The 123,046-nt window shown below is 49.4% G+C and overlaps 8 protein-coding genes and 1 non-coding gene across 22 annotated transcripts; 3 read left to right on the plus strand and 6 right to left on the minus strand.

Annotated features, from left to right (window-relative positions):
• Nucleotides 1–5,686: 5,686 nt before the first annotated feature.
• GIMAP4 (GTPase, IMAP family member 4) lies at nucleotides 5,687–10,207 on the minus strand. The gene is made up of 2 exons (XM_058681448.1): nucleotides 10,154–10,207; nucleotides 5,687–7,437 (listed from the first exon to the last, which is right to left on the minus strand). Exons 1-2 carry the CDS (start codon nucleotides 10,170–10,172, stop codon nucleotides 6,506–6,508), a joined length of 951 nt encoding a protein of 316 aa, XP_058537431.1. The 5' UTR covers nucleotides 10,173–10,207; the 3' UTR covers nucleotides 5,687–6,505.
• Nucleotides 10,208–23,688: 13,481 nt separating this feature from the next.
• On the minus strand, nucleotides 23,689–27,597 carry GIMAP7 (GTPase, IMAP family member 7). The gene is made up of 2 exons (XM_004594497.3): nucleotides 27,491–27,597; nucleotides 23,689–24,804 (listed from the first exon to the last, which is right to left on the minus strand). Exon 2 carries the CDS (start codon nucleotides 24,770–24,772, stop codon nucleotides 23,894–23,896), a length of 879 nt encoding a protein of 292 aa, XP_004594554.2. The 5' UTR covers nucleotides 24,773–24,804; nucleotides 27,491–27,597; the 3' UTR covers nucleotides 23,689–23,893.
• Nucleotides 27,598–35,545: 7,948 nt separating this feature from the next.
• LOC101520610 (GTPase IMAP family member 1) lies at nucleotides 35,546–43,017 on the plus strand. 2 transcript variants are annotated; one of them, XM_058681449.1, is made up of 3 exons: nucleotides 35,546–35,673; nucleotides 41,014–41,062; nucleotides 42,074–43,017. In XM_058681449.1, the coding sequence occupies exons 2-3, from the start codon at nucleotides 41,020–41,022 to the stop codon at nucleotides 42,973–42,975; spliced, it is 945 nt and encodes a 314-aa protein (XP_058537432.1). In that variant the 5' UTR covers nucleotides 35,546–35,673; nucleotides 41,014–41,019; the 3' UTR covers nucleotides 42,976–43,017. The 2 variants fall into 2 exon arrangements, with proteins under 2 accessions (XP_058537432.1, XP_004594555.2); XM_004594498.2 differs by lacking the exon at nucleotides 35,546–35,673 and having other exon boundaries at nucleotides 40,701–41,062.
• Nucleotides 43,018–54,657: 11,640 nt separating this feature from the next.
• LOC131483394 (zinc finger protein 572) lies at nucleotides 54,658–59,831 on the minus strand. 2 transcript variants are annotated; one of them, XM_058681458.1, is made up of 4 exons: nucleotides 59,585–59,831; nucleotides 59,133–59,245; nucleotides 56,207–57,080; nucleotides 54,658–54,864 (listed from the first exon to the last, which is right to left on the minus strand). In XM_058681458.1, exon 3 carries the CDS (start codon nucleotides 57,050–57,052, stop codon nucleotides 56,441–56,443), a length of 612 nt encoding a protein of 203 aa, XP_058537441.1. In that variant the 5' UTR covers nucleotides 57,053–57,080; nucleotides 59,133–59,245; nucleotides 59,585–59,831; the 3' UTR covers nucleotides 54,658–54,864; nucleotides 56,207–56,440. The 2 variants fall into 2 exon arrangements, with proteins under 2 accessions (XP_058537441.1, XP_058537442.1); XM_058681459.1 differs by lacking the exons at nucleotides 59,133–59,245; nucleotides 59,585–59,831 and adding an exon at nucleotides 57,516–57,784.
• Nucleotides 59,832–66,662: 6,831 nt separating this feature from the next.
• Nucleotides 66,663–75,834, minus strand: ZNF775 (zinc finger protein 775). Of its 3 annotated transcripts, none has more exons than XM_058681445.1 (2): nucleotides 75,711–75,834; nucleotides 66,663–68,329 (listed from the first exon to the last, which is right to left on the minus strand). In XM_058681445.1, the coding sequence occupies exon 2, from the start codon at nucleotides 68,257–68,259 to the stop codon at nucleotides 66,697–66,699; it is 1,563 nt and encodes a 520-aa protein (XP_058537428.1). In that variant the 5' UTR covers nucleotides 68,260–68,329; nucleotides 75,711–75,834; the 3' UTR covers nucleotides 66,663–66,696. The 3 variants fall into 3 exon arrangements, with proteins under 3 accessions (XP_058537428.1, XP_058537429.1, XP_058537430.1); XM_058681446.1 differs by lacking the exon at nucleotides 75,711–75,834 and adding an exon at nucleotides 73,321–73,722; XM_058681447.1 differs by lacking the exon at nucleotides 75,711–75,834 and adding an exon at nucleotides 71,782–71,984.
• Nucleotides 75,835–78,322: 2,488 nt separating this feature from the next.
• REPIN1 (replication initiator 1) lies at nucleotides 78,323–83,477 on the minus strand. 3 transcript variants are annotated; one of them, XM_058681440.1, is made up of 3 exons: nucleotides 83,061–83,476; nucleotides 82,199–82,384; nucleotides 78,323–81,052 (listed from the first exon to the last, which is right to left on the minus strand). In XM_058681440.1, the coding sequence occupies exons 2-3, from the start codon at nucleotides 82,341–82,343 to the stop codon at nucleotides 79,326–79,328; spliced, it is 1,872 nt and encodes a 623-aa protein (XP_058537423.1). In that variant the 5' UTR covers nucleotides 82,344–82,384; nucleotides 83,061–83,476; the 3' UTR covers nucleotides 78,323–79,325. The 3 variants fall into 3 exon arrangements, with proteins under 3 accessions (XP_058537423.1, XP_004594488.2, XP_058537424.1); XM_004594431.2 differs by having other exon boundaries at nucleotides 78,323–81,055; nucleotides 83,061–83,473; XM_058681441.1 differs by lacking the exon at nucleotides 82,199–82,384 and having other exon boundaries at nucleotides 78,323–81,055; nucleotides 83,061–83,477.
• Nucleotides 83,478–102,148: 18,671 nt separating this feature from the next.
• On the plus strand, nucleotides 102,149–105,139 carry RARRES2 (retinoic acid receptor responder 2). The gene is made up of 7 exons (XM_058681461.1): nucleotides 102,149–102,237; nucleotides 102,319–102,384; nucleotides 103,058–103,257; nucleotides 103,500–103,604; nucleotides 104,355–104,450; nucleotides 104,780–104,908; nucleotides 105,042–105,139. Exons 3-6 carry the CDS (start codon nucleotides 103,084–103,086, stop codon nucleotides 104,897–104,899), a joined length of 495 nt encoding a protein of 164 aa, XP_058537444.1. The 5' UTR covers nucleotides 102,149–102,237; nucleotides 102,319–102,384; nucleotides 103,058–103,083; the 3' UTR covers nucleotides 104,900–104,908; nucleotides 105,042–105,139.
• Nucleotides 105,140–105,634: 495 nt separating this feature from the next.
• LRRC61 (leucine rich repeat containing 61) lies at nucleotides 105,635–118,634 on the minus strand. Of its 8 annotated transcripts, XM_058681429.1 has the most exons (4): nucleotides 118,173–118,634; nucleotides 116,971–117,050; nucleotides 116,286–116,448; nucleotides 105,635–106,661 (listed from the first exon to the last, which is right to left on the minus strand). In XM_058681429.1, exon 4 carries the CDS (start codon nucleotides 106,537–106,539, stop codon nucleotides 105,760–105,762), a length of 780 nt encoding a protein of 259 aa, XP_058537412.1. In that variant the 5' UTR covers nucleotides 106,540–106,661; nucleotides 116,286–116,448; nucleotides 116,971–117,050; nucleotides 118,173–118,634; the 3' UTR covers nucleotides 105,635–105,759. The 8 variants fall into 8 exon arrangements, with proteins under 8 accessions (XP_058537412.1, XP_058537409.1, XP_058537408.1 ...); XM_058681426.1 differs by lacking the exon at nucleotides 116,286–116,448; XM_058681425.1 differs by lacking the exon at nucleotides 118,173–118,634 and having other exon boundaries at nucleotides 116,971–117,369.
• A 2,461-nt stretch (nucleotides 118,635–121,095) lies between these two features.
• On the plus strand, nucleotides 121,096–121,199 carry LOC118760264 (U6 spliceosomal RNA). The gene has a single exon (XR_009244238.1). It is a non-coding gene; the product is annotated as a U6 spliceosomal RNA (small nuclear RNA).
• The last annotated feature ends 1,847 nt before the right edge of the window (nucleotides 121,200–123,046 follow it).

Genomic DNA, 123,046 nt, shown 5'->3' on the forward strand with positions numbered 1-123,046 from the left:
AGGAATGAAACTGGACCTCTATCTTTCCTGATGTACAGACATCAACTAAAAGTGAAATGAAGATCTAACTGTGAGACCTAAGACTTTGATACCATTAAAAGAAAACATAGGGAAAAATAGCATCAGAATGGACAAGGATTTTGTGGATCAGACCAGACCCCAACAGAAGAAACAAAAGCCAAAATAGACAAATGGAATTTTCTCAAACTATTTTTTATGCAGAAAAGGGAACAATCAATAAAGTAAAGGGGCAACCTACAAAATGGGAGAACATATTTGCAAACTACACATCTGACAAGAGGTAGTATAGAGAATATACAAGGAACTCAGACACCATGTCAGGATTGATCAAACAAAGAGCAAGAGGATGCTTAACAGAAATATGATTTTATTAATTTACCCTGAGGCCATTACCTACACTTTCAGGATGACGTACTTTGTCTAAAGATCACAGATTTTTGTACCCCAAAATAACCCAGGTGTCATACAAAGCTCTCTTCAATCTTTACCTTAGGTGAAGCTAGTAGTTCTTAGAACAGTTTTTCTTACGTTAACTACAGCTAAAAAAAAAAGTCAGGGAGAAAACATTAATACAGAGTCTTGGTATGCTTTGATCTGTTCTTTACAACTGAAGGAAAGCAAGAAGAAAAGATGCTATTGAGGCTAGGGACACATCCTTCTGCTATTTTTTTTTACTTTTTTTATTAATTATTATGCATTATGTGACAGTTTCATAGGCTCTGGGAATCCCCCCACCCCTCCCCATGCCCCTCCCTCCTGGTGGATTCCTCCACCTTGATGCAGTATTACAGTTCAAATTCAATCAAGATTCTTTCCTTGCAAACATATACCAAACATAGAGTCCAGCTACTTATTGTCCAGATGGGTTGAACAGTTTCTTGGGGAGACCATTTCTGGTCCAAAGGGAGACAGGAAAGAAAGATAGCACTGGGACTTTGCCTGCTGCTTGGTGTTCCAAGGTTAGTCACAAACTCAGGTGTTCCTGGCTTGTGATAAACTTCCTTGTCCACCAATGCACTCAGCTCCTTCACAGCTTAACATTTAAAAATGGGATATGTAAACAGAATACAATATTATTCAATTATAAAAGGTGAACCTTTGTCATTTACAACAACAAGAATGGGACTGGATGTCATTTAGTTAAGTAAACCAAGAACAGAAAGACAAATATCAGATTGTCTTGCTCAAATGAGGGATCTAAAGAATAGTCTACCAAAAAATTTTTGGCTTATTCCAGTACCTATAAAACGGTGTCACATAATGCAATGTAATTACAATAAGTAAATAAATAAATAAACAGAATAAAAAAATTTTGGCTTAAAAAGCTAGGTTTGACTTTGGATAGTTTCACTATAAAGAAGGTCCAAATTTTTAAAGGGGTGTATCAACTTTTTTCGCACATTAGAGAATGTAAACAAACATGAAACATCACATAGTGTTCCATAGATATGTGTCAATTTGTATGTCTTAAATTTTTTAAAACTTTATTTGTTTTTATTTTAAAAGCAGGTTTCATATATAACAGACAGGGAGATAGAGAGAGGGCTTTTATCCATTGGTTCACTCCAAAAGTAGCCCCAACAACCAGAACTGAGTCAATCTGAAACGAGGAACCAGAAGTTTCTTCTGGGTCTCTCACATGGGTGCACGGATCCATGGACTAGAACTAGCTTCTGCTGCTTTTCCAGGCCATAAGAGGGAGCTGGATTGGAAGTGAAGCACTAAGGACTTGAACCAGTGTCCATATGGAATGCTTGCACCCCAGCAGAGGTTTAGCCTACTATGCCACAATGCTGACCTGATACACATAATTTGCATGATTATCAAAAACATTATGCTGAGATGAGGAAGTCACTCTCAAAAGGGTCTTTTTTCTACAAATGTCTAGATTCTGAGTGTTTGGCCCAGAACCTATTAGAAAATAGAATCAATGTATGTTAAGGAATAGACTGATAGCTACAAACTACAAAATTCATGAGAGAACTTATTCTCCTCTTGCACTAATCACAATGTTTAGTATTTGCTGTTTCTGCTGCTCAGGTGGGTGGCTTACATTCTGGGGATCCGGGAAGTTGTGTTGGGGTGGACCTGAGGACTCACACACAGGCTTGGTTTCTGGATCAGGGGTGGGGGAAAGCATGTGGCAGGGTTAGGGTAGGTAGGGCCTCAGACTGGCATGCTGGTGTGGTGTGCTGATGGATGGGATTTAAGGACTTGTACATGTGATTGGGTCTTGGACAGGTGAGCAGGTAGGGAACCTGTGCACAGGCTTGGGTTCTGGGTGGGTGGAAGGGCAGGGTCCCACGCATGCTGAAGGACTAGGTTTGGGGGTCCATGCATGTGCTTGGGTCCTGGGAGGGTGGGCAACGTTTCAGGCCAGCACGCCACCTAGCCAGAGAACTGGGCTGGGGTATCCATGTGGTCATTGGTGAGGGGGCTGTAGATTGACCAGGGAATGGGGATGGGGATATGATGGAGGGGTGACCACCGAAGAAGTATACTGTAGGTGGAGAATGACTTCTTGGCCAACTTCTACCAAAATGCCACTGTATTTACAGGTGAACAGGGGGCCTGAGACTGAGCAGTTTCAAGGAGAGAAATTGAAGGACCTTTCTAGCTTGGACCAATGCACATTCACATATGGGAGAGCTGAGCTGGGATAGTTGGCATTGATCACCACTCACTACGACCCACTGGTGCAAATGAAAGCTAGGGTTGGGGGCCTATGTAGCAGGGTTAGACCACCAGTACCTGCCAGTGAGTACCAGATGGGTCATGTTAGGTTGGGCCATAGCACTAACCAACATGTGAGAGAACCAGATATGGGGGCAGATTCTGTGGGGTTTATATGGGCTCACACCTGTGGGACTGCAATATCCTCAGGTTGGCTAAGAGCTGGTGGTGGTGATGGGCCAAACTATACATGATCATGGCACTCACAGACACTCATGGGTACTGGGGCTCAGAACAGGGTGGGCTAGTCCAGGGTGCAGCACCTGGAGGCACACCCAAGAAATGGATGTGGGGCAGGCCAGGCCACTATATCCACCAGCATGCACAAAGACAGACTGGGATGCAGACTGTGTCAGGTAAGGGCCTACCACCCATTGACATGCTTGAGAGCTGGGTCTGGGAGTGGGCCTGGTGGGGAAACATGGTGGGTCTTAGTTACCACTGGTGAGCACATGAGTCAGGGCTGTGTGTTATCAGGCTCTGCAGGGCTGCTGCAATTGTTGGCAGGTGCATAGGTTGGCTCAGGAGTGGGAGAAGCAGATGGAGCAGAGGCAGGCCAAACCTTATCGCACTAGCATGTGCAGAAGCCAGGATGGGGTGTAGTTCATGCTGGGTTAAGCTATCACACCTACCAGAGTGTATGAAAGCCAGGGATGGGGGTAGACTGGGTGGCGCTAAGCTGCAGCACCCACCAGCAAGAGTTGGGACTGGGGGAAAGCCTGGCCAGGCCAGGCTGCAGCATCTGGAAGCAAAGGTTGTCAGGGGGATGGGAGTTAATGGGGGATTCTCTGACTAGGCTACAGTGCCTACTGGTGTACATGAGGATTGAGTGTGGTGAGCAGGGTTGGGTTTGGCTGCAGCATCTGTTGGTTTGCATATGAGATGGGGCTGGGGGCAGAACTGACCTAAGAACTGCAACCACCAGGGTGTGTTTAGGCTCATGTGGGTGGTGGACTAAGCCAGGCTCCCACTGGCTGGCACACACAGCAGTCAGGTCTGGGGTCATCTCTTGTGAGGTTTCTTTGGGGACTGCCCACCCCCGCCACTCCCCCGCAACACCTGGAACACTGGATTCAAAACCCTGGCCATGGGGAAAATCAAAGGATCTGTGGTCTGACCATTGATGTATGTGTCAGAACTGGGTCACCTTGGTTGCTGCAGAGGGTGCAGTGCACAGCATACCCAGATGCACATGGGAGACATAACTAGTTCATTAAGACCTGCAGAGGACATCTAGTACTACAGCAGAGGATGGAGGCAGAACAAATTGGACACTCTCAGCCAAGCTTTGACAGCAAGTCTTTGGGCGAGAGGAGACTCCAAAATGGACTGTCAGCCAATGGACCTTGGAAGGATTTCCTCAACCTTAGTGCAACAAAATCAACAGCATCTTAGAACTGTTGGAACTACTTAAGTAGTATGCTAGGAACATGTTCCTCATCAGGGACCCTGGGATAATTTCCCATCCCTGGGTACTGATGCAGTTAAGCTGTTGGGAGCAGCCCTCTCTTCTCTGCCCCCAGATACGGGAAGAAGAAAAAGAAAATTGGAAACAATTGTCTCATCCACTTTCCCCATTCCTCAACCCTTCCCAGCCTAATCAGTGGTCCAATTGGGCATGCATCCTTTTCAACTTAAAAACACCATAAAACACACACACACACATACACACACTCACACACACGATATTCTGCCTGCTCCCCTGACAGGCAAATGAACAACACTGCTACCCGCATTTTCCACCTAGGCTTCTTACCTCACTGCCTCTGTAAGGCAGAACCTTTTCTGTAGCTCATCTACAGCATCAGCTTGAATACAAGGGTAAGAATAAAGGAGTGTGTTTCATGAAAAACAACCACTGATGCTCCAATCTCCTTTTAATAATAAACCTGTATTCACTTTTTACTGAGATAATAAAGTGTACTCAGAAAAGTCTGTGGAAAATTTGTGTTATAATATATTTTTATTCTGGTGCAAAAAATTTTGAAGTGCATGTTGAGTTTCTTCCTAATATACATTTCCACAAACTTCGTGAAGGTCCTTGTCTGTGTCGCTTTTGTTTAAGTGTTTTCTTATGGAAGATTGTATTATGTAGGATGTTGAGTTCCTGACTCAGACTTTTGACTGATAAGATTCCATTATGAAAGTAATAGTCCCAAAGGAGATCACCAGAAGATGTCTTACTGACAGTGAGCATTTTTAAAGAAATTCTGTGCTTTGTATGTTGCTTCTTTTATAATGAAACTTTTGGTGGCTTGTGTTAATTGAGTAGTCTAAACTCAAGTGTTCCTTGGTGGTGGGGAGGGTGGAAGAGGAAATTCCTGAGCCCAAGGAACTCTATGAAAAATAGGTAGAGAGATGCACAAGAAAAGAAAAAAATTGTTCCATATTGAAACAAGAGAGGTGTTTGTGATTTTGAGAACAAGATGGGTTAGGATATGGTGAAACTAATTTCAAGAAGGCTTAACTTAAGTCAATGTTAACATAAGTCATATATGACCAACAGAACATGTTGATAGAACATAAAACATGTTGGTGATTCCTAGAAATTTTAGGTTAGCAGAACTCAGTAGCAAAGAAGTGGATACGGAATAGGGACTAAACAGTGAGTTATCTCCATAACATGGGGGATGTTGGCACCAGAAAGACTGTACATGTGTCAGCAAATGTTGTCACACCTAACTTGCATCAGCACATAACAAAGATGCAAGGAGATTGTGATCTGTGGTTAGAACTTTTGGAGTTCTGTGTCAAACCTTTCAGGAGAAAAAAGAAAGAGAGCTGTTTTTGAGACAGACCAAGTCTAGATACAAATCATGTTTAAACTTAACAAAAAAGTAAAATGTATTCCATTATCATTAGAAGTAGCTTTGATAACTACCGGTACAGAACAGATTCCAGTAATACACAAATATGAGAGTAGTAAAAAAATCTTTACTGCAAAAATAAACAAACGATTAAACTGGGTGGGAAAGGAGCATGGATATGAAACAGAAAGCAAGAAATGTTTAGGGTGATAAATGTGGAGTAGCAACAGGCAATTTGTTCCTTAAGAAAGGGAGAAAACTGATTGTTCATCATTTGGTTAAAAGAGCAAAAAGTTCAGGCAGACACATCTGAATAAACCAAACATTGTCTTCTGTTGAAATTCTTTCACTCTTTTTTGGCTTTTGAAGAATATTAAGTAGTTCAGTTATGAAAGACCTCTTTTCCAGACAAATATTTATCTTCAGTGGGAAGATAATAATAAAATGGTGGTAAAAATGTAATTGAACAGGTTGAAATTTATTTAAGAAGAATTGTGCAAGCATCTTGATCTGTAACATTACCTATTGTCAAGAACTGATTTTTGTAAAATATCATGGGAGTAAGATTAACATCATGATCCTGAAGGCAAAAAGCAGTGGGTGGAAGCTGAAAGAGGCATGGAGGATGCTGTCAGCGAATCTAAAAGCAATTCAGAAAAGAATAATTTCCTGGTGTTTTCTGGATAAAGCTTGGAGTCATCTTACGTCTCATGTATTCCTTTTCCTTATGTCTCTAAGGAGGAGCTGATGGAGCAGTGAATAGCGGTACTTTCTGCTTTGAAATCGACAGATTAAGAATTTGTCCTTCTGTAAAACCAATCAAGCACCTTCCCTGTCATTGGTGAACTTTACTACACTCTGTAGTCCTGAGACAGAAAGTTGAGTCTCACAGGCCAGGGTTTCCAAACAATATGCAGAAAATTCAATCATATTCTTCATTAGCTTTAGTCATCCATAAACACATATGAGATGATAATACAAGCAAGCCTCAACATTCTGATGATAATTTCAAGGAAACCATTCTGCTGCTCAAGATTGCTTCTGGCATTTTGGCACCTGGAAGTATACAAAGCCTCCGCTTCTGCCAATTCTTGGTTCATTTGCACCTTTTTTTTCTCCTGCTCCAATTGGTTTTCCAGGTTTTTGATCATTCCTTCATATTTCTCTTGTATGCGTTTTTTCTCTATCTCTAGCTCTGTTCTGAATAGTTCTTGCACCACTTGGGTTTGCGTCTGAATCTCCTCCTCTGCCTTTTGGTATATTTTATTGGTATAGCATTCTCCTTTATTCTCTCTGACCACACGCTGCATCAGGTCCAGAAACTGTGCTCTCTGGATATCCTGCTCAGCCTTTGTTGCTTTATTGTTGAACGCACAGTAGCGATGACCAAACTTATCCACCAATTCTTGAATTGCTTTGGGAGCTGTGCTTAAGTAATCGTGGATATCAGTGCCACCCAAGTCATCTTTCCTGGTGAATAAGAGAATCATGAATCTTCTGGCTCTGTCTCCAAACATTTTCAGAATCTTCTCAGTGGCCTTCTGATCTTCCCTAGAGTAACTGCTCAGTGGGACCACCAGAACCACAACATGAGGCCCTGGGGAGCTCAGGAGAATGCAGCGAGAGATCTCTTTGCATGTAATATCATCATGCACCTCAGTGTCAAACATGCCAGGTGTATCAACAACAACAATTTCTTTTTCATTCCACGTGCTGCTCATTTTCTGACAGTTCTTGGTGACAGATGTTGGCTCAGTGGCAGAAACAAATGCTTTCTCTCCAAGGATGCTGTTCCCTGTTGCACTTTTTCCTGCTCCTGTTTTACCCACTAAGACAATTCTCAGTTGTGAACCAGTGCGCTGTTGGTTTTCATGCCCTGAGTGATCAAGGAAACAAATGCCAAAGTGTTAGAATCTACCATGAGCCCTTTGCCCTATGGAGTCCTGCTGACTATGGGCATCTCTTCTTTATGACTTCTGCACTTATAAAAATCTAGAAAGCCATTTGAACTTCATGCTCACCTTATTGTACTTGAACAACTAGCTCTTTCTCTGTGACCTCCTGCCTATAGTCTTTCTTTTTATGATTTCCTTGAGTTTCTTATTCTGACGTTTTGTACCTTTGGAACCCAAAGCAGGAAAACTAGTTTCAGGAGAGAATTGTGAGCTGCTGCTAATTGGTTTTTCTACCAAGACAGGTGAAAAGTCACACAAAAACTATGACAACTGATTTGGAAAAAAAAAATTTGTGTTTATACTCAAAACGATGTTTTTCTTTCTCCCATGAGGAATCTAGGTGAAGAATACAATAATGAACTGAAAGATTATCACTGCAAAACCTAAAAAAGTAAGAAAAGAGGAGAGAGGTTGGTAATGTGGGTGGGAAGGAGAGTAGGGTGGGGAGTATCACTATGATCCTAAATCTGTGTTTTGAAATTCATGATACTTGTTCATTTCATCTAAATAAAATAAAACAAAATAAGAAGCCAGGTAGATGGATTTTATAAACCACCCCTTTTCTTAAAGCAGAGTTTTTAATTTCATAACCAGAGTCCTGACATGAAAGTAGTACATTCCTCAAAGTCAAAGGACTGAAAACAACATTTCATGGAGACTGAGATTATCAAAGGAAAATATGGGTGGAGTTCACATTACTCTTTTGCTAGCGTCATACTGAGAGGCAGCAAGGATGTATGGGGGAGGGGAGGTATCCACAGAGGGAGCAGGAATATCCTGGCAGTGTCCTACTGAGAGACAGCAAGGATATCCAGAGGATATTCACTCTTGGAGGTCTTCTGTCCAGCAGGCCCTGAGATCACTGAGGGGTGTAGCGACAGTGCTCCTCTGCAGCAGATACACTGGAGACAAACTGGTGGTGAAGGATGTTCATTTATGTGAAGGAAGTCACAAGCTTATATAGAAAAAGAAAGCAGGCAGAAGGCTGTCTCAATAGTACTTCTACCCAACAAAGACATTGTGACTGGCTAACCGATATGTCTATCTCTCTGGACCCTCCAATGAAGTTTAAACGTCAGGAAGCACAGGAATCTGTGTCCCAGGGCAAACTATTACCTGCTGAAAAAAGAGGATGAATGTAACATTTAACTTCCTAGAGTTGTTTACAAAGGATGTCCTAGCACAGCTTGTTAAATGGGCACACAAGAGACTGGGGTGCAGACCATCACTCTTGTCTCATGCTCAGTGAACAGGCCATGTTGGGGCTTCAATTAGCCAAGGACACAGTGTGCCATGTGCTATGGCCTCCCATGTGGGCTAGGTAGGTGGTGATCCAGGGGCAATCTCCCAGATTCCATGGGGAAAGGGAGTGAGAAAGGCATGGCAGTGTCCTACTGAGAGGCAGCAAGGATATTCAGGAAAAAGGAGCAAGAAAATCCGGGCAAGTCAGATGGAAAGGCACAAAATCCCTAGCCCAGGACTGCAAGAACTTGCCAGTGCTGACAGCATCTACGACAATTCGTGCTTCAGACTGCATGGGTAATCACAGGCTGTTTATACCCCTGCATGTGTGATTCTTGGGAAAGAGATTTTCTGTTCTTATCCAGATGTCATCTGTGTCTATTTGCCTTGGATCTGTGCAATCATAGGCTGTTTCTATCCCGTGTATTTGACTCTGAGGGAAATGATTTTCTGTTCTTCTTATCCAGATGTCGTCTGTATCTCTTTGACTTGAATCTGTTTAATTTACTTTGGACAGCAGCGCTGTAGCATGCACAAGGCAAACAGAGACTCTAAGAACCTGCCTGATGTGGTTTGCCTTCTCATCCTGCTTTTCCTGCAACTACCACGCAGAGAAGCCTGGACATGACTACCCAAGGATAATAAGGAACACCTAACCCTGTGTCCCTGATCCATTTAAGAATCTGTTGCCTGTGAGACATGTCCATGAGGCCATCCCCCACCATGCAGTTACTTACCAGTATACTAGCTTGCCACAGATACAGGAATGAATGAGATCAGCTAGATCCCAAGAAGTGCCCCACTGAGCAACCCAGTCAAGATTCAACTACGTGGCCTCTGTGTGAGCTGTTAAATTGTGGGATAGTTTGTTGAAACAACAGAGCTCAACTGACAGTCAACTTTTGTGGGAAATGAAGTGAAATGGAGATTATATCATATGCCAACTTAGTAACCTTTGAATTTTTTGTAAAGAAATTAAAGAATTGAGTAAACAAGCAATTACTCCTACATCTCTTTCCTAGTCCTGCTGCAGGCTGAAAAAGGAGATATAAGAACAACACAGGAAGTTACAACTAGCTGTTCTAGTGTGCCCACAGTGTGGGCCACAAAAGTGAGGAATTGTGCTGGGCAATCAGAGGACAGTTTAATCTTTCTGAAACTTTGGTATAATGGCTACTTCGGGAGTCGAAAGTGGAGAAGGTAAAAAGAAATGAAAGAGAAAGTACATAAAGACAAAATGAAGAAGGGGTTGAAAATATTTTCTTGCTCAGAGCAGTACTGGCTGGAAAGACAAGAGGAGCCACTTCCCCACCTCTGCCTACTCTCCTCTCCAGAGCCTGGCCTGGGGGACCCCTGACCACCCTCTCCATGGATGATACCCCAGTTGAAACTTACCATGGTATTGGGATGCCATCGTAGCTTGAATTCCTGTAGACAGGAACAAATACATAACCATGTTATCTTGTGGAATCAGCAGTGACTAGTATCCCAATCTCCCATAGCCAATATGCATTTTTTGGCTCTGAGCTGGTAACTTTGATTTTTCCTGTGCCATTTCCTCAAACATTCCCATGAACCTTATTTATTTTTCAATGTCATTTTCAGGTAGTTCCCTTCTCTTCACACAAACGTAAAGGCTTCAGTGCTACCCCAGCACTGACTTGCCACTTTCTTCCTCCCCAGCTAGTTTGTCACTGCTTTGATGTCTTTATGCATAAGCTGTACCTCACATTCTCTTCAAAACTCCAAACTTCCAGGACGGTGCATTGGGCATGGCAGGCTAATCCTATGCCCTCAGCACTGCATCCCAAATGGGTGCTAGTGTGTGTCCTGGCTGCTCTACTTCCCATCTATTTCCATGCTTAGAGTTTGGGAAATCAATGGAGTCCCTGAACACCTGCATTCATGTAGGAGATCTGGAGGAAACTGCTGGCTCCCAGCTATGGACTGGCCCAGCTCTGGCCTTTGTAACCATTGGGGCAGTGAACCAGGAGAGCAAAGCTCTTTCTGCCTCTCCTTCTCTCTGCAAATCTTTCAAATCAAATCAAATAAATCTTTTTAAAAAGAGATAGAGAGAGAGAGAGAGAGAGAGAGAGAGAGAAGCCCCCCAAACCTGAGTTTTTCATTGAATTTCCCCATTTGGCCATTTTATTGGCATTTCAAGAGTGTGGCCCAAATTGAACTCTAGACCTCCCCCTCTAGTCATGATTGCCTGTCTCAGTAAGTGGTGTGGTCCTCCAGCCACTGACTGCTGCAGGAGAATCTTGGGGTCACCTGCTAGAACTCTTCATTCCTTGCTCTCATTAGCCCATCAGCAAATCCTGTTGATTCTACTTTCAGAAAACTTCAAAGTATTCGTTTGTCTCATGCTTGTGCTAAATAATCCAGTCACTTATTTTTACTATAGCACCTAACTGCATTTAACCTTAAAAGCTTACCGTTCTACTATTGATATTTAAAATTAAAATTTCATTTATTTTACTGATACTAATATCACACAATATACACTTTAACATAAAATTATTTAAAGAGACTTAGAATAGAATTATGTAATAATTAGCAGAACAATTCAACAAATGAACATAGTAAATGTATATACACCCAATTTGGGACACCTGGATATTTGAAACAATAGTTAATGTGTCTAAAGAGAGATACGGGGTTGAGTACAAATTATTGTGTTAAGGGACTTCAACACCCCAATGGACAGATAAACAGATAAATAGACCAAAAATCAAAAAAGAAACAACAAAACCAATCTATTATGGATCAAATTACCTAATTGATTTCTATCAGATATTTCATCCCACAATTGCAGAATACACATTCTTTTCATCAGTACATGGAGCTCAGTCTAGGAAATACCATATATTCAACCATAAAGCAAACCTCTGCAAGTTTAAAAAAATGAAATCACACCATTAACTATTCTGACCATTTTAAAATCAAATTGGAAATCAAGGCTATAAGAAATTACAGAAAATATATAAATATACGGAGACTAATCAATTTGCTACTGAATGAAAAGTGGTTCATAGAAGAAATTAAAAGGAAAATTTTAAAAATTCTGGAAACAGGGGCTGGCACAATGGCTCAACTGGCTAATCCTCCACTTTCAAGCTCCAGAATTCCATATGGGTGCTGGTTTGTGTTCCTGCTACTCCACTTCTGATTCAGCTCCCTGTTTGTGGCCTGAGAAGGCAGTCACGGATGGCTCTAGTCCTTGTGACCCTGCACTCATGTGGGATACCCAGAAGAAGCTACTGGCTTTGGCTTTGGATCAGCTCAGCTCCAGCTATTGTGGCCATTCATAAAGTGAACCAGCATGTGAAAGATCTTTTCTGTGTCTCTTCTCTCTGTAAATCTGCCTTTTCAATTAAAACAAATTAAGATAACAGCATAACATATCAAAACTTATGTGATAGAGCAAAAGCTGTGTTGGAAGCAAAGTTTACAACAGTTAGTGTCTATTTCAAGAAGTCAGAAAGCCATCAAATAATCTGTAAAGGCATCTATAAAATCTAGAAAAACAACATCAAACTAAATTCAAAATTAATGGAAGAAAAAATAACATTGAAGAGAAATAAACAAATTTAAACAAAAAGGACTATAAGATCTGTGAAAAAAGAACTTTTCAAGAAAAAAAAAATAAGATCCAATCAATAAAATCAGAAATAAAAAGAGAATTACAACAGTGTTTTGATGCTGCTCTGCAGAACCTGATTCCGACACAAACTCCGGACTGTACTCCTGCAGGTTCTGACCTCAAGAGGCTGAGCTCTTCTCTCACTAAAGAACAAGCAACTCCTGGTCCCAGACCTCTACTCAACTGCAGAGACACATGGGATAGTCTTTCTCATCCTGCCCTTCAGGGGATCCATACCCTGAGAGGCACAAGGAAGAGTAGTTACCCTAGGGGCACACAGTTAACAAGAGCCTCCTATCTTTCCAGTGTGCCAGCATTTCTGATGGGAGGTGGATTGCCCGCTTAGTTTCAGCTATTCAGTCATCCCAGTGTTCATCTTCCCACCAATTCACCTGAGCTAATTCGTTACACTCACCCTACTTCACAGAGTAGAAGTCACACAGCAGTGAAAAGATTCATTTGTTAAAAACAAATATCCTCTGAAAGAAACATTAATGTGTAGAGCCCAACATTCAAAACACATTACAATCTAAACTCAGCAAAGACAGGAAACAAGAACCAGTAAGAGAGAAAGTTTGCTGGGAGGTTTAACATGCACCCAGTGGAGAGAGCCCCTTCCCACCAAACTGGACATCTGTCACACACACACACACACACACACACACACACACACACACGTCTCTGTTCCCTTACCTTGAAAATCTGGGTCCTGTGACCCTCTCGATTTTTCAGGCACTGCTATAACACGATGCTGAGAAGGAGGAACAGAAAGAAAGTTAAGGGAGGAACTGTTCAAACTTGCTTATGCAAGGGACGTTCCCACCTTATTACCCAGAAGCTCTAGCAGAAATTCCTGTAGAGATGGGATTGGTCTCTGGTGGGTAGAATGGGCCATGAACCATACATAGCTGTTGATCACTTGAAATGCAATTGTTGAGCTGAATTTTTAATTTAATTTTATTTTAGAAAACTTGAAGTTCAATTCCTGCATGTGCCTACTGGCAACATTGGACTACACCGGGCCCGGCAGCGTGGCCTAGCAGCTTACGTCCTCGCCTTAAACACCCCCGGATCCCATACGGGTGCCGGTTCTAATCCCGGCAGCTCCACTTCCCATCCTGCTCCCTGATTGTGGCCTGGAAAAGCAGTCGAGGACGGCCCAATGCATTGGGACCCTGCACCTGCGTGGGAGACCCGGAAAAGGTTCCAGGTTCCTGGCTTTGGATCGGCGCAACACCAGCCCATTGTGGCTCACTTGGGGAGTGAATCATCGGACAAAAGATCTTCCTCTCTGTCTCTCCTCCTCTCTGTATACTTGACTTTGTAATAAAATAAATAAATCTTTTTTAAAAAAAGTTAATGAGAGAGAGAGAGAGAGAGAGAATCTTCCAACCTCTAGCTCACTCCCCAAATAGCTGCTGTGGACAGAGCTGCACCACTCCATGGTGGATTCCTCCGCATTACTGAAGTAGTACAGTTCATATCCAGTCATGATTCCTTCATTGCGAGCATTTACCATGCATTGAGTCCAGCATCTTATTGTCCAGATAAGTTTAACAGTTTCATTGGGAGACCATCCCTGGTCTGAAAGTAGAGTTGGCAGAGTATCATCCCCTCCGATGAAAAGCCACAACACAACAACAACAATTTATAACATCATGGAATTAATTGACATGGTATTGAGTGACCAATATGTTAGAAACTGCAAGTTCTTAACCTCATCCTGTGACTACTTCATTGACATTTCAAGTTTAGCTTATACACAACCAGCTGCTATACACCTTAAAATGGTTATAGGGTGCTATTCAGATGTCTCGTGTCTATTTTAATTTTTATATTTAGCAGCTTACAGTATTGAAGCGTAATTTTTACTGAACTTGGTGAATTTTGGGATAGTCCAAACAGGCTTATAACTCTAACAAGGCACATGTTAATGATTGGAGCACAGAACAGTTTTAGGAGGGGTGTGCAGAGAAATCTTCAATACCTTAGTGAGGAGTAATTAATCTTTGTGTTCTACCTAGTAAGGTATATGTGAGTCCAAGCTGAGTGTTTCCTGTCTGTTCTAAGCTTTCTTTATTGGTCTCTGTCTATCTGATCTAATTTTTTGGGGGGTGTGGGAAGGAGGAGGCTCCAGCGCAACCCTGATGGTCCTTGTAAGAGAGGGTGGGGATCTAAAGTTGACCTAAGTAAGGACCGGAGAAAGCTCCGCTCTTGAGTCCTGAAGGAAGTTTACTGTTCTGTTTCTAAGGACTGCTCAGGGCTTCTGGCTGTTGTTCCGATGACATTAGATCCTGTGAAGAAGGATCTGGGCTTCTTCCATCTCGTGTGGGAGATCCGAAAGGGAATGGATGATCTCAGAGTTCTCGGCCTACAAGGGCACTCCAATTCCCTGTGATGGACAATTATTCTTAATAAAAATGTATAAAATAAGACAAGGGCATGTTTCATGATGAATGCGAAAAGCCACTACTTCAGCAACCCACATTCTGCTTCAGAGTGTGTTTCACCTTCCGAGCTACTTTGCTCTTCTCACTCGGCTTCTTACTGATGCCCCACAGAGGCAGCAAGGGATAGCTCTGATATTTGATTTCCTCCCAAACATGTGGGAAAGCAAGACAGAGTTCCTGGCTACTGGCTTCAGCTTGGCCTAGCACAGATGTTCTGTGTGTTTTGGAAGTAAACCAGTAGAGAAAGACCTCTCTCCCTTTTGGTGTCTGCTACTGCTTATTTTGTCATTCTGAATTTCAAGGAATTAAACTTGGGAAGAAGAAAGGGTGGAAGGAAGGAAGGGAGGGAGAGAAGGAGGGAGAAAAGAGAAAGAAAGAAAGGAAAGGAAAGGAAAAAGAAAAAGACCTCTATCTTTGTTTCTGTTTCTCATTTTATCACTCTACCTTTCAAAGGGAAAAACATTAAGGGGGAAAAAGAAAGGAAATGAAAGAAAAGCTAAAAAGAAGGAGAACACAAGATTCCCATGGATTTCTGGCCAACTAATGGCTGGAAAGCTGGAAAATCTTCAATGTTGTGTTTGTTTCAGGCCAAGGGATACAAAGATCACTGTTCAACAAAAACCAACTGCTCTCAACTGTGTTGAAGTCAGATTTTCAACAATATTTTTCCTTTTCTCATCTCCTCTCTGTGCTTACAATCTGAAATTTTTTAAACCCTTTGTGACCTTCTAATACAAATACAAATATTGATGAAAATTTATTAAGTTTTATATGTTAAACATACCAGAGGATGGTGTTAACAGCACTTCCCCAGAAAACCTGTGATCTAACCCAAAGGTTAGTTCACATCCCACAACTATCTGATATTATCAAAAGATGGTTGTTAACTGTAAAAGTAGCTATACACAGCAACCACTTCCTCCCTGCCCTAGCCATAGCCATTTCCTTGATTACATCTTCACCTTTTACCTTACTCATCACATATAGTTGTGGTCATGTCATAGCCAAGAAATGCTAGTGTGCAGGGGTCATACCCCTTAGCTTGTACACAGGAGGATGGTCAGAAAGCACTGCAGGTACAATCTTGGGAAAAGAAGACATGCCCAAGAAGATCTCATGATTATGAGCTGTGCTCAGGATCCTCCTTGGGCATGCCTTCCATCTGGGGTTGGTCCAACAGTAGAGCAGGGGAGTGTTTCTCTGTTTCCAGTGTGGAATGTTTAAGGGTAGTCTTAGCTCTTTCTTGAGTTGGTGAAACTGATCATATATTATAGTTATCAATGTCTACATCATGCAAAGCAGAAAAGTCTCAAATAAACCTATTGTTAAATTCAATAAAATAAAAAACTAAGATCAACCAAATAGAAAAATTAGTAGAAGGAAATAATAAAGATAAGTGCAAAATCAAGTGAAATAGAATATAAAATCAAATACTAGGGTCCAGCACAGTGCCCTAGCAACTAGAGCCTCACCTTGCACAGGCCGGTATACCATATGGGTGCCAGTTCTAATCCCGGTGTCCCTATTTCCCATCCAGCTCCCTGTTTGTGGCCTAAGAAAACAGTCAAGGACAGCCCAAAGCCTCGGCACCCTGCACCCGCATGGGAGACCTGGAGGAAGTCCCGGGCTCCTAGCTTCAGATTGGCTCAGCTCCAGTCGTTGTGGCCACTTGGGGAGTGATCCACAGACAGAAGATCTTCCTGTCTGTCTCTTCTCCTCTCTGTATATCTGACTTTCCAATAAAAATAAAATAAATTTTTGAAAAAGGCCAAATACTAAAGGTCAATAAAACTAAGAGAAGTTATTTGCTAATGTAAAGAAGATAATATACAATGTTAAGGATGATCATTGATAACTGAAAATAACTCAACTTTAAAATGGACACTATGAACATATTTATTAATATAAGAATATTAATATGCACTTTCTAGATATGATTGTAAAAAAATAGCCATAACTTCTTTTCTTCCTCTCTCAATTCCTCTCCTTTTCTTTCATTTTTGCTTTTTGAACCTTTCACTGGCCTGATATTCAATGATTAAAAAATAGAAAGACACAGTTCCACAAGTATGTAAGTTAGAATTATAAATAACAATCAAATGACAAGATATTCATCTTATCACTACATTTTTTGGTATTCTATGCTGACCATTATTAATCAGAAAAAAATTGATATTTTCTTTTGGGGACTGACCTATTTCATTAAGTACAAAGGTTTCCAGTAGCATCTATTATGTTGCAAAAGATAGGATTCCATTGTTTTTTTATTTTATGGCTGAGTAGCTTTCCATAGTGTATATATTTTACATTTTCTTTACCTGGTCATCCATTAATGCACATATGGATTGCATTGGTTTTGTGAATAAACCTTCAATAAAAATTGGGATACCAATAACTCTTTCATATACTGATTTCATTTCATTTGAATGAATTCACAGGAGTAGGATGGTCAGGCTGTAGGGTTGATCTATTTTAATAATTCTGAGGAATCTTCATACTGTCTTCCACATTGGTTTTTATACTTGACATTCTCAGAAGCAATGAATTAAGATACCTACACCTCCTGCAACATGTTTATCAAAAATAGTTGGTTTTCAATTTTTGAATAATGGACATTGTACCTTGGGCGGTGTAAAAATTCTTAGTGTTGGGCCCGGTGAAATGGCCGGTAGCTAAATCCTCAAATTATAAGTGTTAGCATCCCATATAGGTGCCCATCTATGTTCTGGTTGTTCCAGTTCCATCCGGCTCCCTGTTTGTGGTCTAGGAAAGCAGTAGAACACAGCTCAAAGCCTTGGCATTCTGTACCCACATGGGAGACCCAGAAAAAGCTCCTGGTCCTTGGCTTTGGATCAGCTCAGCTTCAACCATTGTGGTTATTTGGGAAGTGAATCAATGGATGGAAGACCTTTCTCTCTGTCTCTCTTCTGTGGAAATCTGCCTTTCCAAATAAAATAAATAAATATGTTTCTAAAAATATAAGACCTCTTTATTTTTAAAAAGATTTATTTATTTATATTTTTAAATTCCTTTGAAAAATGCCTATTCATATACTTTAGCCATTTTTAATTGTATCATTTGTTTTTGCTGTTGTTTAGTTTCTTGAGATCTTTACGGATGCTGGATTTTAATTCTTTATCAGTTGCATAGTTTGCAAATATTTTCCGCCATTGTATTGGTTGTTCTTTACTATGTTGACTGTTTCCTTTTTGGTGCAGAAACTTCTTAGCTGAATGCAATCTTATTTGTCTATTTTTGGCTTTATTGCCTGTGTTTCTAGGGTCTGTTACAAAAAATAAAAAATAGTGAATGTGAAGCTATTATCTCTATTTTTCTACTACATTGCTACTACTAGACTAGAGCCTCATCCTTGCATGCCATCCTCCTTTATTCCACAGATTTCCATTAGGTACCTATTATCTGTTTATCAGCGATGTTTCCATCCAAGAGAACCATCCTCTTGGCAGGATGAATTTTACCAATATGAGAAGATAGAGGGTAGTGTAGGGGTATAATTAAGAACCTGTGAGTTATACAATTGTATCAGTGTCCTTGACTTCTATCGGCTAACAAAACATGTCTTCAAATATTGCTACATGTCCTCTGAGGCTTCAAGTCACTCTCATGTGAGAATCCCTGCCCTATTTACTCAACTTCTTAGTGTTTGTTTGTAAACATGGGTTTATACAATAGTGAGGTTGTTTTTAAAAAGCATACCAGAGATGATACAATTACACACACATATTCAACAAAGCACTCTGCAGCAGTGTTTTGCTTTATTGGCTGTGTGTTCAGCACTTTGGCAAGTGGTTAGTGACCATCGGAAGCGTCTCCTTCCACCTCAGGGGTTCAGCACCCAGAGCATCTCTGAACTTCTCTGACAGAATCTTCTTCAGAGTTCATAGCCACAAAGGAAAACATGTTGCTAATTTGTAACTTCCTTTTTGTTTAGTCATGCACACACTTTCAAATTTGATCTCGGGTTGTGGGCTGTTCATTAGATTGAGATTCTGCCAAAACGGAGTCTATTTTTAAGCAGCCAAGTAGTGATCTCTAAGAAAGGTCAAACGTTTCCGTGAAAGCCTCAACATAAGTGCAAGTACAGTGCACTGTCTCCACACAGCTCCTTTACTTCCTGTCCTGTCCTCCTTCCTCCATCTGTGAGGACCTGGGAAATTCCTCAGCACAAAAATAATTAATTAGCTAAATATCTATGTATATATCTCCTTACTTACATGTAGTGAACAAATTTCACATATATCCAAATACAGATTTTGGAGTTTCTGGATAATTCCCATCCTAGTAACTTCCTGGGCTCCTTCCCCACCCACCTTCCTACTTCCTCATTTATTTTTTTTCTTCCTAGTTTTTGCAATAAAATACTTCCATTTCACTTCACAGTCACAAGTTTAACACAGGTAAATAGATCAGCACCTGGAGAAGCAGAAAACAGAAACAATAACAAATAACAAAGACATCAAACCCAAACAAAACCAAAAGAAGGCAAAATAATACAAAGCAAAGAAACCTTACTATTCCAAGAAAAGGCTATACACAAAAATTGAATCCCAGAATGTCACTCTTGCACCCATTTTTTCATTAAAACAATATTTTTGATAGTTTGTACATAGTTGAGATGTATGCAAGTCATGTGGACCACTGATTAGAGTGGGAAGGGTCAGGGAATAGGGGAAAGTGAATTAGACAACTGTTTCCAATTTTATTTTTATTCCTTCTTTATTTGCAAGGGCGGAAAGAAGGAGAGAAGCTGCACCCAGCATCCTAACCATACCAGTATCCTGGGATGAGGGACAGCCACCCAATATCATCTCATGTTCCCCAAAGTGGAGTATGCTCTGAGGGTTTTGGTAGTTCTGAAATGCTGAAATGTTGACTTCATTGCTCCAAGGATAAGAAATCCTTCCCAAGGTCCATTTGCTGGCATAATCCACCTTAGAGTCTCCATTCACACAGATACTTGCTGTCAAAGCTTTGCTGGGAGAATTTTCCAGTTTGTCCTGCCCTCCATCCTCTGCTATGCTACTAGATGTCCTCTGCAGGCTCCAATAAACTATCATGTCTTTTATGCACAACTGGGCATGCAGTCCACTGCTCAGGCTTTAGTAAATGAAGAGAACCATTCTGACGCATGCATTCTGTGTCAGACTACAGAACCTGCGATTTTCCTCATGGTTGGAATTCTGAGTTCAGCAGTCCAGTTGCAGGACAAGATCCCCAAAGAAACTTCACCAGAGATGATCCCAAACCTGACTTCTGTGTGTGCCAGCCAGTATGGGGTCTGGCTCAGTCCATCACCCATATCAACCTACACACACACACAGACACACAGACACACACACACACACACACACACACACACACACACACACTCATGGCTGCAGTTCTTGGGTCAGTTCTGTCCCCAGACCCATTCTTACACCAACAAATGGATGCTGCAATCCAATTCAACCCTGCCCACCACACATTCAACCTTCATGTGATGTGCACTGGAACTATAGCCCAGTTGGACCAACCCCCGATATTCCCCACCGGTCCTGGCCCCAGCCATGGTTTCTGTACATGTTGGCATGTGCAACATATTGGTCCAGTCTGACCTACATACCATTTAGCTTTGTAAACACCAATGGGTGCCGTAGCATAGTTCAGCCTGACTGACCCCACTGTATAGCTCATACTTATGCTGGCAGGTGCTACTACCTGTCCAACCAGGTCCACCTCCAGCCCTGATTCTCAAGTTCAATGGTAGGAGCTACAGCCCATCACAGGGCTACCCACAGTTCCCCCCACTGGGCCCCTCTCAATCTTGGATCTTGCACTTTCCAGGTGGTTCTGCAACCCAGCCTGTCAGGACTTGTCCCCATTCCTAGCACTTGCCAGCTGATGCTGTGGCAAAGCCCAACCAGCCTGCACTTACTCTGGCTCATGCATGCACCAGTGGATAAGGCTGCTTAGCCCAGCCTGGATCTTCCCCTAATCCAGCACATATGCAGACCAAGGGGTGTTGTAGCCCTGCCAGACCTGGTCTGCCTCCGACCCAGTTCTTACACTCACCAGTGGGAACAGTGGCCTAGCAGGGTACCCCCACTAATGCCCCCTTACTGGGATCACCCACCCTTGCTCGTATGTGTGCTGGGGGGGTTCTGGCCTGTCTGTCATGACCCCCCTCACTTCAGCATTCACCATCAGGTATTGCAGCCTGGATCAGGCTGGCCTGCACCCAGGTCCAGTTCATATTGTAGGGTTATCACCAGCTTATCCAGCCCCTGGTCCTAGCCCTAATTTGAACTGGCTGCTTTTGTGGCCCAATCTGCCATGCTTGTATTCTGTCCTGGTTCTCACGTCTGTCAGTGGGTGGTATGAACTGGCCCAGCCTGGCCTACTCCAGACCTGACCCTACATGTATGCCAGTGGATACTGAAACCTGGCATGTGCTGGGCTGCTGCCAGTCTTGGTTCTTGCACTAAACTGCAGAGACTTTATCCTGACAGAGGAGATCTCTAAGTTCCACTGTTAAGTCATCTCCTAGTCACAGATCCCACATACACCAGTGGATTGTTGGCTCAACCTGACTTTGCCCACCTTCTGTCCTGACAGATACAATGGCCTTGTCTGATCATCCTATATCCATTCCAGTTCCTACTGTGGGGTGCACAGCCCAGCCAGCCTGACCCACCCAGACCCAGCAGTCCTACATCCACCCTGGCTCTCACTAGCACCAGTGAGTGCTGGAGCCTAACCCAATCTGGCACACCCTAGACCCTGTCCACACCCATGCCAATGGATACTACAGTTATGCTTAGCCCAGTTTAGTGCCCCCATTCCAATTCTTGTGCTCACCAGTGGGAGCCACAGCCCAACCAGGACATCCTCTTAGCTCCCTACCAGACTTGCTCCCTGCCACATATCTTGTGCATGCCAATGGTTGCTCCAACCCAGCCTGGCATAGCCACCCTCACCCTCCATCTTAGTCTTTGCCATCGGATGTTGCAGCTTGACCTGGTCCAGCCCACCTCCAGTTCCAATTCTTGCTGGTAGGTGCTTAGCTTAGCCCTGCCCAGCCTGCCCCCATCCCTGGCTTTTACACAGAACAAGTGGAGAAAGCTTGCCTAATGTGATCAACACCCAGGCCCTGCACTGGGAGCACATGGTTTCTCTAGCCTGGTCTTCCCAAGCCCAGCCTTCCAGTGGGGTGGCATGCTGGCTTGGAGCTTGCCTGCCCACAAGGCACCCAAGTTCATAGACGGTCTGCAGACCCAGGCCTCTGCTACATGTGATGGCTTGGAGCATCAGGAGCTACGCAATGGTCTGAATATTTATCCCCCCTTAACCTAGTTCATAGGTTGAAATTGTCCCATGATGATGTTCTCCCATGATGATGTTCTCGGGAGGGGAGACTTATGAGGCAAATAAGTGAAGAGGTAGAAACCTCCTGAAGAAGGTTATTTTGTTTATAAAAATGTGCTCCGACAGAGACTCCTTGTTACTTCTGCTGAGATCAGAGATGGATGTCTATAAGGAAGAGACCTTCCCAGATAGTGAGCCTTCTGGAACTTCGACGGTGGACCTGATATGGAATTGATAGGTAACTAGCTTAGGATCACAAATTGGAAGCCACACTTCCCCAGCCTTTGGTTATCCCATCTATCCACCTGCAAGTCAAATGACTCCTTGCCAGAGGATACCTGTCTTTGCTTGGGACCTGAGGGGTGGTGACATGGAGCCATTCTCTTTTCAGACCCCGTAGGAACCCTTAAAAGGAAGGGCTCTCTCTGGCTCTCTCTCACGCTCTCTCTCTGGAAACACAGAGAAGGCAAATAGAAAACACCTCTTCCGACCCTTTCCCTTCCTGACTCACTTCATTCCTAAGTATGACCCACATGTGTGATTTCCTAGCTGTCTCACTTTGTAAGCCATGTTTGTACTTGTACTTACAATGCCTTTTAACAAAGGGACAAGAACTTAGAAAGAAATGTTATACCCAAGCTAGCTCCCAACAGACTTACAGTCTGCATGTCTGAGAAACAAGTGAGTGATTGATAAGTCTCATTGCCCGCAGTATTTTGTTTAATCCATCTTAATGGATTAAGATAACAATCATGGGCAATAAATGTATTACCTTGAAGAGATATCTGCACTCCCATATCCATTTCAGTATCCACAGTAGCAAAGATGTATAAGTAACCCAAGAATCCATGAGCAAGTGAGTGGATGAAAGAAATGTGGTATTTAAACTCATGTGTACAAAAGAGTGTTCAGACTTTGAAAAATAGGAGATCCTGTCATTTACAAAACTATGGGTAAATCACGAATATGTTATACTAAAGGAAATAACCTAAGTACAGAAGGACATAAACTACATAATCATTTTTATATAGAATTAAATGATTCATGAAGTTATATGTATTATATATTATGTACAATTATATACTATATAATTATATACTATAAAACATATCTTACATATTTATGTTTTATAAAATTACAAAGCATATAAGACATAAATTATAAAGTATAATCTAATTATTTATAATTGTATGTATAGCTATATAATTATATGTATAATTATATGAATTAGATATAAATATAATTTAATGTGTCCAGAGACTGAGGGGGTGGAAGAAGGGGTTTGTATTGTTCAATGGGAACAAAAATTTGTTTATGCAGGAAGAGTGAGCATTGGACTGGCTGAGGTATGCTAGCTTAGTGTAGTTACAAATTCTGTATTGCATCAATTGTCCTTTGGAAATTTTCAGAGAAATAGATTCTTAAATTTTCTCACTGTTAGAAAAAAAAAAAACCCATACTATGTAAAGTCAATGATATAGTAACTTTTTATTTAATCATTTCATACTGTATGCATACACATTATATTTTGAAACTTAAGTGGACATAATGCTTGTTTTTCAATTTCACCATAATCAGTCTTATGTAAGGGAGATATTACCATAAAAATTTTGGAAAATACAATCCACCACATTAACATATCAAGGTAAATAAAAGGCAATGATTGCATTTATTTTACTGCCAAAATTTTGACCATATGTTCTGAAGGAACTGCTTAATCAGATTGAAGATATATTCAAATAGACTTTCCTCAGCTTCTTCCTTTATATTCTTAATAATTTCAGCATGTTTCATCTTTGCCTTTTTTATTTTCTCAGCTTTTTCTTCCTCTGATTTAAGACTAGGATCATTTTCTATAAACTTAATTTCATTTTGTAACTGATCAGCATATATTTTCTTTAAATTTTCCTCCTTTTTTTGCAGTTTTGCCTCTATGTCCTCATATATCTTCTCAGAAAAGTATTTCCCTTCATTTCCCTGCACCATTTTCTCTATGAGCTCCATCAGCCCCTGCACTTGAACTTGCTTCTCAGCCGCCTCTGCTTTGTTGCTGATGGCGTAACAGCGGTTCCCACACTCCTGGATGAGGCATTTTAGGTTCACATCTGCCTCTGCTAAAAAGTCATCGAGGCTACGGTTCTCCAGCTCTTCTTTGCGAGTGTACAAGATGACCATGTGCTTCACTGCTGACTTTCCAAAGAGAGTCTTTATCAGTGCGACCGTTTTCTGTTCTTCTACTGTGTAGCGGCCCAGCTGCATGACCAGGACAATGGCATGAGGCCCCGGGCAGGAGAAAAGGACACACTTACTGATTTCCCTGCAGGTGGTATCCAGTTTCTCCTCGGTGTCAAAGAGCCCTGGGGTGTCTACAATAAGGAGTTTCCTCCCATTCCAGTCCCTGAATGCTTTTTGGCAGCTGTTGGTAAGAGACTGAGCATTTATTCCAGATTGAAAGAGTGCCTTTCCAAGGATCGTGTTTACTGTTGCACTTTTTCCACTTCCTGTCTTCCCCACCAGAACGATCCTCATTGCGTTCTTTTGAAGATCATCCATGTCTGTGTGAAGATGTTTGTTAGCTCAGGCACCTATACGCAGACAGAGAGGAAGGGAGGGAAGAAAGGTCAAACTAAATGAGTGGAAAATATTCCCATTCTTTTCTACCTCATCTGGCTAAACGCTTGTAATATCTTATACACAGACTCATCTCAATGGAAACACAAAGATAACACAATCCAATTTCCATGGAAGAAATCATGGGGAGAGTTGTGAAAGTACCGGCTCCAGGTCGTTTTCACAGAGACCTTATTAGTTCTAAATATAAAATCCGTGGTATTTAAATATTCCTGACTCTACAAAAGTAAGGAAAAGTACATTCTTATATTTTGTGGAGGTTTTTTCTTTTTATCTTAGCAATTTATTTGTTTTATCTGAAATTTAGTTTTACACAAAGAAAGAAAGATAGGGACAGAGATACATTGTACTGGTTCAGTCCCCAAATGGCCACAATGATCAGATCTCAGCTGATCTGAAGTAGGAGCCAAGAGCTTCTTTCAATCTCCAACATGCATTCAGGGGCCCAACTACTCAAGCTGTCCTCCACTGCTTTCCCAGACCGGAAGCAGGGAGCTGGATTGAAACTGCACCCATATAGGATGCTGGTTCTTCAGGCACAGGATTAGCCTGTTAAACTACCATGCAAGTAGCAGAACACTACATTTTTTCCATGAAATAAATATAATATTGATTTCAAAAGCTGATAAAGATTTTATCAATAAAGCAAGTTACGCTAGTGTCTCATTTAAATAGTAGTAGGAAAAAAAAAAACATAATTATTAGATCCCCAAAATACTACGTTCTGATTAGGTATCATTTATTTCAGAACTACCATGGTGATTCAATAAAATATAATGGGTTATTACAACACAGAATATGAAAACATTAATAAGACGCTTAACGCAAATCAAAACTATCCTTAGTTGGCTTTAAAATTCAATTTGTCAGAAGCATTTCTTAAAATAGGAATGAATACATACCTCTTTAGCATGAATTTATAAAGATAAATTTTAAAACTTTGGTCACCACTTTTTAGTTCTTTGTAGGAAAACATGCTGACTATGAAGTTCATGCAGATAGATAAAAGAAAGTCAGTCTGGAGGGTGAAGGAAGAGGAAAACCATGATAATAGCCTTGTCCTACCAGCCAGACAGACATCATGGTCTCTGTCGTTAAAGCAAAAATGTGAATGAACTCAGGACACTGGAACTATAAGATGGTGGTAAATGATTTTATATACCAGAACAATTAATTCAGTCTAATTCTGTTTGGTAAAGTATCCCTGCAACCTTTTAAATTTTCTAAGTGTCACTGTTTAAATGGTCACTGAGTCAAACAAAAATTTAATGTCGGCTCTACTCACTAACACTCTGTCTTAACCTTCAACACCACTACCCCGATAGGATTCGTCTCTCAGGAATATAAATGTCAGTCTACATCTGATCAAGTGAGAACTGAGGCAGTATTCAGAAAAGGAACAGGGGCAAGCATGTGGTAGGCCTGGCAAGGAGGAGAACCTCACATAGATAGGCTGACATTTTAATCACTGACAAAGTTGAAAGACACCGTAAGAAAAAAAAAATCATTAAAAAGTTTTCCAGAATGTTCTTGGAAGACCCTGAGTATCTCCAGCCAGAGAAAGGCTATGGGTTTCAGATGTGGGCAGCCTGAACTGTTGCCCACACCGAGCAGTTCACCGAGAAACATGCCCTTAGCTCCTCGAGCGTCAGCTCCTCTGTAATGAAAAGGGACAATAAAGTCAATTGTGCGTGATTGTAGTGAGACCTTCAGAAGGGCTTCTACAGATGTGGTATAAAGAAAAGCACAACCTGGGATGGGTGGGAGACTGGTTGGGGCTCCTCCCTTTATCTCCCCCTTTACCCCAGATACAGGAAAAATGCAATGTGGAAATAATAGTCTTACCCATGTTCCTGTAGCCCTTGAACCTTTGTATCCTAACTATGTAAAGATTGTCAAAAATAAAGAAAAAATGAAAAAAAAAGAAAAGTACACGCAGAATCAAAGGTGACTGTTATGAATACCATTAGCACACACACACACACACACACAACATTTACTAAATACAAATGAGGGAGTCACATTACACTGTTGGCATTTATTGGATTGTACTACTTCTTACACCCTGAGGAAGAGGGGTTATGGTAGATAGCAAGGTTTAGGGTGTAACTAATGCTCCATAAGCTGTGCTGTTAGGGACACAGCTCCTGTCGCCAAGTGTTTGAAATAGAGTGGACCGCCTGAATTCTATCGTTTTCTCTCATTGGTGCCCTGGATAATCCATGGAGAGTCACCAAATTCAATGACTTTGATTTTTCTTTGCAGCAAGCAATTTAGGCAGATGTCCCACAAATCATTTTCCAGTTCTAAAAGTTTGCCTTGAAATCACCAACATTTCTAGTAAGATTGTCCAGAAACGCTTTGTGTCTATGACCACAGGGATTTGATGGAAGGTGCCCTGTTCCACAAAAGTACTGTTAAATATGAGATGCACAGACATCATGACAAAACATTTTTTACTGTCTCTCCTTCACCCTATCCCTATTTTTATCACTTTGGAAGTATCCTCTGTGTGACACAGTACCTATTGGCACAGTACACCTCCCTATGTCAAACCCAAATCCACCCCAGTCAAGCGCCTTGTTTCCTACTGTCTCTTATTACTCTCTCACTTGGGATCCTCTACTCAGACAGGCTCACCTGTTTTTGAACCAGTTGAAGCGTTCTCAGTTTTCTCCCAACAGGTTGATATAGCTGCTTCCTTTGCTGTGACTGTGAGGCAAGAGATTGCACTCATTAAACCTCTACTTTCAGGAAGCTCAAATTGGGTGGAGCCAGTGGAGACAACATTTGCCTTTAAAGAAAAAGAAGTCATGTCCCTTTACTAGGTAGCTGCTGCAAATTTCCCAAGTTGAAAACTGTATCCACATGCCTGCAATAACATCAAAGTTTCAAAGTTAAATCTTTTCAGAGAGTGATGGATCCAGTGGACCTGATTAAGTGACCCAAATATTGCGCAGAAAGCAAAGCCCAGCACCTGGTCATCCTTCCTGGTGGAGGATGCTGAGAGGTGGTCGGGGGACGAGTGAACATGGGCACTGACCCTGGTGTTTCCCAGCATAGAGCTGAGTGTACTGTCAGTGATTGTATAGTATGGGTCTTTTTACTGTAGTCTTTCAGGAAGATACCAGCTTACTCATTTATAGATTAAGAGTACCGAGGCACAAAACCAAAAGAATCTAATATACTAGAAACCAACACAGGCAAAGGGGACACTGAAGCCTGGGATATTCACAGCAATGACCACAGAGCTTCTGGAGATTGTGCATGAGGTTATTCCAGGTTTGCAGACATGTATGACTTAACAGGTGAAGATGAACCCAGACAATAAGCCCTCCTTCCTGATCTTCCTACCTGTCCCAAATTTTCCTACCTCAGACTCTGTAGGAATATATTTTCCTGGGTTTATCTATTGAGGGATTTCAGTCTTGTCTGGAAATGTCTTTTGTTTACTTTCATGCTGATGAAAAGACACTTCCCATTAGCTGGTTTCACTTCCCAACATGCTCACCGCAGCCAGGGCAGGGCCAGGGTAAGCCAGGAGACAGGAACTCATTCCTGGTCTCCCATCTAGCAGTCAGGGACACGCACTTGAGCAATTCACTGCTGCCTCCCAGGGATCATGTTACCAGGAAGCTGGATCAAAAGCAGAGAGGCCAGGACTCCCACCAGTCACTTCCACATGGGATGAAGATGTCCTAAGAGTGATTCAACTCCCTGTTCTGGAAGCACTGAAGGCAAGTTCTCAGAATTCACACCAGTGATCATGCTCCATTTGGCTCTTGACCATGACCATGAATATACTACAATTTTATATATCATGTATGTTTGAGAGAGCAAGCACACTCAGAGCTTTTTCTGTCACTACAACGTTAGACAAATGCAAGGTTTTACTTAATAACACATTAAGGAACAGTAACATGAGATAAAAACAATAATATCAAATGAGTTTCTGCTTTCTTCCAATGCCTGTCTGAAAACTGTACTATGAGGAATTAAGCATACTTTGCTTCTGCGGCAGGGGAAAAGCACTGTTTTCAATACTCATGCAGTACACTAGGCACTCTGGTTGTAGAGGCAAACCCACCTCATGGGACCTTTTTTTTTCAGCAGCCTGAACTATTAAGACAGAATATGACCAGAAATTATTGAGAGTCAGCTATGTTCAAGACACTAACCTTTATGTTATTATCTCCTTCATTCTTTCTAAAATATAAACAGAAACTATGACTAAACTTTAGATAGCACTCCACCAAAAAATTGTGTTGTTTCCAAAGAAGAAACCTAAAAAAGAAGACTACCCTAAAAAGAAAGATCTAGACAGATTGTAAAAACGATTGAGTAACAGGCCAGAAGACACCGACTCTAAGCCCTCCGCAATGGCCGCCTTCCTAATAGAGTTACATGCAACCATTGCTTAAATTAATTTATTAACTGCAGCTGGGATTGGAAAGAAGAGATTGGGGATGTTTACATGCAATTAAACATGCCACACGCAACCGAAAAAAAGAAAAGAAACATGTCACATGCCATTTCTTTCTTAATACACAAGCTTTGTTGAATTACACCCATGTAATATTTTTTCCTAGTATTTGAGAATGTGATCTTGTTTGGAGTAACAATCTAGTACTATAATCAAGTCAAGACAATGGTTTTGGGGTAGGGCCTAATACCATGAAAATGCCAAGACACAGAGTTTGGAGTGATGAATCTATAGGCCAAAAAAACCAAGATCTAGTAATCACCTGTAACTAGGAAGAGTAAAAATATCCTCTCCTAGAGGAAGAAGAACATAGCCTTCTAATAACTTCAGTTTTGACTAACAAAGAACAAAGCATGAACCCGAGCCCATGTACCCAAATTACTGTTGTGATAGGGTGAACATAGTTACAAATCATGCTGAGCATGTACCCTAGCCCATGTACCAAGTACTGCTGTGACTCTGAGTGGATGTAGTTACAAACAATGTTGACCATGAGCCCCAAACCACATACCCACAGTACTGCTATGACATTGGATGAACATAGTTACAAACCATGTTGATGCTTAGAACAGCATTCTCCAAAGGCAGCCACAAGGAACAGAAAGACCAGCCTTAGGACTCTGAGCCCGATAGTCAGGTGTGGGGGGGCGGGGGGGAATGCTAATCTAAACCACCTTTGCCCAATGTTATTGTCTATGTGGGATTCAGAATAATGTGTAGATACAGATACCAGTGTTGTTGCCACCTGGCACAGAAGTGCCAATGAACTAACAGGCAAAGGTACACACTTTGCTCACAGGGATTTCTGCGGCTCTCAGGCCACAGCAGACCCTTCCATTACCAGCTTGCCTTGACTTCTTTGGCTACATTTCCTCAAAGTCCAGAAAGTCTGCCTGTGGGCTTGCATATTTTGTGATAGTAATGATGGCAGAAAAGGTCAGGTAGGAGAATGGACATAGGCAAAGAATGAAATGGCTGAACTAATCTTCAGACAGCCTTCAGTAATTTCCCCTCTCTGGGATTTTTTGTACAATTTCTGCTGCTGCCTTTATTTCTCCTTTTTGGTTTCAATGTGACATTCGTTCTGTATTTACTCCACTCTGATCCTCCCCAAAATAAAGTGGTCTCAGCTGCATGCTACAAATGGAACTGTTCTAAATCAAACCTTAACAGAGCAAAAAGGAACAACTGTTTCTGCACAACTCAGCATGTCACAGCATACATTCTTTGTTTCCTATAAATTCTGCAACTTCAAGAAATCGGCAGCAAGTGAAACTGTTGTAAATTCACTTGTGCTGAACAAAGTAAGCATCCTGCCTACCATGGCCACATCCTGCCTCACCTCCTCCTCCACCTCCTGTCTTACTTGTCAAATAAAGCTGTGGTCATGTTGCAGGCAGGAGTGCAAAGCCATGGGGCCACAAAGGGCAAGTTAAGCCTGGGTCAGGAAGACACATCACCATGGAGAGCACATTGAACTGTGCTCAAGCTCCATGCTGGGTTCTCTTCAGGTACATGCTGACTCAAGGATGAAGCAATGTGTTTTTCCCTGAGTCTCCAAAACCCCATCATGGCATCATTCAGGCCAGGCTTGTTGGCCTGTACTTTTGACTGTGGCATGAGCTACATAAAATATATTCTGCTGCAAACTGGAGCAGGTATTAATTGGTGTTAATACTTTTCCAAACCCTAAGAAATCAAGTTCTCATGACCTAAGGAGTGATGAATAGCTAATCAGCATCTTTGTTTCTGATTACTGTTATGAAGTGAGAGAATTTGGAGATTGCATGTAAAATTAATCATTTCCAAGATGTGAAAGAACATAAATGACAATTTGGAACAGACACCATCATTTTTCTTGTGCTCTGCAAGTATAATTGATTTCCCTTTAGTAGGAGAGCAAGGACTTTCCGGTAAGATAACAGCCTAGGAAACAATGGTAGCTGCTCTATCTAGGTATCTGCTTAGCCATTTTTCATTTGCATGTGTCAATCAACAAACTAAGAAAATGAATCTCTATAAAATGCATGCAGTCTGCAAGAAAGGACTGGAAGGAAGATAGAGGATTTGAATCAGTGTAAATACTTTGTATGATGTTCTAATGATTGATGCGTATTGTATGTGTGTGTGTATGTGTGTGTGTGTGCCAGACCTATAGAATATACAATACCAAGAGTTAACCCTAAAAAACAAATAAGAACCACCTTCAGGTTCCACCTAACTCCAATGATAATGGTCTGCACTCAGAAATCTATGAACAGTATCTGCTGGAATGGGTCTGGGGAGAAAGGTACCTATTCCAGTGTTGGTGGTAGTGTAGCCTAGTGCAGCCATTGTGGGAGTCAGTATGGAGAGTACTCAAAAACAGAAAATTAATCGGCCATACAACCCAGATATCTAAATGCTGTAAATGTATCCTAATGAAATGAGTTCTGCATATAAGAAAATAAAATAAAACCCCATTTTTAGCAGCATACTAGACTGCAGCCAGCTTGCAAACAACTCAGATGCCTACAGAACAGGAAGGAATAAAGAAACGGTGGTACATCTAATCTGTTGGATACTACACAGCCATTAAATGGAATGAAATCCTATCATTTGCAACAAAATAGTCTCAACCGAGACCATTATTGTCAAAGAAATAAGCCAATCGCAAAAGGACAAATATCATATGTTCTCACTGATATAAGGAAACATTGATGCAATATGTAAAACAAATAGACATGTAGGTGAACAAGTTTCTACCTATATTCTCATAGATGAACTGTATAATGGACTACCATACGGGAAAGTAAAAATACATTGCAATACTCACTTATACATGCAAATAAAAGAAGGTTTCCCAGTGAAGCAGTTAGATATGCCTTGCTACTAGTTTTCCTTACTTTACCTAAACCTACAAATCCATGATGCACTTAAATATAACAGAATGTCAACTTGTAGTTGTTACTAAAGGACAAAACTAATGTAAGAATATGGGAAGGCAAAGGTAGGTAAGAAGAAAGGATAGGAAAAGATGGGAATCCCTATGTTTAGAAAAGTATAACATGGAAAATAATAAAAATATTTTTTTAAAAAAGAGTGCACCCTAATATTAATCATTAGCTCCCATGAGTGCCCAAGAGTGCCAGTGATGCTCCAAACATACCCAAAAACATCTTCTGAAGTAGAAATATGTCAGAGAGCTCAGTCTGACCAAGAGGAACAAAATAAAGGGAAAAAGGCAAGTGCAATATCCTGAACCACAGTAATAAGAAATGAGAACCAAGAGGAGAACCAGAGAGGCCAAAAGCAGGGAACCCTGTACAAAGGGCTTTGGGAAGATGCGGGAGAAGCGGCAAATGGGACGCACCTTGTGGAAGCCTCCAAATCCCACAGGCAGAGGCCTGCACACACTCAGGGATTCTTAGGACGTTCTCAAGGTCAGCTGGTCAAGGCGGTTTCAGCCCCGCATAAGGAGCAGCACCCAGGGGAAGCGTGGGGCTACATCTGATCCTTCTGATATTTTCTCCTTACTTTCTTTTAGCCACACCTTGCTCCATGTGCTGGCAGAGTGCTTTTGAAATAATGTCCTCTCATTCTTCAACTTTATTAAAATGTGCATGGCTTTTTCACTGATTTTAGATTTCTTCATTTATTTAAGAAAAGATTTATTATACAAGGAGACATAGATGATAGATAGATAGATAGATAGATAGATAGATAGATAGATAGACAGTCAGACATATAGATAATTGCATTCTCTAAAAGGCGGACACCGAAGAAGGGATGCTGAAACTCCATCAGGCCTTCCGCATGGGTGGTAGGGCCCCAGGCACTGGATCATCTTCTACTGCCTCTCCAGGCTCACTAGCAGGGAACTGGCTAGGAAGTGCAGTGCCTGGGAATCCTACTGGCACTCTATGGGCTGCCAGGGTTGCCGGCAGCAGTGGAACCTGCTGTAACACAGCACCAGCCCTGACTTGGATTCCTGACAGTCAGAGAGGGTACAGTTCTGTAGTTTGGAATCAAATGCTGCATCTCTTCAGCAGTTAAAGTCATTTCAATGTAAGCACCGCCAAAATGGTGTTCACTTGAATGACCTCAAGCACTCTGAGGCCAGTCCGTTGTCTGCCTGGATGAGGCCGACTCCTGAGGATCAAGGCTGAACCCAGCAAGAGCTGCCCCTGCAGACTCCCCGTAACTTATGCTGCTCCTTTAAGATGCCCAGGGCAGTCACTCAGCTTCACAGCCCTCTGACTGTCTTCTCAGCCACCCGGACAGTGAGACAGCTTGGGGAGCAGAACCACCACTCCAGGGAAGGACAGAGTAAATGTCCTTTCTCCCTCTGAGCCTGTGGCCTTTCCCCCAATGCCCTTCCTCCAGACACATCTAATGGGTATTGCCAAGGCAGACATTGCTAATTGATCACAACATTCTTTGTACTCAAAGCCAGAAACAGCATACCTTACAACTCTCAACCCAGCCTCCAAAAAAACAAAAACAGAGAATGAGTTGATCTTTCTCGATAGCTCATTTGGCATTCATTTGCTTCGGTCTCCTCAGGGGTGAGGACCAGGGTGAAAACAGTACAGACACACGGATGCAGTCGGAGGCAGGGACCCAGGTCCCAGTGCTTGAGAGCAGAGATCCTGGAGGGCCAACTGTATCAGTGAAATCCATCTGCATCTCCTATGGGGGAAACATAGATCCTGAAAGAATAATTGCCATTTGAGAAGAGCAAGCCCTGGGTTTGGAGCTGTCAGATGTAAATCAGATGTAAAGTAAAATCAACTTTTAAATGATGGAAAGAGGATATTTGGTGCAGGAACTAACATGCCACTTTGGATAACCACATCCCATATGGCATGCCTGGGTTTGAGCTGTGGCTCTGCTTCCATTTCCAGTTCATGCACACCCCAGAAGGCACAGGCAACAGCTAAAGTCTTGAGTTCCTGTCACCTGTGACAGATCTGGATTGAGTTCTGGGCTCCTAGTTTAGATGATCATTTTCCTGTTAACTACTGATCGTGGGCATTTTTTTTCCTGTATCTGTTGACCATTTTTCCATTCTTTTAATAATGCCTGTGTATTAGCTTCATCCATTTCCCGGTTGGTTCTTTTGTTTGCTTTTGTTTAGTTTCTTAAACTCTTTAGAGACCCTGAGTATTAGTTCCTTTCCAGTCGCGAAGCTTCAAAGTGGCTTTTTTTTTTTTCTATTTTGCTGGCTGCTGAGTATTTCCTTTGTAGTGCCAACGCTTCTTAGCTTGATGTAATCCCATTTGTCTATATTTGTCTTTATTTCCTACACTTATAGTCTTTTCCAAGAAGTCATTGTTTAATCCAATGTCTTGCATGGTTCCTCCAATGTTTTCCTCTCATAATTTCATGTTATCAGGTTGTAGATTTATAGCCTTTCTCCCTTTACAGTCCGTTTTTGTACAAGATGTAGAAAGTAGGGTGTTTTCCCCCTGATTTTACTTGCATAGATCCTGCTTTCTCGGAACCACTTGTTGAAGAGACTGTTCTTTTTCTAGAGATTTACTTCAGTTTGTTTGTCAAAGATTAGATACTTGTGGAGGAGTGGACTGATTTCTGCAGTTTTTATTATGTTCTGTTGGCCTCTATTTTTGTGCTAGTACCAGGCTGTTTTAATTGCCCTGCAGTATGTCTTGAAGCCTGATAGTATGATGCCTCTAGATTTGTGTTATTTGCTTTTTAAGATTGTATTAGCTGATTTATTTCATGTAGGGTAGCTGGGACGTATGGTAGCTCTAGTTCAAGATTTCTGATGACTTTCTTCCACAATAATTGGACCAATTCACAGTCCAAAATTGTTGTCCTGGAACCATTATGCTCATTAACCATAATAAGCCTGTCTCAAAACACAAATATAATGTTTTCTCTGAACATGACAGTTGAGACATAATGAAAAATACATAGAAATGAAATGTTCACTTTGGGAGATGACTGTTATTTTTAGCCCTTGCTGGGTTCTTTTTTACTTTTACTTGTTCAAAGTTATGACCCAGCTTCGAATGCTTCAAATATTCTAAGATTGTAGCCCCTATGGAGAAAAGATGTCAGTGTCTTAGGGACCTTCTGAAATCAGCACCTGAGTCCAAAGCAAGGGATGGTGTTTGTAGTGGAAGCCTTGCACGTCCACCACACCACCTCACTGGTGAGTGTTTCTGTCTCTTTAAGTCCCATAACCATTTGGCCGTTCCTGAGCCCTGAGCTCTGAGTTGTGTGTGACTTCCTCTGTGTGTGTGGGAGGAAGAAGGCTGCTACATTCGCACTGAAGGGAAAGCAGCAGACAAGGGCCTTTCGGACTCTATTCCGGAGCCTGTCACCAGGGAAGGTGAGCCTGTTCCAGGGAAGGGAGCACACCAGGGTGGGGGTAGGAAGCAGTCAGTGCCCGAAGGTGTGGTTCCAATGAGGTTGACTGAGTGAGCTCCTGACAATTAGGGGGAAGCAAGGGGAATGTGATCTGGAAGGAGTAACATGCTTCCAGGATGATAAGGGTGATCCAATTTCCAAATGGACTAGATTTGGAAGAAATGGTTAACATTTTCACCTACTCTGGAAAGGACACTCCTTATTTTGGGACTAAATCCTTTCCCTTCTGCCCTGTTCATCATTGGTGAAGACTGCTTGTTTCAGCTAAATTCTTGCTCTAACCAGCACTCTAAATATACACAGCTGTTTTATTTCTGTTCCATTGTCAACTACAAGAATATGTTGTTTCTTTTTTAAATACACTTTGCTTCTGAGCTGTTTTAGATTTATAAAACAAATATTGTGAAGGATCATGAAGAGCTCCCATATTCCCCACACTCAGCTTCCTCTATTACTAAAAACTCCTGATATATTTGTCACAATAAGCCATACCCAGATTCCCCTATTACTGGCATCTTGTACTAGTTTGATGTATAAGTCAAAATTCATAAGCAGTGCTCAGCTTCCCACAGTTTTTTTAAACAAGCTCCCCAACTCCCAACCTGTGATGATCTCCATTCTGAGTTCAGACATGGGCGATTCATGTCTTTTGGACATATACCTGTCCTGGATTTCTGGATAATACAGCAATTTTTTTTTTGTAGTTTAAACACATATCTATATGAAGATGTGTAAAGAAATATGTGTATGTATATATCATGTTTTCCATTCCTCTTTATATCCTACCAGCAATAGTTACTTTCTGTTTCTTTATAATAACCACTGTAACAGTGGTGCGGTGACATCTCACTGAGTTTTTTTTTTTTTAAAGATTTATTTTATTTTTATTACAAAGTCAGATATACTGAGAGGAGGAGAGATAGAGAGGAAGTGGAGCTGCCAGGATTAGAACCAGCGGCCATATGGGATCAAGGCGAGGACCTTAGCCACTAGGCCACACTGCCGAGCCCCTCACTGAGTTTTTAAATTGTATTTCACAGGTGGCTATCACACTGAACTTTTTTTTTAACATACTGAATCGTTTGTATTCCTTTTTTGATAACCTTGTAGTCATGTACTTTGTCCATTTCATTTCTGTTAAAATTCATATAAAATTAACAAATTTCATGTACTTCATAGTAAAGATTTAGGAACATAGCGATACTTCCCACTGTATCCTAACTCCTGCTCAAATTCTCCACCCAATCTCATTCCTTATTTTTTTTTTCTTTTTCTTTCCTTCTAATATTCACAATGGTGCACTTTCACTTCACTGCACAATCACAGGCCTAACACTGCACTAGGGAAAGATATTAACACATAGCAAGTAGAAAAAAAATACATAAAGGCTTACTTTTCCTCAATGTTATACACAACGCTTCTATGCAATAATAAATCCCAGAATGTCACTCTCACCATAGATTACATTTTTTTGTACTTTGTGTATTGGTTGTCGAGATGAGAGAAAACATATGATACTTGTCTTTTGGGAATTAGCCAATTTCATGAAGCATAATGGCTTCCAGTTGGATCTATTTAGTTGCAAAACACAAGATTTGATTCTTTTGTATGGCTGAGTAATATTCCACAATGTGAATGTATCATCTTTTCTTTAGTCAATTATCAGTTGATGGGAATCTGAGTTGGCTCCATAATTTAGCTATTGTGAGTTGAAATGCAATAAACACGGGGGGTGCAAATACCCTTTCACATGCTGACTTAACTTCATTTCAGGAAACTGCCAGGAGTGGAATGCCTGGATAATATGGTGGATCTATTTTCATATTTCTGAAGAATCCCTGTACTGTCTTCCATAATGGTTGTAAGAGTTTACATTACCATCAGTAGTGAATTAGGGGAGCTTGCTCCTCCTAATCCTCTCCAGGATTTTTTTTTAATTTTTGGATGATAGCCATTATAACTTGGGTGGGGTAAAATCTCATTGTGATTTTTCTTTGTGTTTTCCCTGATGGCTAATGATCCGGAGTATTTTTCATTTGCCTGCTAGATATTTGAATTTCATCCTTTGAAAAATACCAACTCATATCTTTACCCATTGGTTTTGTTGTTGCTGTTTCTTGAGCTTTTTCTAGAGCCGAGATATTAATCCTCTATCAGTTACACAGTTTTATAGTTTTCAAATACTTTCTACTGTTCTGTCGGCTGCCTCTTCACTTGGATGAGTGTTGGCTTGGAGTGCAGACACTTTCTTAGCTTGATATAATCCCATTTGTTTGTAGTTGCTTTAATTGCTGTGCTTCTGGGGTCTTTTCCAGGAAGTTTTGTCTTACAGAGTTTCCCTAATATTTTCCTCTAGTAGTTTGATGCTATCCGGTCATTTATTAAGTCACGAAGAGGTATATGATTACTTTATTCCTGCATCTTCTCAGTTGTTTAAGTCACGAAGGGTGTTGATTTAGATTCTTGATCCATTTAGAGTTGATTTTTATATAAAGTTTTAGGTGTGGGTCTCGTTTCTTCTGCACACAAATATTCAGTTTTCCCAGAACTATTTGCAGAAGACACTGTCCTTTCTTCCTGGATTGATTTCAGTTGGTTTGCCAAAAAAATTAGTTGGCTGCAGATATGTGGGTTCATTTCTGGGATTTCTACCCTGTTCCATTGATCTTCATGTTGCTTTTATCACAATTATCCTGCAATAGGGGTTTTTTTGTTTTTTAAAAAGATTTAGTTATTTTTATTAGAAAGTCAGATACACAGAGAGGAGGCGAGATAGAGAGGAAGATCTTCCGTCTGATGATTCACTCCCCAAGTGAGCCGCAATGGCCAGTGCTGCGCCGATCCGAAGCCAGGATACAGGAACCTCTTCCAGGTCTCCCATACAGGTTCAGGATCCCAAAGCATTAGGCCATCCTTGACTGCCTTCCCAGGCCACAAGCAGGAAGCTGGATGGGAAGTGGAGCTGCCAGGATTAGAACCGGCGCCCATATGGGATCCTGGCGCGTTCAAGGCGAGGACTTAAGCCACTAGGCCACGCCCCTGGGACCCTGTAATAGGTTTTGAAGTCCTGATTTGTTTTTGTTTTTTAAGATTGTTTTAGTCAATTGGGGTCTTTTTCATTTCTAGATGAATTTTACTATTTTTTCTACACTTAAGAACGCACTAGGTATTTTGATTGGGACAACACTGAATCTTTCACTAGTATGGACATTTTAATGATATTAATTGTAACAATTCACAAACATGGTTGATTTTTCCATATTTTGTGACTTCTATTTCTTTTTTTAAGATTTATTTTATTTTTATTGGTATCCCTTTGATTTCTTTTTCTTGAGTATTGGCTCTGATTAAAACTTCCAGAAGTATGTTAAACACCAGTGGTGAAGGTGGGCATTCTTGTCTGGTTCTGGAACTCTCCTCTGTTTTATTTGATGCTAGCTATAGGTTTCTTTTTAATATATTGCCTTTATTGTGCTGAAGTAGATTTTTTTCTAAGCCAAATTTTTAAGGGTTTTTTTTATTATGAAATGATATTGTATTTTATCAACTGCTTTTTATGTATCTATTGAACTAACCATGTAGTTTTTATTTTTCACTTTGTTAGTGTGATGTGCCACATTTACTGATTTGCACATGTTGCATACCAGGGATAAATCCCACTTGCTCTGGGTGAGTGACCTCTCTGATATTTTGTTGGGTTTGATTAGCTAATATTTTGCCGAGAATTCTTGCATCTATATTCATAGTGATATTGGCCTTTAGCTCTCTTTCTTTAATGTATCTTTTTTCTGGTTTTGGAACTAAGGTAATACTGGTTCATAAGCAATTTGGAAAGATTCTTTCTTGACTGAATTTTTTGAGGTTTTTGAGTTTCTAATATCTCTGGATCTTAACCATTTTTTTTTTCAGATAAGTATCCTGTCAACATTTTATTCCATTTTGTTAGATACCTCTTCATTTTAGTCACTGATTTCTTTGCCATGTAGTGGCTCCTGAGTTTGAGATAATTCCTCTGTCTGGTTTTGCTTTCGGTGCCTATGCTGTTTGATTCTTATCCAAGAAAGCATTGCCTGTGTATGCAAATATTTCTTCTATGTTTTCTTTTAGGAGTTTCACAATTTCATGCTTTATGCGTGGGTCTTTGACTATCTTGAGTTGTTGAGAGACAAGGATGTAATTTCATTCTTCTATCTGTTCCTATCGTTTTGCCTTCATGCTTTGTTGAAAAGACTGTTGTTTCTCCAATGTTTGTTCTTTGTATGTTTGTCAAATCAATTGGCTACATGAACATGTATTAATGTCTGGGTTCTCCATCTTCTGTTCATTGATCTCTATATGCCAGAGTTAGTGAACCACTAACTGTATAACTGTTACCCAGTTATACTCATTCTACACCTAACTTGCTCAGAGCTTCTAGTAGTTTCTCATGATCTTTTGTAGTACTGCAGCTTGGGATATAATTTCTTATTTTCATTTCTGATTTTATTCATTTAAGACTTTTTTTCTGGTCCAGCATAGTAGCCTAGTAGCTAAAGTCCTCGCCTTGCACACACCAGAATCCCATATGGGTGTTGGTTCATGTCCTGGCTGCTCCACTTCCCTTCCAGTTCCTTGCTTGTGGCCTGGGAAAACAGTGGAAGACAGCTGAGGGCACCTGCTTGGAGGGTCCAGAAGAAGCTTCTGGTTCCTGGCTTTGGATCAGTTCAATTCTAGCAGTTGTAACCACCTGGAGAGTGAACCAGTGGATAGAAGATCTTTCTTTCTGTCTCTCCTCTTTGTAAATCTGACTTTTCAATTGAAAAGTAAATAAATCTTTTTTAAAAAGTGTCTTTCCTTTAAAAAAAGATTCTTTTCTTTTTTTTCAGTCTCACTAAAATTTTGTCTGTTCATAAGCAGAAAGAAACCAAACCAAAAAAAGCGAGAGGCAAGAAATAATAAGAATCAGAGCAGAAATAAATGAAGTTAAAACTGAATAACAAAAAAATCCCCCCAAAGCATTAGCAAAATAAAAGGCTATTTTTACAAGTATATTGATTTCAAGATGCAAAATAATTTATCACATAGCTTGTTGGTTTAATTTTAGCAGAATTTATTACTACTGACAAAATTTCTTTGACTTCTCTCTAGCTATTTGTCTTTCCTTAAAAATACACACCTAGACGTTAAGACTTGCAGGCAAGAGCCAGGTCTTGACATGGATATCACTGTGGTGTCACCAATGGCTTTGGTCTTTGACTAATGTACTTCATTCTATTGATGGGATGAGCAAATAATGAATAAACTGTGTTTGGGACTCTTGCAGGCAAGCATGGGAGGACGGAAGATGGCGAGAGATGAAGAAAATGTCTACAGTAAGGACACATCCCCTCCCCTCTCCTTCCACCCCTAGATGTGAGCTTAGGGAAAGAGGGGGAAAGGGACTTCCCTAGGATTGCACAAGAGTAAGACCTGGAAGACCCCCGAGTCTGGAGCAGAACACCAAGAGCAGAGGTCTGCCCTACAGCTGGATCTCTGTCCCCGCTCTGCTCTGAGATGCTCAGTCCTTCAGCCAGCCTTTCTCTGGGTTGCTGAGGAATAAAATGAGGAGAATAAATTTGCCCTGACTGCAGCAGAAGGCAAAGAGACTACAAAACATGCATTAGAGTGAACATCAGTTAGCAGGTAGACTATATTAACAAACAAGAATGGAGGGCTAAAATGGGTGTGTTTTTCTGGGAATAAGTTTTTAAGAGGAGAAGAGTGTGGAAGGAAAGAGAAAGGTGGGAGAAGGAAAGAGATTTTATTAAGCCCTCTCAGTAGTTCTAGAAGAAACCATGACGTAGGATTATTGCTATTTTTACAGAGGAGATTTGGGAGAGATTAAGCAGCTTCCTCAAGGTTACAGGGTGAGCACTTGGTGGGGGGGGGGGGATGTCTGAGACCTCAGAGGGTGTTTCATCATCAAGCAGTGCTGCCTGACCTTTCCTCCCTGGGGCTGGCATCTGGGAGAGCAACATAGACTCCATTGACATTGTCAAACATGGGATGGGGTGTGTGTACCTGGCTGTGCATGTCCAGTAGTTAACTCAGATAAAGCGATGGCCTGAAATTCTAGAGGAGCCTTTTCTGGCATGTCCAGCAGTGTTGTAGCATCTGTGGGTGCATGCAGAAAAGCTAACTTCAGAAGGAGAATAACAGTATGCACCACTCAGGAGTTCAAACTGTATAAGCAGATGACTGCTCTAAAGATTTGGTAAAAAGTGGCGGTTGGGCGGGGAGTGAATTCAAATGCCTATTCTACCCTTTTTTCTACAGACAAGGTTTCCATTTTGGAGAGCAAGTTGGGTTAACTGCGAAGAGATTGACACCATTTGTTCTTTCAGGTCTAGAAGATGACAGCCAGTCCTTCCAGGCTCCCAAGCTGAGACTCCTCCTGGTTGGGAGGACAGGAGTGGGGAAGAGCGCCACAGGGAACACTATCCTGGGTAGGAAGATGTTCCTCTCCAGGCTTGGAGCCTCCGCTGTCACCAGAATGTGCACTGTGGCCAGTGGCAGCTGGGACAGGTGGCACGTGGATATCATTGACACCCCGGACATCTTCACCTCCCAAGTCTCCAAGACAGACCCAGAGGCAGTGGAGAGAGGTCGTTGCTACCTGCTCTCTGCCCCAGGGCCCCACGCACTGCTGCTAGTGACCCAGCTGGGCCGCTACACGGCCCAAGATCAGGAGGCCGTGATGAAAGTGAAGGAGATGTTTGGCGAGGCTGTGATGGCGCGGACGGTCATTGTCTTTACCAGGAAGGAGGACCTTGTCGGTGGGTCTCTGCAGGACTACGTGCGCTGCACGGAGAATCAGACCCTGCGAGAGTTGGTGACCGAGTGTGGAGGCAGAGTCTGTGCCTTTGACAATGGAGCTACCGGCAGCGAGCAAAAGGCCCAGGTGAAGCAGCTGGTGGGCCTGGTAGAGCACCTGGTGAGGGAGAATGCGGGCAGCCACTACACCAACGAGGAGTACTGCTTTGTGCAGTCCCTGCCTTGGGCCAGCCCGGAGCAGCGTCTCCAAATGGTGGCGGAGAAGGTGGAGGCCCGTATGCAGAGGTCTACTGCAAAATGGCCACTGGCCTGGCTGTGGAAGTGGCAGAAGTCGCTAGCTAGCAGGTGGAGAGTGAGGCTGGTCCTCCTGTTGGGGGGCTCTCTCCTGCTCTATGTGGTACTCTGGAGGTGCCAGCCCGAGGTCTTGACTGAGGTCAGTCTTGAGCACTCGAGGGGACAGGCCAACCACTGACCTCATGCACCTCTGTTCTGCACCAGGACTCACGCACTTTGCTTTCCTTTCCCTCCACCCCATGACCTGCCGGCTGGGGAATCCTGCCAGGCCCTTCTTCCACCTGACCCTGGGACCTGATCCTCTTGGGGCTGGGCCCCTGCTGCAGTTAAATGATGGCTGTCCCTCGTGCCTGTCTTCCTTAACCTGAGACTGCTTTTTCATGCCGTTGATTGTCTCCTAAAAATCGATAAGAATATATGTCCTCTCAGTCCCTGTATTTCCCATAGACGGAAAACTAAGAACGAGCACAAAGAACAACCTCAGGACCCTCATGTTTATTTTAATTGAATTTGTTATTTTCAAAAATAAATGCCTTTCCGGCTCATATTGTAGTAAAAGAACTTGAAATCTATAGATGTTTTTTCGCTCAAGCACCTTAAATGCCCACCAAGTAAAGCACTACACTCTGCTATTCCTAACGCTTTCTGCGTGCTGCCATGTGCCTCTCCTGGTGTGAGAACAGAAAATAGAGGAGAGGAATGCTCCCTCTGTGCCAGCAGGGCAGTGAGTTCCTACAAACTTGATAGTAGAGCATCTGCAGGATGTTTGTTTTGTACCCAACACCACTGCCCTCACACACACACAACACACACACACACACACAGAGAGAGAGAGAGAGAGAGAGAGAGAGAGAGAGAGAGAGAGAGAAGGGAGAAATCTCTCACAATGACTACAATAGCCATTTCTGAGTCAGGACTCCAACCCAAAACACAAATGGATGTCTAAGCAGTGTGTTCCAGACCACATCAAATTGCTTCCCTCAACAGTATATTGGAACATGAACAAACGAAATCAGGATTCCTTAAACTAGCATGTTGTCTGCTGCTGAAGACATGAAGTCTCAGCGCAATGCCTTGGCATTCTTTAAGGACCAGCATGCACTAGCTTTGCACGTAAGGGACTCGCAAGCTTTCTCTCCAATACAGTCCCAGTTGTTGGCAGATGTTTCTCCTGTCCACATGTCTCCCCATAGATCACCTGGGATCCTCTGACTATGGAGGCAGTAGGCAGAGGACACTGCAGAGAGAGGTATTTGCATTTCCCCTGCAGAATTAGGGATGGCTGGAAGGTTGTGTGTGAGGGCAGTGGTGTTGGGTACAAAACAAACATGATTGCTTGAATTTGGAGGAACAATAGGACTCTTACCTGGAACAGAGAGCCAACTCTTCCCTACACATATGGAGGACTAAGAAGTGACTCCAGCATCCACAATCAAGCCACCTACTCTCAGTCTACAAACACTGAATTGCCGCATACCCCCAGCCCACTTATGGAGATCCAAAATACAGAAGAAAAATTTTCCAAACTTTCTTTGAGTGTTTTTATTTGTCTCTGAGTTGAAAATGCCCCAGAATTTACTGTTCTTGCATGGGTTGCCTATGAGTGTGTATGTAGACGAGAAAGCCTCTGCCGGGCAGCAGACACCCTATAGGCCCTCCATGGTTGCTGGGGGCTGAGTTTGTCTCCTCCTCGGACCTGCAGATGCTCTACTATCAAGTTTGTAAGAACTCACTGGATGGAATTGTGCAAGTCTCAACACCCTAAGACTCTAAAGAAATGGCTCTAATACACACAAAATCCCTACTGCAAAAGAAATAGTAGAAGTAATCAATACAGCAAATCACACCTACTACATGCAAGCAGCCGTGCTAGGAGTTCTACCAGAAGTATGTCTTGGATTAACTGCAGCCACTTGCAGAGACAGGCACTCTGATGGGGAATCCAAGGCACAGAGAAGATGGGTTGCCTGAGTGGAGCCCGGGAGAAGGTTCCAGAGTCCTTGCTCGCCCCTCTGCCTCATGCTAGGTCTCCAGTGTTTTCTGCATCTTCAGCAAGAAACTGTACAACCTGTGCTCTAGGAGTGGGTGGCACACACTCCCTGTTCTTGACAAGGTACACTAAGAGCAGACACTGTGGAGTGCCTGCAAAGGCAACGGTGTGCCCTCTGGCCCAGTGGCCCCCAGTGCCACCAGCAGGGTTTCTTGCCAAGCGGAACACAGCAGAAACTTGAATAGTGAGTGGAGTTTGTCAATTCCAGACTGGAACACATATTGGTGCTTAGCATCTGCAGGGCACAGAGGATGCCAGTGAAAATGGTCTCTTCTGAATGAAGACAGACACCTCCCTGCTGGGATCATTCAGTGGGAGTTCACCCCAAGTCCTCCCCTACACCTCAGTGAAAACTTGGGAAAGTTGCTGAACTTGTTCCTCAGTTACTCCAGGCCCAACAACTGAAAGTTAAAGCACATGTAACCGTCCCTGAGCAGGGTAAAGGAAAGAGAAGAATTAAGGCTGCAAAGAAGGTCATTTCTTAGAGATGAAGTCAGCTGCTCATCATGTGGGTGACAGTGATGCTGCAGGACTCACTGCATTCCAGGAGGCAGTTAGCCAGAAAGTAAACCTCAGCCTCAGAGCTAACAAGCTTCTCTTTCAGTTCTTTGGACTCCTGCTGGCTCTCTGCCAGTTGGGGGCGCTATTGCTCACGTTTTCTGCAGGGTTATTTTCTGCCTGCAGAGCAGGTGAAGGGCTGAGTCGGTAGTACCACACTGATCACACTGATGCATGTGGCAGAGCGGTTAGCTCAAGGGACTCTGGGGAGCAAGCCCAGGCAAAGAAAAGAGTTAAGACAAATCAAATGGAACCACTTTGATTAGGACTGAGAGATGACAGTAACTATGGTTCTCAACTTACTGTTAGGAAACACCCCGCAGCACCTGACAAGCCTTTAATTGCAAATCCAGAACTCAGTTTGGTGCTCAACCTCTGACACAGAGGGAGGGAGCAGGGAGAGAGGGCATCACTTTCCAGATAACTTGGCAGTTATCATCGCAGAATCTGAATAGAAGGTGGGGATGCATTCCAATGGGAGCAAAGATTCGACTGCAACTGTTCCTCCACCAACCCAGTTCCCTGCTAATGTGTTTAAGAAAACAACAAGCAATATGGCAATATCTCACACGGCAATGGTGTACGGAATAATGTAATGACCCCACAAGCACCTGTCACCACGCATAGCCAGTGTCATCCCAGGGTAGTTTGAAGCAAACCCTGAATTACATCTCCTCTGGCACCTGTCTCTGAATGACAGGGAATCCTTGTGTTAGCATAAGCACAGTCACCCCATTCTAGCTAAGAAAAACTACCAACGCTGCCACACCAAGATCCAGGCAATGTTGGCATACCCGTGATGAAAGCTGCATTTTCATCGTCCGCCTTCGGATGGGGGCAGCCTGGAGCCTTTGCTTGGCTGGTGGTGCTTCTCCCTCTCCGGTACCAGGCTTCGCTGCCTCTTACCCAGCAGTCAGCCGGGACGACCAGCAGAGTTGGCACAACACCCGATTTCACAGGTAGATTTTAATCGCTGCCATTTTAGCTGTTTCGCTCTCTTTGAAATGTCACTCTGTTACCTTCCCACCTACTCTTAAAAACCAGAAAAGGCACAACGCCTACTTGAATTGCTTTCCATTTTCTCACTGACTCTGTATTAGCCATCAACGTCCATTTCAGTTCTATGAAGACAACTTGCTCTGCTCATGCAACTCGTTCTTTAGGGGTTCTCACATCAATTCATGCCACCGATATCTGAAATCTACATGGGCCTTGACTTCCTGAGGTGTGCTCTGCAACTTGGGTCCCCTTAGGCTGCAGAGGACTAACTCCCTACAGAAATCCATGAATTCACTCAACGTCAGTTCTCAACATGTGCACTAGAGGGAGCCACTCTCCCATTTGCGTCTGTTACAAAAATTCCAAACACTTCATATTACATTCAGCCCGTTTATTATATGAAGAATCTCACACAAATTTTACCTTTAAGACAAATTCCATTTATTGGCTGCAGAGACAAATGGGGAAAAGATAAAAATGATATAATTATCCCCAAACAGGTTTGTTTTACCGTTAGAATCTATAGGCCTATAACCCATGGGTTAAAATTATAGAAATGTTGAAGGCTTTTTTAATCCATGAAAAACCAAATGAAAATATCAATATATTTTCAATTAAATGTTTGTAAAGCTAATTTTTACATGTGGTCTTGAAGACATTTTATCATATTTGAAAATTAGGATTACATTTTTCTCATTCTACACTGAACGTTCCCTAGATAAGTCCAAGTCAGCTAATAGACCCTATGTCTGTCTGGCCCCTGAACTGTGCCGGGGGTTGCTCTGGGCTCAAAGACAGGGTGTCATTGTCCTAACACAGCTGATGACAAGAGATGATGGACATGCAATCAAGTAAACAGGCAGAGTTAATGATAAATGTTGCTGGCGAGACACAACTGGGCAACTTGCGGGAGATGGCTATAGTGTGTTTAGGCAATACCCTTGAAGAGATGGTATCTCTATGGATACCTAAGCTACAAGAAAGAGCCCTGGAAAGATCTGAGGATAGAATAGTGCAGAATACATCCATGACAGACAGTGCCATTTTACTGATCGATTTTAAAAGCAGAGCAAGAGAGGCAGGCAGACAGAAATCTCCCCCAGAATGGATTGATGAGATTAGCCAGTTAAATCTTTTCACCAGTAAGGCACTCAACAGCCCATGAGATATTTATTTAAAATGTCAAGTAAATCCTCTTATTTTTGTATTATAGTGTCAAATAGCAGTAAAATAAACATGTTAAGATCCTTAATCTACTGCTGTGTTTCACTGTAAAATTTACCTTTGTTAAAATTTGCTTCTGTTCAAATTTGTTGAGATCGCACTTAAAAGTATCCTAATATTACTTTGGCTGGTATTTTCTAATTACTGTATAATATTTTGGGAATGCAAATTTTATCTGAATGTCAACTACAGTTAAGCATGTGCCGTTTGTTTTTCTTGCTCAGGTTTTGTAATTTGATGGAATGTTTTTATTATAGTTTAATGTTTGCTTTATTTTATAAAAAAAAAAAAAAAAGAAATCTCCCCCAGACACCTGGGGCAGTCGGGCCTGGACCTGCTCACAGCCAGGGGCCCAAACTCAACCAGCGTCTCCCAAGTGGGTGGCAGACTCTATCCACGTACAAGTACTCAAGTCCTTGAACCATCACCACCTGGGGCTTCCCTGGGCACACATTGGGAGAAAGTTGGACTTAGAAGTAGAAAAAAAGATTCCACCTTGGTTACAGTAAACGGATGGCAGCTGCTGAGCCTCCACACCAAGCCCCGTTGAGTCGGTAGAGACAGAAGAGCAGGTCCCAACCCACTTTTTTCTTTTTTTAGTTTACTATGGTGCACAACAATACACACTCAGTAGAAACCAAGCTTGCACAGTTTATGGCTCTTTTCCTGGGCCAGTAGAGCAGCCTCCCTCGTGAGATCAGTTCATACCAGCAGCCACAGCCCCCGGTCAGCGCAGCCTGGAGTCTGCCAGTGCAGTGGTGCTGAGATGTGATGGCCAGCAGGCAAGGAGGGTTACTCTCACTTCCTGCTGGTCACAGGCCATGTGCCCACTGGGTTGAGGAGCTGCTAGAGGGTAATGGAGTAGAGAAGGACACTCAGACGTAGGTGGGGAACCATGGCGTTTCACTTGGTTTCATTGATATTGTTGTAGGGTTTTGACCCAAAATATAGCAGCACCTCAATTCTTGTCTTGCAGGAAAGAAGAATTTTCATGTGGACACAGTTTAGTTTTAAAGCAAGATTTATTAGAAAGACAGAGAGAAAAGAGGCTCCTGTCCTAGTGACAAGAGGAGACTTTGAGAGAGAAAATTATTTTTATTTTGTTTGAAAGATGGAGAGACAGAAGATTTTCCATCTGCTGATTCACTCCTTGAATGGTCAAAACAGCCAGAGCAGAGCTGATCTGCAACCAGGAACCAAGAACTGCTTCCAGGTCTCCCACACGGTGCAAGAGAACAAGGATTTGAAGCATCTTCCACTGCTTTCCCAGGCCACGATCAAGAAGCTGGATCAGAAGTGGAGCAGTCGGGGGCTAAAATTGAAGCCGCAGTCACGTGGGATGCCCGAGCTGAAGGTGGAGGACTAGCCTCTTGAGCCAGCATGCTGGGCCTGAGATGAAATCTTCAGCAAACGTACGGCATGTGGGAATAATTCACCGCATGAAGTTAGGGGCTCTGGGAATGAGACGTCACGAAGTAGCAGGGGTACCTGTCAGTAAACTCTCCTCTCCCATTCCACCCCAGGAACAAAGACTCAACATACCTTCAGGAAGTGGTTTACCCCCTCCCCTTCATCACTCTGGCCACAGCTACTGGCCCAGGGCATGCACCTGAGCCCAGGGGAGCCATCAGCATGCTCAGTATAACCCACACAGTACCCACCAGGTGCCCTAACTAAGGTGGCCACATCTGGCTGGCTGCAGGAACACAGGAACACACAGGGAACAGCAGAGGAGAGTACCTGTAGGGAGGAGACATTGAGAGCTATCTTTCAGGTTCTGCCGTTGTCTCAAAGTCCAAGGGTGCCAGACCTTGGGTTACAGCCTGTTGTGGACCTTGTCGAAGTCCAGGTCAATGGCAGAAAGGAAAAAGAACACGCATTAGTCATGAGACAGCCGACTGACCCCAGGAGGAAGCACAGATAGGAGATGGAAAACGCCATGGGCTGGTGTGTCCTGCTTGCAGGTCTGACACATGTTCCTTGTTATGACCAGAGAAGGACTGAGCCCCTGCCCTGTCCCTAGAAGCATAGGGGACCCGTTTCTCCCCAGGAGGGCATCACAGGACCCCTCCCGTATGTGCTGTTAGTGCCTGCACTCAGTGGCGGCTTGGCGTGTCTGTCTGCTAGCTGGCACCTTCCCCACGCTCAGGACCCCTCGTGCAGCCTGAGGTCACCCTTTGCAGGAGCTTCTCTTGCTGCACATGTGGACACAGCTCCTCCAAACAAAGCCTCTTGGGGATCCGTATGCTTCCCAGCCAGACTCGGGGTTCCTGCCTGGCCCCTTATGGCAGAGAGAACATCATGTCCTTCCTCATCCCGTAGGTTCCTGTCCAGGCTGCTCAGCCTTGGAACTACCTTTTGTCAGTAAGCGTCATCCAACAGAACAGCTAACATACTGGTCTGCCTTTGGAACACTTCCTGAGTTCAAAGCTAATTCACAAATAGGCATGCATATTCAATATTCATTTACTATGGGTTTAACTGAAAGAGACCATGACCTTCCAGAAACAAAGAAGATCTACTCCAAGGTGACTTTCTGTGGCTGCTGCTGGAAACTGGCAGCAATTGCAGTTTTCCTGCTTAAAAAAAAAAAAAAAAAAAAAAAAAGGAGAGCAGCCCATGAGCCTCTGCTATAGTGCAGATGGCGGCAGCAGTCGGCAGAAGCAGTGGCTGGGTCACGGGAACATGGCAGACCCAGCGAGGAGGCACGCTAGCCCGGGGGGCCTGAGTCCCAGCCCGCCCCTAGCCTGCACCGCCCCTCTTCTCCAACTCCCATAGTAGCCTCACCCAGGCAGTCAGACAAGCACCTGCAGGAGCCTCAAGGTGTAGCTACCCATCCTTTGGCCAAAGGCACACAGCCAGACTAGACTTCCCCCCCAGTCCCTTGGCCTACAGCCTAGACTCCCCTAATTTCTAGCAGAGAGCAGTTTCAGTGCAGCTGGTGAGGGAGTGCCAGGCCAGCGTTCAGTTCCCCTAGCCTAGGCACACGCAACAAAGCAGCCACCTGCAGCCCACATGTCTATGGGTGGTTCTTCAAGGGAGCCCATGGAGAAACAGCGTCCCCCAGAACTATTTGGGGTGGGTGTGAAGCACAGCCTCTTCCACAGGCATGCTGGGGTGAGCCTGTCTCCTTCAAAGACCATTGCCTTGGAGAGTGGGTAGGGGCAGGGCTTGACATGAAGCCGTCAGGGAGAGTCTAGGGATAAGAATCATTGAGCAGAGTCCTGCAGAGAGAGCAAGCAGCCAAGGGTGGTGTGGTCCCAGCTGGCAGCCAGCTTCAGTCTGATCCTGTGGGGGAAGCTGGGAGACCAAGCTGCACCACAGAGCCCAACCCCAGGATGGGGGCGGGTACTGGAGCCAGTGCCCAGACCGGGCAGCTGCCAGTCAGCAGCAGCAACGCGCATGACTGCAAAGTGGATGATGGCCAGGAGGGGGGGCAGGAACCACTGAGAGCAGAGTGGACATCTTCCTACGCTGGCGCTGTAGGGCAGGGAAAGTGACCTCAGAGAGGGGGTGAAGGAGGTCCTGGGGGGAGGGGCCGCTTCCTGGACACCAGCATTCTGCAAAGCTGGGCTGGGTGGGACAGGCCACACCGGTGTGTGCTCCACTCCCAGAGCCGGGGCAGCTGCAGCTCTCCTGTGGGTCCCAGGGAAGGCAAGAGCTGCTCGTATCTGCACCACATAAGCCTGCTTGAGAGAAAACTCTACATTCTTCCTCTTTGAGGCAGTTGGGCCCCCACTAGTCCTCCGTGAAGAGACATGGGCAAGAGACAGAAAGCTGTGCTGCCCAGCATGCTGGCTTAAGACAGCGGGGGCTTGTCACAGTGCGGTTTCTAGAGGCAGGCATCACACAGCAGTGAAGATGGTGGCATAACAAGCTAACCTTCCACCTGTAGCACTGGCATCACATATCTGCTCAAGTCCCAGCTGCTCAATTCCCTTTACAAAAAAATGTAAATATTGTTCACATAATCGAGATGGATGCCTGTCCATGCGGGCCTTTGATTAGCGTGGGGAGGTTCAGCTATGAAGGTGGATGGGACAACTGTTTCAGTCTTTTTGTTTTCTCCTGTGTCTGTGCAGCTGCTTCACTTCCGATCTAGCTCTCTGCTTATGACCTAGAAAGGCAGGAGAGGACGGCCCAGGCCCTTGGACCCTTGACCCATGAGACCCAGAAAGAAGCTCCTGGCTCCTGGCTCCTTGCTTCGGACTGGCTCAGTTCTGGCCATTGGTGAGTGAACCAGCAGATGGAAAATCTGCCTTTCAATAAGAATAAAATCTTGAAAACAAAAACCACTGCTCTCTTGACCCCTGCAGCTGGCCAGGAAATAGGCAGCAGCCCAGTTCCAGCCATGTTTCAGAGCCCTGAAGGAAAGCAGGGGAGCCAGGCAGGAAGAGGACTGAGCAGTGGCCACTGCTTCTCCCTTGTCACCGTGACGGGAGCTGAGCAGAGCAGGGCTGGGCTTTGATTCCAGCACTCAAGGACCGTTCTTTGTGGAAGAGATGTGCGTACCCAAGGCCCACAGTGGTCATGGTGGCAGATGGACCTGACACAAAGCCACTGTGCAGCGCCTCCTGCCGCTGGGCGAGTGGGTCTGCTGGCAGCTCCAACAGCTAAGCAACCCACGGCGGCAAGGGGAAGCCTCCACACTGTGTTTGGCAGGGCACCCCTTACACCTGTCTCCCCCTGAAGACGTTCACTGGGGTCTTACCACACTGCGGAGCAAGGAGGGGTACTGCCGTCCCCACGACACAAGTAAGACAAGACCGTGGTGAGGGCAGAGCAGAGGCTGGTCCCTGTGCTCCTGTTGCAGAGCAGCCAGGGCTCCTGACCGCAACACTCCTGGCAGCCTGCCCCTCAGGGATTGACTGGCTCCCCGAGGTCTGGCTGGCGTGCCCACACACGCTTGGTGAGGAGTGGGGAACTGTGTTCTGGGTGGAAGAGCCCTGATCCGGTGAAGTCCCTGCAGGAGGAACTCTGCTGTGCCTTAGGTGTGGCCGCTACCTTCCCTTGAACGTCAATCCTTAGCAAGTGACAAGAGCTGAGGTGGAAGCTCCCAGCTACACCCCCAGGAACCACGGCTCACACCTGTGAACGAACGTCAAGAGAACGTTTATTCGACCTGGTCAGCTCCAGCAGGTGTCAAAAACATCCAGCCCAGACAACCATGTATGTATATGCCTGGGCAGTCATGGGGGGGTGTCCCTTCTGCCTCCACTGCCCCCCAAATGCGGAAGAACCTGAGGCAGCTGATGGCCTTTAGTGACCCAGGGAAGCCAGCTCACAGCCCAGTCAAACACTCCCATTGGTCAATTCCCATCCCCCTCCCCGCACCACACACATACAACCTAGAACATGTGACTCATCATTACAGGCAAGTGTTTCCTGAGAGTTCTGAGCCCAGCCCTGTGCCAGACCAGGAGTTCAAAAAGAAATGGCAAAGGGCCCGGCACGATGGCCTAGCGGCTTAAGTCCTCGCCTTGAACGCGCCAGGATCCCATATGGGCGCCGGTTCTAATCCCGGCAGCTCCACTTCCCATCCAGCTCCCTGCTTGTGACCTGGGAAAGCAGTTGAGGACAGTCCAAAGCCTTGGGACCCTGCACCCACGTGGGAGACCTGGAAAAGGCTCCCGGCTTCAGATCAGCACAGCACCGGCCGTTGTGCTCACTTGGGGAGTGAATCATCGGACGGAAGATCTTCCTCTCTGTCTCTCCTCCTCTCTGTATATCTGACTTTGTAATAAAAATAAATCTTTAAAAAAAAAAAGAAAGAAATGGCATAGTCCCTTACCCTCAGGGAGCTCAGTCTAGTTGGGTACCATTGAGACACAGGCACCTGGAAGCTTGTAGAAGACAGCCCGTTCTACTGCAGGATGAGATGGTGTGTTAACACAGGTACTGTCAGAAGGGAGGAGGAACGGGAGCTGAGTGGGTAGAGCCGCCAGGTCTGGTGGCTTAGTTGAGGGGGAGGGGAGAGACAGGGAGAGATCTCAGAGCAATACAGGGGAAGGCACAGAGGGAGGACCAAGCACGGCTGCAGGCAGGGACGAGTCGGCTGAATAAAGCAGAGAAGTGGGTGCAGGGGTTGTGGATGAGGTTTCGCCTGGCCTGGCCAAGGAGGGAGCCACAGTGGAAGTTCATGGGGCACATGGAGTGCCTGCTCTCTCCAACCCTACCCTGAATGTTCTGCCACCCCTGGGTGCACGGCAGAGCCCTCACCTGCTGCCGGCCCGAGACTCACCCCTGGCTTGCCAGACAGTACACTGGGGGAATAAACACACAGCCCTCCCGGGCCCCTCTCCCAGAGCCACAGTCACCAGGAGCTCCCCACAGGACACCTCCCAGGGATGACCACAGCTGTCCAGCTGTAACATGTGGAAGCAAAATTCCTTCACGCCCATGTAGACCCAGATCACACTCCTGTTTCTACTGTTGCCCACAGCAATCCAGCTTTCCTTGGAATAGGGGCCCGGGCCAGGAGCTCAGGGTGCCGCTATGGAAACTGACAGCCAGTTAGGCAGAACAACACACAAAGCTGCCCAGAGAACCTCCACAATGTCTGCAGGGCGGAAGTACAAAGTCAGAAACCCAGCTCATTTTGAGTCTTGGAGAGGGGATTAATCAATCTGTCTTCAGCATTATTTATTCCGGAACAAAGGCAAGAGACTTGGCCAGGAGAGGGAGAAATGCCAACGTGGACTGGGTGGGGGGCTCCATTCACTCTGTGAACAGCGGCTAAGGACAGGGCAGCAGTTAGCCCCCAGGCTAAGGCTCTGTGCCCTTGAAATCCTGGAGTGGGAGTCACCCCAGAAGCTGTGTCTGCGTGAGTCCGCGTGCTTTCCTGGGGAGAAGGCCCATGGCTTGGTCAGATGCCCAGGGGTTGCATGACCCCACTGTCCAGGAAACAGATGTCTGCAGGTGTCGTCACATCTCAGGAAGAGCCAGTGGGGCCAGTCACCACAGTGCCACGTGGTACAGCAGGCAGGAGCAGAGGCCAGTTCACCACGCCGCACAGCCAGGCAGCCAGGCAGCCAGGCAGAGACGTACTGCGGCTGTCACTCCCAGCAGACTGACATTCAGTATCTGAGCTCCATCCACTTCCCGAGGTAGGGCTGTTTGGGGGTGTGTCCGCATGCCAGGAAGCAGCTTCAGACAGACTCCTAGGAGAACCCAGTTCCTGTCTCAGCGCCAGATGTGCCTGCACCTCTGGGTCCCGAGGTCCACCCCACTGTGCACCTGTTAGCAAGAAATGAAAAAGATCAGGGCCAGGTCTCAAGCCGTGGCCTGGCTCTGCCCACAGCCACCAAGCTAGGAAGGAGCAGAGCTTGTCCAGGGTCAGAGCACGTGCCTTGTGCTGCCAGCAAGCCCTGCAAGGGTGACCAACAGACACAGGTGACACTAAGGGTTCAGGGCCTTCTGGTGGTGGCCAGCTCCAGATGACCCAAGACCCTGTTTAATCTCAGATTCCCTGCCAAGCAGCACTGGTCCAGGGCAGCAAACAAGGGACAGTCAATTCAGTGCAGCATCCAGGAAGGGGTGGGGCACAGGGAAAGGATGGGGCTCTAAGGCAGAAGCAAGGGTGGGAGCATGCTTCCTCCCAGACCACCAGGAGAGGTGCCATGTCCCCTCCAGGTACCCATACCATGACCCTCCCATCCCCACACCCAGGGCTCCCCGGTTACTTGGCCAAATCCTCCCAGATCATTTTGGCAATTATTTAATGGCCAATCTGCAGATTTTTCCAGTCTGGCATCCCTAACAAAGCCCAGGCTTCACCCAGGAGCCCAGGAAGCACTGATTTGGGCCATCCCAGTAGTCCCTGTGGTCCAGGTGGCCGACAGAACCATGCCTTGGAGCACCTGCTTGCAATCAGAGGTCCTGGGGCCACACCTCGCCCTTCCCCCTACCTCTCCATGGGATGACCTCAAGCCCACCAAGGCTGTTTCCATCTGTCCTCAAAGGGCCTCCAGTCCTTCCAAAGCCCAAGGTGAGACCATCGTGCTGCCCTTGTTAACAACCTGGGATGCCTCTCCTCCCAGCCACAAAGCCCTGTAGAGAGCCCCACCACCTCAACCGCCTGCTTGTTCTTCCCGTCCCTAGGACAGTTCAGAGCCATCCAACCCCCTGGGGGAAGCCAGCCACCTCCTCAACCTGCAGCATCCTTATCGTGCCTAGAGTCAAGCGTGCACGGTTAAGTGGCCAGCAGGGGGAGCTCAGCACAAGTTTTGGGGACCCGTGACATCACTCTCCCTAGTGACAGCAATTACAATTACACATGGTCCCAACTTACAGATGAACAAACTGAGACATGAAGTGATATAACTTCTCAAGGACACCAGAAATTGAGCGCAGGAGCCAGGACGCGTGGGGTGGGGAGGGTGGAGCATGGGTCTGGGGATTGTAGAAAGCCGCCTGGCCAAGTCACTTCCAACTCTTGAGAATGAAGATCAGATAGGCAGCTAGTTACAAACAGTGCTCCACCCCAGGTAAGTCCCAGCACCTCATTCCTGCATCTGACGTCACACCAGCCGCCACCCCCCCATCTCCTGCCAAGCCCCCCAGCCGGGCTCTGGCTCACCTGCTTTAAGCAGCAGGAGCCTGAGAAAGGAAGCCAAGGCAAGGTCCAAAACAGCCGTGTGCAGACAGCCGCAGGGTCCTGGGGCAGGAACGGAAGCAGAGGGTCCCGGATCCCTGCAGAACCCAAGCCAGTCCTTTCCCGCCTCTGCGATCCCTGCCAGGGCAGTGGCCATCACCCAGCGCCAAATCCAGGGACCCAGGACGAGGCTCTGGGACAGTATCGGTCCCGTGCGCATCATAGCACACGGCCTAAATGGGCCGCCTGGCCCTCGGGCCCATGGCCGTGACTGCGCTGGTGGGTCTTGAGCGAGCCCTCTCGCGCGAAGCTCTTGCCGCAGCGCGGGCAGAAGAAGGGCCGCCGCTCCCCAAAGACGCCGGGGCGCCGCGGGTGCGGCGCGGGCATGCGCGCGTGCGTGCGCTGGTGGTTGAGCAGGAAGCGAGGCTCGCGGAAGCAGCGGCCGCACTGTGCGCACTGGTGTGGCTTCTCGCCGCTGTGGATGCGTTGGTGCGTGAGCAGGTTCTGCTTGAGGCTGAAGCAGCGGCCGCATTCGGGACACGGGAAGGGGCGCTCCCCTGTGTGCGTGCGCTGATGGACCTCGAGGTTGTGCTTGACGCTGAAGGCCTTGCCGCACTCGGGGCACACGAAGGCGGCCGAGCGGCCCGCCCCGGCGTGTGCCTTCTGGTGCCGCACCAGGCTGAGCTGCTGTGAGAAGGTCTGGCCGCACAGCGGGCAGCGGTGGGGCTCTTCTTCCGCGGGGTGGTGGATAACCAGGCCTCGCTCGTCCCCCAGGCCCTCCTCCCCGTCCCCCGCGGGGGACCTGTCCCCGGAGGATGCCAGCTCGGTCATGGGCCCTTCCAGCTTCTATCACCAGCCCCTGGGGAGATAGAAACGGGGGAGAAAGGTCAGTGGGTGCGCACTAACTGCCAGCTTAGGAGCATTCGCTCCTTTGTAGTTTTCTTCTAGCCAAAGTCCACACCCCCCGAAACTGCTGTCCTTTCTCCTCCACCAGGTAATCAAAAATCCCCCTCCTTCCAGACTCAAGTGCCACCTCCTCCTAGGAGCCTTCCCTTCTTAAACCACACAGCTGGAGGGTCCGTCCCCACCCCGCCTCCAGCACCAAGTCAGCTGCTTTTTTCTAACCCCAGCCCCAAACTCTGCTCCTTCCACACAAAAGGCAGAGCATAAATGCTGATGCGGAACTATTCAGAGGCTGCTAGTATTTTGTTGTTCTCAGCTGTCTGTACCTTATCTCCCCAACCAGATCCTCCAGGGCGGTACAGCCCAAACCTGGAGGGCAGGGTGGGATTACCTGTGGTTCAAAGGTATTTTCTTCAGAGCTTAAAGCAAGAAACAAAACCAAACCCTTGGAAACTTGAAAGTGATCTCAGTTAAACATTAAAGGCAGCCGCTCTTTGTTTAGCAAAATGAGGCATGCATTTCAAAGCGGTGCAAATCAGTAACCCAGACTGGGGAGGGGGAGGTGTCCCATCCGGATTCCATTAGGTTCACCCCACCCCACAGCAAGGCCTCGCCCGAGGTGCTCAGTCAACATTCCAGCACCAGCGCCCTTCACACTGGTTCTCAGAGCATCCTCCCCAGAGCACTGTGTTCCTACCAGGGTCAACACTGCAACCCTAAGAGGGCACAGCAGGGATAGGGGCCCGTGGCAGGCAATGGGGAAACTGAGGCTTGCTGAGATCCACATAACCACACAAGGTCACACAGTAAAGGCACCAGGACCGAGCCCTGGCTCCTGACTCTCCAACGTCCAGTGGATTGGCTGCTCAACAACTAAACACCCCTCAACACACACACACACCCAAGCCTGAGACCACCAGCACCTCAGACACCAAGGAGTCAAGGCCCCTGGAGAGCCAACATCCCCCACCCTGACCCCATGAGACAGAGCCCTCTGCAGGGAAATGAGAGCCCCAGTCATTCCCCCACGTCCACCTGCCACCACCATACATCAGGAAAGCCTCCAGCGTCACTCAGCTGGTCTGCACAATAGGGTCTCAGACACAACTCCTCTTTCCTTTCCTACCCCTGCCCTCAGCCCAGGGAGAAAAACAGACAACCTAGGGAAGGGGGACCCGTACCGCTGCAGCAGGCCCCACCCACAAGTCTGTCCCTGGGCTGGAGGGAAATGACATTTATAAAGACCGCCCATCAAAGTCCTTCTGGCCAATAATCTTGGCCTGGTCTGGTCCCTGGGCAGCCTCCAGAGTCACCCCCATCAAAACCCCTGATGGGAGGCCTCGCCCACTCGCGGAGAGGGTCCGAGGTCTGGGTCGCGCCCCCCCCCCCGTGTCTCCACCAAGTTCCTCCATCCCGTGCCACTCACGCCCCTGCTCCTGTCTCCAGCGGTGGCTCTTTGCTTTCCAGTCGGCGCTGCCCAACGCAAATGGGTTACCTCTCCCACAGCGACGCCCCCGCCCGCATAGACAGCAGGTTCCCGCAGGCTGCTGTGTGAACCAAAGGAGTGGCTGGCCTCACCTCACCCGACTCCCGCGCACAACCCTGCAATTCCTGGGGCAGGAGTGACCCTTGAGAAATAAGGTAAACTCCGCGTCGCAACCCCACCCCACCCCCCAAGAAAATACGTAGACAGCCACCCAGCTGCCGCAACCCCACCCCCCCAGGCTGCAAGCCCCGGCTGTCCAAGGGAATAAATGCAACAGCTCTCCCCGCCCCGCCGCCACCACCACCTACACACACACACACACACCCCACACACACACACGAACCACGCGACCCCGGATAAATACGAAATGAGGTGGCCGTATTCCCACTCCCGGAAAGGACTGCGCCGGGCAGCAAATACGGTAGCGCCCTCAGTGACCCGCCCTCGAGGGTCCAGCTCTGGCCTCGGCAATTACGGTAGCCTCCCGTCGCGGCCTCCGCGCCGGCCCAGCCCGGGACTCACATGGCGCCGCGTCCGGAGTCCTGGCTCTCCTCCGCCGCGCCGCAGCCGCCAGCGTCGCCGCAGCTTCACAGCAGCCCCGTGAGGCTGGGAGGTCTAACTCGCTCACACCCTGGCTGGCGGAAAGAGAAGGACTGCTCAAGTGCCGGCTGCGCCCGGCAGGAAAAGGAGGCCTGCAGGTGTGGCTCTTTGGATCAGAACGCGCCTGGGGCCATCACCCAGAGTCCTCCGGCCTCCCCGCCCACGAGGCCCCGAGGCCCCAGTGCGGCTGTTAGAGCCTCAGGCTGCCTCCTCTCCCCAGGCAGAACCAGCCTGGCCAGGCCCATAATCCGCCCCAGGCGGCTGGAAGACCGGTCACGGGCGAAGCCCCCTGGGCTGGAGGTCTGATTAAGTGGGAGGTGGGGGTGGGGAGGTGGAGGTGCTCTCGCTGGCAGTTTTACCAAAGCCCACCTTACTGTAGGGCTTTGAGTTCTGTCACCAGGGTGGTTCTTCCACCATGGAGGAAGTCGGATACCTAACTGCCCCACCTACTGGGAACTGAGACCATGACGGTCACGCCAAAGACATCCTTGTGACGTCGGAGAAGCAGCTGCTAGGAGAGGGTGGGGCCAAATTCCAGTTTCCCATTGCAACGTAATAATATCCCTTACCTGTAAGAAACCTTGCCATCCATTGCCACGTGGTACGTTTCCAGTAACCATGTGCAGGGCCTGGCGCCGTAGCCGAGTGGATAAATTCCTCTCCTTGAACGCGCCAGAATCCCATATGGGCGCCGGTTCTAATCCCGGCAGCTCCACTTCCCATCCAGCTCCCTGCTTGTGACCTGGGAAAGCAGTTGAGCATGGCACAAAGCCTTGGGACCCTGCACCCACGTGGGAGACCTGGAGGAAATTCCTGGCTCCTGGCTTCAGATCGGCAGTGGTCACTTTGGGAGTGAATCATTGGACGGAAGGTCTTCTTCTCTGTCTCTCCTCTTTGTGTATTTAATTTTCCATAAAAAAATAAATCTTTAAAATAAATAAAGTCTTTGCCTTGCATTCACCAGGATACCACATGTCACTGCCTTGTAAGCAGGCCTGCTCTACTTCCCATCCAGCTCCCTGCTTGTGGCCTGGGAAAGCAGTAGAGGACGGCCCAAAGCCTTGGGACCCTGCACCCATGTGGGAGACCCAGATGCAGCTCCTGGTGCCTGGCTTCGGATCGACTCAACTCCAGTCATTGCAGCTGCTTGGGGAGTGAACCAGCAGATGGAAGATCTTCCTCTCTGTATATCTGACTTTCCAATAAAAGTTAATAAATCTTAAAAAAAAAAAACATGCTCAGACTAGATTGGGCAGGAATTATTATCCCGTTTTATAGATGGAAAAATAAAACTGGATCTCAGGGAGGCTTCTCCCAGGACCCAAAGCTCTAACTGGGAGGGGACAGTTGAAAGGCAGGTCACCTGGGCTGGCTCGCTTCTGCACAGGATCTGATGGCAGTGACCACAAGCAACAACCTGGGCTTGGCTGGGGCTCCAGCAGGAAAGTGATTTGCGCAGTTACCACAGCCAGAGGAATATCAGGAAGCTTTGTCTGTGACCTCTGGCTGCTGCCAGGTAAAGGGAGGAGTTGGGATTCCCCCAGGCCAAGGCATGTACTTTCCACCAGGTAGCAGAGGTGACTTCCTTGGTGCTGGGCTTTGGGAGAGCACAGGGGACCTCCTGGTAGCCTGAGTGTCCACTCAGCTATGCAAGGGCGCCGTGTGCCACTGGAAGCCATGGGTCCCAAGTAGGGACCGCATGGTGGTCTAGCAGGTCGAGCCTCTGCCTGCAGTGTTAGCATCCCAGATGGGCACAGTTAGGGTCTCAGTTGCCCCACCTGTGATCCAGCTCCCTGCAGATGTGCCTGGGAAAGCAGCAAAAGATGACCCAAGTGCTGGGACCCCTGCACCCATGGGAGAGACCCTGAGGGAGCTCCTGTCTTCAGCTTGGCCCAACTCGGGCTATTGTGGCCATTTGGGGGATGAACCAACAGACTAAAGATACTTCTCTCTCTCTCTTAACTCTGCCTTTCAAACAAATAAAAATACATTAAAAAATAATAATAATTCCAAGTGAGGCCAGCCACTAGACAGTAAATTCAGACCTTTGTGCCTACCACCAGACATGGAGGTAAGTGCTGGCCACTGTCCCAGCTGACCCACCCCCACTCGTGACCATCAGCAGTGCTCCCTTGCGGCCTCGTTGAGGTAGGTGGGGCTTCCTGAATCAGACATTTCGAGGAGATGGGCATTTTTAATAGAAGCCCAGGACATGAATTCATCCATCCATTTACCCCAAAGCCAAGTCTGAGATTCCGCCGGCGTTGACAATAGGACCTTTTGACAAAGGAGGCCACGCCACGCCCACGCACCCTCTCCTAAGATGGTGGCAGCTTCCCACTACTCCTGCAGCAGAGCAGCCAGCTTGCCTCTCTCCTGGGGCCAAGAGAGATGGGGACACGGAGTGGAGACAAGGTTTTCAAAAGCAAAATCAAGAATATATCTGAGGATGTCAGCTGTATATTTGCAGCATTTTCTAGGTAGGCTGTGCCAAAATAGAAAGGGAATGCACACAGCTGGCAATGGCGGTGGCAGGCAGCACCCTGGAGCACTCCCTGTGTCTCAGCGGGGAAGACCTCAGGCTCCCAGAGGCCTCTGTCCTTGGCTCTGCCACCATCTGATTTCAGCCAAGTCACTTCACTTCCCTGGTTGCAGACACACACCCTCACACCCCAACCCCTTGCCCCTGCACCGTGAGGAATACAACAGGCTGGCAATGCGGTGACATACTGCAGAGGCAGCTCTGCGTCTTCAGCCAGGCCAGCAAGGGCTGATGCGTGACCCACCCCAGCCTTGGAGGCCCATGTGGCAGATGGATTCTGAGCTGTCACAAAGGCCTGCCCACTGCCAAGGCATCCGGGAGAACAGCTGGCCCATGGCTCCTGTGTTGAGGAAGAACTCCGCCCAAGCCCGTCAGCACTGTTTTTGCCCTGGGCTATCCCAGCTAAATAAACAAATCACCCTAGTGCTTCCCTCAGGCAGCTCTACACTGCTGCCCTTGCCACCCGACCACTCCCCTCTCCTGCTGCCCACCCCAGCCTCTCCTGTAGGGGGTTGCACCAGCTAAGCTCGGCTCTGCCAGCCCCTCTCTCACCACCACCACCCGTAAGCTCTTCCACCTTCAAGGCCAGCCCAGTGGATCCCAGAGCACCCTGTGCTGGCCTCCAACTTCAGATGCAGTGAAGAACCTAGGTGTTTTGTGCTTTTGTGATTTCTGCCTTACTTGCTTGGCTGGGGACTGTGTGAACTCCAGGTCAGTCAGTCTACGTGACACTCAGCAGGACACCTGGCAGGTCACGTAGGCAGAGCACTCCTCAGGAAGGAGGCCCCTGGTGTGTTAGATAAGACACACTGCCCTATAGCCCATCAGTTTGTACATTTTGACAGTTGCTTGCTTCACCAATAGAAGCCTGCCAAGTTGCTCTTTTTAAAGTTAACAGTTAAACTGACCAACCAAGACTGAATAATTGTGTGGAATTGGCCTGAAATGGATAAAAACCCTGTTCTGTTGAACCTCAGCCCTCTTTTCCTTTTTTTTTTTTTTCTTCTGGACCTTCTTCTGCCTCTTCTGCTGCAGTTTTTTTGCTGCTTCGGCCACCTTGGTGGTGAGCAGAGGCTGCCACTGGGGTGGCTACTACTACTACTCCCCCGTCCTGCGGGGCTGGGAACCTAGGTTAGTTTTGAATAAACCACCTTTATGCATTTGCATTGACTTTAGACGCCTGATGATTTTCTGGGAATGGCAAAATCCCGACACAACAATAGCAGACTCTTAGAAACTCCCATCAGAGCCTCAAAGAGTGGAACAGTTTTAGCCTCTCTGTGTCCTGTGCGCCCAGCAGGTAGTATTGGTCTTCAGCCAGTGTCTGCGTGAATGAATTCATGTCTGCGTGAATGAATTCATGTCTGCAAGCTACATCCATGAAAGCCAGGGCAGCTGGTGACGACATTCCCAAAGCCCACCAGCGTGCAGGCTGAGGAGTAGCCGGCCAAGCTACAACCCTGGCCACAATTTTGAGGACTGAAAGGGACTTCAGAGACCCAAATGAAGTTATGAAATTCTGGATATGAGGTCTCAACTGCTCCAAACTTTTCTTTGCTGGGATTTAAAACCCAGGATGTGACCTATGACATCAGCTCAGCCAAGCCCTTAAATTTGCAGCAGACTTACTCAGCACTGGGGATGATACATTCTTTAACAAGATAAGCAAGAAGAAACCCGTCTTTTTGAATATGCACAAACGCCCTGCAAGTGGTTTAGAGTTTATGAAAACAGTGATATAGCCACCATTTACTGAGTGCTATGTGTGTGCCATGAACTACACTATCTACTTTTCAGAGGTAACCTTTCAAAGACCTATAGTTTAGATGGCAGAGATAGTCCAACTCCAGAAATATCTGTCTGCACTGTGCCACATGTAGGTTAGAGGCTAGAATCCCAGACAGTGCAGATGTAGGACACTTCTGTCACGCTCTACTGCACAAAGCTGGCCCCCACACCCGAGGCCCATTCTTTTTTTAGCCTAAGGGATAAGCTAAGAGAAACCACTCATTTTTCTCTCCATGTCCCTGTTGTGATCCATAAGAATGGTGCTAATATGAGACCCTACTATTTCTGGCCACAACACTCCTCCAATCAAAAGGTCAAAGATATTTCTTTACCGAAACCAATTTAAAAATAATATTTTAGAAGCATCCCCTATGCTTTCCAGTCTCTCTCTTGCCAAGGCTCTGCTGGGCCTGCTACCGCCCTCAGTCAGTGCACCTGTGCCTAACGAGCAGCCTACTTTCAGGCTACTCCCTGTGGCAGCTGAGCCCAATAACCCTGGAGGCTGGGCAGTGGCACAGGAAATTTTCCCAAGGAAGCTGGCAGCCTTGCAAGCTGACTTGAAACACACTGTTGCCAACGGATCATCATTTTCCGAGTATCTATGTTGTTTTTCCTTAGCCACTCCAGGAACCCCTGCTCTATGAGGCCCATCTGACCCAGCCAAGCTTGGCCGAAGCTCCTCACTGTAGACTGCATGTTCTTGGCTGTGGAGCAGACTGTTCACTCAGCAGAATTTTTTGCTGCCCTCTGCAACCTCTTAATCTCTGCACACACCCGATCTTGAATTATAAGCCACCAGAGTAAGGGGTTGGCTGTGTTCACATGGATTTCATGACATGTGTCTCTAAATATCTTATGATCCAGTTTTAAAATGAGAATGAAAATTAAAGTTGCCAATGCCACACCGCCCTTGGAGCAACCTGTGGTTGTGACCACGAACATGATTATCAAGAGATGTGGGACCTGCTGCCAGTTTGCAACATGACTCAGCAGACAAGTCACACTGCCCTGGCCTCCTATACAGGGTGTCCATTGGCAATATCACTGCCCTTTGGGCATCACAGACACATGGTGAAATGAAAGGAGATAATGAATTGGGAAGCCTTGCTGACAGGGTGGGGGCTGAGAACACGTTCTAGGCTTGACCACACAGGTCCTGCAAGTTGTGTGTGATCAGGTGACTTTCCAGGAAGGGCTTTGCACTCCTTGAGGGCAGGAACTGTGTCTCACCCACTGCAGCATGCCCAGAAGTGGAGCACCTCCCCCAGTGTGCAGTGGGCTTGTGTGATGAGCCAGTGGTTTGTACTCCTCATCTCACCAGTGGGCATACACCCAAGTCCCCCGGTGACCTCTAGCACCTACTGGCGAGGGAGCAGGTCAGCTAAGAAAAGGGAACAGGCATTCTCCTGAATTTGCTTGGAGGCATTGGCAGTGGCAACATGAGGCTCTGTTCATCTCCAGTCCCACTAAGGCTGCTCTTGAGTGATTTGGACATTAAGCACAGGCCAGATATGGAATGTCACATGTTCTCTTGCGAAGATCCTCCTGCAGGTTTTAACTCAGTAGCTCCCTGTGCCATCCAGGTGCCGGGTTCTACAGGGAGCCAGGGTTTCTGTGGGTCCATCTTGCAGGCACGGATTTCCTACCCAGGAAGGATGGGTCGTTCTCAGACACCTTCCTGCAGTAGTTGACTTTGCTCAAATTGGCTTCAGGATTTGCTAAATGGCAACGAGGAGGAAGCAGGAGGCCCTTGGGTACAGTAGGCTTTGATGAGATTAGAGTATCGCTGGGTGAGAGGTGGGAGTGTAGGAAAACCAGATCTGGAAGGAGGGCTGACCAGGAGCCGGGCCGAGCACAGCGGCTCCCAGAGGGAGGAAGCACTTCTCTACACTGCAAAGGAGTCAGGCTCCGGGGAGGCGGGAAGGGGCTCTTCATCCTTCTCCCAGGCCACGCTTGGGTTCTGCTTTCTTACTACCTACCTATCCAACCCTTGCACCCCAACACCCACTCCCACCCGCTCTGACCCCCTCCTCTCCTTTGGGAAGATACCAGAAAATATCACAGCCTAGGCCCGAGTCCTGGTTTCTTTGGGGTCAGTACCAAGGCTTCAGGCAACACTGCTGGGACAGCAGGAGGGTGACCTCTGGAGGACTAGGTGCTTGTGGGAAGTGACACTGAGTTTACCTGGAGTGGCACAAAGAGCACACGTCCACACACACACACACACACACACACACACACACACCCCATCTGGCAAGAGCTGAGAATAAGGAGTGGTTGTGCATGTGGCCAAAGCCCTCTGCCCTGGTCCTGGGGCAGAGATCACTAAAAGTGCACACACACACACACACACACACACACACCGGCTTCACAAGGATGGACACACAGAAAGGAGGAGACCAAGTGAAGTATGTGATCCTTCGTTTTCCTCTTCTGCAACACATGGGCTGAGAAATGGCCAAGTCAGTCCATCCTGCTAGCCCTCTCCAGGCTGCCACAGTACACCTGGCTTCCTCCTCAGTAACCAAACCTCAGGCAAGACCACCCTGCCTGGCTGTGTTCCAGCCCTGACCATCAGACTGCACAGTGGTGCTGGGGTCAGGCCGACCATACACAGCACCCTGAGCAGTGGGGCAGTCGGGGTTGGGGAAGAATCAGCATACCATTCATTCCCCATTTCTTGAATGGCAAGTAAGTGCTGGCACTGTCCTTGGTGCTGGAAACAGGCTTGCCCCCTTTCCAGCCACAATCTCTATAGTCTCCCATGTGGTCTCCCTGGACATCCTGTATGCCAAGTATGCGAGCTGCTGCTGCTACAGCTGGCCAATCCACACTTGGACTAGTTCACACCAGGAGTCCCACTAGAGTTCCCAGCAACTCCCTCCCTCAGAGCCCAAGGTCCAGGATCACCTCTAAGAGGGTAGTGGACAGCCCCTCAAGGTAACCTTCACACTCAGGGTGAGGACAGCTGGCCTCACCGTCTCCCCGCAGCTCTCAGCACCCCTTCAGCTGCTGCTGGAATTCTGTTTTCAGAACCTCAGTCTTGAGCACACCACCTTTTGAGAGAGTCCCACCCGGGAGAGCTGGGCCATGCTCACACACACAAATAAGTCCCTCCCACACACACCAGCGAGGGTCAGCCCGGGTCCCGGTACGCTACAGCGCCTCCTCCTGGGCTCCGCGGTGAACACGCTGGTGCTTGAGCAGGTGCTGCTTTTGGCTGAAGCCGCGGCCGCAGGCGGTGCACCTGTAGGGCCGCTCCCCCGTGTGGTTGCGTTGATGCCGCGTCAGGTTGGGCTTCTGGCTGAAGCGGCGGCCGCATTCGGGGCACGGATAAGGCCGCTCGCCCGTGTGGATGCGCTGGTGGATCGTCAGCGCCGACCACCACGAGAAGCTCTTGCCACATTCATTGCAGATGAACTGGCGGGGTTCGCTGGTCCCTCGGCCCCAGGACCCTTCTGCAACTCCCAGGACTCCCTGTGGCCGCTGAGGGCTGTGCGGTGGTGCAGCCACGCCCTGCGGATCCTCAGCTTTGGGCTCCAGCATTGGCTCTGCACCTGTCACCTCAGGCCCCGGGCACAGCGGCTTGGCAGCAGCAGCATGAGCACGTAGGTGGGCGCGTAGTGCGGTTCGGTTGGGGCAGCTCTTCCCGCAGCTGGGACAAGATGATGCCTGGGCACCGGGCATGTGTGTGCGCTCGTGCTTGAGCAGGTGCTGCTTCTGGCGGAAGCTGCGGCTGCAGTGCAGGCACTGGTGCGGCCGCTCGCCCGTGTGGTTGCGCAGGTGCCGCGTCAGGTTGGGCTTCTGGCTGAAGCGGCGGCCGCACTCAGGGCACGCATAGGGCCTCTCGCCCGTGTGGATGCGCTGGTGGATGTTCAGCGATGACCACCACGTGAAGCTCTTGCCGCACTCATTACAGATGAACTGGCGCTGCTCACCGGGACCTGACAGGCCTGGAACTGCAGTCCGTGTCCCTTCATGGCCCCACCAACGCTGGCATAGCCCCAGCCAGGCCCACTCGGGTCGTCCCCGGGGAAGTCCCCGCTGCAGGCGACAGGCCCGGTGTGCCACTGCATCCTGGAGCAGCTCGTGCAGACTAGTGTGCGCGCCCTGGCGGTCCCGGGCATGCGCGCGCTGATGGATGCGGAGACCCACCTGGTGGCGGAAGCAGCGCGCGCACTCGGGGCACGAGTGGGTGGTGGGCTGGGAATGCGTCTTCTGATGCTTGAGCAGGTGCTGCTTCTGGCTGAAGCGCCTCTCGCACTCCGGGCAGCAGAAGGGCCTCTCGCCTGTGTGGTGTCGCTGGTGGCGCAACAGGTTTGGCTTTTGGCTGAAGCGCTTGCCGCACTTGCCGCAGAGGTAGGGCTGCTCACCTGTGTGGGTGCGCTGGTGAATCTTCAGGGACGACCACCAGCTGAACCGTTTTCCGCAGTCCAGGCACACAAAGTGATCCTCGCCGGCAGAGTGTGCGGGGCTCAGGGTCCCGGGGGTGGCAGGAACTCGGCCTGCCAGTCCTGCCTCCTGCTCAGTGTGAGGGGTCCACCTTGGACTGCCAGTCTCCTCCTGCGTCCCCAAGGCTCGAGGCTTCCCCATGGTCTCGCATGGCGAGAGGCCCCGCCGCTGCTGCTGGAAAATGTTTTCCTTGTCTCTCTCTGACAGCACGGCCTGCGACGCCAGCGTCTGCAGCAGCCACTCGGGCTTCTCTTGCTTGATCTTCATCACCAACCCGTGGAGAGGGCACTCCTGCTGGCGGGATTGAAGGGATGACAGGCCAAGGGCTCACGGAGAGCTGGAGAGGTGAAGACAAAACAAAAGAGAAGGATGCAGAGGGAAAGCAGGGGAGAGGGAATGGAGAGTGAGGTTGGGAAGCGAGGCAAGGGGCAAAATCCAAAACAAGAAAGATGAGTGAATCACTCCACTGCAAAGGGCAGGGGTCCCCGAAGCACTGGCTGCACGCTTTCTCTAGCCTGAGGCCCAGGAGATGCAGGGAAGATTGAAGAAAACAAGCTAGGGAAATCTCCTCAACCAGAGAACAAGGAGAAAATGGCCAAGTTCATAGCATCCCTATGGATCCCATTTCTAAAGGGATGGAGGTGCTGGGAGCTTGCCGAGCAAATGGAACGCCCAGGTCTCCTCCAATAAAGATGTCCAGATGTTGGATCACTGCCACAACACTGGCTGCTTGGTGAACTTGCACGTGCACGATCCAGAACAATGCACAGCAGCCCGAAGATGCTGGCCACCCTCAGAGATGATGCGGATGACAGCAGGGCCGGATGCAGGGAGCCAAAAGAACCTTCGCTCCATCTGTGTTATTTGAATCTGTGAGAACACTGACATTTTGTAATCTAAAAGTCCTTTAGATTTATGAAAGACATGAAGGCAAAAAAGCCTCTCGTCTCTAACCTAGCGGCCTTTAGTTCTAAGGCCAAAAAATCTAGTCGCCTTTGTTATGTCTAACCATCACAGGGGTGGGGAGGTCGTGGGACAGGCCTGTAAGGCGCCAGTTCTTCTGCTGATCAGTGTGCTCCGGAAGTGAGCCTCCAGGGGCTTGGTCATAAGAAATGGTATTTTAAATATGTATTTTTTTTATTTGGAAGGTGGGATGTTATAGAGAAAGAAGACGAAACAGAGGGATCTTCTTCCACCCACTGATTCATTCCTAGTGGCTACAACAGCCAGAGCTGAGCCAATCTGAAGCCAGGAGCTTCCTCCAGTTCTCCTACATGGCTGCAGGGGCTCAAGGCTTTGGACCATTATCTGCTGTTTGCCCAGGCCATAAGCAGGGAGCTGGATGGGAGCTAGAGCCGCTGCGACACATATGGGACGCCAGTGCCATAGTGGGGAGAATTAGCTTGCTGTGCCACTGCATTGACCCAGAAATTATTTTACTAAGAGGAAACATTTGAACATAGAAGTGCTGACTTAAGCTACAGAGTGGCAGAGCTTGAACACTCAAGTCCTGATGATATGTCCTTAACTGAAATGTAGGCCAACAGAAGTATCAGTGGCACTGTGTGTCCAACAAGGCAGTCAGGTAGCTCATCTAGAACATACTTGACAGCAAGGGCATCACTGGTCCAGAGTGACGGGGTATCCTACGGTGCCTCAGCATCCCAGGACTCCTATCTTTGCCTGGCTGAATTTGCTCAGGGCATGAACCAAGTAGTTGCCCTCTGACAAAAAGATGACCCTTGGGTTCTCTCCAGTCCATGTGGTGAAGGATGAATGGCAATCAGGTACATGCCCCAGTTGAGTGGCAGTAAGGACAGTCACTCAGGATGCTGGGTAACCATCACCATCGTCTATTTCAGGAAGTGTGTGTCACCCTCTGAAACTTTGTACCCATGGAGCGGCAGTGCCGACTTGGCACCTTTTTATTTTGTCTGCACCATCCCATGTGTGATGACTGCATAGCAGCATCACAGTATCTGGACTTCTTTCCAAGGTCAGACCAGGGCTGAATATCGCAGTCTGGAGGGGATGAGCCCTGGACAGGCTCATGGCCAAGTCCCCGAGCACCTCAGTGTCAGGCCACTTGCCCAGGAGATATGGAAATTGACTGCTGTACTTCATCACACCTGCCCTGAGGTGTTAGCTGCTAAGGACTGTCACCCTTAGGGACCCCAGAAGCTGCAGCAGCCAGAAGTGAAGATGCAGTAACAGCACTTGCTGTGCCCTGCTCTCCTACCCCATGCTGGTTTTCCAGATTTCATTAACAGCAGCCCCCCATACTCCCTGTGTACCACTTAGAGGACACCTCAGTTTCCATGCTCTGTGTGTGTCTGTGTGTTCACCTCCCGCAGAACTAACAGAATGGACTCTGTCATTTTTTTTAAAGCCCCATAGCTTCTGACTTTGCTCCACTCTTTCACATTTTGACAAGACCTTCCAAAATCCGGGACCTCTGCCTGCATATCGATACGCTAAAAGGTACTGATTGAGGGCAGTGAATTCACCTTGGCCATGGGGAGGACAAGGGCAGGCAGGCCTGGGAGGAAGAGGCCCCTTCTCCACCTCCCTCTCTCCTATGCTGTTACCAGCCAGGTGGCTCTGCACCCCTGGGAGCCTCCCGAGGTGTCAGCAGGGGCTATGTCCCAGATCTGCTGTCTGTGGGTGGGATGGGAGGACATGAATTGGTCTGTGGGAGGTGTCAGGAGCCGTGTGCTATAGCCACACTGAAGCCATTTTGAATATAGAACTACAGGCCAGTGGAAAACCCCCGGTTGGCTAGATGCTTGGGAAAGAGGTTATGAAACTAATCACACATCTAGTTTCAATTGTTTCTAGCAACTGTTTCAGAATGTGATTTATGCTGTACCTGCCAACATCTTGTTACTTGTTACCTACACTATTGTTGATATGGTGGTTGCTCAAGAACAATCGGTCTGGAGACCATGGCTTGTGTCCCAGTTTCTCCTTCCCTCCCAGAGCCTTAGTTACTGAAGAATATAAAAATCCTCAATCGAAAATAATTAAGTGTCAGCTTGATCAGACATACTGTCTTGCTGTCCATTGTTTGTGTCTCTTGTCCCTTCATTCTCTCCTAGGTTGACTGCGACCCCGTTGACTGTCCTGCTGGACGGGACATGGGAGAAGAACAAAAACCAGGATGTGAACTCCTCTTATCTTAAACTCTACACTCCCTGCTTTTCACAAAGCATTTTAGATCCATGAGTTCGGCTGAAATGTGCAGGATTTTTAATCGCATATGTACCTGGCAGGTCAAATAGGTATAATTCTCAATTTAGGAAGGAGAAACTAGGCCAGAGAGGACTCCTGGAGAGGTACATGAATGGTAGAACTGGACAAAAACCCAGCAGCCCCTTCTTCTAGACACCCCTGCCAGGGTACTGCAGAGCTGTCCACCTGTATGATGGATGTATACAGCCAAGCCCAGCCCTTGACCTACGTGGAGACTTAGCTTCCCCCCCTCCACCTTTTTTTAATGCCCTAGTCTTCAGGCCTAGAACATGGCAGGTGACAGACTATGCTTTGCCCTGCCTCACCCCCTTGCCATTTCCACCTGCCTGACCTCCTTGCTGCTTCTGCTTAAATAGCTCCTTCTCAGTGTAGCCTTCTACACAGGCACAGACCTAATGCCACCCTAAGCCTTTCTGCTGCCTGACATGGCTTCTGCTTGTCTATTTATTCCTCACCAACACATGAACAGGAAACGTTCATGCTCGCTGCTGAATGTACTAGACTGAGGACATTGCTTGGCCTGAAGAGGGCACTTACCAAATGTGCTGCCAGCCACTGGGCTGCCACTCTGGGAGGGGCTCATGGTGGCTTCTCAGCTCACTGTATCCATGCTGGCGGCACAGGGGGTCTGCGCTCATGGTGCCCGCGCTGGCAGCCCTGGGGGTCTGTGCTCACGGACCACACTGGTGGCACTAGGGGTCTGTTTTCACCTGCATGCACCCATGATGCAGCAAGAACCTGTGGCCACCCACTGTTCATCCCTCACACTGCCAGGAGCCCATGTCCTCTTCCAGGCACCCAGTTCTGTGACCACCCCTTTCCCCAGGGACCCACATGGCACCCAGGCAACCCTCTTCCTGTCCCAGGGCCCCTTCCACAATCTACTCTGGGGATAGGTACTCACACGAGGAATCTGCGCTTAAGAGGTAGGGAGGCTGTGGACTGGGAAATAGAAGTCTACCAACGAAATAAAATAAAACAAGAGCCATCCCCCCTCACTCTTAAGGTCCCTTACATTTAGCCTAGGAATGTGTGTGTGCAGCGGCTTACCTGCTCTGTACAGGGCAAGCTGCTCCATCTGTGCATTGCCTGCGGGAAGGGTCACATCACAGTATCTCCATACATACTCAGGGGAGAAAAGGGGAAAACCTGTTTTCTTTACCTTTGGCTTGTGGGACAACCTTCTCCAGGTTGGCAAGAGATTTTCTTTGGGATTCTTTTCCTGACAATCCCAAGCCTCCTCCTGTGGCTGCTCACAGACCCTAACTGGCTTGGGTTACAGAGAAAATCTGGACAGCAAGAAGATGCGCAGTGTGTGCTGTGAGGGCTGAAGGGCACTGAGCCCTGCCCAATGCTTCCTTCCTCCCAGGCCTCAGGGAAATCACACTCCAACTGGACTTATTGTCCCGCAAGAGAGGGACCCAAAGACTTGGGGTCCAGATGTGGGCCATGAGTAGCAGGCAAGAACAGAGGGATGGGCTCAAGTTATACCCCACAATTGGAAGCCCTTATGCCAAATGGAAGAGGGCTCTGTTTCACCTGCTTGGCCTTCCAAGCAGTGACCTCAGGTGACAGCAGGGCCCCATTCTGGGTGACTGATACTGGCGTCCTCTTCCCTGTTGTCTTGGCCCTTCTGTCCCCAACAGCACCAGGGCTCAAGGGAGGGCTGCCCTGTCCTCTTCCACGGAGGAGTACAAGTGGGAGTAAAGCAGAGGGGACACAGAGGACAGGAATGGGGGTGCTAGGCCACATCTCTGGAGACCCTCCTCCACCTGTGTGCTGGCAAACAGCACCAGTGGGCCTCCTGCAGCCACTGCCCTGGGAGAGCCACACCAACAAACTCCTCTCCAGCTCACCCATGCCTCCAGGCCCCCACCCTTGAACTTCTTTTCCATTCTGCCCCTCACCTGCTGTGCCACTTAGCCTTCTCTAGCTCACAAGCCTGATACATCCTTCAGCTGACTGGAGGAATACCCAGGAAACAGACTGCCCAGGAAAATGCCCTTGCAGGAAACACAAGCCGGTGGCCTCTGAGAGGCCACTCAGTACATCACACGGGGATGGCCCCAGACTCACCCCCCTTCCCTTCCGCTGCTCAGTAAGTCCTGGGGCAGAGGGCCACTCGCAGGAGATGAGCCTGGAGACATGGTCCTGGTCACCTTCCCTTTGCCACCAGCTGGCTCTGAGCCCAGTCCTCCCCACACTGAGCTGACAGGAAGGCCTCAGCTGAGCCCAGCTGCCATGACAACTGCCCCATCACACAAAGATGGGATTGTGGCCTGCGACAGGTGGCGAGGCCTGGGGGCAGGGGAGGTAACAAAGGAGCTTTGGTTGAAGCAAAGGCTGGAGGGGGCAGGGAGGGGACAGACACAACCAGGGTGAGCAGCAAGGCCATACGCCAGGGCAGGTGGCTCAGGGACCTGTGCAGACCTCCCCTAATCTGCCCAAATGACAGGCCCCTGGAAGAAACTTGAGCCCCAGGTGGTGAAGGAACAAGTGGACATCATCTCTTGTATCCTTTGTCAGAGCAGCAGGACTGCCACAGGCACCGCCCTCCAGCCCTGGTCAAAGGGTCAGCCATCAGGTCCTTGGCAGCTCTCAGTTGTCCACTCACACCAACTACTCTTGCTCTCCTAAGGAGACCCTTCCCCAGACCCCCTGGGCCCTGAATTCCCTCTCAGGTGGTTGCATCCTTGCCAACCACAGCCTCTTCAACTCATCCTCTCCTCACAGGCTTTGACCTAACCCATATCAGGGAGGTCTCCCAGGTTCGTGGAAAATAAAATCAAAACTATTCATTTACTTCAGTGCAAACATTTTGAAATCCATGCATAACCCTATGCTCCCCAGGAACTTTCTAAAGCCCCCTTGCTCATCCGCAGACAGTTCTGCTTTCCCTGTAGGACCCCCACTCACCCAGGCTAGCCCCCAGGGAGCAGGGCAGGATTCTCAAGGAGCCAGTGAGGATGGCCAGGTGTGCACTGCTATGCCAAGAGCACCTCTAGATTTCAGACGGGATGTGTCTCCTCATTTATCTGAGGGATGTCTTAAGGAAAGAGGGATTGGTCAATGACCCTACAATGAGGGCAGATAGCGTGTCACCATCGGCTGAGCTCTGTGCACTGAAACTTGCCATGCATCAGCCATGTCATCTACCGTGTGACATATACATGCAAAAGCTAAACTGACTTAATACCATGGTATCTCTCATTCTTAATTAAAAACAAAACATAGCCCCTAGACTTTCAGATCTGGCTGTACATTTCTTAGCAAGGCCACTCAAAGTTTGGCCCCTGCTCCTTTTGACCCACTGTCCTGCGTTCCCTTTAATATTGGGTTCCTGAACGTGCCACCTGCTGCTCCCAGATCTGCATGCCTAGGACCAGTCTTGAAACACCTCCACCAATCTATGCCCAACCCAGATCAGCTGCCACTTTGCCCACACCTCCATCAGAACATCATCATCATTGACAATATTTTATCTGTCTCATCAAGACTACAGGCACCTTAATACAGCAGTCTCTCCTCCCATGTAGCACAGGCCCTACATATAGCCTAAACCATTAATAAAAATAACCACGAGGGAACCTTTAAATGAATTTCAGTCCAAAACAGTTTAAAGCCTGGAATCATGGAATCTTGGGGTTAAAAGATTATGGTGGACACAGGGACCCAAAGGGAACAGCTGACAGTGGGTACTGGACTGTCACTTGGAATCCAGCCTCGGGGCTCTGACCACACCCATCTCCAGCTGTGGCTCCAACACCCACTCCAGGCTCCATCCTGCCCAAAGGACAGTGTCTCCATACCCCCCACCATAACCTCCACAAAGGAAGAAGTCCCCACCCCACCCCATCCCACCCTACCCCATGACACCAGGCTGCTGTGCCCAGTTCCTGGAGGTGAGAGTTTGGAGACACTCCCTGACAGGCATGCACTTGTAACCTGGATGTCACTTTCCTCCCACTCTTCTTGACCCCAACCCTAGCCCCACTCTTGTAATCACAGTTATTACACACCTGCTATGAGGTATTCTGCAATCAGCTCTGGAGACCCTGTCCAGGAGCTGGTCTCTAGCGGTGGGGTGGAGGGGGCAGCCACAGACGGGGAATCCAAAACAACCGGACAGCTCAAGAGAGGCTGTCCCTCCTATAAACCACCCAGTCCACTCAGTCACCCCTCGGTCCTTGCGCCCTCACTAGTCTCCCTCCTAACCTCGCTTGCACTAGCTTGCAGACCCACCCGGTACAGGTCCCTCACCCTGGTTGGTGTGGGGGAAAGTTTGGAACCCAAAGGACTGGGATCGCGCGGGGACTCAGGGGCCCCTGTCCCCGCCTCGCGGTTCAGTCGGGGTCGGCTGCCAGCAGCGCAGGAGCAGGGCCGGGCGCTGGGCCATGCTTCACACCGCCCCCCTCCCGCCCGAAAAGCAGAGGGACTAGGAGGGAGGGGGCCAGGGAAATAAATACCTTTGACTGTGTGGCTAAGGTTAACGGGAACTGCCACCCCGGGGGCGACTTGGGCACCGGGCACCAACCCTGGCCCGTCGCTGGGGGGCAGGCGGGGCGAGCGTGCACGCTAGATTGGCTGACAGGCCTGGTCGTCCCCAGGGCCGCGCCGCTACTCGATTGGCTGAGGCTCTCAGATGACCTGACCGGCCCTATCGGAGCAGCCCGCGGGGCGGCCCTTTGTTCTCCAGAACCAATAGCCTGGGAGGCGGACTTGCTGACCTTGTCCCCTCGGGGATCTGGGGGGCGCGGGCGCGGTTAACGGGTTCGTGGCCAGGGAGAAGGTTGCGGCCCTGCGTGGGCAGCACACTGGCAGGCCGCCCCTGCCTGCCGAGCCTGAGACCCCAGCGTGCATGCGGCCTGTTTCCTGCATGTTCTTCACACTGTGTGCTTGGGAGCTCACGTTCTGTTCTGCCTAGTGCGTTCAGCGGTTATTCCCCAAGTGCCCACAACATGCTAATTCCTGCAGTCTGCGTACTGTACTGAGATCCCTGCCTATCCTCCAGCGCGCTGTTGGCTTTGATGCCATCTTCTTTCTCACCTTAAAACTGTTTATTCAGTGGCACGATGTACGGCGGGTGTGCAACACGCAGAGATGTGTGTCGCATGTTTGTGCCCACGTGCTGCAGAGGTGGTGTTGCTTTGGTGCGGGGCAAATTCCACTTAGAGTTCTCTCCACTGGAGAGAGTGGGTCCCTCCTCCACCCACCAGGACCCTCCATCCGTTGTGTCTCCAGCTGAGGGGACAGAACCTGGGAAGGCTCAGTTATGGGGGTCCAGTTTCAAGTTCCCTGGGGTGGAAGGGTAACTCATTTCCCAGCTGCTAACTTGGGCCCTGACAAGCCAACGGAGGAAGTGTTTTTGGTCTCAGACACCTCTTATCTCTTCCACATTCCCTTTGCAAGGAAAAAAAAAATTCCTCATGCCTCTGTTTCAAGTGGCATACAGCTAGGTCAACTCCCCTGGGCAGGACTCCCAGGCTACTTAGAAACAGCCCCTAGGACAGGAGGCTGCTTGCTACACACAGAAGCAGGGCCTCTCTTCCCGGCTTCCTACAAACCCTGCTGGGCAGCAGGTGGCCCGCTCTTCCAACGAACCATCGGACAGCAGAGTGAGCGAGCCTTGGCTGGAGGCCCAGCTACTGCTTAGCTTCAGTCCCATAGTGAAACCTCGGGCCAGCTGAAATGCCATTCATGTTGGCTGCAACTTTGCGTACGGTTTTTGCAAAAGAGGCTTTACTATCTCTGAACTTTGACTTATTCCTCCTGTAACATAGTTAATCATTTCCTAGTCACCTATCTGCTCTGCTGCGATTATTACCACTGCATTTGCTTGTACCATCTATAGACACACTTATAAAGCATAAAAGCCTACCAGCTGGTGCTGGGATCACCTCGTTAGCCATCAACTCCTCTGGGGTCTCTTGAGGAACTTTATTTTCTAAAGTGACCTCCAGGAAGCTCCACAGAGGGTTGCAAAATTCATTCCTGCTTCCTGATCTGCTGCTGCCTGCAAAGTGTGAGCCTGGGACAGTCCCCCATCCTCCAGACCTGTTCCCTCCTCCACCCACTGGAAAGACTTCCTCCAGCTAGACCTTCCATGACCAAGTGTCTTCAGGGGGTAGAAAGACGTGCTCTGACTTTCTACTAAGGGAATACAGGGAGGTTACACATGCACATCTGAAAATATGAATATTCCTCAAAGTCTTCATGGTGCAAAGAGAAAGAAGCGCCTGGCTTTTGGCTCCTGAATCAGGATCAGCACAACTCCTCTGGCCATTTGGGGAGTGAAACAGCAGATGGAAGAAGTGTGGGCCCTCTCTCTCTCTTTCTCTGTAAATCTTCCTCTCGAATAAATAAATTAATTTAAAAAAGAGAGAAAAAGAACTTGGGGTCGAGGGGGAGGAAAGAAGACGTTCACATGTAAGATATGATCTGTATTGTTTCCATTTTGAAAAGATATTAGCTACAGAAGAAAACAGCAGCTGAAGATTCTTCCTGAGGGAGGGTTCAGCCCCGATCCTAACCAGATGGCCATGATTTCCAGACACACGCCTGGTCATCTTCCCCTCCCTATATGCCCCTTGGTCCTTCAGAGGGGACACTTGGAGTGAGGGCCTGCCCAAGGCTCTGCCAATCAACTACACAGGGCTTCAAGGGGCCCCTTAATCCCATAAGCCAATATGAAGTTTGGATGCTGTGGGCCTCCATCCTTGGCTGCCCATCAGACCCATACTGTCCTCCTCAGCCCCAGACCACCTCAGGGAGGGATTGGACTTTATTTTTGTAATCCTCTGGTTTCAGTGACAACATCAAACACACAAGTGACACTTTTTAAACAAATGCTGGCATTCACCCAGTAAGCGTGAGGGAGGGAGTGGCCAAGAGCCAGACAAAACTGGATTTGAATCTGCCGCAGGTGAAATGATGGAGACAGAAAAGGAAAAGCTTCCTGACACCTAACCCCAACAGGCACTTGGATGTGTGCATGGCACACCTGTGAGCTCGCCCACCGGCTCCGTCCACCAACCCCACAGCCCCCAGGGAAAGAACACTCCCTGGCCACCAGTTCTAAAACCAAATTTTTATTCTCTAGTTTGAAAAGAGGGATAAATGGTCGATCTGTTTTCTTTCAGAGAACAGAACAAGGCCCGATAGGTAGAAATTATAGGAAAGCAGACTTCATTCATGAAAAGATTTTTCTAAGAATTGGAAACACCCTACAACAGAACCAGGTTCTTAGGATGTGGAGGAACTCCCTGTCACTTGACTGCCCCAGCAGAGGCTGGGCATCCATGGGCCAACAATGCTGAAAAGGAAATTCACCCAGCGTCTTCCCCTGGGCTGACCAGCTCGCACCCCACATCACCCTTGGGGCAGTCCTTCCACAGCACGTTGAGCTTCAGGAGGGGATGTGGTGTTCAGCCAGAAAGCCAGGGAGGCCTGTAATCACTGAGGGATGGTGGGCAGATGGGAGACAAAATGCCCCCCTCCCTAGGGGAGGGAGTGGGTATTGATCTTTGCACAGGAAGAGGATGGACTAACCTAATGAGGCCTGCCCAGGTCGGGGAGCCGAGGCAAGGGTAGGAGATGAGAGGGAAGAGCAGGTTGGCTTCCCCTCGACTGCTGGGGAGAGCCCAGGCATTGCCTCACAGGGCCAGCAGGTTCTCCAAGGCATACTCAGTGTTCCTTTACCTACTTGCAAAAACTGGAGTAATTCCTAGGAGAAGACAGGGGTATTAAGGCGTGAACACTGGGAAGCGGGTGGCGAGGGCTGCCCTCTCTGCGCAGGGAGGATCCCCTGCACCGCAGGGCTCTAAGGGGTAGCCAAGCTGCTATTGCTACTCGCGCAGAGCACAGGCCAGTCAGGCCCCAACTTGAGGCAACACAAGCTGGAGCACCGCGTGCCCTGGCTGCCGGGTGCAGGAAGGAGGCAGGGTGTGGCACTCCCTACCTGCGGCACGCTCACTGGCCTCCTGTCCCCAGAAGGCTGCCCCCAAACCAGCGCTAAGGAAACTACTGTGCCTCTGCTCTCCACCAGACGCTGTGACACCCGCACCTCCGCTGCCTCCGCCCCTTCACACGTCGTGCTTCTTCTGGTGGGCCAGGAGTCTCTCCTCGTCGTCGTAGGTCTGGCCGCAGATGGCGCAGCAGAAGGCGCCATCCCGGATGTGGCTCCTGCGGTGGGTGATGAGGTTGGACTTCTGGCTAAAGCTGCGATCACAGTCGGGGCAGGCGTAGGGCCGCTCCCCGGTGTGGATGCGGCGGTGGGACACCAGGTTGGACTTCTGGCTGAAGGCTTTGCCGCAGTCGGGGCAGACATAGGGCTTCTCGCCGGTGTGGATCCGCCGGTGGGCTGCCAGGTAGGGCTTGTGGCGGAAAGCCTTGCCGCAGTCCGGGCAGACAAAAGGCCGTTCGGGGGCGTGGTCGCGCCGGTGGGCGGCCAGGTGGCTGCCCTGGGAGAAGCGGCGTCCACACTCTTCGCAGGCAAAGGGCCGCTCGCCAGAATGGACCCGGGAGTGCGCCACCAGGTGAGTCTTCTTGCCGAAGTTCTTCCCGCACTCGGTGCAGGTGAAGGGCCGCTCCCCGGTGTGCTGGCGCTGGTGCGCACGCAGGAAACGCTCGAGCCGGAAGCTCCTGCCGCAGTCGTGGCAGCTGTAGAGCGAGGCGGGGGTCTCAGGCTGGTGCTGCGGGGGCTCTGCGAGCGCCTCCCCCACGGACTCCGGGGCTGGCTCCTGAGCTGCCTTCAGAAGAGCCTCCGCAGGCGGCTCTGTCAGGGGCTCCAGGGGCCCAGCTGGAAGCTGGGTGGTTCCAGCACCTGGAGCTGCCTGAGCAGATCCCTCCGACCGCTTGTGGATCTTGCTGTGGGACAGCAGGTTGGGTTTGTGACGGAAGCGGCGGCCGCACTCAGTGCAAGGGTAAGGTTTTTCGCCGGTGTGGATGCGCCGGTGCGAAGTCAAGTAGGGTTTGTTGGTGAAGCGCTTCCCGCATTCTGGGCACTGGTGAGGCCTCTCGCCCGTGTGCACGCGGCGGTGGGCGATCAGGTTGGGCTTGTGGCGAAAGCGCTTGCCACAGCATGCACACTGGAAGGGGCGGTCTACTGCGTCCCCACCGGGTCTGGGGGCGGTCACCGCAGGGCGGCCCCTGGGCCGAGGCCCCAGAGCCTTGGCTGCTGCCTCCTCCAGGGCCTCGGCTACGTGCACACGCTTGTGAGCGACTAGCTGATCCCACTGGGCAAAGCTCCGGCCACAGTTGCCGCATATGAAGGGTCGGACCTCAGGGGCAGGTGGGTGACATCGCCGTAGGTGGGCTCGAAGCTGCTTTCGTCTCCAGAAACGTCTCTCGCATTCGGGACAAGCGAAAGGCCTCTTGGCAGCTGCGTGCGCCTGTAGATGCAGGACCAGGGCTACCCAGCCAGGGAAGCTCTGCCCACAGAGGTGGCAGGCGAAGCCCAAGTGTGGCGTGGCAGCTGCATGGACCTGCCGATGCAGGGCTAAGAATGGGGCGTGGCGGAAGCGGCGGCCACACTCAGGGCAGGGTAGGGGGAGCCGGGCCTGGCACCTGCGGATGTGAAGCCACAGGGCCACCCAACCTGCGAAGTGCCTTCCACAGTGAGCGCAGCGATGGGCCCTGCCTGGGGCTGGACCAGGAGACTGGGCCACCGAGGGGCCTTGTTGCTTCAGTCTGCGGGACTCCTTCTGCAGGTTCTGGGGTGACTCCCGGGAGGTCCCGGAAACGAGCTGGGGCTGGGCTGGGCCAGTGGCCAGGGGGCCCCTATAGCGATGCTCCAGCATGGGTGCTTCCTCTGCTGGGGAAGAGGTGGAAAAGCATGGTCACTCTGGAGCCCTCCGAGCACCCACTTCTCCCCAGAGGAGGGCTACCCACCAGCTACGAACTGGGAGAGGCTTGCCTCCCTCTAGACTGGCCAACAGGTTTCTTCGTACCTCACATAGTGTTTTCACCAAGGGCTTCTGGATAAGATCTCAAAGATGTTTGTCTTAACGTCTTTATTGCTCTGGATACTTCCAGGAGAGGGGGCTCTGACACTTCTTGGAATCCCCCTTACAGCAGCTACCCCTGTGTCAGGCACCAGCCCTGGCTGTTCCAACCCTCCTGGCAGAAGGTGGTCACCTCACTCTCTGGTGCCTGAGACTTTGTCAGAGGGCTTCTGCTGTTGTTCTCAATGTCCTTGCTCTTCCCTCCCGCCCCAGCTGGACCTGCAGCATCTCACAGAATGGGATTTCTATAGCTTTCTGTGCCTGTCCCATCACAGGGGAGGCCTGTTGGCGGCACAAGCCATAGTCACAGGACAGAAGCGAGGCGGGCAAGGGAGAAGGCGAGGGAGCAGCGCTGGGGGCTATTCCCAGCAGTCCTGCCCCAGGTCACCACTGCCCAAGGCCTGCCTGCCTGCCCTCCCCCACCCACCCACACACCCTGAGGACATGGCAAGAAGGAACACTCTCCCTGAACACAAGGAACCCCCACGGTTGCTGCCCTGCTGTGGGAGTGGGGGAGGCAATCTCTGATTTTGCCTCCTTTGGGGTGCTGGGGATGAGTGGGGCAAGAGAAGGCGCAGGACGTAGGGATTGTAATGTGTCCCCTGCCTGGTCCTGCCCCAGCCTTGCCAAGAGCTGCCGAGCTTCGGGGTGTGTGGGGGTGAGGCAGATTCCTACAGGAGCACCTCCTACACAGAGTAAGGGCTGCGCTGGCAGTTAGAGCCCTAGGGGCTCCAGACACATCTCTCCTCACCTTCCTACAGCCCTGGCTCCTCCAGGGCTGCACAGACTGGACTGGTGCCCAGTGCCAGGCTGGGCACACAGGAAGACCCCACCTCTCCCCAGCCCCCAGAGGACGTAAGGAAGGACTCCTTGCCCTCACCACCCCTTGTCTTCTGCCCCCGGGTGTGGGCGCTGGGCAGTGGGTTATGTAAACACAACAAGGGCTACACTACCCTGGAGGCCGCTGGGCTGGCGAGGAGGCTCTGCCCAGCTCTTCCTGGGGAGGCTTCCGCGGCTGCAGCACCGGCTTCGACCCACGCTCTGGGAGCCCCCAGATGTCAGACACAACTGTAGCAGTAGAGACACCCCTACCCCCATGGCAGAGCTCAGACCTCCAGCTGCAGAGAGGTCAGCCTTACCTGTGGGGAGGGGAGAGAAAACACAGGTGAGCTCCTGAGCCCTCCGGGGTGGTCCTCACTGGCCCTGAGCCCTGCCCTCCCGCCCCGCACCACCCCCCAGCCCCGCACCCTGCCTGGCAGTGACCTTAATGGACATTAGGTTTGATAAACAGGGCGCCCCTCCGCCGGTATAGTGCCATCTTTGAGGCACTTCCTCCACCACTGAGGTTGCAGAAGCCACTCTGTTTTTTCCGTGGCCAGGGTCTTCGCTTTTGCCTCCCTCAGTAACTCTGGAATCCCCAACAGGCTCCCTTCCCCCTTCCCCCAAGAATTCCAAGCCTGTTTCCCACGGGGTGGCGGGGACACGCCAGTGTGACCAGGAGGTCTCGGGTAGGAACCCCCAGATGGCATCTTAGGTGGCCAAGGGTGTTTAGAGGCCCACACACCACCACCACCAGCACCGCTTTTGTATTGGTGTGTGTTCTTCATCCACGGTCACGGACACACCGGTCCCACGCACCACCACGCAGCGCACTCCGCCTGTGCGCAGGTGCATTCGCCTCCGCCCGCAGATGCAGCAGCAACCGCCCCCCTTCTGCACGCACATTCGCACACACGGTCACGCGCTCCGCAGGTGGAGCTGCCCCCGCCGGCCCGCCAGGACCCCCGCGCCCCCCCCCCCCCGTCTCCGCCGTACCTCTCCGGCGGGCCGTGCACGGCCGCAGCGCGCGTCCATGGAACCCGCGGGCCGGCCTGCGCGGCCCGCTCCCCACCCCGGGCGCAGCGACAGCCGCAGGTTCGAGTTCACAACTGCCAGGCCCGTCCCCAACCTCCCCCCCGCCGGGTTCCCAGCGCCACGTGACTACAGGAGCTGCCGAGGGTCAGTCGCCCGCTCGGGCAGCCGCGGCCGGGGGCGGGGCATGCCGGGGGGCGAGCCGTGAGGCCAGGCCGGGTGAGCAGGGTCGCCCTCTAACTCCAAATGGCTTCCTGGCTGCAGAATCCGTTACCAAGGTGACCACCCGCCGGGAGTTTCCACTGCAAGTCCCAGCTCAAGTTTCGCGACCCTTTGTCCCTACCGGGGACCTCGTGGCTGGCCCTTGGTCACTGGGTTTAGTCGGTCTTGGTGGTTTTATTAAAGGCTTGGAGCCCGGTGGCGGACTTCAAAGAGGTCGCCTTCCGCCCTCGGAGCGTCGTGCCCCAGGGACTTTCCCAGGCCGCGCCTCCCTGCTGCTGCTGGGTGGCCTTGCAGCCTTGTGGCAGTGGCGCCCTAAGCTCGAATCCTGCACTCCGCCGTGCTCTAGGCGGAGCGTGCAAAGGCCGGCTCCAGGGCCTCTGTTTACAAATTAACAAAGAGCGGAAGTTGCCGGGGCTGCGGGGCGACTGCTGCAGTGGCCGTTGGCACGCTGGGTCATTTCGCTTGGAAATTACCCCCACAGCCTGCCTGGCGTCTGCGGAGGCAGGTGCGAACCTGTGTCCATGACTCACCCACCAGCAGATGGCCTTGGAAAACACTTCTAGGGGTTTCCAGGCTAGTACAATTTCATGTCCTTTCATGCGTTTAACAAAGGCAATTTCTGAATTGTACAATTGTGTGTGTGTGTTTAAAAAAAAACACACCTTTTAAACCTGTTGCATAAATAGAAAACAGTGTACAAATCTCTCCTAGAGATTTTAACTCCCAGAGTCAATTGCATTTAATGTTTTGGTACTTATCCACTGGTGTTTTTCCAGGCACGTTTGCCATCATTGAGATGTATTCAATTTAACACAACATAGCACATTTTCTCCCATGTTAGTAGGTGTCCTCCCGGCTGCAAAAATGCTCAAAATGGTTGTAAGTTCTGTATTTTCCTCTACCCTTATAACGTCGTGTTTTATCACAGAGGCCTGATTTTCAAACTGTAGAAGTCAGAAACATCTAGTCTGCTGAGCCAAAGACAAAAATATATAAATATTAAGTGTTTTCTAAGTTATTTTCTGGGAAGTTTTAGTCCTATCCTGCTTAGAGATCTCATGATTAAAACCTTAACAACACAGTTGTCCTCTTCAAGTGAAGGTGGCTTTTTCCCTCATCTCTTGAATGTCTTCTCTTAGTTAGCTGAGTTATATTTTCACATAATTGAAGTACTGCTGATTTGCATTTGCTGATTCATGAACTCGGTTCCCACTTCCTGCTTTCCTCTTTGTTCATACATACGATGAGAAGTGTTGTCTGGAAGGTACACCTAAGACGTTAGCCACTTGGACCCGGCGGCATGGCCTAGCGGCTGAAGTCCTCGCCTTGAACGCGCTGGAATCCCATATGGGCCGTGGAGGACGGCCCAGTGCTTTGGGACCCTGCACCCGTGTGGGAGACCAGGAGGAGGTTCCTGGCTCCTGGCTTCAGATCAGCACAGCACCGGCCGTTGCGCTCACTTGGGGAGTGAATCAGCAGACGGAAAATCTTCCTGTCTCTCCTCCTCTCTGTATATCTGACTTTGTAATAAAAATAAATAAATCTTTTTTAAGAAAAAGACATTAGGGGCCCGGCGGCGTGGCCTAGCGGCTAAAGTCCTCGCCTTGAAAGCCCCGGGATCCCATATGGGCGCCGGTTCTAATCCCGGCAGCTCCACTTCCCATCCAGCTCCCTGCTTGTGGCCTGGGAAAGCAGTTGAGGACGGCCCAATGCCTTGGGACACTGTACCCGCGTGGGAGACCCGGAAGAGGTTCCAGGTTCCCGGCTTCGGATCGGCGTGCATCGGCCCGTTGCGGCTCACTTGGGGAGTGAATCATCGGACGGAAGATCTTCCTCTCTGTTTCTCCTCTGTGTATATCTGGCTGTAATAAAATGAATAAATCTTTAAAAAAAAAAAAAGAAAAGAAAAAGACATTAGCCACTTGCATGTATGGTACACATGTCGCCTCAGCTTGCACTTTAAAATTTTTGGTGTGAGAAAATTTTTTTTTTCCGTTTCCAAGGAATTTATGTAATTGGGCTCTAAAAATCCACATGTTTCACAAGGACCCCAAGTGATTCTAGGTTTTTGTCAGGAGCCGTGTGCTATAGCCACACTGAAGCCATTTTGAATATAGAACTACAGGCCAGTGGAAAACCCCCGGTTGGCTAGATGCTTGGGAAAGAGGTTATGAAACTAATCACACATCTAGTTTCAATTGTTTCTAGCAACTGTTTCAGAATGTGATTTATGCTGTACCTGCCAACATCTTGTTAGTTGTTACCTACACTATTGTTGATATGGTGGTTGCTCAAGAACAATCGGTCTGGAGACCATGGCTTTTGTCCCAGTTTCTCCTTCCCTCCCAGAGCCTTAGTTACTGAAGAATATAAAAATCCTCAATCGAAAATAATTAAGTGTCAGCTTGATCAGACATACTGTCTTGCTGTCCATTGTTTGTGTCTCTTGTTTCTCATTCTCTCCTAGGTTGACTGCGACCCCGTTGACTGTCCTGCTGGACGGGACAGGTTTTGAGTATAAGCATAGTTTAAGAAAGTAATTTTAACCTTCATTTTCTGTCTGATTACATAAACAATATCATTAAATTATAAGTGATATATTTGAACTATTTCCTTATATTAAAAGATACCTAAATACAACATGATTTTTTTAAGAGTTTATTTATTTTTATTTGGAAAGTCAGATATACAGAGAGGAGGAGACAGAGGAAGATCTTTCATCCGATGGTTCACTCCCTCAGCAGCCGCAATGGCTGGAGCTGAGCCAACCTGAAGCCAGGAGCTCTTCCGGGTCTCCCACGCGGGTGCAGAGTCCCAAGGCTTTGGGCCATTCTCGACTGCTTTCCTGGGCCACAGCAGGGAGTTGGATGGGACGCAGAGCAGCCGGGATTAGAACTGGCGCCCATATGGGATCCTGGCACGTTCAAGGTGAGGACTTTTTAAAAAAAAAGATTTATTTATTTTTATTACAAAGTCAGATATACAGAGAGGAGAGACAGAGAGGAAGATCTTCCATCCGACAATTCACTCCCCAAGTGACCACAATGGCCAGTGTTGCGCTGATCCAAAGCCGGGAACCTGGAACCTCCTCCTGGTCTCCCATGCAGGTGCAGGGTCCCAAAGCTTTGGGCTGTCCTCAACTGCTTTCCCAGGCCACAAGCAGGGAGCTGGATGGGAAGCGGAGCAGCCCAGACCAGAACCGGCGCCCATATGGGATCCCGTTGCATTCAAGGCGAGGACTTAACCACTACCCTAGACCATGCTGCCAGGCCCCAAGGTGAGGACTTTAGCTGCTAGGCTACCATGCCGGATCCACAACATGATTTTAATTGGGGATTCATACGTATTTCGGAGACAGGTAGGTGACAGCAAAAGCTATCCAACAATGAGAAACATTAATCTAAGTACAAGTGAAGATACTCCTCTAAATTGGCACATTTCATCAAGCATCAATAGCCACCAATCTTTCTGTCTTTTTCATTATTCTGTATCCACATTCTCTGTATCTGATTGGATGTCTGGATTTTCTCTCATTTTCGGGGTGACATTCTCCACAAAAATATCCGTGGCTGCTGCTTGGGGGCCCCGTACCCTTCCAGCTGCCCTTTGCGAGTCTCTGTGTAGCACGGAGCAACTCCTCAGTACCCGCCCGGTCCAGAACCCAGTGTGTCGCAGTGGAAATGTTTGTGTTGATGTGCCCACGCCTCTCGGTCTTCTGGGTCCATATCTGCCCCAGACTCATGCTGAGTGAAGTCACCCTAGTGCTGAGTCACATTTGCTGTTTTAACGCCTCATGGTTGTAAGTCCTTTCCATATGCAGGTTGCATTTGCTTGTTGTTTCTCAATACTTCTTGGCTAGAATCACTCTTTTTTTTTTTTCCCCAAATGAGCTTTAGAATTTCTTGTGAATGTTTTAAGACCTCACGGCATTTGAAGATATTTAAAATTCATGTCTCTATGTAGGAGGGTCTTACTTTACCTCTCGCCACCCATTGGTTGGTTAACTGCATACCTTTTATACTTTCTATAAAATGAAATTCACAAATACAAAAAAAAAACACACTTGAGATTTGAGTGCTCATAAGACACAGTCATGGCCTCTCGTAGAGTATGTGTCAAGTTTGATAGTTACAAAAGAATGGTTCTTTTTACCAACAGTGCAATAAAACCATCTTCCTGTTTTTACTTAAATATTTCTTGGTACAAGTTAAACTTTAGGGACTCTTTCTATTGTCATCAAAGTGATAAATTTCACATGTACATCTCATTTGATTCTCTCCACAGCCCTGTGAAGCATACTCTAGTCCTTATTTTAAAATTTTATTTTTAATATTGCTTACATAGTTGAGAAGAATGGACACTCACGTGGGTTTCTGATTAGGGTGGGGAGGGTTAAGGTGTAGAGGAAAGTGAATGGGGCATATGGTTCCATTTTTTTTTCCTGTGTCCTGTGGTGGGGGCTACTCCTTGCTGTCAAAATACTTTGACACCCAGGGGTGGAGGACAGTCATTTGATGACACCTTAGAGACCACTGTGAGGGGAAGAGTATCCTGAGAATGCTGTTTGAGTGGTTTTGATAGCTCTGAGATGTTGTCAGCTTCATTGCACCAGGATTGAGGAAATCTTTCCGAGGTCTGTTGGCTGACCGAATCCATCCCACTGCATCCACAGACCCAGGAACATGTTGTAAAGCTTGGCTAGCAAAGTGGTCCAGCCTTTCTGCTTTCCATCCTCTGATGAGGTATTCAGCGTCTTCTGCTGGCGTAAATGAACTGGCTGTCATATCCCCTGTGTGCATCTTGGCATACTGTCCACTACACAGGTAGTACGGAGTCCCGTACCAATACATGCACTCCAATACATGCTTTTCCCTGTAGCCAGGGTCTGAGTCAACCAGTCTAGTTGGAGAATCCCCCAAGAAACCTCTCATGGGGTGACCTCAGACTTGACTCTTGTAATTGCGCCAGCCAGTGCAGGGTCAAATGTGGTCTGTCACCTGCACCAGACAATGCACAGACTGGTGGATGTAGCTGCTGTTCAGTTCTACCCCAGCCCAACCTTTCACACAAACTGATGGATGCTGTGGCCTAACCCAGCCAGCCTGCCACAGCCTACACAGTCCTCACATAACAGCAGGTGTCACAGCCAAGTCAGGGCAATGCCCAATAAACCCCAACAGGCATGTCCCCAGTCCTGGTTTTGGCATGTGCTGGCATGTGCTGTGGCCTAGCCCTGTCCATCCTACATCCCATCTGGCTCTCGTGTATACCCATTGGTGCTGCAGATTAGCTTAGCACAACCTGCTCCCACACCCAGCCCACACATATGCCAGTAGGTGCTGCTGCCTTGTCCAGCCTGGCCCATTCCCAGCCCTGGTTTTTGTGCTCACCCGAGTTAGGTATAGCCTAGCAGGAGAGTGCCCATGCTTCCCCTGCCAGGCGTGCCTCCAGCCCTGTCTGTATCTTGTGCCTACCAGGGGGTGCTGGAGTCCAGCCTGAGATGACTTAACACCCAGTGCCAGCAGATGTGGCAGCCTAGACCAGCCTGGCCCACCTCCCAGAACAGCCTGCCCCAGTCCCAGCTCTCATACCAGTGGAAGCTGAGACCCAGCAAGGGAATCCTTGAAGGTCGCCCTTCCAGGCCTGATCCCAGTCCTGGTTCTTATGCATGCCAGTGGGTATTAAAGTCCAGTCTGAAATGCTTGTCCCAGTCTTGTCATTCATCAGCAGGTGCTACAGCCTGGCTCAGCCCAGACTGCCCTGAGTCCTAGCTGTCACCAGTGGGTACAGCAGCCCAGCCCAGTCTGGTCTACCCTAACCGTTATGTGAACTGGTGGGTGCTGCAGTCCAACCCAGCCTGGCTTGTGTTCATCCTGGCTCTCACTTTTGTTGGTGTGTGCTAGGGACTGGCCCAGGTTAGTCCAGCCTGGCCCACCAGTATGGTTCTCATTTTACTAATGAAGCAATCGTAACCCACAGATATCAGGAACTTACCAAGGTGACACACCTGGACAATGGCTGACTTCAATTTCTTTTTTTAACTTACTTATTTGAAAAGGAGAGAGATGGGAGTGAGTCTTCATCTGTTGGTTCACCCCAAACCCCAAAAGCCTACAACAGTAAGGGCTGGGCCAGGCTGAAGTCAGGAGCCAGGAACTCCTTATGGGTCTCGCACATGGGTGACATTGTTGGTGAAAGTTGGGTTCTTAGAACTTAGACTTGGACTGAGCTGAAATGTACAGCCAGAAAAGTGGCAAAGGTTTAAGGCCAAGGAGAGCACATCCCTGGGAAAAGGTTGAGCAGGCCACCAAATGAGGAAGCCTTGTAAGGGCTGGAAAACTAAATAATTATGTCATAACTCTTGCGATGTTCTGTCTCTGAGCTTGCTCAGCCCTGGTTGAGCAGGGCCCTTGTGTGCTGCCTCCCAGGGTGTGCTGAAATGGGGGAGGGTGGAGCTGGGACCAGAAACTAGGCACTCCAGGAGGGGATGAAGATGCCCCAAGTGTCCAGCCAAATGCCTGTCCCTAGATGGTGGCTGGTTTGAACCCAAATGGTGCCACTCCCAACCTCAGTCTTCAAGATTGCTGAAGTTGTATGCATGGGAAATGTCCCAAGGAGACATGTGTGAAATACCCGTTGGCCAATGAGTAAGCATGGCCTGTCTAATGTCACTTGATTTCCACATTTCTGCAAGAGCCCTTGAAGAGGAGTTCCTCCGAAGACTCATGGAATGTCTTGAGCTTCAGCAGCAGAAAGTTCTTCAGAGAAGACCCTAAACTACTCCCTCATCCCCCAGCTCCCAGTGGAACAAATGTCTCCTCACCCAGTCAGGAGTTAGCCACCTGCTGGGACTTCCTCTTCTGCAAGGCCAAAGGAAGCTAAGGATGACTGCAAAACAAAATGAGTCACACATTGAGTTGGGAGTTCCTGCGCCCTAAAGCCAGCCAGAAGCCTAAGGCCTTGTTATCGAGAGCTTCACCCAGCCGAAGGATGAGTGGGAGGGCTGCGAGGGATGCAGGGAGGGCTGGTCCTGCGACTAACCACACAGCCAATGACACAGCTCACTGGAGCCTGTTTGTGAGGTGTTTGCTGGGACTGCACATGTGACTGCAGACATTGATAGTGGAGGGCCAACCTTTTTTTTTTTTTTTAATCAGAAAGGAAGATTTATAGAGAAGGAGAGACAGAGAAAGATCTTCCATTCCCTTCGTTCATTCCCCAAATGAACACAATGGATGTAGCTGAGCTGATCCAAAGCCAGGAGCCAGGAGCTTCTCCCAGGTCTCCCGCATGGGTACAGGATCCCAAGGCTTTGAGCCATCCTACACTGTCCTCTCAGGTCACAAGCAGGCCACTTCCCAAGGAAATGGAGTAGCTGGGACACGAACCAGTGCCCACGTGGGATCCTGGTGCTTGAAGCTGGAGGATTAGCCAGTTGAGCTATTCTTCTGGGCCTACCCTGCTTGCTTTAACACATGCTAAGCCATAGACTTGATTTGGAAATAAAAGTAAATTCTACAAAGAGCATTTACAAAGTCTTTGTTGTACAGCAGAAACAGGTGTATTTTCTAGTGTTTTGCTTCCTGTGGGTAGCAGGTGCTGCTGTTGATGAATGCCATCCATACACATTTACCAAATAAGTAAAACCTCTAGCTCATTCTTCCCAGACTTCTTTCCAAGCAAACCACTTGGGTGACTTGGAGAAGCTGGAGTACAAACCTGACTTCCCCTTGGTATCTGTGATCTGCATCCAAGACCAAATCTGGGTCACAGTGAAACTTGGTGCCTTGGGCACTGGCCAGGAAAGTATCCAATTTCCTCCTAACTGGTTGGCCTTCATGCTTCTTAAAACATGAGAAGAAAATGTCTTCCTAACAGAGTTAAGAAAGTATGTTTTTGAACATTAATAGAAATTGCAATTAAAGAAATATGGTTGAGCCCGGTGCAGTAGCCTAGTAGCTGAAGTCCTTGCCTTGCACGTGCTGGGATCCCCTATGGGCACCGGTTCTAATCCCAGCTGCCCTGCTTCCCATCCAGCTCCCTGCTTGTGGCCTGGGAAAGCAGTCGAGGACGGCCCAACACCGTGGGAGACCAGGAAGAGGTTCCTGGCTTCAGATCAGCTCAGCTCTGGCCATTGTGGCTGCTTGGGGAGTGAATCATCAACTGGAAGATCTTCCTCTTTGTCTCTCCTCCTTTATGTATATCTGACTTTCCAATAAAAAATAAATCTTTTAAAAAAATAAATAATAAAACATGATTTCTACATGGCAATATTTTGTTAAAACATTACATTCAACAAATTTAACAAAACAAATTTTAACTACACTAAACATATTAACCTATAGCATATTACATATATATTTTATTAGAAGTATACCACTATTTAGAAGTATATGCATAAATATATATTCAGTATATATTCAAACGTATATGGTAAGTTTATTTTCATTTTCTTTGAAAGGCCAGGACACAGAGAAGCAGAGAAAGAACTTCCAGCTTCTAGCTCATTCTGCAGATTCCCACAGCAACTAGGGCTGGGTCCAGGCCCAAGCCAAGAGCCAGGAATTCCATCCACGTTTCCCACGCAGGTGGCAGAGCCCAAATGCTTGAGCCACCACCTGTGCCTGCCAGGATAACGTTGGAATTGGAACCCAAGCATTCTGATACGAGATGGGGCATCCAAGCAGGGTCCTAACCACCATCCTAAATGCTAGCCCCTACATGCCAAAAGTTAAATTTCAAAAGAAGAGTCGTGCGTTTTTAGTTTCACAACCTCTGGGCTCTGCCAATGCCTTCTGCTGGCCCTGCTGCAGGCGCTGCGCTCTCCCCTGTCTTGTCCTCGTTTCCACTTCTGATCAACGCACACAAGGTCCGTGGAGCCCAGACATGGAGTCTGGTCAGAATGGAGTTAAGAGAAACCACGAGTCAATATTTGTGAAAAGAATTCCACAGCCATGCTATTTACGAAACAGCCCGACTAGCTGTTGACCCAGTATGACAGTGTAAGCTCAGCGACTCCCTCTGCTGGTAGATCCGGGGAGAGGCTCGGTGGGCTGGGATTGGGTTCTTGGCAAGCCCCGTGGGTTCCCAACGCCGACTGATTCCTGAAGCTGCTACTGCGCAATCTGAAAGGTGAAAGTTCCCTATTGCTCTGTTGAATGTCCTTGACAGATGAATGATAAGAGCTTGTTACCGATTTACCCGGAGTTTAATTGCCAAGCTTCATTCACTTACTCAAATGGAAGTCTGATTTTGTTCTACATTCAAATATTGAAAAAGCATCCTCATTTTTCATCTTTTATGGAGATAAATGACAGCGTTCTGCTCTTCATGTGTAGTGTTAGCCATCCAAGCCTTATTGAGATCTTGCTTACAAAACACAAGTGGTTGTTCTGTCGCACAAAATTAAGAGATTTTCAAATAACCAGGTTCGGGACGTGGAACCAAATCTTAGGAAAGGATTTTTCTGAGAGGCTAAGATTGCTCGGGCTGCCATAGCCAAGTACCACAGACCTGGCAGCATAAACATTAGAAATTAACTTTGCTCCAGTTCTCTGGGCAGGAGATCGAGGGGCTGCCTGGGTTGCCTCCTCTGAGGCCGCTCTCCTTGTCTGAAGCTCGCTGCCACTGTGTGTGTGTGTGTGTGTGTGTGTGTGTGTGTGTGTCTGCTCTTGTAACAACACCAATCATGTTGGACAAGGTCTATTCCCGTAACCCTGTTAAGACATTACTCGGGACAGGCATGTTAGTTCAACTGGTTAATCCTCCACCTCCAAGCACCAACATCCCAAATGGGCACTGGTTCTAATCCCGGCTGCTCCACTTCCCATCCAGCTCCCTGCTTGTGACCTGGGAAAGCAGCAGAGGATGGCCCAAAGTCTTGGGACCCTGACCCACGTGAGAGACCCGGAAGAAACTTGTGGCTCCTGATTGGCTCAGCTCCGGCCATTGTGGCCATTTGGGGAGTAAACTAACGGGTGGAAGATCTTTCTGTCTTTCCTTCTCTGTAAATCTGCTTTTTCAATAAAAATAATTAAATCTTTTTAAAAAAAGATTTATTTATTTTATTACAGTCAGATATACAGAGAGGAGGATCTTCCGTCCGATGATTCACTCTCCAAGTGAGCGCAACGGCCGGTGCCCGCCAATCCGAAGCCAGGAACCAGGAACCTCCTCCGGGTCTCCCACACGGGTGCAGGGTCCCAAAGCTTTGGGCCGTCCTCGACTGCTTTTCCAGGCCACAAGCAGGGAGCTGGATGGGAAGTGGAGCAGCCGGGACTAGAACCGGCGTCCACATGGGATCCCTTTGTGTTCAAGGAAAGGACTTTAGCCACTAGGCCACGCCGCCGGGCCCTTAAATCTTTTTTTTAAAAAACAGACTCTATCCCTAAATACACACTCAGGTCTTTGGGAGTTCGGGTTTTTCTTAGTCTGTTTGCACTGCTGCCAAAGAAACAAACAGAAACACTTGAGACTGGATCTTTTCTAAGGAACAGAGACTGCATTTCCCACAGTCCTTGAGGCCAGATGCCCTGCATCTGCAGGGGCTTTCCTGCCAAGTCCTCCCAGGGGAGGAGGTGGAAGGGTTAAAGGGGACAAACACCAAGTCCTCAAGTGACCCCACAGTGCGAAGCAGTGATCTATTCACAGAAGCAGTGCCCTGGTGACCACCCCGCCTCCCGACGTCAGCTGCACAGACGCTGAGGTCCACACACCCACAGCAGAGCTGCTCAAGGGTCTGGGAAATCACTGGCTGGGCCACTCCATCCACATTCACATGGAAACACACAGCTTCAATGAAGTCATTTGCATTTTTAAGCAACTCACAGGTTCCAGTTAAACACAGTGCATTTCTCAAAGCATCATTAAGATGACCTCAAAGGAAAAGAGAGGTATAAACTCACAGGAAGGAATCATGGGAACGACTGGGCAGAGCAGTGTTCCTGCAATGAGGATACTCGGAGCAAAGGGATTTGATCCACTGACCCCCGAACAGGTTCTGAGAGGCACCAGGAGCCAGATGGGTGGCAGAAGCCCCTGGGCACTGATGGCACAGCCCTCTCCCATCCTGCAGACACAGCCTGGTGAGGCCAAAAGGCCTGAAGGGACATAGGGAGATGAAGTTCATGTCCTCACCCTCATGCTAACTCTAGCCAGCACCCAGGACACGAACAGCCCCCAATGCGGCAGGAATACTTTTCAGTGGAGAAAGTTCATACAACCAAAGGGGTGGGGGGAGGAATGTATGGGTAATACATTTAAGATTGTGCAAAGTGCCCCCGCCCCACCCACCGTGCAATGACTCACCCATATGGGATGCCAGCGCTTGCAGGGGGAGAATTAGCTAATTGAGCCACTGCATCAGCCCCACTCCCATGCTAAGTTTATTTTTTTAAATGATTTTATTTTTATTAGAAATTCAGATATACAGAGAGGAGGAGAGACAGAGAGGAAGTTCTGTCTTCTGACTCACTCCCCAAGTGGCCCCAATGGCCAGAGCTGAGCTGATCTGAAGCCGGGAGCCTCTTCCGGGTCTCCCACGCGGGTGCAGGGTCCCAAGGCTTTGGGCCGTCCTCGACTGCTTTCCCAGGCCACAAGCAGGGAGCTGGATGGGAAACAGAGCAGCTGGGACATGAATTGGCAACCATATGGGATCCCAGCGCGTGCAAGTGAAGACTTCAGCCACTAGGATACTGCTCCAGGCCCGCCCCCACACCAAGTTTTAACTACTGTGCCAATCACTCTCCCTATGACATTTTTTTCTTTTTAAAGGTTTATTTGTTTTCATTGGAAAGGCAGATTTACAGAGAGAAAGATCCTCCATTTGCTGGTTTACTGCCTAAATGGCCACAGTGGCTGGAGCTGAACCGATCTTCCGGGTCTCCCATATGGGCGCAAGGTCCCAAGGCATTGAGCCATTCTCCACTGCTTTCTCAGGCCACAAGCAGGGAGCTGGATGGGAAGTGGAGCAGCCAGGACATGAACCAGTGCCCATTTGGGATGCCAGTGCTTAAAGGTGGAGGATTAGCCAGTTGAGCCATCATGCCCTCTACATTATTGTTGTTAACTTGTGCAGTTTCTGTGCAAGGGATGTCGTATTGATCAATATTCCAATTGTTTCTGATATTTTGTCACTTACAGATAATGCTGCAGTAACTTCCGTGGTACTCACACATTTAGATACATGTCTGAACACAGGGTAGACGTGAATTAGCAAGAGTGTAATTGCTTGGCCAAAAGATATTTGCGCTTTACCACTGGTTAAGACTGCCAGCCTGCCTCTCCTAATTGTGAGAGGGCCTGCTCACCACCCACGGCCGCAGACACTCCTTATCTCTGGCTGTCTGAGACGTTGGTTCAAATTTGCTTTCTTTACTTGTGAGAGGGGTTGGGCCTTGTTTTCTTATTGGAAAAACATTTGGAATTCCTTGCCTCATAAAGCTGCATTACAACCATGTTGTCTTTGGAAACTGTAAGCCGTGTATTTTTTTTTCTTTTTTTATCACGGGGAAGAATTGATGGTCATGTGGTGGCATTCACTGGTCGGTTCCTCTGGCACTTGGGGTTCATGTTATGCCTCCCCCACAGGCTGTGACTAAACAAACAAAAGCTTCACGTACTCAGCAAGTGTGAATTGGTTCATTCCTCTGGAATTTATCGCAGCATCAAAAGTGAGACAGGAAAACAGTTTTCCTCCATTCTGTCTCCTCCAGAAGACTGGCCATGCATCTCAACACCATTTGTTAAACAATACACTTTTTTTGGTAAAGGTTTGAAATGCTACCTTAATCATGCATTAAATTCTCAAATATATTTGAACCTATTTCTTTTGAAAGATTTCAAAATTTATTTTTAATTTAGTACTGAAGCTCCTATTCCATTCCACTTTTTGTTTATTTTTTAATTTTTAATTTTCTTTTGCATATTATTTACATAACCGAGAGGTATGCATACCCATGTGGGCCTCTGATTAGGGTGGGGAACTCCGGTCAGGTACAATGAAAGGTGGGTGGGACAAAATTTCAGTTTTTTTCTCCTATGTCGGCAGGGAAGAAGGGGGGGTTGCTGATCCTTGTTGTCAAACTACATCAGCACCCAGGGATGGAGGTCAGTCATTTGATGATGTCTCAGAGGCCCCGATGTGGGGAAGAATGTTTCGAGGAGTGGTTTTGATAGTTCTGAAAAGTGGTTTTTTTTTTGTTTGTTTGTTTTTTTTGCTCCAGGACTGAGGAAATCTTTCCAAGGTCTATTGGTTGGCAAAGTCCACCTTCCATCCTCTGACAAGGCAATCAGCATCCTCTGCTGGCCTAGATGAGCTGGCCGTCATGTCCCCATGTGCATCTGGGCACGAGCTCCACTGCACAAGCATCAGCAACTCAGAGGCCTTGTCCCGATACAGATACTCCAAGATTGGACAAAAAATCCTGTGTTGGTCCCTGTGGCCAGGATTTGAATCCAGCAGTCCAACTGGGGAGTCACCCAAGAAACCTCTCCTGGGGTGACCTCAGACTTACGTGTGCCAGCCAGGGCAGGGCCAGGTTGCATGTGTCACCTGCACCAGTCAATGCCCAGACTGGTGGATAAAGCTGCCTGTTCAGTTCCACCCCACCCCAGCTTTTCACACAGACTGATGGATGCTGTGGCCTAGGCCAGCCAACCTGCCACAGACCCGGGTCCTCACACATACCAGCAGGTGCCATAGTACCTCGTCGGGGTGAACCCTATTAGCCCCCATCACTCCCATTCCCAGCCCCATTTTTGTGTGTGTGTGTGTGTGTGTGCCAGCTTCTGCTGTGGCCTGTTCTCATCCATCCCACATCCCATCTGGCTCTACTGCATACCCATTGGTGCTACAGCTTAGCTCAGCACAGCCTGCCCCCAGACCCAGCCCTCATGTGTGCCAACGGATTCCGCTGCCTTGTCCAGCCTGGTGTGCCCTAGCTCTGGTTTTTGTTCTCACCAGTGGTAGGTACAGCCTACCAGGGAGTATCCAGAGTTCCCCTGCCAGGCATGTTCCCAGCTCCAGATCTTGTGACTGCCAGGGAGTGCTGCAGTCCAGCCTGACATGATTCATACCCAATCCTGGCACTTGTCAGCTGGTACAGTAGCCTACACCAGCCTGTCCTGCTCCCAGTCCCAGCTCTCATGCTCAGCCATGGAAGAAGTGAGCCAGCAGGGAGTCCCCAAATTTCCCCTCGTAGGCCCATTCCGATCTCTGGGTCTTCCATGTGCCAGCAGGTGCTGTGTCCCAGTCTGAAATGGTTCTCAGGTGGCCTGGCAGGTGCCACAGCCTAGCCTGGTCTGTCCCACAATCATTCTGGCTCTTGCAAGCACCAGCAGACCAGTCCAGTTTGTCAGAACCCCAGACTCTGCCTACGTGCATATTAGTGTTAGAAATAATTTGTCTTTTCTGGTTAAATGTAGACATTAAGTTAGGGTTAACTATACTTTAAAAAAAAAAAAAAAGATTTATTTATTTTTATTATAAAGGCAGATTTTTACAAAAAGAAGGAGACAGAGAAACATCTTCCATCCGATGGTTCACTCCCCAAGTAGCCGCAATGGCTGGAGATGAGCTGATCAGAACCCAGGAGTCAAGGGCTTCTTTCTGGTCTCCCATGCAGGTGGCCATCCTCAACTGCTTTCCCAGGCCTCAAGCAGGGAGCTGGATGGGAAGTAGAGCAGCTGGGATATGAAGTGGTGCCTATATGGGCTGCTGGCACACGCAAGGTGAGGACTTTAGCTACTAGGCTAACCCGCGAGGCCCTAATTACACCTTTATAATATTAATTCTACCTAATTTTTCAGGATTTCTTATAGACCTTTCAGTATCCATTTAAGGATATATATGTATATATGTATATATATAATGTTTATTTTACTAGTTTATTTCTAGGAATTTAAGCTTTTGTTCTTGATGTAAACAGGATTTCTAAAAATATTTTCTGATTATTTTCTGTATGAGAAACCTATTGATTCTATATTCTATCACTTATTAAATTATTATTTCCTATAATCTATAAATTCTCTTGCATTTGGCAGGCATACAGCCTATCATTTAGAAATAATGTTACTTTTTACTCTACCTTTCAAATTAATTTGTGTTGATTTTCCATGCCTGATCAATTACACAGGATAGTGTTTCTAAAAATGATAGAAGAATAGTAGTGCGAGGCAGTCTTGATCCTGAATGTGATGTGCTCCCCCACTCCCATTCTGCTTTTCAAATGAACATTTTAACAAGTTTGTAAAAGTGGAACTTAGCCTCAGAGTTTACTACTTCTAGAGATATTTTCAGGCCACCCAGCCAACAGCAGCCCTGACTTCCAGCAGCAAGCTGAGGACAGACCCCTGTCGCAAGCAGCTGCAGCCCGATCGGTGGGACGGGGGCCTCGGCAGCCACAGCGTAGGCTCAGCTCCAGAGCCACCCGGACACAGCATCAGCATGCGCTGGGCTCCCCTCCTCAGGCTGAAAACATTATCTCCTGTACACGAACAAAGGGCAGGTCGCTTCCCAGACTGCAAAGAGAAGAGGGGCAGGAGGGGCAAGGACTAGTTGGGGTGAGCAGGCTGGGGAAGGGGGCCCCTGTCCTGAGGAACAAGGCTAGACAAGGTGAGCAGGCTGGGGAAGGGGGCCCCTGTCCTGAGGAACAAGGCTAGACAGGGTGCGCAGGCTGGAGAAGGGGGCCCCTGTCCTGAGGAACAAGGCTAGACAGGGTGAGCAGGCTGGGGAAGGGCTGACCGAGTCCTGCCAGGCTGCCTCTAACCCACAGTCCCACATCCCAGGCTGCCTTTGCACCTGTCCTTCCTGTTTCACTCTTATCTACACCAAACACGACACTCCCTCGCCGGCCCCACTGCTCCCCAGCCTCCCAGACTTGGCCTTTCTGTCCCCGGCAGGCTGTGTTTGACTTGCGCACCTCTCTTCCAAAGGCTGCTCTTGCCAAAGTTCTCCCTGGCCTGGCCAAGTCCTCCTCCACACCCTCTACCCACTCCCTGTTCTGAGACATTGCTCAAATGAGCCTTTAGAAATGCTGTTTATTTAGTAAATTTTGAAGTTTTCTCAAATCATTTTTTTAAAGTTTGCTGTTATTTATTTGAAAGGTAGAAAGAGACAGAGATCTTTCATCTACTGATTCACTACCTAAATGCATGCAGAGAGTCACAGCAGGCCAGGCCAGGACCCAGGAACTCCATCCAGGTCCACCCATGGGTGGCAGGGACTCTGTCCAGGTCCACCCATGGGTGGCAGGGACTCTGTCCAGGTCTGCTCCATAGGCAGCAGGGACTCCACTGGGTCTCCCCGATGGGCGGCAGGGACTCCGTCTGGGTCTCCCTGATGGGCGGCAGGGATTCCACTGGGTCTCCCCGATGGGTGGTAGAGACTCCAGCACTTGAGCCACAGCCTACTACCTCCCAGCGTGGGCATCAGCAGGAAGGGGCATCAGCAGTGAAGGCAAGTCTTGATCACAGGCATTCCAACACGGGGTGGGTTGGCTTAACCCAACTCTGCCACAAGGACTGACCCTCTAAAGTTATTTTTTTAATATTTCAAAAAGTTTGTGCAAATGGAATGATAGGTGTTTATATGGGATGAAAAAGACAAAAATGCATGCATAGTGTTTTTTAATAGCATGCATTTTTAATAGCTCTCATGCATGGATTTCAAATTTGTATTACACTAAAATAAATATATCTTTTAAAAATATTCCATTTTCAGGGCCCAGAGTGGTAGTCTAGCGGCTAAAGTCTTTGCCTTGCATGCGTGGAGATCCCATATGTGTGCTAGTTCTAATCCCGGCCGCCCCACTTCCCATCCAGCTCCCTGCTTGTGGCCTAGGAAAGCAGTTGCAGTTAAGAATGGCCCAAAGCCTTGGACCCAGCACCTGCCTGGGAGACCTGGAGGAAGTTCCTGGCTCCTGGCTTCGGATCAGTGCAGCACCAACCATTGTGGTCATTTGAGGAGTGAATCATCGGCTGGAAGATCTTCCTCTCTGTCTCTTCTCCTCTCTGTATATTTGACTTTGCAATAAAAATAAATATTTTTTAAAATCTTAAAATATATTCTGTATCATTTAAATTTGTTATATACTCAGTTGGTTTGAGAGTTAATAATTTGCTTAATTTGGACTTTAAAAAATTTTTTTTATTTGCAGGGCAGATATGTAGAGAGAACAAGCAATAGAGGGATGTATCCACTGGTTCGCTCCCCCAGTGGCTACATTGGCTGGAGCTGAGCCAATCTCAAGCCAGGAGCCAGGAGCTTCTAGGCCATGCACATGAGTGCAGGAGCTCAAGGACTTGGGCCATTTCCCTGTGCTCTCACAGGCCATAAACAGGGAGCTGGATCAGAAGTGGAGCAGCCGGGACTCGAACCAGCACCAATACAGAATACAGGTGCCAAAGCTGGAAGTTTAGCTTACTATGTTGCAATGTCAGCCCTGGATTCATTCATTCTTTCTTGCTTTTTTTCCAATTGAAAAACATACATTTGAAAGGCAGAATGACAGAGGAAAAGGGACAGTCAGTGGTGGACAGAGAGATCTTCCATCCACTGGTTCACTCCCCAAAGGTCACGAAAGCCAATGCCACCTGGCTCATGGGAAACTCAGACACTTGTGCTGTGACCTGCTGCCTTCCCAGGCACATCAGCAAGGCATAGTGCTTTAGTGTTTTGTGCTGTTGGCTGGCTAAGATTTACTTTATTTGCAGGATGGGAGAGAGCATTAGCCAGGAGCAGGATCAGAAGCAGCAGCTTATGGTCAGTGATCTTGGGCACCGTAGTGGAAAAACAGAGATTCACATATCTCAGCTGTTCCAAAACCAATTTTTCAGTAACTTGCACTTCTCATGGGCACTGACAGCATGGGGGCTGAGGCGTCGTCTGATGCCCCCAGAGCGCCTTGCAACGGCTCTCAGCAGGGACTCCTGGCAGGACGCATAGGGACTGGACAAGCCCCGCTGTACTCCACACTGGGCATCTATCAGTCACTTTTCACATTTCCCATTCAAGCCCCAATGCATCCATAAGGGTAAGGCTTGTCACCCCTGCTGCACAGATGAAGTTCAGAAAGCTAAGCAACAGCTTCTGTTCCCCATGATTAGCGTCAGGCTGGGAAGTAGATAAATAGTGGTTGTACTCATCCCCAGGGCCCCAGAGCTGCTGCGCCCTCAGTTCCAATATCTTGAGCTCCCATTGCATCTGCAAGCTGGCCATGCCATCCTGCCACCGCAGAAGGCCCCCAGTAACACCCCACAGGAGACTCCTTCATTTGTCCACTGCCACTGAAGATGGAACACGAGAAAGGGGTCGGCACCGCATCTGCGACATCAGACATCAGAGGTGGCAACGAAAGACACCTGCCTTCTCCTTGTGACTTAGGACAGGTGGGTAGGTGGATGGGTGGGGGAGCGGGGCAGGGACCCAAGAACTCCCGAGGGGGCTCATCTGCTTTGAGGGACTCTGGGTTTCTGGGAAGGCTAGACAGGCTGTTCACACGGGAAGGACCCAAGAAAAGGCAGTCCTACCTGGCGCTGGAGGTGGGGAGCAGCACGGGCCCACATTCCCTAGAGACCGCGGAATGTCTTAGTTCCTTAGCCAGGTGTGCTGGGACTGCGTGGTTGGCTGGGCCCTGGCGTGCTCCCTGGGTGGCAGAGCTGGCAGGGTGGGCAGCTTAGCCCGTGGTCAGGGTCAGGCTGCCGGGACCCATCCCATTGGGCTGGCGGGCTCCCGCCTGGCTCCCGGGGTGGGAGGAGCTAGAGTTGCTGGAATGACCAGGAGGTGGGATTGCGGGGAGGTATGGGCCGCCCAGAGACGAGGGAGGGGCGAGGAGACCGGGTAGGCCACTGGCCGAGGCCCCACCTCCGACGGCCGAGGCCCCACCTCCAACGGCGAGACCCCGAAGCCGCAGCTCAGGAGGTGAGGGTGCGACTGGACCGGAGGCGAGCTGGCCGGCGGAGGAGCGGCTCCCGGGATAAGACTCTGGATTTGAAGCAACAGGTTTTCCACGGAGGCGGCTTTAGTTTCCTGGTCTGTGGCTTTTTGGTCCCAAGACCACCAGGATAGGTAGGGTTCTTGGTGGTGTCAGGTAGTCCCAATCGTAGATTGGTGGACAGGATCAGAAGGGTGGAGGAGGAAGGTGTTGGGTACACCCCAGAAAAAAGGCAAGGAAAGCCAGAGAGGGGCAGTCCACGAGACCCTGATCTTCTGAGCTGGGGAAGGGGTTGGGGGCGCGCTGATGGCCAGGTGCTGCGCCCGCGCCTGCGCCTGCGCCAGGAGGGTTAATTACCCTGCCGTCCTACACGCCCTGGGAGTACCCTCCTCCATCCCAAGGTGTTTACATCCTCCCCAAAATATTCAGCCTCCAGCCCCTGTCCCTCCCCCTGCTGTCCTTGGCTTGATGGTGAGGAATGGGAGCCAGGAGCCTGGAAACAGGGGAGGGACAAGCGGTGGGCTGAGACGGGTTTGTAGGCAGAGCAGAGAGGGGCTCTGGGAGCAGCCAGCGCAAGGAGATTAGATCAGGCTCTTGGCAGGGAACTTGGCTGAAATTTCCCTGGCTCCAGGGAATAGTGTGGGGCAGGGTGGGAGGGAATGAAAAGCCCTAACTGAGGGCCATTCCGGGAAAGAGCCAGCTTCCCCTTTCCTGAACCTCTGCCCCCAGCGCTATGGGCTTGGAGCCCTGAGGGCCAGGCTCCCCAGCTGGCAGCGAGGCTGAGGACGGTGTACATCTGCTCTGCAGGGCCAGGCACAGTCCCAGGTGAAGCCATGAGGAGGCTCCTGATTCCCGTGGCGCTGTGGCTAGGCATGGCAGGTGTCAGTGGAGCTGAGCTCACCCCGGCTCAGCAGCGGGGCCTGCAGTTGGCCCTGGAGGAATTCCATAAGCACCCCCCTGTGCAGTGGGCCTTCCAGGAGATGGGTGTGGACAGCGCCGTGGACACGGTTAGGAGGCTGGCCCCATGGGGGAGTGGGGAGATAGGTGCCTTGGGAGGCAAGAAAGTTCCCAGGAAGTGGGTGCAGAACTGCTTGGGCTACTTGAGCACCTGGCTCTGCAGGGAAGGCCCACCCACCCCTTCAGCTGCACATTACACTGTGTGTACATGTGTATTCTTGCAAGCCTGCATGTAGGCCCCACCCCAAAACTGCTCTGCTGGCTGCTGCACTTGTTTGTCTGTCTGCCACAGCCCTTCCCAGCTGGAACCTTCGTGAGGCTAGAGTTTAAGCTTCAGCAGACGAACTGCCGGAAGAAGGACTGGAAGAAACCAGAGTGCAAAGTCAAGCCCAATGGAGTGAGTGGCGCTGCATGTGATGGGCCACATGCTGGGTGTGGATGTGTGGGCCTGGTTGGTGCAGAGAGGATGGAGGTCACGGCCTCCACCATGGCACCCTCTGAGCCTGTGGCTGCGGGTGGGCACAAGAGGACTTGTCTTCACCAGGATGAAGTTCAACTCCTAGTTCCTCTCTCAGACCTAATGGTGGAAGAAGCCTGTGGTATGGGGTTTGCCCACTGCATAAAGCTGGCCCAGCCTGGGCTGATTCATACATGGCCAGCTCAGCTCAGTCTTAATCAGCCATCCTGGGGCAAACCCATGGCAGCTGTCCAGGTCCTGGCTCCCACTGCCTGAGCCACATTCCCAGGCTTTGTGGGCTCCATGAAGGCCTCCGCTCCTTTTGCCAAAGAAGGGGACCAGAGTGTCTTAGCGGTTCCAGCATGCTGATGCAAACCACATCACCCAAGATGTGAATAAGCAGGGGCAGAGTCGTGGCAGTGGAAGTCAGATGGGGAACGCCCATCTGAGGGTAATGCTTGCTTTCACACACATGTGCACACACACAGCCGTCTGGAAACACTCCTGCCTACACACATCCAACTTCCATAGTCTGGTAAGTGTTAGGCTTGTTTGCCTTCTGAGATTTCCTAGTCCCCTGCCCCTTCACTGCAGGGCCTGCTGGCCGCCATGGTGGGCAGCTCCCAGCTCCCATCCTTGGAGTGCGGCATGCCTAATTTCTCTCTCCTCACCCTGTGCTGTCCTCCCCAGAGAAAACGGAAATGCTTGGCCTGCATCAAACTGGATCCTGAAGATAAAGTGTTGGGCAGGATGGTGCACTGTCCCATACAGACACAAACCTGGCCGGTGAGAAGACAGGGCTGAGAAGGTGGATAGAAATGGGGGCCTGTGGGAGAGGCTGCGCGGCAGGTCTGGATGGAGGGGTTAGAAGGATGAAGGGAGAGCAGAGTGCAAGGGGCAGGAGCTGGGAGGCAGGCAAGGGGTCCTAGGGTGGACAGAGGTGGGCGTGGGAGAGGCTGCACAGCAGGTCTGGACGGAGGGGTGGGGAGGAAGATGGAGAGTAGAGTGCAAGAGGCAGGCAAGGGGCCCGGGGGCCCGCCCAGACTTTGCTCAGGGGATGTGGAGGTGGGCCCTGGCTGGCCTCCAGACACTGCTAACTGCTGCTGGCGCTGCAGGAGGACCTGGAGGAGCACCAGGAACAGCAGTGCAGCAGAGTGGAGCGGGCTGGTGAGGACCCCCACAGATACTACTTCCCGGGACAATTTGCCTTCTTCAAGGCCCTGCCCCCCAGCTGAGCCCATCTGGTAGGCGGCCAGAGGACAGCCCTTGGAGTGGAGTGGGCTGTGGGAGGCAGACGGGATGGATTAAGAGCCTGGGAAGAAGGCTGGGACAGGGACCAAAACAGCCTCCCTCACATCCAAATCTGTTTTCTTCCAGTTTCCTGGATGGCTGCAGGCAGTTCCCAGTGGAAGACTCCACCCTCCCCAGCACAGGAGGCCACCCTATCTTGAGCTAATAAAACTCTATCCAAGTTGTGTTCTCTCTGCTCTCTGCGTAGCACCCCTTCCCCTCAGCTCAAGTCTGCAGAGAGCTTTGGAATGAGGGGTATGTGTGTGCACGCATGCGCACACAAGCACTCACGCATGCATGTGCCTCCTGGGCCTGGGAAGAAGCAGGGCGAGTGCAGTGAGGCCAAGGACCGAGACTGAAGACATGGCTGGCCCAGACAGTGAGGCACACAGAAACACAAGTGCGTGAAAACAGGCAGAGAAGCTTGTGGGGAAACATGGGACGGGGCCCAGACAGGCAGACTTGAAAGGTGGGTGAGCTCCGGGCTACCCGCTCCATGAGGGGCGGGGGTGTGCGTCTCTGTTTCGGTCACCTGTAGCCTGGGGGAGAAGCAAGTTCCTCGTGAAGTCTCAGTCTGGGGCAGCTGCAGACACAGGGTTGGCCCAGTCCCTTGCCTCCCATCTGGCACTCCGGCCAGCTGCCTCCAGAGAGCCCTTCTACTAGCGAGGGGCCTCTGGAGGGAGTGGCAGCGGAGCTGCCTCCAGAACGGGGCACATGACAGCCCAGCAGGAGGGGTGAGTGCAGAGGCTGGAAGGGAGGTGCAGTGGGGTTCCCTTGCCATGCTGTCCTGAGCCCCAGGGAGCATTTAGAAAACAAAGGAAGAAGTGGTGCCCACAGGGCCGAGGGCCTGCTCAGCTTGGGCCAGGCACTCGCTGGCCTGGCGGTCTAGGTCATGGCACTCCTGCAGTGTGTCCTGGAACTGCCGGCAGGCCTCCTCCAGGATGGAGCTGCTCCGGGTGGGCCAGCAATCCCAGTATCCTGGCTCCACCCAGGGCTGGGCCTCTGAGGCTCTGGGTCCAGGGCTTGAGCTGAGGCACAAGGAGCTGTCCAGGTCCCGGCATAGCTGGTAGAACTCACTGCCACGCCCGGAGACGCGCTCGCCATCGATGACTTTCAGACCCGGCAGTAATTCTTGTACTGCAGCCCGGTAGGAGGGGTTGGTGCACAGTGGGTTGCTGAGCCGGGCCAAGGGGTCCCAGAGCCGCAGGTGCTCCAGGCTTCGCAGCCCTGCCAGGCACTGCAGCTGGCCAGGTGTGGCCAGCAGGTTACCTGCTGCGTTGAGGTTCTGCAGGTTCTCGCAGGCTGCGAGTGGCTCCAGCCCTGTCAGGCGATTGTTGGAGACATTGAGCACGGTCAGCTGGCGCAAGGAGGCCAATGGGCCCAGCTGGGTTAGTGCATTGCCTGACAAGTCCAGCCACTCAAGGCCTAGGCATTCTCCCAGGCAGCCCAGGTCCACCAGTCCCAAACCTCGCAGCTTCAGCAGCAGGATGGAATCCAGGGCAAACTCGCCTGTGTGCAGCTTCAGCAGCTGGGGCGTGATGCGCAGCCCAGTGGCCTCTCCTGCTTTCTCATCTGGAGGCTCCATAAGACAGAAGTCGCTTCAGACAGGGGAGCTAGCAGCTGCCCCCAAAAAAGGCACCCTCAACTCTCTCTGAGTCAGGGCTGGGAGGTCTATGTCCGAGCCCCTGGTTGAGGGCGAGCGGGTTCCTAAGGAAAGATAGTGAACTAGTCAGGCGGTCCTCTCCCAAGCAGTTCTTGCACTCTGTGTAGCAGGTGACGGCAACAAGCCTGACCCACCCTTGGCCACCAGGCTCAACAGCTGAGAGCCAAGAGAGCCCCAGAGAGCAAGACCTGAAACCCCGGGACACAGCAGCCCATCTGAAAGCCTGGGCCCAGGCTCCCTCACTGGGCAGGGCAATGCTGTACCTGACTGGACCCAACATAACCCAAGTTCATTCCATCTGTCAAATCTCGACTTGGGGCAAAATCTCAGTATTTCACTGTTTGGCACCTACTCATGATCTTTCTTTCTGACTGATTTTGAGGAATTTTCTTCTGAAGAAGCTAACATTTATTTTTGAATAGAAAGGTAATCAGCATCCCCAGCTGTTTGGTGTCCTTCCCAGGGTGGTCAATGTGCAAGCAGATGCACACGAGAGCCAGCTGCACTTTGTTTTATTCACTCAAACATGAAATCTCATCTTTTTTTTTTTCCCTTAACATTAGCAATGAATTCAGAGTGGTACCCCGATTATGTAGGTCATTTTGTACTCCCTAGCTGTAGCTGTACCATCTAAGGAACCAACCTTTAGTCCTTAGATAAGAAAATTGAGGATCAAGGCAGAGAAGAGCCAGGCAGGGTAGGACACAGCGAGGCCCTCTTCAGTGGCTACCCCCACCCCACCACTGTCTGCCCAAACTGGCACTATTGCCTTGGTCAGCAAGTCAGAGGTCAACAGGAACGGCACTGATCATTATGTGCCAGGCAGCACTGTGCCAATAGCAAATATGACATCACTGCCTAAAGGTCAACAGGAGTGGGGGTGGGCCAGGAGGCAGACAGAATAGCTATCCTGAGCTGTCTTGGAGGAGGGGCAGGGGTCACCCAAGTTGGCTGCAGAAAGTTAGGGGAGGGGCACGACAAGCTGTTAGTGGTGTGGGCCGGTATGTACACCACACTGGTACTCATCAGCAGGGAGGGACCCTGCTGATGCTGCCCACAGCAGGCGAAGGTTGAAGGCAACAGCAAAACGCGGGCAGACCTTCTCAGCCATGCTTTGACCAGGCCCAGGCCCCGAAAGAACCTGAGAAACTAGAACCTGTCTATGTTATAAAAACATGAGACACAGACCCCAAGGAGGGAGGTGAATGGCAGGGAGCTTCCTTCTCGGACAAGCAGAACAGACGGGACAGGTGGGAACAAGAAGACATTTCATGGCACAGCATGAGTGACCAAGTGGCACTGGCAGCCCCAGGCTGGTGTCAAGAATGAACAGGGCACAGGATCGCTTCCCTGGTGGGAACGTGGACAGGAAGTCTGTGTCCTGAGCTGCAGTGAAGGAGTCTGGGAAGGATGCAGGCGAGCAACACTGGCAAAGCAGCCACTGGACTCAGAGAAGATCCAAGCTCCCCTCCACAGAACAGAAGCCATCCTGGCCCTGATGACAAAAAACAAATGAACAAGTCCTGTTGGTGCCTAAAGTGGGTAAGACGAACCCGGTGATACGGATGACACTCGGGTCTCCTGAAAGAGACTGACTCAACTAGAGATGGGCCAATTGATCCTGAGTCTCTGCTCTCCTATGTAGGAAATGGGGCCAGAAAACTGCCAACTGTGAAGTTAGGGATGGCAGAGAACTCAGCTGAGAGGAAGAATGGTTTCCCCAGAGCTGTCCCTGATGAACTGTCCTAGGCTCCTTCGTCAGTGAACCATCCTGGCGCCCCAGCCATGCTCCCCGCACACCCCAGAAGGGGCTTCCCAGACTTGCTGCAGGAGCCACCCTGTGCACCGTCGGGTGTGTAGAGCACCCCAGTTGGCGCATCGAACACTGAGAGGATCATGCCCATCCCTGAGCTGTACCAACCAAAACACCTGCAGGCACTGCCTATGCCCCGGGGTGGAGACTGAAAACTGCTTCCCGGGGAGAAGCAAGGCTCCCGAGCCCGAGCCCCATAGCCTGGGACCCTTATATTCTGCCGTCATTGTCTTGTCATTACCTCCTCATCTTCCTGATGTTCTTCACCCACTCAGGCTACCTCACCAGCCTGGGCTGCATCCTCTCCAAGAACACCAGAGATGGCACGGCCCTGCCCAAGGCCTGGGGCGAGGGCAGCTGCAGAGCACCACACTGCCTTGTGCTACTGGACAGTCCCTCTTCAGCCCACTCTCTGCTCCTGCTGCTGCAGGGACAGAGGGGATCTAAGTAACTCAAGGTAAGGCCTGAATTCAAATCACGCTGCACCGGCCATTAAATATGATACCTACAAAAATTTTCTTGAAAAGACACCATCACAATGTTAAAAAATGAAAACAGCATGTGCTGTGATGCATGCAGGATATGGTCTCAGTGGGACAAAAAGAGAATGTATCAAAGCCCTGGCAGGGTCTCTGAGTGAAAGTACAGTTCACCTTGCCTGCTCCCTCCTCTTCTCAGTCCCAAATATCACCATCGGTCACACTGAAACACCCAGCTGACAAGCCATCCACGAGGGGCCAAAGGACAGGCTTCCAGGAGCGCCAGCCTAGTGACAGAGTCGCTTGTCACCTCACCCCCATGACCTTAACCTAACTACAAATCTGGCCTTAAACACATACCCTGCTTCTGACCAGCTTACCCAGTGACCAAGCACTGGCAAGCAACCTTGGCCCAAGTCCTGCAGGTCCCTGCCACTCACTTCTCCTTAAAGCAGCACCAACAATCTTTTATCAGGGTGCCTATGTTCTGAATCTAGCTCAGAGGCCTATATACATCCTTCCTCTTCCCAATGAGAGGTGTGATCTCCAAAGGCAGCCAAGGAAAGGCAGGGCGAGCGCTGGGCAGATGGGCTACACACTTGGCCAACCAGAGGTGGAGACTAACATCACTGTGGCAGGAGAGAAACCCCAACGTTTCCTCTAGAAACGACATGTGTGTGTGACATGTGGTGGGGGACATGTGTGTGTGACATGTGTGACATGTGGCTACCCGACCAGCTCTAGCCATCACAGGTTCTCTGGTTGCTTTCTGAATACCCCGCTAAAAAACGGGATGTTCACATGTGTATGGCTTCCTCTTGAAACAGCTGCCCTACCTTGGGGCTCTGCAATGAAACTGGCATCAGAAGGAGCTGTAAGAGCTCAGCCGGAGCGCTCTAGGGAGTACAGACCTTCCCCCCACCCCCTTTTAAAAAAAAGATTTATTTATTTTTATTGGAAAGGCAGATATACAGAGAGGAGGAGAGACAGAGAGGAAGATCTTCCATCCACTGGTTCACTCCCCAAGTGACTGCAACAGTCGGTGCTGTGCCGATCCAAAGCCAGGAGCGAGGAGCTCTTCCAGGTTTCCCACGCGGGTGCAGGGTCCCAAGGCTTTGGGCTGTCCTCAACTGCTTTCCCAGGACAGAAGCAGGGAACTGGATGGGAAGCTGGAATGCCAGGATTAGAACTGGCGACCATATGGGATTCCAGCGTGTGCAAGGGAGGACTTAACCACTACGCTATCGTGCTGGGCCCCAGACCTCTCCTTGTCCTGGTTACTTTTTTGAGAAAGCAAACCTCTTAACAGCATGCATCCACTTATCCACATGGACAAGTTGTATGTAAAGTCCTCGATATTCATTATCATCTCAACAGAATATTTCAGTTTACAAAGCCATACAGTATCAGTTCATCATGATGTATGAACACAGCCAGCTTTTTCTTTGCAAATACTATTAAATACAACTGATAATGGGCAAGTAGAAATGACAGCCTCTAGAAAAACAAATACAACTGACAAGACCTGGCCACCTGGAAAAATCGGGCAACCCTCTTTCTTATCATATGGGTAAGATTCTGGCCATCTGCGTGTCGTGTCCTTGGATGTGACACTCTGCTCTCCTCTCACCCACTGCTGGGTCTCTCTAGGTGACTGCCAGGTCTTCCTCTAAGTGTCTGAGCCTACGAGATGCCATGGGCAGGATGCCACCAGGCAGGCTATGCATTCTACTCTGCCTTGGCCAGGTCGCCACTGGAGAAGACAAGGGGAGGTGGGGTATAGTTGGGGAAGTTCTCCAGGTTGGCCTTCAAGAAGAGGAGATGCTCAATGGTCTCTGTTTTGAGGGAAGATTCTTGTTCTTTCATGGTGGGGCTGTTCAAGGAGGCAAAGATCTCTTCAGAGAAGGCGCCTGTGGCAGGACATGACAAGTAGATGGTGGCCAGCTGGGCCAGGGCTGGCCACGCTCTGCGCTTCTTTTCCCAGTAAGCTAGGGGATCATCCTGGGCCCCGACCGTCTCGTTTTCCCGCAGGTACTTCTTGACAATGATGCTGGCCTGGTGGTTCTCCGTGGCAAGAGAGGCCCCGCTCCTCTCGGACGCCAGCAGCCCCGCACTCTCTAGCTGCTCCAGCAGGCTCTTCCCCCGCCCGCCCAGGAGCAAGGAGCTGGAGCCACCCCAGCTCTGCAGTGGCTCCCTCGGGCTCCTGGCCATGCCCATGGGAATGCTCACACGTGTCCCCCTGGGGCCCTGCAGGGTGCCTGAGGCCGGCAAAGAGCCTTCAGACACCATCATCTCCTTCACTTTGTACACAAGCACTTGCCTCCAGTGGTCGATGTCGGCCCCCATGGGCAGGATGGCCTCCATCTTGCCCTTGAAGCGGGGGTCCAGTAAGGTCGCCAGCACAAACTCCTCCCGGTAGAAGAACTCGTTGAGCTGAGAGTCCATGGAGAGCTGCAGGGCCAGGCCCTCAGCCAGCCTGATGGCCACACCCATCTCCCCAGCACTCTGTCCCTGGAAGTGCCTGTGAGCCTGATCCAGGAAGATGTGCAGGTAACGCAGCTGCGGCAGCACCTGGCTCAGCGAAGCCTGTGGCGTGCTGGCCTCCTGCACCACCATCTGGAAGGGCTGCAGGAGCTGGACGAGGCTGGTCGTCAGGCTCCAGAACATGGCCGACAGGGCGGTGCCATCCTTGCCGAGCTGGTGCTTCTCCTCATACTGCTGCAGTGGCTGCTGCTGCTCCACCAGCCACTCCATCAAATGGTAGGCTGAAGCCCAGTGGTCTGAGAGTGCCTCCAAGGGCTGCTGGGCTGGGAGGCCGCACTGCTCCTGCAGCTGGACCAGGAGCCTCCGGGCCTCTGCAGAGCCTTGGAAATGGCTGCAGATGGCCCTGGCTGTGCCCAGGATAATCTGGATGCTATGGTGGTGACACAAAAAGTTACTCACCAGGGAGTTGAGATGGTGAGCAAAACAAGGGATGTGGGTGTAACCCTCGGCCTTCACCGTCAGCTCCAGGCTGGGGCAGCCGCCCGACACCAGGAACCCTGCTCTCAGGGAGCTGCGGCCCAGCCACACACTGATCTGCTCTAGCAGTTCAGACTGCTTCTCCTCTACCGTTTTCTCCAGGGGCATGCCCCGGACCCATAGAACTGCCTGCTTTCTCAGGCTCCCTGGTGCAGCCACTGGTTCCTGCCCTGTGGTCCCCCAGTGCGCAGTGATGGCCACGTAGTTCACGACCGAGTCGTGGGACAACATGGAGGTGGTGAGGTGGACACGGCCCCCTGCAGCCCACTGCATCTCCTGAAGCACCTGCTCACCCACGGCCTCGTGCAGCAGCGGCAAGGCTTTGTTGGAGAAGAAGGCTGGAGAGGGCAGATGGTAGCAGGGGTCCACCTGGGCCATGAACTTCCTGAAGGGCTTGGAGGACACGAAGGAGAGTGGCAAGGCCAGGCTGCATAGCAGCTCTGCGACGCTTTGGTTCCAGGCCTGGGCACGGGGCTGATTGGGAGCATAGGTGTCACTCTGGCCATCCCTCACCGCTGCCGGTGGAACAGGCGAGGCTGGCGGGGCTAGGAATGGCTGACCAGCACTGTCCAGAGCAGGTTTCCTGCTGCTGCCTCCCCAGGGTCCAGCGGGTGGGTGGCATCTTGGCACTGGGTGCCCCTCAGACGCGGAGCTGGCAGCATCTGCTGGCACGTTCCCCTGGCTGCTTGCAGACGACCTTCTCTCCCACCTCAGCCCATGTTTACTGGCCAAGTGGCGGACAAGGCCTGAGGTTTGGGACCGCCCCTCAGCTCTACTCTGTCTGACACTGGTGTGACAGAGATTGCAGATGAGCCGGCGGACGTTCTTAGGATCGACAGTGAAGAACTCGGTGACGTCCAGCATGGGCTTCGGCCCCGCCTCCTGCAGCAGGCCCAGGGAGTGCTGGGCAGGAGCCATGGCCTGAGTCTCTGCTTGCACAGCCCTGATCAGCTTTTTCCAGCAGGACGACTTTCGCAGGCTCGGCTGGCTCTCTAACTTCTCCTTCATGCCAGCAAGCAGAAGCTTTTTCTTCCACTTCTTCGGGGGTTGCGCCTCTGGGGTCCCCTGGGCTGGGAGGATGGTGGCTTGCCTTGCTTCCTGGCTCAGTTCCAGCCTCTCAGGGCTGGCCACTTGTGGGGGCTGGGAGAGGACTGGGATGCCAGCCGAGGGAGAAAGAGCCTGCTTCACACTGGGCGGCAGGGACCTTGCCTTCTTTCTGGACTGCCCCTTTTCTTCTTTCCAGCCACGTACTTTCTGTCTGGAGACCTTCTTCTTAGGCAGCACAAGCGGCTCCTGCCCAGGGACTGCTTTAGAGCTAGAATCCCTCGTTGGCTTCCTCTGCCCAGGGCTGGCTCTGCACTTTGTCTGTGAGGCAGCTGGGTGAAGACCAGGCTTATCCGGGGTGCAGGCCTTTTTCTTCCTGGCATAGGCAGGTAAGCCAAGGGCACCTTCTACCTGTCTCTCAAGGAGAACCTGGGCTAGGTCAGGTTCAGGGTCCAACGTGCCACTGGGAAGTGGGTGGGGGCTGCTCCTTGAAAGGGACAGGTCACTTTCATGCTCCTTTGGGGAGGCAGAGGGTCTGAGCTTCTTTCTGTGGTCACCAGCAGCCTTCTCCTCTGCTTCAACAATCTCAGGTTTGACTTCAGCCCCTGGCAGGCCCTCCCCGGCAGCATGGCCATGTCCAGGGTGGGTGTTGACAGCTTTGGTGATGAGCTTGGGACCAGGGCAAGTCAGGGTGGCAGATGGACTCTTGGGTCTGGCCACTGGGCTGCTGGCACACACATGGGGTTCCTGCCCCGTTGACTCTGAGGGAGGTGGTCTCTTGGGGGGCTTTTTTACTTTTTCCAGTTCCAACATGCTTGGCACCTTGGGGAAATGAGATGAGCCCAGGCTGCAAAGCAAGATGAGAATGGCTCTCAGCTGCCCAACTTCACATCAAGGGATGCTAAAGCAGAAGGGGAAGCCCAGATGGCAGAAAGGAGAGCAGCAGTAAGGCGGAGCAGCACAACAGGAAATCAGCTGTGGGACCGACCAACCTTGTGAAAGTGGGGCTCATGCTCCTCTCCCACCACCTGCGCATACAGTCCTCCGCACCTTCACAGTTCTGCATCCATCTACTTTGCCAAAGTGGCTGCTTTTTCTTTTCGTTCTTTCAGTGTTTATGAGGAATGCAGGAGGCACTTGGTAAACCTCTGTGTTGTGCAATCCTGCCTGGCCTGATGCGAACAAGAGGTGTGTGCATAACACACACCATCAGAGCCATGGTGAGAAGGACCACACGGCACTGTGCGACTTGGGAGTCCTGAAAGTTTCCCAGAAAGAGGGCCAGTGCTGGCTGCTGCAAGGGCTAGCCAGGAAGGCGTGGAGTGTTTCCATATGCGGCCTGCACAGCTGGCTGAATCTGGCACCCAGGAAGGTCCAGGAGATGTGCCCAATGATGCCACAGGTCTTATTCACAGCTTCTGAATGCCTTGGTAAGGCAGCCTCCTGAAGGCCACACAGGGTAGGGAAGCCTGCAGATATCAAGGGCCTCGGGCCCCCAGTATCCTCTCTAACTCCTTTCTCCATTACTGACAAACTCTGGGAAGCACTGCTTCCTGTCTCATCTCCCAGTCCCTGGCCAAGGCCCCAGTGGCCTTCTTCTGGCTTATCGGCAACCTCTGACACCCAGTTGCTTCCTCCCATTGGAAGGGTGCTTTTTCTGGGCCCTTATATTCTCAGCTGTCCTGCCCCACTGGCTTTTCTGGTCCCCTCTTCCATTGTGTGTCCCTTACCCTTAAATGACACTTCCCAGGTGGCCTTCATAGCCCCTCATTTCTCACTCAGCACTCTGTGCCTTGCTCACCATTGCTGTGTCGGCCACTGCCAGGGCTGTCTGGCTCATAACTTCTATGAAGTTACCCGTTTGCCTGCTCTTCCTACTGTCAACTCGAGCTGGGAAATGCAACATCTGTGCACCCAGATGTTTAGGCCCCAAATCTAAACATGATCCCCACCTCCTTCTCATTCACCGTCCCAAGATGAGATCAAGTTCAAGGTTTCAAAGAGAAAGAGACTGAAGTACTCAGAAGAGAAATGAGGAAAAGGAAGCAAATATAGCTACTGACAGTCAAGGCAAAGCCCAGACCCATAAGATGTGCTTTCCTGGGAAAGAGGAGCAGCAGCACCTGTCGGAGGGCAGGCTGCACCTCAGTAGGGCAGAATGCAATGTGGATTATGCAGGCACATGAAGATGGAAAATGCTAGTTCCTGTCCTAGCACTCTGCTTCTAATCCAACTTCCTGTTAATAGATCCTGGAGGCAGCAAATGACAGACCAAAGGCTTGAACCCCTGCCCCCCATCAGGAGACCAGGATGGAGTTCTGGGCTCCTGGCTTTAGCCTGTCCAAACCTTGATTGCTGTAGGCATTTAGGGAACCAGCAGATGCAATCTCTCTCTTGTTCTGCCTTTCAAGTAGATGAAGATAAATGAACTTCTAAGAGAAACAAAAAACCTGTACATTCTAACCCCGTGTGATTTAGGTACCATAGATGGCAGGTGACAAGACAGTTGAGGTGCCTCATGGGAGACAATGCCCACAGGGAAGAGTGGCAGAAGGGTGAAGGAGCAACAGCTTTACGCCAGTCCCCAGGAATCCAAGGCGGGCCCCTGGTGAGCTGATGTCTGTGCAGGGGCTAGCTAAAGGCCCATCAGAAACCCAGACAGTGGCTCCTGGACAGCCGAGCTTCAGGGGCTCATGTAGGCCCTGTTCTGTGATGGCTGTTACAGTGTATCAGCGGCCAGGCCGGCGGAAGCAAACTGCACATTTGTACCGCTGTTGAGGAGGACAAGAACGGGATGGTGACACATGCCCAGGCCAACACTGGCACAACAAAGGGAGAAACCCGTTTGTCAGGACTGCAGCCCACATCACCCCAAAACTTGCATCCCAGGACACGGAGGCTCGGCCCCTCACAGGGCTCAGAGCGGACTCTACAGATGCCCTTCATCTACTCCATTGTCCAACAAAAACGCACGAAACATCTACACGAGCCAGCTCTGTGTGCTCAGACGTGACTTCAGGAGAGCTATATCTGAAGGCCCAGAAAGACAATGCATAGGGAGGCTAGCACTGTTGGATAGCGTGCGAAGCCACCACCAGCAGTGCCAGCACCCCATATGGGTGCTAGTTCTATTGGTACCTCAGGGAAAGCAGTAGGGGACTGCACAAATGCTCAGGCTCCTGCACCCACATGGGAGACATGGGAGAAGCTCTTTGCTCCTTGACGTCATTTGAGGAGAAAACCAACATGTAAGATCTCTCTCTCTCTCAATCTGCCTCTCAAATAAATAAAAATTAAAAAAGAAAAATCACCTTGGAACTGTGTTCAGCACACCTCTCCTCAGCAAGGAGGGTGGGGTGAGGGGCTTCGGAGGCAGGCAGGGGTCTCCAAGGGGCCTTGGGCTCGTCTGTAACACCAACCAGCCTGCATTCTCTCTCCTAACAGGCTGTTTACTTCTAGCTGCTGCTTCAAAACCTTCAAGTCCAGATCTCACACAATCAGTTGCAAAACAGTACTGCCACCCTGTTGCCTCCCACTGGAACCCATTAGGATGGCAAGGCTGACCCTGTTAGGAGCCACCCTAGGGAGAACTAGAACACAAATCTGAAGAAGAAAATCCCCCATGAACTCCAGGACTGCACACTGCAGCAGAGTAGGGCAGAGTCCAGCAAACCCCGGAAGGCCGGGTGTGCAGAGCGGGGGGAGGGGCACACAACAACCCCCTGTGCGCTCTCATAGGGCACTTCTGCACCTGCAGAGGGGAAGACAAAGAACGAGCAGACACAGAAAACCCCAAGCGAGTCACCTCATGGAAGCCAAGGGAAGAGCCCTTGCAGATACGGGTGGCCCATGGGGTCAAGGCACAGGTGGAGAAGCAGGCTTGGAAGGGAGGGAAGGCTGGTCAGATCCCTAAGCAGAGGAAAGTGTGATGGGAACAGAGGTGAATTTAACTACACAGGAAGAGCCCTGCACAGTGGCTCAAGGCTCAATCCTCACCTTGCATGCGCCAGGATTCCTTACAGGTGCCAGTTCACGTTCTTGCTGCTACACATCTCATCCAGCTCTCTGCTCATGCCCTGGGGAAGACAGTACAGGATGGCTCAAAGCCTTGGGACCCTGCACCCATGTGGGAGACCTGGAAGAAACTCCTGACTCCTGGCTTCAGATTGGCTCAGCTCCAGCCATCATCGCCACCACTTGGGGAGTGAATCAGGGGATGGGAGATCTTTCTCTCTGTCTCGCCTTTTCTCCATAAATCTGCCCTTCCAATAAAAAATATTTTTTTAATAAAAAAAATGTAACTACACAGCAAAGTGGCAAAGCAGGCACTTTCTCTGGGAAAGGGTTCCAGGGCACAGAGCCCTTGAGAAGGTATGGGACTGAAGAAAGAAGTAGGAGGAGGAGAGTAAGGCAGGAAGAAGTGTTTGTAGAGGTGCAGCAGGCCATTCTCCCAGGGACCTGTCTCCCAGGCAACCCCGGGCCTGCGCTGCCAGGTACCTCGGCAATCATGCCACACTGGCTCCCTCCATCACAGGCCTGCTTCCAGCTGCTCCGGCCAATCCTCCCTGTGCACACGGGGCTCTTCCATGCCTCTTGTGCCTACCTCACCCCAGGGCCTGCCCAGACCCCTCTCCGTCCTCAGTGGGGCCAGCCCTGGCAGGTCCACCAGGGGCCACTCCTCCCATCTGCTTCCCTGCCCCCAGAGGGCTTCAAGGTGTCCTACACTTCTTATTATACCCCCAGCATCTGAGAACGGATTGAGAAGTGTCTGGAAGGACAGGAAGGGAAGAATGTGTGAAAGTAAAAGAGTAAAGCAAGCCACCATTTAAAAAAAATTTTGGTCCCATATGTAAAATTTGGCTACATAACGGATAAGACCTTCTACATAATATCAAGCATTATTTCAGGTGAGGTGCACAGTGAAGGCCCTGCACCCCGTCCCAGGTAGGCTCCGTGGACCTCCAGCTGCGATCATGCACCAGCGTGCCTCCATTTACCCATGTCATAGGAAGGCTTCGGGTCAAATGAGTTAACATAAGCTCAGGGACAGCTCTTCGCGCAGAGGGCCTGCTCCCAAGAGTCCGGCCTCCTCAGCTAGTTTAGGGCGCAGGGAAGGGAAGGCTAGCCAGGGCCGGGCGTCCACTCCGCAGGCCCCGCCATGCGGTTCCCACGTCGGAAAGGAGAGGCCTAGAACTTACCTTGGCGCCAGGTTCGGGGAGGGCGGGTCCGGACGCCCACCATCTGCTGCTCCCCAAGTGCCGGGAACCCCGGGAACCCCCCAAACGGCAAGCAAGAAGCCGGCCACGAGAAGCTACGGGATCCAGGCCTCACTGGGACCTACTTCCGGGACAACAGACCACTGGGATGGGGGCCACCGCGCTCCCCCGCGCCGGGCCAATGGGACCGTCCTCAGCCAGCGCGCACGCCAGTGCGCAAGCGCTGCCGCCGCAGCCGGAACGCTGGACCGGCGGCGGGAGGGGGACAGGAGCCGAGAGGCTGCGGTGCTAGGAGCATGCTAGGTAGTGCTAGTTTAGCGGTCTCACCATAGGGAAAGCATTTACATGTCCTCAGTTCATGCATGTTCGGTGGTCTGCACTCTGGTTGACACTGGCCAAGATTCCACACGCCCCCTCCCAGGCCCCTTGTACCTGCTGTTCCTGCTGCAACGCTCCTAGATGACCTGCGTCCGCAGGGGGGTTAGAAACGACCAGAATTGGGCCCGGCGGCGAGGCCTAGCCTTGAACGCGCCAGGATCCCATGTGAGCCCCGGTTCTGGTCCCAGCAGCTCCACGCTTGTGGCCTGGAAAAGCAGGGTCCCAAAGCTTTGGGACCCTGCATCCGCGTGGGAGACCCGGAAAAGGTTGCTGGTTCCTGGCTTCGGATCGGCGTAGCACCGGCCCGTTGCGGTCACTTTGGGAGTGAATCATTGGACGGAAGATCTTCCTCTCTGTCTTTCCTCTCTGTATATCTGACTTTGTAGTAAAAATAAATAAATCTTTAAAAAAGAAGAAATGACCAGGATTGTCTTGGTGTGGGGGGGAGGTTCCCCACCTGTCATTTCATGACCCAGACCCAGGGTGCAATCCTGGGTCATACGATCACCTCTTGGCCATGACCCAAGGTCTTAGGGCTGGAGCTGAGAAAACTCATGTCCTTACTAAACACACATTTGGTCTCTCTCATTCTGCCAGGCTCTGGCCGGTGCAGACCAAGGGGGTGTTGCAACAAGCACACTTCCACCTCTATGAACCCAAATGTCCAGCGGTCAAGGAGGGGTTGTGCTTGCCTGCAGCAGCCCCGCTGGAGAAGAGGGCACAAAGGACTGCCTCAATGCTCTCTCCTCTCCGGCAACCCAAAGGGCCCCTCCTGGGTGTCGGCCTCCCTCCCAGCCCGTTGCAGCCCCTGCTTCTTTTTCCAGTCTTTTCTCCTGCCCAGAGTCTCTGCCTACAGCTACAACCTGGAGCCCTTGCAACAAGGCTGGCTGTACTCCCCAGCACAGTTGTTTATGAATCTCATTGGGTTCTCTCTATCCCTCAGAGACAATAGTGTTCATTTCTTCATTTTGCAGCAAACTAAAGTGGGAAGTGCGCAAGCGTGAGAGAACACTTACTAAGCACCAGCTGTGGGAGGGGCTCCCCTGGGAACACAGAAAGCACCACGTGGCTTGAACAGTCCTGGAGCCGGGAAGTGTCAGGAGTGATTCCAACACCCTGTTTTGGAGCCTGCAGAAACTGCCTGTTTCCGCTTCCCGTTGCTTGCAAAATCCGTGCCCTTCTGGTTATCCACCAGTGAGGTGTAGCCTCATGGTGTCCTACCTGAGAGTCTCACCCACTGTTCTCTTGTGGCGTCTGTCCCTAAACCCAGCCCATTTACCAGCTGCCTGCCACAATCTCAGTCACTGGGGCCCACCTGCAGCCCCTCCCAACAATTCCCCAGGTTCCCACCTTCCAGGCTCACCTGGGTGGTACAAAATGAGCCTCCACTTGTGCCATGGCTGGAGAAAATGAGCTGCGCCTAAGAACAGTGAGCCCTGAGACCATGGATGCACACACACTCAGGGATAAGATCTGCTGTCTTCTCCCAGACTTCTTAAGAAAATATTCCCTTTTTCTGATGTCACAATGTTTTTCTCTTGTTTTCAATATTTTAACATTTTGTTTTCTGGGGTAGACTTAGTCTGCTGTCATGGCTTTGTACTTTGCTAATGTAATGGATAATAATGGAGTGACGTTATTTCAATTTGCTTTCCTTGATTATGCGACGTCTTCCATGTGCTTGTTTGTCCCTCCAAGACAGCCAGGACAGCCAGAATTATGTTCCTCCAAGACAGCCAAGACAGCCAGAGCTAAAACCAAGTCCCCTAGGTGGGTGGCAGGAGCCATCAAGTTGCCTTTCGAAGGCACATCAGCTGGAAGTTGGATAGGAAGCAGAGCAGCAGGGGCCTGAACCAGCACTCTGATATGGGATGCTGTGGCAGATGCCGCGACTTGACCCACAACACTGGCCTAGTGCCATGGGTTTCTGAGAAGCTACATCCTACCCATCATCCACCCACCTTTCCAGGAAGGAGCTGCCTGCAGGTTGAGCTCAGGACCATGCTGTGTTGCAATGGCTGAGCCCCTGCCTCATGCAGCCAGCAGGGAATGTCCAGGCTACCCAAGAGCCGCCTGTGCTGGGATTCATGCCCATTTGGATACTCAATATTCCCTAAATGTGTGGGTGTTTCCTTCTTCTCGAAGCTTTGCCTCTTGCTTTGCTGGGAAAGTTCAATGGAGGATACTCTAGGACGGGCAGGATGCTGTGTTTGCTCCGGCCTTACCAATCTCCTGTTGCAGAAATGGTAGAATGGTAGCTACAGCAAGAAATCATGTCAGGGCTTGAGGTTCGACAATAGTGGTTCCTACCTCTACAAGGGAGACAGCGAGAGGAGGCTTTCCCAAGGACCATTTGGGAATGATTGCAGACATTTATGGTTTCATAACCAGAGGAAGGATAACAGGCCAGAGGAAGGATAAACACCACTGCAGACCAAGATAGGAACATGTCTCCAAAGGTGGCCTCCGGGCCTGTGAGAACTTGTAAGTGAACCTCTGAAAAGCTTCTTATAAATCCATCTTGCCCGTGCTCGCTTCAGCAGCACATATACTAAAATTGGAACGATACAGAGATTAGCATGGCCCCTGTGCAAAGATGACACACACACAAATCCATCTTGCCCCATCCCAGCAAAGTCTGTTGTAATATACTTGGCTTCCATCCCAGCAACTTATGGCTTGTTTCCACTGTTAATTATTTCAAAAGAAATTTTAATTGACAAAAGTGTATATATGTAGGGTGTACAGCAGGATGTTTTGAAATGCACACACATTGTAGCATTGCTAAATCAAACTAGTTAAATATGTATGATCTCACTCTGTGTATGTGTGTGGTGAGTACACTTAAAATCTATTCTGGACCTGGCACAATGGCTCAATTGGTTAATACTCTTGCAAGTGCTGGAATCCCATATGGGCACCAGTTTGTGTCCTGACTGCTCTGTTTGCCATCCACTTCCCTGCTTATGGCCTGGGAAAGCAGCAGAGGATAACCCAAAGTCTTGGGACCCTGCACCCTTCGGATTGGCTCGGTTCTGGCTGTTGAGGCCATTTGAGGAGTGAACCAGAGAATGGAAGATCTCTCTGTCTCCTTCTCTCTGTAAATCTGTTCTTCTAATAAAATTTTTAAAAATTCTATTCTTACTGATTTTCAGCTATGCAATTCAATTACAGTCATCAGAAGTAGGTAGGATCGAGCTGGGCTACAACACCCGTTGGTTCACGAGGAAGACAGGGCTGGAAACAGAACTGACCCAGCAATTGCAACGACCAGCATGTGCACAAGCTGATTGGGGTGATGGACTGTGCCAATTACAGTCATCATATGGCACACTGGATCCTCTGAAATGTAATCCCCTCATCTAATGGAAATTTTGCGTTCTTTGACCAAACTCCGCCCCAGCAAGAGATTCTCCTTGAGATTTGTTAACCAGAATGTGACATGAATTAGCACAGGACTCTGGCCGCCCACCCACTCTTGTCCAGCGCAACAAGTCAAGGAAAACTGTGCCAACTGATTTCATTCTCAGAAAACCCAGAGTTTGTAAATAAGATGAGACGATCTGCCGCAATGCCTTTGGAAACCATCTTTGTGTTTCTGCCTCCAGATGCTTCATTCCCAGAACTATCCTGATCCCACAATGCACAGGGAGAGGTGAGCCTGTGAGCAGCAGAAACAGCACCTCCTGGTCCCCCCTGAGCAAGCTCCCCTGGCGGACGGCTGTTCTGTGCTGAGCTGCAATGTGCCAGATGGCTTGGGGATTCTGAGGTAGGGAAGGGTCACAGGAAATTGCCTAAGAGGCCTAGTAGCAGGGCAGTTACAAGTTGGCAGGGTACCTCAGGTCTGTCCAGCACCAAGTAACTGCTGGGTGCGCATTAGTTCCTCCCGTTAGATACCGCAGGAGAACATTTCATTGTAGCTGCAGGGCTGTCAGCTCTCAGCACAAAACTGGCTCCAGGGCCACCCTCTCAAACAGCAGCACCATCCGCCCCAGGGAAGGTGCTGCGTCTTTGGGACCAGCTTCCTGGAGTTTCCACCGTGCTTGCAGACACTGCCCTCTGCTGATGCGCCTTGTGCACGGTGGAACTTCCCTTGGCCATCTTGATTTTGTCACTGGGTCTCAGCTTCTTCATTCTGCCACTTGGGGTGCTTCAGAGACCCCTTCTCCCAGTCACTGCCCCTTGTCAGAGACTGTTTACTTCATGTAAGTGCCCTGTGCATCCGTAGAGGGTGATGTGGGTGGAAGGATGCCTTGTGTGGGAAGAATTACAAACAACTCTTCCAGAGAGGCCCTCAGCATTTACTTAAAAAACAAAGGTGGGATAATGTTTTAGCACAGTGGGTTAAGCCCTTCACGTTGGCATCCCATTATTATATGAACCTCATTTCTCTCCAGCTTCCACTCCATGAAACGCCCCCCCCAACCCCTCGCCATGGAAATTGTCACAGCTACAAACCCACCTTCCACATACTTCCC

The sequence above is a fragment of the Ochotona princeps genome, chromosome 25, assembly GCF_030435755.1.
Source record: "Ochotona princeps isolate mOchPri1 chromosome 25, mOchPri1.hap1, whole genome shotgun sequence".
Lineage (NCBI taxonomy): Eukaryota > Metazoa > Chordata > Mammalia > Lagomorpha > Ochotonidae > Ochotona > Ochotona princeps.

Coding starts and splice junctions, on each gene's coding strand:
- GIMAP7 (XM_004594497.3), bottom strand. CDS start 24,772: ATGGATGATCTTCAAAAGAACGCAATGAGGATCGTTCTGGTGGGGAAG.
- LOC131483394 (XM_058681458.1), bottom strand. CDS start 57,052: ATGACCGAGCTGGCATCCTCCGGGGACAGGTCCCCCGCGGGGGACGGG.
- RARRES2 (XM_058681461.1), top strand. CDS start 103,084: ATGAGGAGGCTCCTGATTCCCGTGGCGCTGTGGCTAGGCATGGCAGGT. Junction 103,605..104,354: donor GCAAAGTCAAGCCCAATGGA/GTGAGTGGCGCT, acceptor TGTCCTCCCCAG/AGAAAACGGAAATGCTTGGC. Junction 104,451..104,779: donor TACAGACACAAACCTGGCCG/GTGAGAAGACAG, acceptor CTGGCGCTGCAG/GAGGACCTGGAGGAGCACCA.
- LRRC61 (XM_058681423.1), bottom strand. CDS start 113,787: ATGTTGGAACTGGAAAAAGTAAAAAAGCCCCCCAAGAGACCACCTCCC.
- REPIN1 (XM_004594431.2), bottom strand. CDS start 82,343: ATGGGGGTAGGGGTGTCTCTACTGCTACAGTTGTGTCTGACATCTGGG. Junction 81,056..82,198: donor CCAGCCCAGCGGCCTCCAGG/GTAGTGTAGCCC, acceptor CCTCTTCCCCAG/CAGAGGAAGCACCCATGCTG.
- ZNF775 (XM_058681445.1), bottom strand. CDS start 68,259: ATGAAGATCAAGCAAGAGAAGCCCGAGTGGCTGCTGCAGACGCTGGCG.
- LOC101520610 (XM_004594498.2), top strand. CDS start 40,984: ATGAATAAACTGTGTTTGGGACTCTTGCAGGCAAGCATGGGAGGACGG. Junction 41,063..42,073: donor AGATGAAGAAAATGTCTACA/GTAAGGACACAT, acceptor TTGTTCTTTCAG/GTCTAGAAGATGACAGCCAG.